Raw genomic sequence first — 132882 nt, forward strand, 5'->3', positions numbered from 1 at the left:
GTAATATAATGGAATAGAAATTTGACACATATATAGTGTTATACACATATCATCCACTGTTTAGTTAATATCTTCATCAGAAAATATCTCAGCAGTTTATGGAAATGAATTCTTTTGCATATGATCACCCTCAAATGAAGAATCAAAATTTTGTTAAATGTTTCATCAGTGTCCATCAAACTGTCATAACAGACTTGTTCAGTTCAATCTTTAGGAAATAAGGAGCTTTTGAAATGAAGTATTACACTAGAAGTATCATTCTATGACAGGAACTATTGACACATGGTCCTTTGGACCATCCTCTGGACCTTGGGCAATAGTTATGAGTATTGACCAGCAAGCCATTCAATATTTAGTGTTTAATATAAAACATAATATAAACCTACCCTCATGGAAAATAATTACAATTGTTTAATAACACAACTTATCAAGATGTATTACTCTGTGTTACACCTTAAAATTTTTATTTTTCAAAAGCGTGTTCACTAAAATACTTGCAATAACGATAAATCATATTTACTTTAAATAACAGATTATTTCACACAGAAACTGAAGAGGACATAATGCCTCTTGATTCTATAACACCAGCTGCCATTTAACAAAAGGAAGGGATGTGACAGTGTCGTCTGCTATTGACAGTGTCGTCTGCTACAATAGGTGATGACACACCTGTGTTACCTGTACACTATTTAATCAATACTCGCGTGTATCATATAGACTGACTTTCACATTCATTATAGTCTTTCAGCTTCCGTATCCAATATTGACAATTACATATTGCTTAACCAGTCTATCATACTGAAATGGGCGTTGGTTTTCCGATCTCGTGGAAATTACGTTCTTTAAAAATTGACAACAGCAGATGTTAGATTTAAATTATTGTTTTAATTGTAATCGGGCAATTCAGTGATATGTCTTCTGATTATGAACAACAATAAGAGGATTTGTCATAATTAAAGTGTCGGATTATTGGTGAAAATTTTGCGGTAAGCTGCTACTTTTGATACTTTCGTTTTTTAGTGGTATATAGCTGTTTACTGATATAAGTATGGTTATTTCTTTTATATCTTGGAGATTAAAAATGTTGTTTCTCTCATTTCTTAAAATCAATCAATTACTTATTTTATTTAAATATTTTAAGAAATATATATACTGCAGTGTAGTTTTAAAAAAATATTTTACACTTATTGACTTGTAAGCCATTCAATAAGTGTTTTATTATGTGACAGCAGAAAATAATCTTTAGTTTTACTTTGATTTTTTTTTGGGCTTATTAGCCCAGTAAACCTGTGTTGAATATAGACTGGTTATATAGCTCAAACTATGGACAGGTGATTTATTACACTGGTGGGATCTCTTCATGCATTAATACCTGATATTACTGTTTGTTTGTATTTGTCCAGTTCAAACAATTCGGTATTTATATTGAATTAGATACACTTCAGAGTATGGTGGAGTTGGATGGTCAGTTTGAATAGCAAATGCATAAAAGATCCCTATGTCACTCAACTTTAATTTTGATATAAAAATTGTGGTAAAACATTAAAACATACGCAATATCAAATTAATATGTCAATAAATAAAGTTAACATTTGTGGACAAAACTGTTAAAAATTGGACATCATATTAAGATATTTGAAAAAATAAGGGAGACTACCGGTATAATCTGGTGTTGGGATTTCAAAATAGTGCCCAACCTTGTACAAGAATCTTCAGGGAGTGAACTAGAATTTAGTAATATGTCATATAAATTTAACTGAATAAATTCCAGAAAAATATAATTATTAAGCCACACCTTGACAGAATAAAAATATATTTCTTCATAATAACAAAGATCCACCATTGTGAGAAATAGTCACAGGTGTTTCCATTGTGTTGGAAACCTGAGAGCTTGCTGAGAAATAAGGCTGCAGGTATTGATCTCACAATACCCTAAGTGGCCATAATTCCACTCCATATGAAGGTAAAACTGCCACAGTTATACATGTATGAATAATGTATAAAGTGTATTCCCCAACATTAATGAAAAGTAAGTGTAAAATGAATAATCAATATTATCAAAGTGTGGACTTTGTCACGATTTATTACACAAGTAATTATTCTCTTAGTACAGAGAAAAATGATAATAACTTCATTGATTCTATAGATTTGTTCATAAAAATGTTCCTCTTAAATGATATTTGAAGACATAAATTTGCAGAATTTATTGTTTCTGCATCATTTTGTAGTTGATTTCATTGATACAATAAAAAGAGGTTAAATTGCATTTACGGACTTCAAAAGAAAAAGTATTATAATTTCATGGAACATTTTCCCAATGGCTGCAACCTTTAATAATGTACTAAATGCTTAAGTCAGACTGTCTTAGAACATGAGGATTTGAATCAAAGATTACCAAAACAACAATAATTTATTAAAATTATTCCATTATTGCTAAGTTTATGATTCAACTTCATTTTTGTTTTGTCTCATTTTTCCATTTGCATCTATAAAAATATTTTCTTGCAATGGCATTAAAATCTAAACTGCAGAGAAACTAGAACCAGCATGTATAATATATAGAACATATATATAGAAAGAAGTTTGAATGAATCATCTCAATGATTATAAGCTTACATAATTATGGTCCAGTAGAAAAATCTGAAGTCAAACTATATACCCAGCCTGCAAAACTCTAAATTTTTAAACATTTGAAATAGTTCTGTTCTAAATTTTTTTTTAGGTTTTAATGGTAGATGTTTTCTCTTAACATGCTTTCATATAGAAATATGCTTTTTTTGGATTCCTTAAAATATTATTATTGGGGTATCATGCAATACAATTTGTGTGTTTTTACACACAGTTGAAACTGGATAGCTCAAATTAGCTTGTCTCAAAATTTCAGCTATTTTAAAGACATTTTCAAGTCCAGTCCTGAAAATACATGCAAAAAATATCATTTTAAGTCGAATTTTGTTTATCTCGAAGTAAAACGCTTGTTCCCTTGGAATTCCAGATACAGAGTTTCAAAACAAGATAAACATTTAGTTGACCTTAAATTGTTCCTTTTTGTTGAAATTGTCTTGTGTAAAATGACAGATAAACACAGAAAGCAAATAAAAGGCCTTTTTGAAAGTCCATTGAAAATGATTTTTCTTGAGAAAAGCGAGACTTTTATATAAAAGACATTCTTATTTTGTCTGAATGCTCTCGCCCATATAATAGATAATTGTGCCACTTTAAAGTCATCTTAATGCAGAAGTAAAAAGATTAGACAAGACAGTGTGGAGACACTGAGTAGCATAGCAGGTCTGTGATATGCGGACCCATGCATTCCAATATGTACATTCTACGGTTGTCTTTTGCAGTAGAACTTTTGATATGTTTGTGCATGCAAATGCACTAATGCATGTAAAGTTTGTATGTTACATGGCATGCAAATGAATGCAAATTTGAACATCAAACAGTATAATGTGACACTGTCTCTTTCCAATGGCTTTCCCATTTCCTGCTTTCTAGATACCTCTACAGCAGTTCTAAAGGAGACTGTTAACAAGCAGTTTCGGACTGCCTTATATCTGTTATTCCATTTCAGAAAGCCTTGTAAATAATTAAAATTTTGAATAATGGTTTATTGTGTGAAAGCTTATCTGATTTAATTGCTATTGTATTATTAATTATTTACGGAAATTGAAAGTCATATTTTTCATAAAAGCATGGATTGAAAGAAGAATGAATGTGTGATTATTATGGAAAAATACATGTCATTGTCAGCAGTGTCGAGATTTTAATCAAGATTACAAATAATAGATGAGGCTCTAGTTGACCACTGAACCCACATTTAGATATATTGTTAATTTTTTTTCCTTTATTATATGGAATTGCAGTGTACAGTTAAGTTGCGCTCATTTTTTTTAGGGGAGAATTCAGTTTCTAGTTTAAGCGAGCTGTTAAATGTTGGTTGGTATTTCATATCCATTATCCAGGCTCATCCATCATCTAATCTCAGCAGTTTTTTTTTTTCTTTAACCTTTAGCCTACTGATGGCAAGTTATTCTGCCTTTGCGACCATTGCAGACCAAGACCAGCCTGCACATCAAAGTCTGCACTGTTCTCTATTCAGTCAGTAAATTTTCAGTGAACAACCTTTCGAATGATAAATGGTATTGCCCAAATTGAATGATGGACTAGTCTGTTTTAGAAATTTAGTGAGCTAAAGGTTAAACAACCAGTTCTCTTGTCATAAGTTTCTTAATGGATCTTCACCATTCTGGCTGTTTAACATCTTCACATTTTGCCTCACCTATGTGTTCTTACATAGGTGAACAATTTAGGGCCAAGTTGACTTTCTTGTTAAATTTGTTGCTCTAAATGCTTTACAAGTAGTTCTAATACGACCCGATCCATTTTCCTATTAAACAAAGACGGTTGAAAATTGTGTGTTATTAGATAACAGTTCATTTTTCAGACGTCACAGTTATTTCATCATAGCGTCAAATGGCATAGCGGCACACTGGAAAAGAAACCAAAAGAAAACAGGAAAATACCTAACAGATGTCGTCAAGTATGTGCTTTAAAATCCTTGGTAATGTGTTAGAATTGAAATAAGATATCTCATTTAGTGATTTGCTCTTAAATAAAATAATTGTTAGTCATGTAGATGTGTATTATTATATCACATGGGCTCGTGATATAATTCCTTCACCTCAAAACTCCTAACAATGATTTTATTCAGCGACGAATCACAAAATGAGATATATTATTTCTTAATTGACACATTGTTCATCTTTAAATAAAGTTGACTTGAATGTTCCCTCACATAAAAGACAGAAGACCTTATTAAATATCTCATTCTCCAGAAAAGTGTTTTGACTACTTGTTTAATGACTATAGAATTTTATATAAAAAATTTGCATCATCTAAAGCAAATAATAGGCTGTAATACCATCCAAATCTTCACACAGGAATGGAGTAAATGTCACACAACTCATCAGCATCTTTTACATAAAAAATACTTAAATGTCACACAAGTCTTCTGCATTTAAAAAAGGTTTATATTATGTCTCTTATCATTATTTTTAATATTCACAGCTTAAATAAAAAAATAAAGGTCACACAAGTATCTAGAATTTTGTAATAAAAGGTTTAGTTAAATGTCACACAAGTCTTTGCCATTTTAAAACAAAAGGTTTACTTGAATGTCACACAAGTCTTTAGCATTTTAAAACAAAAGAATTACTTGAATGTCACACAAGTCTTTAGCATTTTAAAACAAACTTAGTAATAAATATTACACAAGTCTTTTAAAAGCAGTGTCAAGGTCCAAGGTTTAGTTTACTCAACATTCATATATAACAAGGAAAGATTTATTTATATGTTGCTGTAGTCTTTTGTCAGAAGCATTTAGTTCACTAAAATGTTTGTTTATAAGTTTTCTTAGTTATTTTTAAAAAATAAAACTGATTTAGGGTAAATGATATGTTTTCATGAAAACAAAGAGCAACAATTTTTCCTCCTTATTTCATAGAGAAATGACTGTTTTTATGTCTGTGTAATATTACGTGTCAGTTGATTGAGAATATTCGGTAAGATGCCAGAACAAGGCATCATTTTTGGATTGTTTCGTGCCCAAGGTGTTTTACTGCCCAAATAAATAATGCATAGCCCTTTGGTTAACATATGCTGGCTTTTCCAGACACACTTTATAACCTGGAGCAGACATGTTTCACGGCCAAAGATGATGACTTCATACCACTCTAATAATTCTGCCAGTTTCTTTCCTTTCTAACCTCAGGATTGCCTGTTCGATGTTTCTTTTTTCTATTTTTGGTAAGTGATTAACTGGGTCAGACTCACTGGGAATGGATGTCTGAAGTTAAGAAATATTTACACCACTACCAGAGATACACTCGAAACCCGTTATAACGCTTCTCGATATACCGCGGTATTCGTTATAACGCTGTATCGTCTTGGCTCCCAAATTTAAGAGGGTAAAAAAAATCAAAAATCAAAAAGAAAAAAAAAAATTCGCGGATGTTATTTAATTTGATCATAACCAGCGTTAAAACTACATGTACGTGTACATTAACACCTTTCCATGACAACTGTGACGATTATTGATTTTTATCAATAATCGCTGCTAGCTTACTTGTTTGCGTATCGCCTTTGTTAAAGTTTCAATACATGTAGACCTGTGACAATTAGGCAATCAGTACCGTGTCAAAATTAGATTGTTTGCATTAACAAGCGTGGAAGATCGGTCAGTCAACTATCAAACCGTTTAAGTTTGCACCAATTAGTGGATGACATAACACTCGAGTGAATAAAAACCGAACAACAGGCCCAGTTTTTGTAATAAAATGCAGCCGTTTTTCATAATGATCATGTCTCGGTTCGTTGGAATTTGCGAAGATTCGACGCACTGAAAGCCATATTGAGAATGTTCTCCCTTTTTAATATCGTATGTTAACGACGGCGATTTAACAATTTTCTATCTTATTTATTGATTTTCTTCATGTATTCAAAATTATTTTTTTTTCAGACTGTCCGCGTTTTTTCTCTTTTAGTTACATAAACCCCCACTGCAATTGCAGTGCGTATGTAATTCTCATGACAGCGCATTCCTCACACAGCGTTATACATGTTTACTTCCGGGATAAACAGTTTCAACTTTCTTTTAGAATCACGACAAAATGAGAAGATGACACAGCGTTATAATTCTTTTAATGTATTTTTCAGTAGCATTTAAGGTAAATAAATGTCCCGTTTATACGATTCTTATTTCTTATTAACATAAAACAGCGTCCAAAATACGTCTAATACATTACCGATGGGTGGGGTATTGCATTTACCGCTGATACGATCAACCCGCGTTATAAATTTAACCCCGCTAGATCCGCGGGTCTCGAACCTTGGACCCCGATGACAGCGTTATAACGGGGTCCCAGTGTATTTAAGAGTTTGAAACCCACATCCATCGATGAGGAAAATAACATACAAAATAAAAACGCTGTACTGAACACAAACATTTTATTAAAGAAGTTAGTTGTTCTGTTAAAGTGTTATAAAGAAATGTTTATATATACTTTTGCATTTTTATATATATTATATATATATATTATTAAATTATATAAGTGTATAGATTCTTGAAATATCTCCAGTTAAAACTGAAGTGAAAATAGAAACAGTTTCGTCATCCTATCTTTTTGAGCAGTTTTCACAGAAGTAAATCGCAATAAAATTTTCACTTATTGACATATATTTTATTATTATCGTGTTTAACGACTTCTTTTTTGCTTACTAGTGCGAAATCATTGTTATTTATGACGGACTTATTATGGTAGTATTGATGTACAAAATAAAGAACAAATTTTTCTATCTATGCTATCTTTAAAACTCCGTAAAATTGATGAGTTTGTGTTTTCCATAAAACTGCCATTTTGGTTAAAACCACCAAATTTCATACCCACAAACTGAAACAGTTCCACAGAAGCTATTTTTGATGTATTTCTTGTTTTAGTCTGTACTTTTTCCTTTCATGTGAAAGAATTAAATTGATTTTCATGGGAAATATTAATGCTTTTATATGTCATTTACATTAAGTCTAAGAAATGGATTATGAACTATCTAGGCTTAAGACCTTATTAAAGAGAATAAATTGATCCTTTTTTGTGCAGAAGGATGCAGATTAAGGTAAAGCTGGCATAAAGCTCATTGGATCAGAAAATTGGTGGAATAATTGAGTGGAAAAGCAATAATTGGGCTTTTAAAGGTGGTCTGTCATGTGTTTTGATCTAAATTTTGCTGCTGTGATACTTTGTATATTTATGATCAGTTGCAAAGATATGCACAACCAACTTCTGTAGACTGTAGGAATTTGAAACTTGTGTTTTTTGTTGAACTGCAGTGATAAATAGAAATTTCAGGGAATAGTAGTACTACTGATGTTTTTGTTTTTGTTAGGTTTAATGACACAGCAACACAATTATAGATTAAGATGACAACTTTTAGATGGTGGAGGAAGACCCCAGGTGCCCCTCCATGCATTATTTCGTCATGGGCGGGCACCTGGGAAGAACCACCCATTTACGGTAAGCCAGCTGGATGGCTTCTCACATGTAGAATTCGCGGGGCAAGAGATTTGAAATTGTTGGCCTTAACCAATCAGTCATGGAGGCCCCTAATACTACTGATATATCCTGTATAATATATTCATAATAATTATTGCCATTTGACATTGTTATTTCATAATGTGACTTATGTTTTATTTCTTATATTGCTATTTGACATAATTTTATCCTGTTTCTAGTTATTTTATGTAACTTATGTCACGTTTGCTCTATCACCATGTGGTATGTATCCAGTTTGTTCTATTTTCAGACTGACAGAACTTGACATTTCCGGAGGCGTCCAGTAACTACACCTGGACTGGTAAAGATGTGCCAAGTATTACACAGATGTGTCCTTCTACTTTCATTTTTGACACAAGGTATACCATTATGAGTTTCTTTTGTGAAAATGTGTTATAAAGTAACAAGAAAGCACTTAGTTAAGGTAAAGGCTTATGAACTGAAATTTTCAGCTTTTTAAAGAGGAACGTGAAGATGTGTAGTGACCAACCATCGGCACCAACCACCATTTCTTAATCCAGAAGATACCAAATCATAGCCTCTGTCCAAATACAAGTTTTTTTTTTGTTTTTTTTTTGTCACTCTAAATAGGTCAGCCCCTTTAACCTCTTCATGGCAAAATTAGGCTGATATGTACATGCTGTTTGTTTTTTGGGGGGAAATTTTGAAAATGTCGGGCGTGAGCAGGATAAACATTGAAGAATTGTTTGTTAGGCAGGGATTCAAAAAGCTTGACAGTGTCTTATTGAAAGTTCTACTCAATACAGTATATAATATGGTATATAATCAAAGGACAAAAGCCGTACAAGCTGTTGTCAGATCTTTAAGCATAGAAATTGAACATCAAAGTCAGTTTTTTTGCTTAGTATTTGATATAAAGATTGAATTTCTTTGGCAGAACTTGCTACTCCAGGCCAGACAAAAATCAATTTGATGCATGAAAACTAGATAGTAACAGACAAGTAACTGAAATTTGAGATGTTGTAATGGTCAGTCTCATCAAGTTTCTTAAAAAGCAGTGAACAAGCAAGAAGTCTATTCCACCCACCGGGTGACATTTTACAACAATCTGACAGTGAATTTTATAACCAACTAATGAATGCGCTGCCTATCTGTTGATTTCTTCCCAATTTCCATTTAATGAATAACAAAAAGACAATGCAATATCTTCACATTTCACAATGACGAATTGATTACTTAGTGATCTGTTATTTCTGTATAAAGATTTTTTTATGTAATTCGGATGGCATGCACTATGTGTGCAGTTACAAATACTAAGTATATTGCAGTTCCATTAATTACTGGGTTTGTTAGTGACAGTCCATGGACATTATGTGGGGTCAGTATGATATTTATCACACTGACCCCACAGATTTCCATAGATACTGACCCAGTCGTTTTCCTCAAATTTACTATGTTTGGATTGCTCAAACCCTGGATTGTTCAAGAGTTTTTCTTATCCTCTTGTGACATCAAGCGAACAGTGTTCTACTGTACCTGCAGAGAATAGGTTTTGTTTTCCCTCCCATAAAATTTTAGCATTTTCATTGGTTAAAAGGTGGTCATGTGATGACCCTCTATATTTCTGTGGAGGGTCAGTAGATTTTTATATCGAGAAAGGCTAAAAATAAGCGGTTGATAAAACAAATCAATTGTAGGGTTTGTTAGCGACACTCTACGGAAATATGTGGGGTCAGTATGGTAAATATAGGGACTTGGCTAATGCCTCACCCATCATTTATCATACTGACCCCCACATATTTCCGTAGTGGATCACTAACAAAACTCAGAATTCATGATATCTATAAAGGAATTCATGAATGCTGCTTACACCAACTGACCACTTGACTACTTTATTTTAAAAAATACTGCTGAAAAAAGGGGGGGGGGAAGAAATTATAATCAGTGATTTACTGTTTCAGCTGTTAATTACATTACTGTATTTAATATACAAAGCAATTATATACAATAGAGATAATATAACTGGCTGCGTTAATTCTACAAGGATTCAATGAATCCTCCCTGTTCTGGAAATGTCATAATGTCAATGAAATGTCACGTATGGTTTGATGTTCCCATTGTTTCCCCGGAATATTGGACCCCAGGTGAAACAGCGAATATAAGGATTGCTACACGTCTTTCCTATTAAACCGTCAATTAATCTGATTAAATGGAGTTTTTAATACAAACCTTTGTGAATAACAGGAGAAGTAAACAAAGAATCAATGTTTTGTCTTCAACGAAACGTTATGAGAAATGTCCACATAGCATGTGTTATTGAAATTTTAACATTGTATTGTAGATTCTTGCTGTCTTTTTGACAAATCATAGGAGATTTATGGCTACAAATCTACATGCTTACATATTTATTTAAAGTGAATGGGAGCACTTTGATCCATTGATTTATACGGGAGAACAATCATGTTGTCACGATATTACATAAGCCATAAATCTTTCATTGCCAGAGATAAAACAATAATTTTAAGATAGGTCTCACAAAAGTTATAACGAGATGGCATACCTGGTATACTGGCAGTTGCAAAAAAATACTCAATATGTATTAATTGAATTATTATAACCAAGCAATTAAGGTAGTATGCTTCAGGGAAATGATTTGCTAAAAAAGCGAAACGGTGTATATCGTCTATTCCCCACCACTGATTGATGTGAGGAAGTTGATATTTACTTGATAAGAACATTTTAATACCGGTGAGAAGTTGTGGAAGACTAGTTAAATGAATTGCTCGTAAATCGAACTGTAACATTATCGAAAAGTGGTGCTTTGAAAAAACTATAAATTTTTAGAATTGTTCACAGGGCATTTTACCTATTCTGCATCTATGGTTTCATATCTGTATAATACATAAAAAAAAAAAAAAAAAAAAAAATTGATCGATCTCTGATCTTTTTAGCTCACCTGTCACAAAGTGACAAGGTGAGCTTTTGTGATCGCGCGGTGTCCGTCGTCCGTCGTCCGTCCGTGCGTCCGTGCGTACGTGCGTCCGTGCGTCCGTAAACTTTTACTTGTGACCACTCTAGAGGTCACATTTTTCATGGGATCTTTATGAAAGTTGGTCAGAATGTTCATCTTGATGATATCTAGGTCAAGTTCGAAACTGGGTCACGTGCCATCAAAACTGGTCAGTAGGTCTAAAATAGAAAAACCTTGTGACCTCTCTAGAGGCCATATATTTCAAAAGATCTCATGAAAATTGGTCAGAATGTTCACCTTGATGATATCTAGGTCAAGTTCGAAACTGGGTCACATGGGGTCAAAAACTAGGTCAGTAGGTCTAAAAATAGAAAAACCTTGTGACCTCTCTAGAGGCCATATTTTTCATGAGATCTTCATGAATATTGGTCAGAATGTTTATCTTGATGATATCTAGGTCAAGTTCGAAACTGGGTCACGTAGGGTCAAAAACTAGGTCATTAGGTCTAAAAATAGAAAAACCTTGTGACCTCTCTAGAGACCATATTTCTCAATGGATCTTCATGAAAATTGGTCAGAATGTTCATCTTGATGATATCTAGGTGAAGTTCGAAACTGGGTCACGTGGGGTTAAAAACTAGGTCAGTAGATCTAAAAATAGAAAAACCTTGTGACCTCTCTAGAGGCCATATTTTCATGAGATCTTCATGAATATTGGTCAGAATGTTCACCTTGATGATATCTAGGTCAAGTTCGAAACTGGGTCATGTGTGGGTCAAAAACTAGGTCAGTAGATCTTGAAATAGAAAAAACCTTGTGACCACTCTAGAGGCCATATTTCTCAATGGATTTTCATGAAAATTGGTCAGAATGTTCACCTTGATGATATCTAGGTCAAGTTCGAAACTGGGTCACGTTCAGTCAAAACTAAGTCAGTAGGTCTAAAAATAGGAAAACCTTGTGACCTCTCTAGAGGCGATTTTTTTTCAGTGGATCTTCATGAAAATTGGTCAGAATGTTTACCTTGAAGATATCTAGGTCAAGTTTGAAACTGGGTCACGTGGGGTTAAAAACTAGGTCAGTAGATCTAAAAATAGAAAAAAACTTGTGACCTCTCTAGAGGCCATATTTTTCATGAGATCTTCATGAATATTGGTCAGAATGTTCATCTTGATGATATCTAAGTCAAATTCGAAACTGGGTCACGTGGGGTCAAAAACTAGGTCAGTAGGTCTAAAAATAGAAAAAACCTTGTGACCTCTCTAGAGGCCATATTTCTCAATGGATCTTCATGAAAATTGGTGAGAATGTTCAGCTTGATGATATCTAGGTCAGGTTCGTAACTGGTCATGTGCGGTCAAAAACTTGGTCAGTAGGTCGAAAAAATAGAAAAACCTTGTGACCTCTCTAGAGCCATATTTTTCACGAGATCTTCATGAAAATTGGTGAGAATGTTCACCTTGATGATATCTAGGTCAAGTTTAAAAGTGGGTCACGTGCCTTCAAAAACTAGGTCATTAGGTCAAATAATAGAAAAACCTTGTGACCCTCTCTAGAGGCCATATTTTTCAGTGGAAATTCATGAAAATTGGTAAGAATTTTTTATCTTGATGATATCTAGGTCACATGTACTCAAAAACTAGGTCACTATGTCAAATAATAGAAATAACGACGTCATACTCAGTTGAACACTGGGTCATTTGGGGATAGGTGAGCGATTCAGGACCATCATGGTCCTCTTGTTTAAATCTGCTACTGTTTTTGTTTTGATGATCAAAAGTGTAAAGGTTTGTGATAAGAAGAGTTATAAAAGTGTATATAATACTTCGTCAAGATTAATAGTTTTTTGTCGAGCCCCCTTGCAGAAGCAAAGACATAGTTTCCAAATGGTTGTTTGGTGTATGTGCGTTAGTGCGTTTGTGTGTGCGTCTGTCCAGATTTGTTCGTCTGGACCATATTAAACTTTGACATGCATGGATCAATCTTGTTAATATTTGGCATTAATGTTAACCTTAATGAGACGGAGTGTCATGTGCAAACCCCAGGTTCCGGTCTCAAAGGTCAAGGTAATACTTGGAGGTCAAAGGTCATGTCAGATCTTGTCTGGGCCATAACTTTGACATGCATAGAGGAATCTTGTTTATATTTGGCATGAATCTTTTTTTTTTTTTTTTTATTATGCCATTAACAACTATTTGTTCTAAAGATATGCCGAATTTCAAAACTTTAGTTTTTAGTAATTTTTAAGATATCAGTAACATCAGTATAGTTCAAAGTGATTTTTCAGTATACACACAATTATTTATTGCCGGATTAGGTGTGGATGATTGATAGATATTTTTCAGGCACTACTTCACCATAAATCCTGCAAACTATGACATACATCAAGCTGTTTTCTATGATATTCTCATTTCAACAGGAAGCTTCATCTAGCCAATCGATTCAGTCACAGATAATTAAAGAAATATGAAACTGTCATTTTTTCCTTACCTTTCAGAATTCAGTCGGTGTAATCATTCATATCTGAGCACTTGGCTGTGTTTTCCAAGGACATTTTAAAATTGTATAAAATTTCATAACATTTTCTGCCGACTTAATTGATCAGAATATTTCAGTGAAAAGAAATATATTTATTACAGTCATTTGGTTGATATAATCTTAGTTTAGCTTTTAATTTGCCGTCTTTGCATCCATATGCACTTGTTCTAAAAAAAAAACCTGGTCAGATTTCAATGGAGTGATTGGTGTTAATCCTAGTTATATGTATCATCGGCACAGCCTACTTTGGTTATTTTTTGCAGAGTTCTTGTCCAACCCCAGTATATCCATCTACCAGTAGCTTTATTATTAATATACAGTATAAATTCTGTTAGTGACACTTGAGAGGACCTGATACCGCCATATAAAGACAATTATTTTCTTCCACTGTAGAATTTGATTTGTACAAGAAATGTATTTCAGTCTTCATGGTGGTGTTCACTGTAGAAAGGGAGCACCATAGCAATTCACCAGTGGCAGACTTCTGTCTAAGTAAGGCTGCACTGATTGCAAGAAAATAAAAATATAAGTTGTTCTAGATCTGTGTGATCATTCTGCAGTTGATTTTTACTAGCTGTTACCATCAGATACAGAGTAAATGGTTCAGTGCAGTACGGAAAATGGCTGGTGATAATTAATTATTTACATTACCTGTGGGCAAAGCACACAAAACAAAGGCAAAAACTGTGAGAATTCACTACTTTGTCCTTCCCCAATATTTACATTTATCAATGACTGATATCTTGTTTGACTGTTTCAGTGAGGTGAAATATAAATTAATGTCCTTTTATGTAAATTTTTCGAAGTCATCATGGGTACATATCTAGATCTTTAACTCTGACCTAAGGGAACAAGGTGTTTATAGAAACATATGATTTTCATCAAATAGCAAAGTAAACAACGAATATTTCATTTTGTAGATGACAAGTGCAAAATATTTATAAGGTTCGAAATTCTGAATATTTATTCATATTATGTTCCTTTACATCATTTACATATATCATGTAATTGAGTGAAACAATAGTTTACAAATTTTGAAATCTTGTTTAATGATTCAAAATGATCCTACTGAGTACCAAAAATATTACAAATACAAAGTTGCTTTTGTATTTAGTATTCTATTTGTAATTTGTTTACCTTCTGTAGCATATTTTTAGATGAAATTTTCTTGTGCAAAAGCTGCATTGTAAATGAGTAAATTACATAACATAATGAAAACTGGCTTTACTGACAAACAGTACTGTCAATAATTCATTATAATGATTAACCCCTGCTAAATTTCTATAATGAACGTGTCCGTCTTTCAGTTAAGGCAGCACCATAACCTTTAAAAGGGGTGCGCACCGAAAAGATACTGACTGAATGGCAAACATAGCAGATCATGATCAGACTGCACAGTGTGCAGGCTGATCATGATCTACGCTGGTTGCAATGGCAGAATCAATCGTGTCTAGCATGGTAAGGTCATACCAGGGAAAGTGATCTTACCATTTTATATAATTCTTACAAAAAAATGGTAAAATCATAAAAATGGTTTTATTATAATCATGCAAACACTATTAAGGAAAAAATTTCATCTATACACTATTTGATATGTAACATTACCAATTGTGCAAATCATTTAAATGCATGTTTTAACTTTGATATAAATGTGTCAGCTGAAATGTTGATGTTAATTAATTCTCTCCTATCCTACAATTGAATATTCTGACAGCCTGTAATTTGTACATGTACTGTAATTACATTACACAGGGTTACATTACTACTGTAATATCTATTGAATATTTAACATGTTTCATATCATTTAATTCCTGGTCAGGGACCCACTCCCACACTTAAATGAATTAGTTTTCAGTTGATATCACTTACTGAAATTAATACTCATAAAACAGAGGTAATAGATTAATTAATTATAGATGGTTATGCTGCATTGTCATTGTTATGAACACTTCCAGCCTATTATGGTTAGTCACTCACGTAGACTTCAAACTTAAAATAAATTTCTTAAAGTCCCATAATGCTTTTAGTTTTATGTAATAACAGATAAAGCAAACAGAGAATAGGCATTATTACATGGTTAGAAAATCACTGCTTAAAAATTTAACCATAAATGTATGAAACATGAACTTATATAGGGAGAGCCAAAAAGGGAGGTAATTAAAACTAAGCTCAGTATTACTTCCTTCAATGTTTACCAAAGGTTCAAGCTTATGCCGTAATGGACCTTTAAGAATTAATTTGTATTGCTGAGAATTTGTTGATTTTGGAAATCACATTCATGCACATTTCTTTTACCATTAATGCTATTAAATTAAAGAATGATGGACATTAAGCATTTTAAGATATGTTAGGGTCCAGGGCTTATATGCTCAGTCTTCGGCAAGGCATGTGCCCTGTATGTTGAACTTTTCAATTACATATGTTATGTTAAATGTCATCCACCTTTTATCATGTGAGAAAGTTGTCAACAATCCTTAATCAAAATATTTGTGCAACTTCTACCTCAGAGATTCAGTTTTATGCAACAATTGGCCTTATAATATTCTCAGGAGAAAGTGTGTTTTTATTTCAGTTTTATGCATCAATTGACCTCATAATATTCTCAGGAGAAAGTATGTTTTTCATTTCAGTTTTATGCAACAATGGGCCTATGTTCTCATCACAACCCCCAATCATAAAACCAGAGGACACCCCAATAAGTAAGTACGATCTTCCTTTTTTACACCTACTACAATTGTATTTCAAGCAAGTAACCCTCATCCAATATTTTAACAATTTGAATTTGTTAGTGTTTTTTTAATACCAGGTCCATGACTATCATCCTGGAAGAGATTCTGATATTACATGGCACAAATTTATCCCAATATGAGATGACATGACTCATACAACACCCCTACACTATAGGTGGACGGATAGCTCAGTGGTTTGCACACTGGCCTTCCAATCCTGAGGTCGGGGGTCAATCCCCGGCAGCTACTCGGGAATTTTCAGAAACGCTTTTCAGTGTTTCCCACCTAACTAGAGGTGTACTGGTCAGGAACCCAGGCAATCCTTGCGTGTATCAGTGCTATACACTGGGCACGTTAAAGAACCAGGCTGTCTATTCGCAACGAGCTAGGCTAAGTTAGCCGGACAAGCCTGTATCTGATTTCTGATCTCTCTGTCGTGGGGGCTTTGTCTCACTCTGTCCCTCTGGTCAGATCGCTCTGTGTCTGTACTAGTAGAGGATGAATTATGCGCCCTGTGTGGCAGCATTTGAACTATGTAAAGCGCCTTTGAACGTGAAATTGATCATGAAAAGGGCGCTATATAAATCTGGTATAATATAATATATAATATACCCATAGCCCAGATGTCACACTCGGAGGTCAAAGGTCAATAGTTCACTTACCTGTCTGGCCAACAACTTTGTCATCCATCAAAAGATTTTGATATTACTTGACCTAATGTTCCTCATAATGAGACCATGTGTCATAAGCAACACCCATATTCCTAACCCAGAGGTCAAGGTCACACTTGGAGGTCAATTCCAGTCAATTTCAGTAGGTTTTTTTCCTGTGGTCTACAACTCCATCAAGGGATTTTAGTATTTTTTGGCACAAATCTTTCCCAGAATGAGACAACTTGTCATGCACAACCCCCAGACCTCTAGCGCAAAGATGAAGATCACACTCAAAGGTCAATAGGGTTTTTCCTTGTTTGGTCCATATCATATAGGTAATAATAGATATATATACGATTTTTTTGTGCCTCCAAAAATTTTGGGAGGGCACTTAGAATTACCTTTGTCTGTTCGTCCATCCATCCATCTGTCTGAATTTTTGTGTCACACATATCTTTAAAAGTATTTGACCCAGAGTCATCAAACCTCACAGGATTGTTATTTAGCATAGGAAGTTGTACTGGGATCTCAAGCAGCCATACCAGAATTATGGCCAAAATATGCATAAAAAGGACCTATTTAGTTTGTGTGGCATGTATCTCAAAAAATATTTGACCTAGGATTATAAAATGTTACAGGGGTATTATTAAGCATGTGAATATGTGCACTTTAAGTTTTGTTGGAGATATCACTTAACCAGACCAGAGTAATGGCCCTTGACTAGGTCAAAAAGATGCATAAAAGGGCGTAAGTTTTTTCACACATATTTTAAAAAAAAAATTAACCTAGGGTCCTGAAACATAATAGAAATATTATTTAGCATGTGAAGTTTTGCACTTTGGATTTTGTTTTGGATTTCTATCTGTCAGACCAGAGTTATGGTCCTTGATTGTCATAAATATGCATAAAGGGCATACAATGTTTGTGTTGCATGTATCTCAAAAAGTAATTTACTTAGAGTCATAAAACATTAGGGGATTGTTGTATAGCGTGTGAAGTTGGGCACCTGGTGTTTTGTTAGATATTTCACTCAATCAGACCAGAGTTATGGTCCTTGACTTGATGAAAACTACACATGAAGTACTTAAAAGTTTTTGTTGCCTATATCTAAAAAAATATTTCACCTAGAGTCATGAAACTATTTAGGAATATTATCCATCATGTGAATTTGTGTATATGAGTCTCTTTTTATTTCACTTTGCAAGAAGGCCCTTGACTTAGTCAGAAATTAGAAGTGTCCCATCTCAAAATGTACTTGACCGCAAGTCATGAAGTATTAGAGGATTGTTATATAGCATGTCGAGTTGTACAGCTGAGGTTCTTTGGGGGATTTCACTTAGCTAGGCCAGAGCTATGGTCCTTCACTTAGTGAAAAGATACACATAAAGTGCTTACAAGTTTGTATTGCATATATCTTGAAAAATATTTCAGCTACAGTTATGAGACCAAGTACATTGACGGGAGTGGGAGGCACCTGTGTCCTATGGATATACATCTACGTTTCATTTGTATTTTAACAGGGCACTTGTTATTCATTGAGATAGGAAAAAATGTTTTGTTTACATCCTTGTTATTATGAAATTATGTCTCCATGTATGGGGGAGACATATTGTTTTTGCCTTTGTCATCTGTCTGTCCATCAGTTCGTCCGTCTGTCTGCATTAAGCTTGTCCGGCTTTCACAGGTCAAACTGTTGGCCGGATTTCGACGAAACTTCATAGGAGTGGTCAGTACCAAGCCTAGTTGTGCATATCGCCAGCTTGTTTGGCTTCGCTGCACAAAATGGCCGCCAGATCTAAAAATGGAAAAATCTTGTCCAGCTTTCAAAGGTCAAACTGCTGGCAGGATTTTGACAAAACTTTGCAGGAATGGTCAGTACCGAGCCTAGTTGTGCATGTCGCCTGCACAAAATGGCCACCAGAGCTAAAAATCTTGTCCGGCTTACACAGGTCAAACTGCTGGCCAGATTTCGACGAAACTTTATAGGAGTGATGAGTACCAAGCCTAGTTATGCATATCGCTGGCATGTTCCGCTTCGCTGCACAAAATGGCCACCAGAGCTTAAAATAGAAAAATCCAGTCCCGCTTACACAGATCAAACTGCTGGCTAGATTTCGACAAAACATCACAGGAGTTATCAGTACCAAGCCTAGTTGGCCGCCAGAGCTAAAAATAGAAAAATCCTGTCCGGCTTTCACACGTCAAACTGCTGGCTGGATTTCTATGAAACTTCACAAGAGTGATCAGTACCAAGCCTTGTTGTGCATATTGCCAGCACGTTCCACTTTGCTGCACAAAATGGCCACCAGAGCTAAAGGTATCCACAGGGGAAGACATAATTTTAATTTTAAGTATCTTGAAGTTATTTTTTCATCCACTCTTTTAATTCAGTCGCCTCTTGCCTCTCGCGATAGTTTCTTAGTGGCACATGATACTAACATTACTGTATATATTTAGACTCAACAATCGGCACCTTGATGGCTACTGATGACGACGGGCCCCAGGAACTTAAATTTTCGATACCAGCAGGTCATGTGACTGAACAGTATGTAAGACTAGATAATGTTCGAGGCGTCAGTACAGAAGGAAGAAAGGCGGACATTGTACTCATTAAAAAACTAGACAGGGACTTCACTGTAAGTATATATGATTCCCATTTTCTCTGTACAATATATATGAGTACAGTTAGAGGGTTTATTCCAGATTTTCAAACAATGATGGGAGAGTATCAGTTAAGTTCTGCATTTGGAAAGAAAAGAACGTTTCCAACAACATAACTGGCTTGTAGAAAATTCATGATACTGCCAGAAATAATGGCCAAAGGGGCACACTGTGTCTTCCTCTGCAATATATGGCTTTTTCACTGGCCAAACAAGAAAATAAGACTTACAGTCTATTCTGCTGTTTATATAATGTTTCACAATTTTTTAAAAATTAAGATTTCAGTCGTAAAGAATAAATTAAATGAAAAAAGTAAAACTGAAACAAAGTATGTCTCTTACAGCTTATGCCTTGTGATTTTCTACAGGAAATGTTTTAAACCGTTTATGAGACGAGCATATCCATTTAGTTGCTTATATTATGTTTACAGCAAAATACGTTTATAAAGTTGAGATTTGTAGTGGAAGATAACCCAGGAGCAGAAGGCAACATTGTAAGTAGAATCATATACATTATTCCAAATATAGCCATTTAGCGATTACCCTGCTAAATTTCTAAAATGGACTGGTCCATCATTCAAATTGGGCAGTACCACTTCTTAGTCAAAAGGGTGTTCACTGAAAATTTATCGACTGACTAGCGAACAGTGTAGATCCTGATCAGCCTGCACAGATGTGCAGGCTGATCTTGGTCTGCACTGGTCGCAAAGGCAAAACCACTTGCCACCAGCAGGCTAAGGGTTAAGGTGTTTCTGTTTACTGATCAGCTTGTCTCTCAAAGGGACATGCTACTATATGTCCATTGCAGTGTGAAATTTTTTTTTTTCAAAACAGTAATATCTGAAAATATCAAAACTTCTGAATCAGTATCATTTAAGTCTGTAAATATAGCTGTGTGACAAACACTTTATTTCGTGTACTTTATCAGTATTTTTTTGTAAAAAACTGCTTTGGTGTTTAGGTGATTAACATGTCTTTAGGTATTTGTCGAACACAATTCTTGCTACTTTTTATTTACTGTTACATACAAAGTACTTTATTTACCTATTTAAGAACCTTTTTATATGCCCATTTTGGAAAAACGGGAGGTATTATGTGATGGCATGTGCGTCTGTCTGCCCATGAGAAATAGTGTCCAGAGCATAACTTTATAACCAATAAAGATATTGACTTTAAACTTGGCATATAGGTAGATTGGAATGAGACCATTTGCAGAGCCACCGGCTTTTTAGGTTAAAGGTCAAGGTCACAAATTGAGCTGAAAGGTGAAAACTATTCATCCTATTTTGTGTCCCAGAGCATGACTAAATACTATGCAAAGTATTGACTTCAAATTTGGCATGTAGCTAGGTAGTGATAAGATAATGTGCAGAGAACATGACCCTGGTCTGTAGGCTTAAGGTCAAGGTCACAAATTGAACTCAAAGGTCAGATCTGTCCATCATCTTTAGTGTTCGGAGCTTAACTTATTAATTAACCATTTAAGATATTATTTTGCCGGTTTCTTAGTTTATACGATGACAACACATAATACAGTGTAGCCAAGCATTGTACTCTTAAAAATAAAAAGTGATTGTATATATTTTTTCAGATTGTACAAGAAATCACTCTGTATATAAGGGATGTGAATGATGAGAAGCCAATCTTTCGTGAGACCAGATATGAGAAAGATGTTTTAGAAGTAAGTTGGTTGAATTCTTGTTTGTCTTATAATCCAAAGGTCTTTTTATTAATCAAGTAATTTCATATTAGCTTTGTTATTTGTCCAAGGGTTGTTTTATTGGCTGCAGGCTCACAGACCAATATGACAGCCCAAGAACAAATAATTAGGCCAATTTGAAAGCGCTTGATTAATAACAGTTTTATTATCATACCTCCAGATACACAATACATGGATGCTATATTGGAGTCATGTATGTCCCTTGGTCCGTCCATCTACAATTCTTGTTTGCTCGGAAGATCTTTATAAAACTTGCATCAGTTATTATCCTCATAGAGGCAAAAAGCAGAGTACAAAACCTATGCCACTAGGTCCAAGGTCAAGGTCACACTTGGAGGTCAATGGTCAAATAAGTTAATTTCATGTCCATTCATTGTCTAAACGCTTGGAAAATTTTCATTAAAGTACCATCAAGACAATATGCAAAGCACATCCCAGGTCACTAGTTCCAAAGTCAAGGTCAGACTTTGAGGTCAACAGTCAAATAGCTTGACTTCGTGTCTGCTCCATATTTCTAAATCAGTAGGAAGATTTTCATAAAATTAGCATTAATTGTTTCATTAAGACAAGATGCAGAGTGCACAACCGTGATGCAAGGTCAAGGTTACAGTCAAAGATCAAACAATCCAAATTTATGTCTGTTCCATATCTTCTTCACCACTGGAAGGATTATCATAAAACTAGCATCAGGTATATCCAATAACATCAAGATTACATGCTGAGTGCACAACACAGGTTACTAGGTTCAATGTCAAGTTCAAAGCTTATGATCACATCCTTTTACTTTCCCTGTATAAAAGCAGCATCACCTGTAGTGATAGCTCTAGTTCATGTTTCGAATATTGACGAGAACCCCATAAAAATCTTCAGTTTCCAAATAGGGTGGTTACGCCAATACGTGTCAAATTATTATGACCCCCTTCAAAGAAGGAGGGGTATATTGTTTTGCAAATGTCGGTTGGTTGGTCGGTCAGTCTATATGTTGGTCGGCATGTAGACCAATCAGTTTCCAGATGATAATTCAAGAATGCTATGGCCTAGGGTCATGAAAGTTGATAAAGAGGTTTGTCATGACCAGTAGATGACCCCTATTGATTTTGAGGTCAGTAGTTCAAAGGTCAAGGTCACAGTGACCAAGAATAGTTAAATAGTTCAATGACCCTATTGATTTTGTGGTGAGTAGGTCAAAGATCAAGGTCACAGTGACCCTGAACAGTTAAAAGGTTTCCAGAAGAACGCTTGGGCCTAGGATCATGAAAGTTGATAGGGAGGTTGTTCATGACCAGCAGATGACACCTATTGATTTTTAGATCAGTAGGTCAAAGGTCAAGGTCAAAGTGACCCGCAACAGTTAAACGGTTTACGGATGATTGCTTGAGAATGCTTGGGCCTAGGGTCATGAAAGTTGAGAGAGAGGTTGGACATTGACAGCAGATGACCCTTATTGATTTCGAGGTAAGTAGTCAAATGTCAAGTCACAGTAACCCGGAACATTCAAGCCATTCCTGGACGATAACTTGAGAATGCTTGGGTCTAGGATCACGCAACTTAATAGGAAGGTTGATCTTGACCAGCAGATGACCTTTGTTGATTTTGAGGTCAGTACGTCAAATGTTGAGGTCACACTGACCCAGAACAGTAGAACTTTTTTTGCCATATGATATAACTAGAGAATTCTTTGGGTTAAGATAACATTTAATATGGAGTTCTCGTACGAGTGGTAAATGACCCATAATTATTGATTTGAGGTCTCGTACATCAAATGTCCAGTGCACAGTAACCAAATAATTTCTGTTCCTTGTTTTGTTACTGAATGCATCAAGGGGGGCATTTTGTGCTTTACGAGCTCATGTTTTAGAATTATTAGTTAAATTTTCGAAAGCATCAAGTAGTCACAGATATGGTTGTATATAGATAATATTATGTATGATTAATTTTGAGAAATATTTGATGTCTCAATATAATCGGCAATAATGGAAACTTACTACTGTATATTTATTTTCTCTGTTGAACAGTTGAGCTGTGATAGAAACTATTTTAATTGCCATTTCTTTGAAGGCAGTAGGTAGCAAGACATGAAATTGTATGATTTTAAGGTCAAGGTTACAGCAATAGATGCATAAAAGTAACCAAGATACCAGTTTTAACATTCAGTATGTAGTGAACATGTGGCAGTAACTACACAGTAGAATTTAATTGCATACGTAGTGTCAAAACTTGGTATCTCGAATTCCAAGAGATTGAGCATTTCACTTAGATAACCGAAATGAGCCGTGCCATGAGAAAACCAACATAGTGGCTTTGTGACCAGCATGGATCCAGACCAGCCTGCGCATCCGCGCAGTCTGGTCAGGATCCTTGCTGTTCACTAACAGTATCTTATAGGCTTTGAAAGCGAACAGCATGGATCCTGACCAGACTGCGCGGGTGTGCAGGCTGGTCTGGATCCATGCTGGTCGCAAAGCCACTATGTTGGTTTTCTCATGGCACGGCTCAAATGATATTTTGTGCATGTGTTTTGGGGACAGGACTTGAAAGTGTCTTCGAGATACCCAGATTTTTAGTTAAGCAAGTTAGAGATGTGGAGGTTAAACTGTATTTTGTACTTTTTCATTTCAGAATGCTGCCAGTGACTTCTTAGTGGTAACTGTAAAGGCAGATGACCCTGACACTGGGGAAGTTATTAAATACTCTATGGAGGTAGGTTTATAGTAATGGAATGTTGAAGGAAAGACGCGACTGCCTTGTAACTGTACACAAATTTCTGACATCACATCTCGAGTAATGATGTGATTTCTAATGAAAATCTAGATGTCTTAATGATTTTTGACATTTCAGCAATGACACAATAGCTTAACTTAACCATTACCTCAACAGTGGTGTTTTTTTTTTCTTTAATTATAGCCTAGACTAGCCACTAGACTGATAATAAAGTGGACATAGGACAATAGTCTGGCTCAGTTCAGCACATTGATTTGTAGCAATGTTAAAAAATATAATTGAGTCATGCCATGAGAAAACCAACATAGTGGCTTTGCGACCAGCATGGATCCAGACCAGCCTGCGTATCCGCGCAGTCTGGTCAGGATCCATGCTGTTTGCTAATGGTTTCTCTAATTGCAATAGGTTTTGAAAGTGAACAGCATGGATCCTGACCAGACTGCACAGATGCATATCCACTATGTCGGTTTTCTCATGGCATGGCTCATATTATCATTGTCAAGGAGATAGTCTTATAATAACCCATCTGACAGACATTTTATCCGGAACCTAGAATACAAGATACAAACTGTATTTACCATGCACTGTTTCTTCATTTCAGCCTGTTGGTCAAGCCATATCTGATGATTATAAAAATGCATTTAAAATAGATCAGACTTCCGGAGAAGTTACTGTCAATCGTAAACTGGATGCTAACATACACAATTACTATGAGTACACTTTAATTGCAAGTGTAAGTATACACAATACATTCGGAAAATATCTCAGCCCATACACCAAATTTCAGTCCATGTTTCATATGGTTCAATTAAATCAAACCTTGTAAAGGGATGTATGCTTTTACCACTTTTGTGTGTACGACATCCATCTGGATTTTCTTGGTTTCTCAGTAATCCCCACCATACTTGGAAAAAAGGGTGGAGAGGCACCAAGCAGTTATTACCACCAAAGGTGGAGAGTCGCCATTTTCAACCTCGATTGTGGAGTTGACTACACTGGGACCTCTTTATAACGCTGTTGATGGGGTCCAAGTTCAAGACCACGGATCTAACGGGGTTAAATTTATAAACCCGGGTCTGCCATATATGCAATACCCAACCTACCCATAATGACATTAGATGTATTTGAATGCTGCATGTTTTATGAGAAATTCTATGCATATAAATGGAACATTTATTTACTGTAATATGCTACTGGAGAATATGAAAAAAAAAAATTATAACACTGTGTCAGCTTCCCATTTTGTCGTAATTCTAAAAGAAAGTTGAAATAGTGTATCCCGGAAATAAACATGTAAACTATGTGAGAAGCGTGCGGTCATGAAAATTACAAATTGCAATTGCAATAACATAGTGGAAGAGGTTTTCACACACATTGATAAATAAAAATATTAGAAGAGAAAAAACACAGACAGTTATAAAAAAAAAAGATTTTTTATTCACTCCAATTTTCATGTCATCTGCATAATTGGTGCAAACTTAAACGTTTTGATAGTTGACTGTTCAATGTTACGTGCTTGCTATGCCAACAATCTAATTTTGACATGGTTCTGGTTACCTAATTGACACATGCCTACATGTATTAAGTTTAACAAGGGCGTTACGCAAACAAGTAAGCTGGCAGATGATTATAGATTTATGTCACAGTTGTCATGGCAAAGGTGTTAGGTACACAGGTAGTTTTAACTCTGTTTATGATCAAAATAAATTATGTTCTTGAGCGCGGATTTGTTTTTTCTGGTCTTGGAAAATTGGAGAGCCAAGAGCATACAGTGTTATACCGAATACCCCGGTATATTGAATAGCATTATAAAGGGTTTTGAGTATATAAAGAAACATGAAAGTGGGATAATTGTAATGTATTCTGTTGCTGGTATTTACCAGATACCTAAATGATGTTTTGTTTTATCTCCATTATTGTAAACATTATCTGAACAATAGAACACATACTTAATTGATGGCAAGTCTCTTAATAATGCTCCTCTTTCTTATCAGACAAAAACTTTAAAGAAACTCTATTTGGACCATCATAAAGACCTATATATATGTGTGAACCATAAGTTTTAGATATAATAACTTAATTTCAGGTAGAAAATGTCTGAGTGATAATATTTTTATCAAACTTAAGGAAAGTTACTCTCACGGTAGTTGATATTCCATGTATTGCAATTGAGTGACATATTTTTATGATGTCTATCTTGATGAGTTGTAAATTTCTCTGAATTTTTAGCTCACCTGAGCACAAAGTGCTCAGGGTGAGGTATTGTGATCACTCACCGTCCGGCGTCCGTCCGTCCGTCGTCCGTCCGTCCTTCCGTCCGTCCGTCGTCCGTCCGTCCGTCCACACTTTCCTTTAAACAATATCTCCTACTAAACCAACAAGCCAATTTTGATGAAACTTCACAGGGTTGTTCCTTGGATGGTCTTCTTTAAAAATTGTTCAAAGAATTGAATTCCATACAGAATTCTGGTTGCCATGGCAACCAAAAGTAAAAACTTTAAAAATCTTCTTCTCAAAAACCAGAAGCCCTAGAGCTTAGATATTTGGTGTGAAGCATTGCCTAGTGGACCTCTACCAAGTTTGTTCAAATCATGACCCCAGGGTCAAAATTGACCCCGCCCCGGGGGTCACTTGATTTTACATAGGAAAATCTTAAAAAATCTTCTTCTCAAAAACCAGAAGCCCTAGAGCTTAGATATTTGACTTGTAGCATTGCCTAGTGGACCTCTACTAAAATTGTTCAAATCATGACCCCGGGGTCAAAATTGACCTCGCCCCAGGGGTCACTTGATTTTACATAGGAAAATCTTCAAAAAATTTCTAAAAATAAACCAGAAGGCTTAGAGCTTAGATATTTGACATGTAGCATTGCCTAGTGGACCTCTACAAAATTTGTTCAAATCATGACCCCCGGGTCAAAGTTGACCCACCCCAGGGGTCACTTGATTTTACATAGGAAAATCTTCAAAAATTTTCTAAAAATAAACCAAAAGGCCTAGGTCTTAGATATTTGACATGGAGCATTGCCTAGTAGACTTCTACAAAATTTATTCAAATCATGACCCCCGGGGTCAAATTGACCCCGCCCCATGGGATTACTTGATTGTACATAGAAAAATCTTCAAAATAAACCAGAAGGCCTAGAGCTTAGATATTTCATATGTAGCATTGCCTAGTGGACCTCTACAAAATTTGTTCAAATCATGACCCCCGGTGTTAAAATTGACCCCACCCCAGGGGTCACTTGATTTTACATAGGAAAATCTTCAAAAAATTTCTAAAAATAAACCAGAAGGCTTAGATCTTAGATATTTGACATGTAGCATTGCCTAGTAGACTTCTACAAAAGTTGTTCAAATCATTACCTCCGGGGTCAAATTGACCCCACCCCATGGGGTTATTTGTTTAGCTTTAGCAAAGAATTTTTTTCAAGAAAGCAATTAAACTCAGGTGAGCGATATAGGGCCATCATGGCCCTCTTGTTTTCTCTGGCTACAGGATGTTGGTAATAAAACTGGCCAGTCTGTATTGCTAATCAAAGTTGTAGATGTCCAGGATAAGCCACCATACTTTACCAACTTGCCGTACAGTACCTCCATATTTGAAAATGCCACAGCGGTAAGCAGCATTTGGTAGCAATCTTATTGTTTATATTTCAAGATGTCCCTGGTTAAATACTATACTACACCTTGTCCATAATCTCTATATTTGAAAACGTTAAGAGGTAACTACCTTTATCATGGGCTTGCTATCATGTAGTTAAGGATGTCCATTGTAAGCCACCATAACATACCATTCAGTATATGTAAAAATACAGTTGTATTTGTGTACTAAGCATGGATATTATTTGAAGCATACACTTTTTGGATCTAAGTGATTCTAGAGGAACATTTTGCTCACTTCATTAACAGATGATATGATTGGTAAACAATAGAGCTACTTGTATTTTGAAAATTTACAAAGAAGTTCGAATTGGAACAGATGAGTTGGGAACTTTTCATGTTCCTTATAGGGAATCTGTGCTTAACTTGAATGGAGGTCAAATTTATTTAAAATGAATTTAACATTGATATGCTTTCCTGACCAGTATTTCAGTCTTGATAACAATATATTTTACTTAATGCCATGATATATTGCTTGATGCCATGGTATATAACTTGATGCCATATATCACTTGATGACATGGTGTGTTATAATGTTATGATATATTACTAGATGGCTTGATGTATTATTCCTGTTATGATATGTTACAATATGCCATAATACAATATGAGATGCCAAATATCAGTTGATTCCATGATATATTACAGAGTACCCAAGTTGTCCAGGTAACAGCTCTGGACGGGGACAAGGGAGCTTCAAACACAGTCTCGTACAGCTTTGTAGGTGGTAAGTTGTCAAACTTGTCATACTCTTGTTACTTCATTGCAATACATATATTAATATAGAGATTTTATAATAGAGAAAAAGAAGAAAGTCGGCACCAAGGGCATTGTTTGTTTTAGAGGGATTTCCAGTTTTCAGAGGTTCCAGTTTGGAGAGTTTCCACTGTATTGCCATATATTTTTAATGTTCTCTACATAAATGGTTGTATTAAATAATGTAATCTGCATTCATTAGCTTATTAGTAGTTTTAACAGTTAAAGAATGAGTTGACTTTTGTTACAGGCCAGACTACAAACTTTGATATAGACAGTACCTCTGGTTGGATAACTGTGAAGTCATCTTTAGATCGTGATGCTCCTGATGTCAGACAAAGTGGAGGGGTTTATGCCATCTATGTAAAGGTATCATCACCATATTTTTATGTGTTCACCCAAATCCAGACCGCTTTCACACCCCAACCCCCAAGCCTACACCTCATGTCACTACAGAAAACAGGGAGACATTGTGTTCATTTGCAGACTGTATAAGTACTATAGATTGGGAAATATTCTTGAGGATTTTATAATTTTGCTAATTTTGCGATCACAGGAACCCACAAATTTAAAATGGATGAATATCTATAGGTAGTGGACCCGTAATGATGTTAGGGCAATTTTCATGTGATTACTTATTTTTTTTAGGCAATTCGATACTCTTTAGATGTAAAGTAACTTAATGTGCCTGTTACTTTCCATGAAAACTGGAAAATTCTGAAACCGCATTCAATTGTTATTACATGTCCATTGCCTTAGAAGCATTATCTTCAGTAGTATAAAAAACAAGAGGGCCATAATGGCCCTATATTGCTCACCTGTTATCATTGCACGGACAAGAAGGTCAAAAAATCATAATCAAGATCATTTAAAAGAATTATGAGAAAATATAGTTGAAATTTTCTTAAAGTTACTTCAAATAAAATTATTTTCAAATCAGGCCAGTAGTTTCATACAAGAAGTTTTTTGTATAGCCATATGGGAAAATGAGCCTCTCCCCCAGGCGGCCACTTTTTCAATGAATCAAAATTATTTGAAGGAATTGTGTAGGGGGTCGCCCAAGAAACATTTGTGTAAAATTATTTTGAAAACGATGCAAGTTTGGTTAAAATCCGGTTCAAGAAAGGAACCGAGATCTTATGGTGACACAAGTTTTGTGCAAGTTTGATTAAATTCAAATCATAAAAGAAGCTGCTATTGTGCAGACAAGGTCAAAATAGCTAATTCTGGCCCTATCAGGGGCCATAACTCTGGAACCCATAATGGAATCTGGCCAGTTCAAATAAGGAACAAAGATCTTGTGGTGATACAAGTTTTGTGCAAGTTTGATTAAAATCAAATCATAAATGAAGCTGCTATTGTGCAGACAAGGTCAAAATAGCTAATTTTGGCCCTTTCAGGGGCCATAACTCTGGAACCCATTATGGGATCTGGCCGGTTCAAGAAAGGAACTGAGATCTTATGGTGACACACGTTATGTGCAAGTTTGACTAAATTCAAATCATAAATGAAGCTGCTATTTTGCAGACAGGGTCAAAATAGCTAATTCTGGCCCTTTCAGGGGCCATAACTCTGGAACCCATAATGGAATCTGGCCAGTTCACAAAAGGAACCAAGATCTTGTGGTGATACAAGTTGTGTGCAAGTCTGGTAAAAATTAGGGCTGGGACAATTTCAAAATTTTGAAACCGGTTAATCTTTTGTATGAAATCGAATCGAACCGGTTAATCGGCCGCCATATTTAAAAAGCTATTTTCTTTCCTGACGACCATATGAGGGTACTTCCAGCGGCTGACTTCAGTAGGAACTTACGGACTTTATCGTTTGCAAGCAGTGTGCATTTTGGTGTATTTCACTTTAGATATATCATGACAGGCAAATCTGAGACTTCTGTATTGATTATGTTCAAGTTGATGTAGTTTAGCAGAAATATACTGCGGGTCTGTGTGCTGGTCAAAGAAATGTATAAAGATAAGGTACCATTCGTGATGTTTGTTGTTTGAGAGCGATTAGCGGTTTTGCAAAATTGAAACCGGTTCCACTTAGTAATCGAATCGATCCGATTAACTGAGTAATCGTCCCAGTCCTAGTAAAAATCAAATCATAAATAAAGTTGCTATTGTGCAGACAAGGTCAAAATAGCTAATTCTGGCCCTTTCAGGGGCCATAACTCTGGAACCCATTATGATATCTGGCCAGTTCAAGAAAGGAACCAAGATCTTATGGTGATATAAGTTGTGTGCAAGTTTGGTTAAAATAAAATCTTAAATGAAACCAGTATCATGCAGACAAGAAATTGTTGACGCAGGCACAGATGCCAAAAATAGCAAATTCTGGCCCTTTAAGGGGCAATAACTCTAGAACCCATGATTGGATCTGGCCGGTTTCCAAAAGGAACCAAGATATCATGCCAATACAAGTTTTGTACAAGTTTGATCAAAATTGCTTGCAAAATGTGGTCTCTTATCGTGTTGAGCTAAAAACTATGGAGTACAGATTTTTAAAATTGTGAATAAACTTGACTCCAGTTTAAATGTATAGCAGGCCATGCACAACAACATCAAAGTGGTGTTTGATAAACAGAATATTCTATGCACTTGTAATGACAGTATTTTATAGCTTAATTTAATGGTAACCTGATTTTTAAAAGAATCAGAAATCGTTGACCTTGTTCATTTTGCAGAGTAAGTGTCATGTGAGCATCTCTTACCCTTGCCTGATTGTTACATTAATTTTACATGAAACTGTCTGATTATTACATTGATTTACATGAAATTCATAGAATGAAGATAAATGATTTTGCAGTATTGATCAACTATTTTGTTGTAGGCTCGGGAAAATGATAACACACAAGCTGAGGATCAGATCACAGCAACCACTCTAGTGACAATAACGGTAAAGGACGTGAATGACAACAAGCCAAAGTTCAACTCACAGAAATATGAGGCATTTATCCTAGAAAATATGCAGGAGGGTGTACCAATTACCTTCAGTGGGCCAGATTCTATTAGTTTCATGAATGTCAGTGACATTGATCAGGTAAATTTTGGTATTTCAGATCCTTTTGTGTTTTTGGAAAAAAACTGTCTGATGTTTTACCTTCCATTTTGCTATGCAGAGTCATATGAATTTGTCTAAGTGCAAAATTGGCATATTTGGAACTGGACTTGTGTTGAATTTTCGCTTAATTTACTCAGGTAACTTTTTGTGAAACACTTGCAAAAAAACGTTTTTGTCATGACAGTCTCAAAAAGTTTACCACAGTTACAAAGTAATTCCAATTCAAAAATGTGAGATATTTATTTCAGGGTCTATTCAGCCATTTCCAGTTGTCTTTAGAGAAGAACGGTCAGCCTTATAACGACTTTGCACCCTTACCTAGTGAGGTGTTTGTTGAATCCTCTGTCCTTATACGTGTACAGAACAGCACAGCCCTCGATTATGAAAAAATCACAGATGTTACTTTCCAGGTAAGATTCATCATTTAACAAATAATGAAGGTCTTTTAGTGGTTTGTTGTCATATTTATCATGATGCAGGTGGGAAGATAGCGTTAGCCCCATTGGTTAAATATCTAAGCATCTGAATGACAAACCATGGTATATTAGACAATAAGCTGCAAGGACACTCTTAATTTTTCATTTTTACATGTTCATTGAAATATGACAAAATTTTTAAGTTGGGTTTCATTTACTAGAGAAGTAATGAACCATGTGGTAATTGACGTCATAATGTTCTCTTTTCAGTCAACAGTTGTTTATAACAGAAAATACATAGCTTGACGTTCTTCTGTGTTAAATGGCAATCAAATCATACAATGTTAGAATAAGGGTTGTGACACAGAGGAGTAGTTTTTATACTTCAATATTACATGTAGTCTTTTTGGTGCAAGTATAATAATACTTACTTGCATTTTAGAATGCTTAATTTAATCAATACAATGCCCTTATGAAGGAATATTTCCACTGTGGAATTATCAGATGACAGTAATTCATTAGCAGGTTCTGTTATTCAAGTTCTTTGATCCTGCACAATGACACAATCCCCTGGTTAAAGGAATTTCATTCAGAAATGAAACTTGCAAGCTGTAAATGCTAAATTCAGATGTATTTGGCATCAGTCATCTTTGGTAACCAGTCCATTTAGCCCAATAGAGAGAGCGCCGGTCTACAGACTGTTGGGTCGTGAGTAAATCCTTGGGTGGGCCGTATGTTCTCCATGATGATTTGATAAAAGACATTGTGTTGGAAATCATTGGGTCCTGCGCCTCTTATTTATGTGGGGAAATTGGCAGTTACTTGCAGGTTTGTATTGGTACAGAATCCAGTAACACTGGTTAGGTTATCTGCCCATTGTTGCATAACTGAAATACTGTTGAAAAACAGTGTTAAACCCAAAACAAACAAACCAAAAATTGTTGAAATTACAAGATCTTTAGCTGAACTGGGTTGTTGCCAAAAGATTCACCAAATACCTCTTGACAGAGTCTGTTGGAAGATGGTTTTGAAATAGTGTTGAATATACAACACTCAGAATCTTTTTATTTACGTACCTAGATTGTTGCCAGAGAGATTGGAACAAAAGAATTATGGTCAAGTACAGCAGATATAACAGTAAATATTCAGGACATGAATGATAACTCACCAGTATTTCAACCAGAGACGCTCCCGACGCTCACCATGCTGGAAAATGCTACAGTCGGAACAGAGCTTACAATCCTCACAGTAAGTTACTGTTTCTGTGTCTATATCTAGATAGTAATAACACTGTAATCTTTCAGTGATTTTTTGGCAATTTTATTTTATATTTTCATGAAATCCATCAAAGTTAGCCCTCCATGAATATCGATAATTTCTCAGTAGGTAATTGAAAAAGCAAATTTCAGATTTTCCAATACATATACATGTATTACAAAAAATGCGCAGATGTGCAGGCTGGTCTAGATCCATGCTGACCGCAAAGCCACTATGTTGGTTTTCTCATGACACGGCTCATTTTGTTCTGTTTTTCAGGCTACTGATGCAGATAGGGGAAATTTTGGTAAAATTACATACCATATAAGAGGCAGTAACCAAATGTAAGTAAATTTTTTAATACTGAAATGTGTATGTTGTACAGAGAATTTGTTGATTCAGAAAGGTTGATTCTTAAAGAATTTGAAAAAAAAAAATCTGTTTTTAAGGGAGGTATTCACTCGTCAGAAGTGACATTGTCAAAGTTTAACTGTATTTTGAAAGTGCAATATGGGCTTAATTCTTTTCCATTATTTTTTCTCAGTCTAAAATTCAAAATTTGAAAAACAAAATTTCTGGTTTGTCTTGCCTATCTGCTTTAATATTCATTTCAGTGAAACTTTTAGTGAGTATTGCTCATGTTATTGAACTAAACTGCATCTTAAGGTTACGGCAATAGGAACTTCTTGCCTGGAAATCTTATTCTTTTAACAAGGAAACAAGTGTTTATTTCTCTTTTGTCATTTTACAGATTTCAGATTGATGAGACAACAGGAAGGATAACACTTGCAGCAAGTTTAGATCGTGAAAAAGTTGACAATTACTTCCTGACAGCTGAGGCGAGAGACGGGGGTGGACTTACAACATTTATCAACCTGGATATAAAGGTGCTTGATGTGAACGATAAAAACCCTGTGTTCAGACGAGAAGAACAGTTTGTTACTGTTAGAGAGGATAGCCTACAGTTCCTTAGAGGCAATCTTGTTGTTGAGGTAACATAAATGATAGCTTCATTTGTCTTCATATAGTTTGCTCATCTGTACTCCCTGTGTCATCTTAAATAGTAAAATTTCATTTGGACTCCAGTCTGAAATCTCCAGCATGTGATTGGTTGATTTTGAATTCAGATTTGAAATTGACCAATCACAATGCAGCATTCTTAGACTGGTCTTCAAACACAGTTTTATAACCTTTTTCCCAGGTGTTACATTACCATGATGAAGATATATTGTTCAGTATTAGTGACACAGTAATGGAAATGCAAATAATCATATGTAAGTTATTGGCATGTCAGTGTCAGAAATGTATCTGTTTCAAATACCAGATAAATCGCTCTAGTTCTCATACTTCTTCCTCCTCACTAGCATGAAAAATATCTAAAGTTTAAAGGTACATCATCACTAACAACTTTCTTTGGAAATTGTAAATTACCTTAATTAAGCTGTGGCCTTAAGCCTTGAGTATTTTGGGTGAACTTAAGTAAGAGTGTCAAAAGATAATAGTACATTTTAGCAGAGGAACATAAAATACTATGTAATTTGGTTGGTCAGTCCCCTTCAAAGCTGTAAAAATCCCATTCAGTTTGTTCTCATTTTGAAATCCACAGATTTATATACCCACACAATAGCCATTTTGGCCAAAACAACAAACTTTCATGCTATTAAAATTGAATGATTTCATAATATGTCAAGCAGTAATTTCACTTCTAATACAAGAAAGGGGCCCCCGTGGCCGAGTTGTTAAGGTGCTGACTTCAAATCACTTGCCCTTCACCGATGTAGATGTGAGCCTCTTTTGGGGCGTTGAATTCTTCGTGTGAGGAAGCCATCCAGCTAGCTTACAGAACGTCGGTGGTTCTACCAAGGAGCCTGCTCGTGATGAAATTATGCACAGAGGGGCACCTGGGGTCTTCCTCCACTGTCAAAGCTGGAAAGTCCCATATGACCTATATTTATGTCAGTGCGACGTTAAACCCAACAAAATAAATAAATTATATGATCTTAAAGAATTCAAGAAACATTTTTCTGTCGCCAGGCAACAGATGATGATGAACCAAACACACCCAACAGTGAGATAATGTATAGAATAACCAAGGCTTCAGCTGGTTTAAAAAACAAGTTCTTTGTGAACCAGACCTCAGGGTTAATCACTATGGTGGAAAAGATAGACTATGAGGCCCTACCAGCTAGCCTCAATGGTAGAGTCCTTCTTGAGGTGGAGGCGTATGACCTCGGGATTCCAAGTCTTTCTACCACCGTCAATGTCACTGTGGAAATAGAGGTACATGCCTTGAATTAATCTTCTTACATGTTAACATGGTTTGAGAATGTGACTGATTTTAACTAAAAAAATTATTTTACAATGCACTGAAACAGGAAAATAACTTTAGAAGAGAGCACCAAAACACATTATTTCATTGAAAACAAACCGAAAACAACTGGTCTTTAAACTAAATATTTTAGTGTTTCTTGATACTTTCTGAGAGTTTTTAAGCATGAAAGAATAAATTTGGGAATCATTAACACATTCATATTCCTTATAACTCAAATTTAGATGAGATTATGGTCTGAAAAGCTCTCAGTTATGTCTAGTGCTTTCGCCAGATACTTGCAGGAAAGAAAACATATGGGCCGTGCCATGGGAAAACCAACATAGTGGCTTTGCGACCAGCATGGATCTAGACCAGCCTTTGCATCCATGCAGTCTGGTCAGGATCCATGCTGTTCGCTAACAGTTTCTATAATTGCAATATGTATTGATAGCGAACAGCATGGAGCCTGACCAGACTGCGCGGATGCGCAGGCTGGTCTAGATCCATGCTGGTCGCAAAGCCACTATGTTGGTTTTCCCATGGCACGGCTCATATGTTAACGATTTACTGTTCAAATAATACATTTCTATTTCATAGTGACTAAAACTTTTGTTTTCAGTTTATTTGTAATAATTTTAGGATGTGAATGACAATGCACCAGTTTTCAGTCCAAAAACATACACTGCCAGCGTTCCAGAGAGTGCTACTGCAGGCGTAAGTGTGGTAAAGGTGTCTGCCACTGATGCTGACAGCAGCAAACCAAATAACCAGTTCCTGTATAGAATCGACAGCGGAGCAGGCGACAAGTTCCGCATTGACTTCCAGACAGGTGATATAGTTATAGAGGTTGGAGCAAAACTTGATCGAGAGACGAAGGACAATTACATCTTAAATGTGTCGGCGACAGATCGTGGTGCGGTACCAATGACGGGCCTCTGTATTGTAAATATCACAGTTCTAGATGTGAACGATGAGCCTCCAGTGTTTACTCCATCAACTATATCCACATCTATCAATGAAAATTCTTCTCCAGGTAAGGCTGTAATATTTAATTTGTTACCTTCAATCTAATGATGTCTCATATTCCATTATCTAAGGTTATCTGATGAGAAATATGGTAGAAGAATGTACAGAAATGTTGCTAACTTTGTACTAAGAATCAAGGCTGTTATTTGATAAAAATGATAAAGAGCATGTCTGTCTGTTCCAGGTGACCAAGTTGTTTGTACAACAGCGACTGATCCAGACAGCACCCACACACTACAGTACAGTATTGTACCTAGCTCAATACAAGGATCAGATGAGAATGGTAAAGCGGTCAATGTTACCACTACAGGAGTACAGGTAAGACAGAGTTAGTAGGTCATCCTGAACTAAAAGTTTCATTCTTCAAATTTCTTTTTTACAGTCTCTAGTTGAACACCCTGTCAGAGACATTTTAAAGAGATTTACAGTCTATAGACTTGCATTGTAATAATCTATAAGTTAATGGCTAATTTGGTGATGATAAGTAGTTTCAACTGGAAATCAGTCTTATAGTTCTAGTAAAATTATCAGTCACAACTGGGACTGGAAAAAATGTTTTGTGAAAACAAGGCTGGAATCACTCCTTGAGATAGTAATGCTTGTTACTTGAAAACTCAAAATGGAAATCCTACGTTCAAGCCTGGCTTTTATTCTTGCCATATCTCAGAATTTAAAAAAAATAGGACTCATTTTTCGTGAGGAGGAAAGTTCAGAGTGATTCAGTCAACATTTAAGGACATACAAGCTAAAATGAAACTGTGTAAAACAAAAACAAAATGGAAATTGGACTTTTGTTGGAAAGTGGTACACAGAACAAGTATACAAAATTCCTTTCATAATATTTTATTATTTTCTCACGTTACAGAATTATTTCACAATCAACAAAGACACCGGATGTATTACTGTGCAAAATCAGCCTGACAGGGAAACAGCAGAAACAGTTGTGTTTAATGCAATGGTTAGAGATATTCTGGCTTTAACAGGGCCGGGAACCAAAGAACAAACTGCTATAGGTAGTCTTCCATTTTATGTTTAAAGAAAAAAGAATTAAGGAAATACCTGTCGTCAGTTTTTTGCAATATGTATAGAGAAGTTAAGATACGGTTTTTAACTAGGTTTTCAAAATAACACTGGTTATTAGATTAATGAATGTCCGTGGGTGGGCGGGCAGGCAGTGTCAACTTTTGGTTTCCTCTCAGTAACTTGTGTTGGGATTGACTTTTTGCAGTGAAACTTAGTGTATAGGTACCTTGCATAGAAGTGGCGTTTTGAAATGCATATGAGGTCACTAGGGTCAGCTTTGCAAATCTTAGTATGCAGAGTATAAAAATGAGTACATTTATTATTGAGTTAACATATTGTGTTTACTTTTCCAGCAAGTATTACGATGACATTGTTAGACTACAATGACAACTCACCAGAGTTCTTACCAAATGCCTCATACAATTTGAAGATCTCCGAGGGTCTAGAGCCACAGTCTGAGGTTCTCAGATTTGAGACTCGGGACAAAGACAAGAACCAGCAGATCTCGTACCAGATGGACAAAGACCCAAACAACAACTTTATAGTAACAGAAAACTCTGGTAATGATTGATTTCTTGAATATGTTATGTTTTGAACCTTTTTTTTTTTCATTAGTAAAAAATACTGTAAATTACTGATTTAAAGGTATACTCATTGCACCTTGTTTGTCTTGCAGATCCTTAGCTATATTTTTTTACCTTGTTTTGCATATAGTTTTGTATCAACAAGAGCACATGTTACTTTTAACAGCGAAAGTACTTTGTATTTCAGATTGAATTGAAAGTTTGAATTTTTCTTCCCTTGGTATCTTGAAATTGTCAACAAATCCATCTTACATGTATTTAGTTTGAACATGGTTGCCTTGGAAAGAGAAATATCAGAAATAACGACAAATCCTTAGCCCTTAACAGTTTCCACCATGAGATGTAATGTTTTCCTTTTTAAGATTACATAGTGGAAGCCTGCCTAATGTATCTTTATTTTTGTCTTAAACAAAACTAATGGGCAATTATTAGTCTTTCTTAAAAAACAGGCTGTAAATATTACTGTTTTTTTTTCAGGTATTTTAAGACTGAACAAGGCTCTAGACAGAGAGGAAACTGACATCTTGGAGGTTACAGTGCTAGCTATGGACGATGTTGATCCCAAACGAACATCTACAGCCACTGTCCTTATCCACGTACAAGACATCAATGATAACACGCCAGAATTTACCCCATACAATCTCAGTTACAAAGTGAAAGAGGATGCTGAAGTTGGTCAACCCATTGTTACAATCTCTGCTTCCGACAAAGATTTAGGAGAGTATGGAAAAGTTGTCTATAGTTTTGATGTCAGCAATGATGATGATAAACTGAAAATCAATAGACTAACTGTAAGTTTTTTATATATCGTATTGTTCAATTTTCTATAAAATTTCATGAAGCCATTCAAGATTTGTTGTATGCATCACCTTATGTGTTTCAATGAAGTTTAATGAGGACATTCCAAAAATTATTGTATGCAGGAGTTTGATAGCATGAAAATTTTGTTTTACCGTATTTTGGTGTGTATAGGTCGCACTTTTTCTACCCATTTTGCTGCCTGAAAAAGTTCCTGCGACCTATACGACAGAACATTGCCAGCAGTTTTTTTTTCGGGCCAATTTTCTGACCATAGCTCTCGCAAAATTACGTGCATCTGTTACGAACGAACAAAATGGATAAAAAATATCAATATCGGCGGCTTTTCAGCCAATAGCGGTTACTTTCAATAAAATATATCGTAAATAACCCATACAGACTATTAAAATTACGAATGACTTTAATTCAAAGATGTTTTTGCAGTCTGAATTACGTTTGTTTCTACTTTCGTTTTACTGGACGCCATTGACATGTACTCCGGGTTGGATAAAATCCGGACAGATCCGTCCTCCATTCCAAACATTGTTTATACTAATTCTTAGCGTAATAAAAAATTTGAAAGATAATTTTTTACTTTTGATTTTTAAATAAAAGAAAAAAATCCAAACAGAGATATTTTGTTAATCTTTTTACTCAGAATCAAAAGAACGTGGTTAATTACATGACACGGAAAGGTGTTATAATTGCTGTGCAAACAATTCACACTTAAACTTGCATGATAACAGAATGTAAACGCAAACCGTCTGCTGCCAATTAGTGTCAAAAAGCCGCTTTTCTTTGATGTAGTCTGTTACCGATACTACTGTTGGTACGAAACGGTTGGGAACGAAAATAACACTATCCGATTTCCACCAATCAGGTTCTGATAATAATTCAGTCCGCGGCATCAATATTGCCGCCGCCATAACTTTTTTGCCGGTAAATATTAAATATTGCTGGGGAAAAAATCCGAAATTTAACTGCGACTAATATGCTGGAAGTTAAATTTTCCGACCATTTCCAGAGCAAAAATTAGATGCGGACTATACATTACCGCGACCTATACACACCAAAATACGGTAAATAATAAGGATTGGTTGAGTTAGAGGAGAATTCATCATTAAAGGTTATATATTACTAAGTTAAAACCATTTTAGTATTAAACTTAGGTTTCCTATCAATAACTTTGTTTTTGGTTGACATATTGAAATGAAACTTGGCATGTAGGTTATTTATAGTGAGACCAAGATTAAGTTTGCACTTAGGTTCAGTGGAGTCAAGGTCACTGTCATTTAAAATGGAAAAAAATATTTCCACTTAGTAACTTTGGTTTGGGTTGATGTATTGTAATTTGGATTTCATACAAAGTCAGTGTGGTCAAGTCGAAAGTTAGAATAACTTTATATTTATCTGTGTACTTTAGAGTTTAGGTCAGTTGTAACTTTTATGGTTTTGGCCAGATTTGTAGTGGTTCAAATTTTGGTCCTGACTATACCTCTTTTTCAAATAAAATGTCATTTAGATGCAAAAGTGTCGGGTCACATTTACGAAAAAAAGAAAAAGAAAATTATTGCCGTCAAAAAGGTCTTTTCCAGTTTATAAGTTTAGTTAGGATTGACTTTCTGTCACAAAACTTGGTATATATAGCAAGCATATAGAAAGAATTGGCTTTAGATTTTATTTTGGGTCACTTTTTGTATAAATAGACATAAACAGAAAAAATGTTTCCACATGCCTTTAGTTTGGAATGACCTGTTGTCTCAGGACTTGCTTCATAGATAGCTTTTATCGATACAAAACTTTGGGTTGTATTTCGGTTACTCAGGTCAAGATCTAGTAAAATAGAAAAACAGTTTCCACAAACAATGTAAACCTTGTTTAGTTGCATTGCTGCATTTCTTGCACATATGTTTAAATTGTTTTAAACTTTGCCTGAAACAGTACATTTTCTGAAAAGTTTAATGTAGGCCTATATTGTTTCTGTGACAGTAGTCACTTTTCTTTGCTTATTTTACAGGGAATAATATCAGTGGCTAAGAAACTAGACAGAGAAACCCGTAGTTCATATACTTTATATGTGACAGCAGTAGATAACCCAGATAATCCGAACAACCAGAGAACCAATCAGACAAAAGCAATCACTATAGAGGTGGAAGATGTTAATGATAATGATCCTGAATTTACAAACATTGATGAAAACACACGTGCTTCAGTTCTGGAGAATGCCTGGGACCCAAACAAAGAAGGGCCGGCTGTCTTCTCGGTGTCAGCAGAAGACAAGGATGTCGGAGAAAATGCTAGGCTGGTTTACACAATTTCTGCCAATGAGACTGTATCTTCTCTCTTCACTATTGAAACTGTGTCACGGACTATTGGAGGAGTGCCAAAATATTTCGGAGATATCCGAGTGGCGAGCAACCTTTTAGGAAATGTTGGTGACTTACACTTGAATGTTACAGTTACTGATCAAGGAGTGCCACCAAGGTCAGCACAGACTGGATTGATTATTGTTGTTGAAGACGTGAATCTACATCAGCCTGTCTTCACAAGTCCCACAGGGCCGAGGGCAGAAATCAATACTAACGAGGTGAGAATGATTTTTGATGCGTTTGTTAACCTACAAATTACACCACCCACTGCTTGGTAACCTACAAATTACTGCTACCACTGTTGTAAAAAAAAATAAATTACATTTGTTTCTTGAAAAAATCTTGTCAGTATTAAAATGTCTCAAATGAAATACAGAAATCCATTCTGATGACAAACTGGTAAACATTAATTTGCTGATTTACGTGTAGAATAGAAATCTATTTATATACATATATTTTCCTACTGAAAGTACTGTAACATGGCACTGATATGACATGAACTTATCTCGGGGTTAATTTTGTTCTTTTTAGAAAAATCCAGTGGGATCTATAGTGTTCCAGATTGAGGCTACGGATGAGGACCATGGTCGCAACAGTAAGATAACATACGAAATACAAGAGGAGAATGACTGGGAAGTGTTTAGTATACACCCGGAAACCGGCTTACTCACTAATAAAGTCATATTGGATAGAGAGACCAAAGAAAGATACGAGGTATGCAGTTGGATAGGAGAATTTCATTTTATTTTGTTTGTTTTATATACAGACACTTTTGTTGGATGGGTATGAAAGTTAGAAAAGCCAGATTGTGTAAATCAGTAGGGAAAACATACAATAGATGGTTACTTTTCAAGAGCCTAGTGAGGAAAATATTCTCTTAAATGTGGTTATTTTCCAGTTAAGTTAGGTATGACAGTTTCCAGCAAGTGTTTCAAATCATCATGTGTTATTTTGTATGTTTTTTGTCAGTATTTTATGTAACTACTGTTTTATCACTAATTCAGGGCCTTGAAGATTTAAATGTATTCCAAAGTGCTGCTGCATCCAATCTAAGAAGTTCATAATCATTCCATTTTCATACAGGAATCTGTATGTCTGTAGACATAACAAAGTTTACTGAAATTAACATTCTTTTTATTTTCTTCACAGATTAAGATCAAGGCAGAAGATAATGGAGTTCCGAACCCACTTCACAGTACACTAACGTTGATCATCATGGTGCTTGACATAGATGACAATGTCCCAGAATTCACTGTTCCACGGAATAAACCATACAAGATACAGATCGAGGAGGAACGTGTGCACGATCAGACCACGACTGGACTAAACATTGCAGTTGATAAAGATTCTGGGGACAATGCCATCATCTGTTACTATATCATTGGTATGTACTTTTATGTTGTGCACTTCTAATTATAATTTTAAAGCATACTGCAAAATTGTGCAAAGCACATTTCAAAATTTAATGCTGAAAAATAAGTTATTAGTATAAATTCCATGTATCGTCATTTCACTAGCTTGTAAAAATAGTCTCATCAGTTCAATAATTGTTCTTTTATTTTCAATAAATACTGGTATGCATTTTCTATGGCAGCTAGATTAATACCTCATCAATCTATGTGCATAAAAAATTAAAACCAATATAAGGCTAGTACATGTAGTGATATGTTTTCATTATTTACCAAAAACAGGATAAAAGTAAAATAATATTAGTTGTTCTACTATGATAAATGACATGACCAGTATCTGGCATTAGTTAGTAGGCTTGTGTGAAAAAATTTGAAGGTTGGCTTAAGTTTTTCTTACAGATTTTTTCAAGCACTCACTAACATAACCAGCTTGAAGTTCATTACGCCCAAAATATTAAGAATAATATGAAAATGTACTAAAATCTGACTGCTTTTTGTTCAAAGATGTTAAGTGGTTACAGATGATTTTCTTTTGTATAGGTGGCAACAAAGAAGTTAGCAGTCATTTCCAGCTAGATCAGAAGGGCAACTTAACCTTGACAAAGTCGTTTGACCGTGAAAACTTGACAGTACCTTACATCAATATGATCGTCATGGCAACACCTTCGTGTTATGCTGACATTGCTATAGATACTAGCCTAACCTCTTTTCCACCAAGTGGCTATGCTGGCAATCTCTCACTCCTTTGGGTGCAGGTACGTCTTCAAATTGTTACCGTCTATGGCAACAAGGCAATGCCCTGCACATTTCTTCTGAAGTAGTGTCTTCTTAAGATATGTCTAGTAATATATGGAGTCAGTTTAATGAACTCTGTTTATCTCTTTCTTTTTTTTTTTTTACTTTTCTCACAGAAACTGACTGAAATACACAAGGATGTTATAAATTGCTAAGTTTTTAATTAGGATGCATGCTCAAATAATGTTTAGCAAATTACGTCATTTCAAGTCATGCAGGTGCAGTAACTATTTGTTTATATTTCGATAGGTTGAGATACAAGACATCAATGACAATCCACCAAAGTTCAAGCAGTCAGTGCTCACACTAGGTGTCACCAGGGATACTGGCTTTGGCATGTCCATTACCAATCTTCAGGTAAATTTGCATCATGGAATACTGCCAGTAATACTTGTGAGAGATGTGAGGCATTATGAAAAGATACAGTTGAACCTGCCCTTAGAGGCCACCTGTATTAAGCAGTGAGAGGTGTGAGGCTGTATGAAAAGATACAGTTGAACCTACCCTTAGAGGTCACCTATATTAAGCAACCATTTGCCTCAAGCATCAAGTTGCTTTCATCGTAAACTGACATTTTATTAGTCCCCTACTGGTTGAAAACCAGTTTCGGGGACTTTAGGAATGCACTTTTCCGTCATTCCGTCCGTCCGCAATTTCGTGTCCGGTCCATAACTCTGTCATCCATGAAGGGATTTTTATATTACTTGGCACAAATGTTCCCCATGATGAGACGACGTGTCATGCGCAAAACCCGGACCCCTAGCTCAAAGTTCAAGGTTACAATTGGAGGTCAAAGGTCAACAGGACTTTTTTCCTGTCCAGTCCACAACTCTCCCATCGTTGAAGGGATTTTAGTATTACTTGGCACAAATGTTCCCCATGATGAGATGATGTGTCATGCGCAAATCCCGGACCCCTAGCTCAAAGGTCAAGGTCACAATTGGAGGTCAAAGGTCAACAGGGCTTTTTTCCTGTCCGGTCCATAACTCTGTCATCCATGAAGAGATTTTAATATTACTTGGCACAAATGTTCCCCATGAGGAGACGACGTGTCATGCGCAAAACCTGGACCCCTAGCTTAAAGGTCAAGGTCACAATTGGAGGTCAAATGTCAACAAGGCTTTTTTCCTGTCTGGTCCATAACTCTCCCATCTATGAAGGGATTTTAATATTACTTGGCACAAATGTACCTCATAATAAGACGATGTGTCATGCACAACTTTCAGACCCCTAGCTCAAAGGTCAAGGTCACACTTAGCAGTCAAATGTTAACATAGCATGAACAGGGTCTGTTTCGTGTCTGGTCCATAACTCTGACATTCATTAAGGGATTTTAATATCACTTAGCACAAATGTTCCCCATGATGAGACGACATGTCATGCGCAAATCCCGGACCCCTAGCTCAAAGGTCAAGGTCACAATTGGGGGTCAAAGGTCAACAAGGTTTTTTTCCTGTCCCTTCCATAACTCTGCCATCCATGAAGGGATTTTAATATTACTTGGCACAAATGTTCCCCATGATGAGACAACATGTCATGCGCAAAGCCCAGACCCTTAGCTCAAAGGTCAAGGTCACAATTGGAGGTCAAAGGTCAATAAGGTTTTTTCCCTGTCCGATCCAGAACTCTGTCATCCATCAAGGGATTACAATATTACTTGGCATAAATGTTTCCGATGATGAGACGACGTGTCATGCGCAACACCCAGTACCCTAGCTTAAAGGTCAAGGTCACACTTTGAGATCAAAGGTCAAGAGGATTTTTTTCCTGTCCGGTCTATAACTTTGTCATGCAAAGCAGGATTTAGATATCCGTTGGCACAAATATTCCCCTGGATGAGACAACATGTCATGCGCAAGAACCAGGTCCCTAGGTCTAAGGTCAAGGTCATATTTAGAGGTGAAAGGTCAAATTCAAGAATGACTTTGTACGGAACATTTCTTCTTCATGCATGGAGGGATTTTGATGTAACTTGGACCAAATGTTCACCACCATGAGGCACCCTTGTTTTTAGAATTACGTCCCTTTGTTTTACTATAAATAGATTTTATTGTAACTTTTTTATTACTGGCGGTAGAGAAAAATCGAGACCACTTTTCTGTGGTACAGCATGCATGTTACATCCAATTTTTAGGTGTATTTTGACCTATCTCTACCTGGTAAAGAGTTTCTTGTGGACTTATATTATATAGATTTTTTTTTTTTTTTTTTTTTTTTTTTTTTTTTTTAACGATTAATTTCCCTTTGTTGTTACTATAAATAACTTACATGATAACATTTTTATAATCAGCCAAAAAAATTCAATATGAAAACAACTGTGGGTTTTTATATATGCACATTTTAATCCAAGTGTGTTGTTATAATATATTGTATATGTAGTACAATATTGTTTATACATCATTGACAGATATCAGTTCATTATGTTATACTGCAGTAGAGAAAATTAGGTGCCTTCTAGTAGGGGACTTTGTATTGCATGGCAATACTTCATTCACTTGTTTCTTTTTGACCTGCCTTAAGTGGCCATCTGCTCTAAGCAGCCATATTTTTTAACTCGTCTGACAGGCGGATTAATACCGCTTTGATTGTAGATAGAATTTTACAATGTGCACACCATCTTTGTGGTTTATATCATTGTTTAAGTTACTGAGAACTTTTTCAGCAAGATCATTTGTTGTCATTGGCAATGGCCTTGACCTATTTTCATATCAGTAAATGATTTCAGTGGACTACAGACCCAGCGTTTGATTTAAAAAATATACAAAGTTTATTTCATGGATAATGTGTAATGTTTACATAGTGTGACTTTTTGAATTGTGCCATGGTTACCTTGGTTTGGAGAAAATTGTAACACTGTATCAAATATGAACACATGATAATATTTCCCATGGTGCCTCAGGATCTGGTGACAGACGAAGATGCTACAATGAAGGTAGACTTTGCTGCCGTTTGTACCGAGCACCATCTACAGAACAAGAAGCTTGAGTGTACATCGGGACAGAACCCGAAATCTCAACCATTCCTTGTGTTTAAGAATGGTACCGTAGCAACAAACACGTACTTCCAAGCTAACATGTACGGCTACTACCTCATACATATCCAGGCCAAGGAGAACGTCACCGGTGGAGAGCCATTCATAGCTAATGCAACACTTCGGGTAATTTCCGTTTTATTTTTCAGTTTTTTACTTTGCTATATAACCTTGGTAAAATTTCATTCTTTGTATGTTGCTCTTGTACATATTCATTCATTTTCATGCATCTGTTTCTTGTAGTCATAAAGCTGTAACTGGTACTAGCACTAATGATATACACATCTTATCTGTGGTTTGCAAAATCACAAAATCATAGGTGACTCCCTATCCTCCTATAATAAGTACGGGGTAAATTAGTTCTTTACAGTTACACATATTTGCGCCAACAAATTGTTAACAAGCACAGCATGCAGAAAAAAAACAGTAATTATTCTCGTGTATCCGAACAAGTTATTGTTACCAATATAACATTTATTTTTTCTTGTAATTTATTAATAGATATCGCTGATCAATGATGACCAGCGTGTGAAGGTTGTCTTCAGAAACACGCCAGATATTGTCCGAAGTTTCCAGGTGGCATTTACACAGTATGTAAACTTACTTATTTTCAAGATACTTTTTTTTTAATTTTCTTATATCTATTAAATGATATGATAATTATGTCAATAAACATTGACTTTTTACAAAAGTTACCAGTCTATTGTTTGTGCTATATATCCAGTCTATAATCAACATCTACTTGGCTAATCAGTCAAAAATTGAAAAATAAAACTGAAAATTTTCTTTAATGTTATGTAATGAAATGTCTATTGAATGGTTTGCAGGACAAGAGTCAGATCTATTGGCTCTTTTTCCTCTTGACATTGGGCAATAGTTTTGACTATTGACCAGCATTTTGACTATTGACTGGCAAGCCATTCAATAAGTGTATACCGTAGATACCCATGTATAATGCGCAGTTTTTTGACCCCCGGGACCACCCCCGAATCGTGGGTGCACATAATACACAGGCATCCCCAATTCCTGTATCTTCGTGCCTTCCTATATCTTCGTGCCTCTGTCATTTACACGCGCTGCTAGTTGATGCAAAAGTTATGACGTCATTAAATTGTGTAAACATAATAAGCACATGGTATTTCATAAACAAAGAAGGCAAAATGCATAAAAAAAACATGTAGTTTGCCTTTAATCCACATTAATTAAATATCTATCATTGACAATTTGTAGCTGCTAACAAAGAAACCAAGTACAATGCAATATTTTAAAAATATCCAAATTTTCATTTCCAAAACTTCTGACAGTTTCATTCCAAGGTCATTGCCAATTCTCCTAACCTAATTTCATCAAAGGGGAAAATTTCCATGCTTGAATGACATAAGCGACCCAAATAACACAAGTGGCAGGATGATATAGGAAAATGGCGGCCATGACTTAGGTTACACACATGGTGGAAACATCTTGAGATTCCACAAAGACTGTTTAGGATATCCAAACAAAAAAGTTTGCATAATAAAGATAAAAGGTTTATCTTCAATATCATATATACAGTTTTGAATGTATTTTGCCTAATTTTGGGATTTAAGTGGGGGAATAAGTAGGGGGCACGAAGATACAAGAAAAGGGCATATAGACAATTTTCCAACTTCAAAACAAGTTTGTTACCGATATTTGCCATTTTGGTTAAGGGAAACTACTCCCTGCGCTTACTATCACCGCTAAAATCTAAGATTGCCGTTACGTTCCGTAAAAGATCGAATGGTTTATTTTTCTTTCAAACAAAATTAATTTCATATAAATTTAAAAGTATTTTGATGAAAGAAATGTTAATAAATCACAAAAATTATGATACTTATTAAAGATCGAGAATTATCTTTGACCGAGGTCAAACTGTGAACAACATAATTGACACGAGGTGACCGTTAATTGCCAGTAATTACTGGCTATTTGATCGTGACAAAAAGACTATCGCACCTTTTGTTATCGGTTTGAATTGAGAAGCTCATGTCATTTTGAAAGATTTCTTTCCGAAATATTGAATCAGCTGCTATTTATTTATTCAGAATAGTTAATTAAAAAAGGTAAAACAACAAATATAACAATATTTTACTGGTTTTAATTTCGAGAAAACAAAAATCGATAGTACCGCTAGACCGATGCTGCTCTCTGCCGCGGAGATAAAATTTATTACTGGTGTCGATGTAAACTCTACTTTCGTTTTCCATCCACCTCAAAATTGATCAAAAATGTTTTTTTTCCCAGGATTTTGGGCTAAAATCGGGGTGCGCATTATACATGGGTATCTATGGTAATGATATCGTATAAATCCTTTATATCGAGACAAATGGTAAAACTGGTTGGGAAAAGCAGCATGAATTATGTTTAATGCAATTGAGATAAGATTTGAGAATGATGTTATGAAAGATCTACTGATTTGAAGATTTTTAGCTCACCAGAGCACGAAGTGTTCAAGGTGAGCTGTTGTGACCAGTCATTGTCCGGCGTCGTCTGTCAACATTTGCTTTGTGAACACTCTAGAGGCCACAGTTGTGACCCAATCTTTATGAAACTTGGTCAGAATGTTAGTCTTGATGATCTCTAGGTCAAGTTCGAAACTGAGTCATGTAGGGTCAAAAACTAGGTCAGTAGGCCAGATCAAAGGAAAAGCTTGTGAACACTCCTGAGGCCACATTTGTGACCCAATCTTTATGAAACTTGGTCAGAATGTTAGTCTTGATGATCTCTAGGTCAAGTTCGAAACTGGGTTATGTTGGATCAGAAAGTAGGTCACTAGGCCAGATCAAAGGAAAATCTTGTCAACACTCTAGAGACCACAATTTAAATTTGAAACGCATGAGAATTAGTCAGAATGTTCGTTTTGATAATCTATAGGTCAAGTTCGAATCTGGGTCATGTGGGGTCAAAAACTAGATCACCTGATCAAATCAAAGGAAAAGCTTGTGGTCAGAATGTTTGTCATGATGATTTCTAGGTCAAGTTGTAATCTGGGTCATGTATGGTCAAAAAGTAGGTCAGTAGGCCAGATCAAAGGAAAAGCTTGTGAACACTCTAGAGATCACAGTTGTGACCCAATATTTTTATGAAACTTTGTCAGAATGTTTGCCTTGATGATCTCTAGGTCAGTTTTGAAACACGGTCATTTGGGGTCAAAAACTAGGTCAGTAGGCCAGATTAAGGTAAAGCTTGTGGACACTTTATAGGCCACAGTTGTGACTCAGTCTTTATGAAACTTGGTCAGAATGTTTGTCATGATGATCTCTAGGTCAAGTTTTAATCTGGGTCATTTGGGGTCAAAAACTAGGTCACATGGTCAAATCAAAGGAAAAGTTTGTGAACACTAAAGGCAACAGTTGTGACTCAATCTTTATGAAACTTGGTCAGAATGTTTGTCTTGATGATCTCTAGGTTAAGTTCGAAACCAGCTCTTGTGGGGTCAAAAACTAGGTCAGTAGGCCAGACCAACTCTTGTGAGCGATATAGGGCCATCGATATAGGGCCATCATGGCCCTCTTGTTTTCTCTGCTAGACCTCCGTTATTGTCTAAGAGACTACCGTATTTTCCCGTATTAACGCCCCCGGGGGCGTTACATTTTCCAAAGAGGGGGCGTTTATTTGAGGTAAAAAAATAAAAAATGAAAATTTTTACAAAACTTAAAAACATCGTTCAAACTAGCTGTAAAGTGTTTCTGTGTTGTTTAATCCCCCCAAAACGTAATTATTTGGCATCCAATTTAATGCAGTGTGTCTTTTATGCATTTAAATACGGTACCTCGTGTATTCCATGTCTGGCTTTTTGACACGCTCGCGATACTACACAGTACGTCATGACCCAAACAGCTGTGTACTCCGATAACATTTTCCTTAGTACATGCGGGTACCTAATTGCGCAATACACAATGTCAATGGTTTGACACGCTGCTGTGCCTGCTTTTAAATTAAAAGTTCTTAAAACTGCCGAAGAAAAGGGTATATCGTAAACACATTGCTGCAAGTTTGTTTAAAGTCGGCAGGAAGCGTGTGCGCGAGTGGTGTAAAAACAAATCAAAAATGTATTTACCGTTTAATTTTCTGTTACATACCGTACTTAGTACAAATGTTTTGGACTTACGGTACATGGATTGTTTAAAAGTGTGTTTAATTTTTAATACATTGGACTTTAGTACTGTAAATTACTTATTATGTGGACTTATAAAAATGAGGTAGGTGATTTTTTCCCGTTCTTGTTGATTTTTTTCCCTCCAAAATGGGTGGGGGGCGTTAATTAGAGGGGGGGCCTTATTTCGGGAAAATACGGTAAATACTTACCATGGAATTTATTATTTTCAGAAAACTTCAACAAACAACAGGCTATAGAATTGTTGTTGATAAAATTCAGACACATGAAAATAGATACGGTCTTCCTGAAATTAATAAGTAAGTTATTGCACAGTATGTTTCTAAAAAATTGTTTTTCTATCTGCAATATTTTCCTTATTTGTCATTTTATTGTAAAGTGAGTGGGTTTTTAATTGTGTTTCAGTTAGTACATGTATGTATCTAAGAAGCCCATATAGTTTAAGTTAACACGAAATAAGCATTTAAAGTTCCTCGTAATTCTGTGTCGATAAGGACACGGTCATGCTTTTTATGGCTGGTTTTGATTGGTTCGTGAAGATTTGTCACGAAATGTAACTGATTGGCTGAATTTTTTTACCTGATTTGTAATCAAACTAAAGCTGTCAGCGAAATTTGCCAGAAGTTAACCTAGGAAACCATGGTAGACCTCTGGTTTGCCAGAATGAGATCAGATTAAAATTCACTTATAATATAGTTATTTCCTGTTTGATCTCATAAATGTTTCTGCTAGTATGGTATAAATGGTAACTCGTGTTGACACGTTACTATTACAGTATATATAGTAACTCTGAATACTGACATGTTTTTAATACAGTATATACGGTAAACTGTAAAAACTGGTAATTTTCAGAACTGACATGTTTATTCATGGGGAAAATATGAAGACCAATGAGACAATATCGGCACAAGAGCTTCTAAGGTAACACAACTTTTATTAATTTACTTTTGTACATAATGAAAATAAAACCACATGTACCGTCCATATTAAAAAAGATAATAAAAGTGACACAGTCCTCCTTTATGTGAAATAATTGAATGAAAACTTCAGCTTTATATTCAAGATAAAAGAATAACCATTTAAATAGATAGGTGTATTTGCTTATTTATCACACTCAGAGCGTGCATACCAAAATAAGATGGAAATACAAATTATACGAATTTTGCAATCTTGACATTCACTCCAAAGCTAGAGAATGTATTTTAAATTTTACTTACGTCTCAAATTCTTGTTCTTTCAGGGTGATAGACTCTTTTGCTGAAGCATTGTTGGGGTTGAGATATGATTACAAGGTGCTCGAAATTGTGGTAAGTCGGTGTAAGATTATTGCTGCAAAATCAGTTAACAGTGCAGACATAAAATTTCATGGCTTCCATCAAAATGATTATTGGATCTTAATTTAAAATATTTCTAATGCCCATTGGGATATAATTGAAGATCAAGATGAAAATTAGACCTACCTTGCATATGAATTATTGCAAAAGTTATACCATGAATAATTGAGTGAATAATTCCACATACTTGACATATGGCACTTTGTTTATAGCCTGCATAATTAATGTTTGTTTATATGCTGCTTGGCAACCTCTGGGTTTCTGTCAATACTGTTAAATTCTTTAATTTATGGGCAGAAAAATTCACGGTTTTGCCCAAAACAGCTATTTCTTGAGGATATGACTTCTTGGATTTCAACTTTTGAAATGAATGGGAATTTTAAGAATTCATTTACATGCATTTGATTTTATTCATTTATATAACCATGAAATCAAGGAAAGGTCTGTGCTTTGCAAGTGTATCATCATCATATTTGTACACCATCAGCACAACAACATTATGACATTAGTGTTACTCAAAATTGGTGAAGGGGCTTCTGTGGTGGAGTGTTAACCCTTATCATGCTGGACACGAATGACTCTGCTTTTGCGACCAGTGTAGATCATGATCAGCCTGCACATCCGTGCAGTCTGATCATGATCTGCACTGTTCCCCATTCAGTCTGTATCTTTTTGGTAAGCACCCCTTTTAACAGTTAATGGTACTGTCCAAATTGAATGATGGAACAGTTCATTATAGAAATTCAGCAGGGTAAGGGTTAATGTCTCAGACTACAAATCACTTGCCCCTCACTGATGGGTTTTTGAGCGTCACTCATGGGCGTTGAATTCTTCATGTGAGGAAGCCATCCAGCAAGCTTACAGAAGATCGGTGGTTCTACCCTGATGCTGGCCCAGGCACCTGGGGTCTTCCTCCATCATCAAAGCCGGAAAGTCATCATTTGACTTATAATTGTGTCGCTGCTTTGATAAACCCAATAAAAACAAGCAAAGTTTGTGAAAATTACCTCCACGCATTAACTGGTTTTCTGATTTTAAAGTAACTTTATATAAAGAATTTCTAGAAAATTTTTATCCCAGTTTTTAATTTCCATACTTCTTTTTTAGCCAACAACTACAGCCAAGGAGGAGCAGAGTTTAGAAGATACGTTCAAGATGGCTTTAATACTTGTGACAATCGGACTGACACTACTCTGTGTTGGATTATGCATTGTATTCTACATATCCAGACAACAGTAAGTCTTGTAACTTCTGATTCTAGGTTGTGAAAAGTTGCTATTTACAGACCATGTAGAGTTGGTTAATTAAGGTTTTTGTCAGTGGGGTTATTGTGGGTACAAATCACAAAGTTACATGTAACTATATTATAGAAATACGCTTTGGTTGGAAATGTTGAGGCCACGTAACCCAGGGAGTCACTGGAACTAGGAGGCCACTAGGGTACAGCCGTGTAGTTGAAATAGTGAGAAAAAAAGTAATGAAATTATTTTTGTTATTTTCACTTTCATTCACAGTCTAGACAAAAAGAAGAAATGTAATTTGTCCTTTGTAAACCTTGCCTTTAATATTTTTTATCAAAACACTATTCACAATTCTTTTGCCTCACAATCTGTTTTATGTCTTCATAATGACTTAAGAAAAGAAAAAAAGAATTGTTGAAATAACAGTAATTTAACTCCTGTGTTATGTTGTGTTTGCAGGTATAAGAGAAAATTAAAAGCTGCCACAGCGATGGCTTATGGTAAGTTGATAACTCTAAAATGGTTTTGTTGCTGAAATAGTCAGGTTTTAATCAGCTTGCAGTGATGTTCAATTTGTTTGAGCTATTTCTATGACCCAGAAGTGAGCTGTTGCTATAATCTTACAATGACATGTTTCTGTGACCTAGCAGTGAGCTGTTGCTATGATCCAACAGTGAACTATTGCTATGACCTGACAATGAGCTGTTTCTATGATCCATCAGTGACCTATTGCTGTGACCTGACAATGAGCTGTTTCTATGATCCATCAGTGGCCTATTGCTGTGACCTGACAATGAGCTGTTTCTATGACTGAACAGTGAGCTATCATTTTGACCTAATGAGCTGTTGCTATGATCCAACAGTGAGCTATTGCTATGACCTGACAATGAGCTGTTTCTGTGATCCAACAGTGACCTATTGCTATGACCTGACAATGAGCTGTTTCTATGATCCATCAGTGACCTATTGCTGTGACCTGACAATGAGCTGTTCCTATGATCATCAGTGACCTATTGCTGTGACCTGACAGTGAGCTGTTTCTATGATCCATCAGTGGCCTATTGCTGTGACCCGACAATGAGCTGTTTCTATGACCCAACAATGAGTTATTGCTATGACCCAACAATGAGCTGTTGCTATGATCCATCAGTGGCCTATTGCTGTGACCTGACAATGAGCTGTTTCTATGACCCAACAATGAGTTATTGCTATAACCCAACAATGAGCTGTTGCTATTATTATTATTATACCAGATTTATATAGCACCCTTTTCATGATCAATTTCACGTTCAAAGACGCTTTACATAGTTCAAATGCAGCCACATAGGGCGCTTAATTCATCCTCTACTAGTACAGACACAGAGCGATCTGACCAGAGGGACAGAGTGAGACAAAGCCCCCACAGAGAGATCAGAAATCAGATACAGGCTTGTCCAGCTAACTTAGCCTAGCTCGTTGCGAATAGACAGCCTGGTTCTTTAACGTGCCAAGCGTATAGCACTGATACACACAAGGATTGCCTGGGTTCCTGACCAGTACACCTCTAGTTGGGTGGGAACACTGAAAAGTGTTTCTGAAAATTCCCGAGTAGCTGCCGGGGATCGAACCCCTGACCTCAGGATTGGAAGGCCAGTGTGCAAACCACTGAGGTATCCGTCCACCTGTGATCCATCAGTGACCTGTTGCTGAGATCTGACAATGAGCTGTTGCTGTGATCCTACGATGAGTTATTGCTATGACCTCACAATGAGCTGTTACTATAATCAATCAGTGACCTTTTGCTGTGACCTGACAATGAGCTGTTTTTATGACCCAACAATGAGTTATTGCTATGACCTGATGATGAGCTGTTGCTATGATCCAACAGTGAGCTATTCTCAGACCCGACAATGAGCTGTAGCTATGATCCATCAGTGACCTATTGCAGTGATCTGACAATGAGCTGTTGCTGTGATCCATCAGTGACCTGTTGCTGTGACCTGACGGTGAACTGTTTTATGACCTGACGATAGCTGTTGCTATGATCCAACATTGAGCTGTTGCTGTGACCCTTTATCCAACAGTTGTTGTAACCTGACAATGAGCTGTTGCTATGATCCAACAGTGAACTATTGCTGTGACCTGACAATGAGAGGTTTCTATGACCTAGCTATGAACTGTTGCCTGAACCTGACAATTATCTATTGTTGCCTTGATCCAACATTGAGCTGTTGCTATGAACCAGCAATGAACAGTTGCTCTGATTATGCATTGCACTGTTACTATAACCCAGCTTTGAGCTGTTGCTATGATTTTCCATTGAACTGTTGCTATGATCCATCATTGAGCTGTTGCTATGGTCCAGCATTGAGCTGTTGCTGTGACCCAGCAATGAGATATTGCTATGACTTAGCAGAGAACTCCTGTTGTGACCCTGCAGGGAGTTGTTGCTATGACAAGTCAGTTAGCTGTTGCTGTGACCCAGCAATAATCTTCAGTTGCTATGAATTTATACTGATCTGTTGTTTTTACCCAGCAGTGGGCTGTTGCTAAGTAAGTTTTGAGACATTAAATTTAGCTGTTCAGGACATTCTTGTCAAACAGTTTAAATTCATCAAATAATTTGCATCTGATGATCTGGATGACGGTAGATGAAAGAAAAATATATGACCGACTTGAGTTACCATACTATGAGTAGGTAGACTTTTGACAGCATGATTACATGTTTGCAGTCTCTATTGTTTCCTGGCAATTATTCTTTCAGTCTAGTAGAGTTATTGTAATTTCTTTTTTGAGAAATGAGCTTTTGATAGATTTTTAGTTTTATATCTAAATGTTTATGAATTTTTGTTGAGAATAATGATAAAACTACCAAAGTAATCAATATAGAAAGATTGGAGGAGGGTCTCAGTTGTGGTAGTATTACAATATGAATCATTTCATGTTTATTCAATAGATTTCATATGATTGTAATTTCTTCATTTGAGTATTCCAGTAGGTACAAACACCACTCATCAAAAACCATGGTTTTATTTTTTTGTTGGGTATTTGGCTTCTGTTTATTTTTATTTGAATTGTTATACATAAAGTTGGCTTATAATTACACCTTATAGCAGTTAAAATAAAATATATCCAAAAGAAGATTGAATCATAAATCACAACTTTGTACCTAAATTTTGTTAGAAAACTCAGATATGGTAGATTGTTCTGTTAAGGCAGTGGACCAGTATTGACATTTGGCAATTTCAGTTTTATGTGTTACTCATATGTTACCTATATCCTGCTTTGGCATTCTTCAGTGGTTACAAACAACTTTCTGCCTAAATTTCATATAGAGAATACATATTCAGGCAAATGTCATGATGGCTTCACTACCTTAAAAGGTATTGGAAAGTAGGTTAGAAATTGGTTGATATATATATATACCTACAGTAGCAAGTTTGGATTCCCTGGGTGATAACTGGACTCGTACCCTAACACGAGTTCAGGGCAAGGTCTGGAGAAAAACCTATGCTGATCAGGTTGTTACCGAAGGTAAATCAAGAGCACCCAGATCTGCTTGAGAGACAGAAAGAATCATTGTTCTGTCCTTTAGTAGAAATGCTTCATCTTTCTGTTGTCTTCATATTCCACAATATTGCTCTTTTCATTTTACATGACTTCCAGAATGCATTTAGATTAGATAAAAATTGTAAATAATTTTCAATTTTTACATTATATTTTGAACATTTTATTTGTATATTTCTTTATGGTAGAATAGTTTGTAGATTTGTAACTGATATTTTGCATTATAATTTGAATAAATATTTATATATGTTTAATTGCACACTATATCTAAGACTAGGGGACTTTATTTCTAATTGCCTACCCGTTTGGATGCAGATGAAAACATACAGATTATTAACAGCTGTCTTGTGATGGTCTTGGCTAAATGTTGCATGAAGATATCAGAGCCTTATATTAACATTTACTTTGAATGGAATGAACATCAGTCTTAAACTTTATTATACGCCCGAAGGGACGTATTATGTTATGATGCCTGTGTCCGTCCTGCCCATCCATTAGCAATTTCGTGTCTGCTCTGTAACTCCTTAACCCCTTGAAGGATTTCGAAGAAACTTGACACAAATGTTCACCACATCAAGACAACCTGCAGAGTGCAGGTTTTGGCTTGCTCACTTCAAGGTCAAGGTCACACTTAGGGGTCAAAGGTCATATGACTTTGTTTCGTGTCTGCTCTGTAACTCTTGAACTGCTTGAGGATTTTAAAGAAACTTGGCACAAATGTTCATTACATCCAGACGACATGCAGAGGTCACACTTAGGGGTCAAAGGTCATACCTTTAGGTGTATATTGCTCGGCATTGCAGTGCTCTTGCTGTATACTTGACAGGGAATAGTAAACTGCTTTCCTTTAGATTAGCTGCTGACACATCTTAGTTATCGATTTTGCCATATACTGTATACCTTCAAATAAATGCCCATGGTAATGGAGGGAGTATGGTAGCATTATATTCAGTGGCCCAGTTGAAATAAATCATTAACTTTTTGTCTTCTGATGAATGCATTCTAATAACACAAAAATCTACTGATGGTACTAGCTAAGAAAGTATAAACTTTTATTGTAAATGGGATTGGGTTGTTGGGGTAGGGTTATTTTGGTATGCAGTATCCTCTATACCCCTTATTTTATTTGGAACTTTAAATTTGTAGTATGTTATTGCTGCTTATGACGTAGTTCCCTTTCTATGATCCCCTTCACCCCATTCATCTGCAGTTTTTTTCATGGACACTGCTGACTAATGATTCCCTTTTCATGACCACATCCCTCACCCTCTCATTGTCATTGCTGGTAGCTACATATTGCCAGTGGTAGAAGCATTAACCCTCGTCATGCTGGACACAATTGGTTCTGCCTTTGCAACCAGTGTAGATCATAATCTGCACTGTTCGCTATTCAGTCAGTATCTTTTTGGTAAGCACCCCTTTTAACAGTTAATGGTGCTGTCTAAATACACTGAAAGAGGTAGGCGTTGTTATCAGTTATCTAAAAAAATGTTTTGGTGTTTATTCTTATTTATTAAGAGTAAAGCTTTAATATGTTAATGTTCTTGTATAATATGGTGTTTGTTTTTGTATTTTTTGTCAGCTACCGCTCATAATGGCACTGGTACAATTGTTTCACAGTGTAGGTATCTTTGTCTGTTGTCTCTCGGTGTGCTGTATGTTGCGGGTTGGATACTATTGCTTACCTCTGTTACAGGGTTCACTAACAAAATGTTGTTGCCAAGGCAATTGTTGTGCAGTTGAAACTTAGTAATTCAATTTAACTTGTGACTTTTAACACAAAAAAAAGAAAATAGAAAGAATGTGCAACTTATCAAAATTCATAGTGTCTGAATTTTATTTTCAATTAAAATCAAGACTTTGAGCTATCAAACTTGACATTGAGTTACTGTAACTGCTACTGGAAGAAATTTAATAGTTTCAGCTGTATTTTGGAGGAAATTATCCATATGAGCCGCGCCATGAAAAAACCAACATAGTGGCTTTGTGACCAGCATGGATCCAGACCAGCCTTCGCATCCGCGCAGTCTGGTCAGGATCCATGCTGTTCACTTTTAAAGCCTACTGCAATTAGAGAAACCATTAGTGAACAGCATGGATCCTGACCAGACTGTGCAGATGCGCAGGCTGGTCTGGATCCATGCTGGTCGCAAAGCCACTCTGTTGGTTTTCCCATGGCACGGCTCATATGGTTTTGGCGTATAGTTAACTGAAAACTGCTCAGTGTAGTTAAAGATGATCTAAATTTAGTTCAACCTGATTAAAAACTAATGGTATATGGCATGCATGTTGTTATAATCTCACCCTTTTGTAGTGTCCCCCTCGTCATTTGTTTCAGCAAAGTTTTGAATGTCTGTTTAAAACCTATTCCATTTTATGTTAGTATAATGCTTTCAAATTATCTTTGAGTCAAAATAAAAGGTTTTAGTTTCAAACAAGGGAAAATACAGTTGTTGTCATAGTGTTTCACAGATACAGGGAGTTTGTCAACTTACTATTCTTACAGTTTATTAAGCACTTTCCAGAAGATGAAATAAGAATCCATGGACAAGATCACTTTTTTCCTAGATTTTTTAATTATATCTTTCATATTTTATTATTAGCTCACCAGAGCCAAAGGCTCAGGGTGAGCTATTCTGATCAGTCACCGTCCGGCGTCCGTAAACTTTTACTTTAAATGACATCTCCTCATAAACCGCTAGGCCGATTTCATCCAAACTTCACAGGAATGTTCCTTGGGTGAAGCTCTACAAAAATTGTTCAAAGAATTGAATTCCATGCAGAACTCTGGTTGCGATGGCAACAGAAAGCAAAAACTTTAAAAATCTTCTTCTCAAAACCCAGAAGCCCTAGAGCTTAGATATTTGGTGTGAAGCATTGCCTAGTGAACCTCTACCAATTTTGTTCAAATCATGACCCCGGGGTCAAAATTGACCCCACCCCAGGGGTCACTTGATTTTACATAGGAAAATCTTAAAAAATCTTCTTCTCAAAAACCAGAAGCCCTAGAGCTTAGATATTTGACATGTAGCATTGCCTAGTGGACCTCTACAAAAGTTGTTCAAATCATGACCCAGGGGTCAAAATTGACCCCGCCCCAGGGGTCACTTGATTTTACATAGGAAAATCTTCAGAAATTTTCTAAAAATAAACCAGAAGGCCTAGAGCTTAGATATTTCACGTGTAGCATTGCCTAGTGGACCTCTACAAAATTTGTTCAAATTGTGACCCCTGGGGTCAAAATTGACCACTTGATTTTACATAGGAAAATCTTCAAAAAAAAATTAAAAATAAACCAGAAGGCCTAGAGCTTAGATATTTCACATGTAGCATTGCCTAGTGGACCTCTACAAAATTTGTTAAAATCATGACCCCCGGGGTCAAAATTGACCCCGCCCCAGGGGTCACTTGATTTTACATAGGAAAATCTTCAAAAATTTTCTAAAAATAAACCAGAAGGCCTAGATCTTAGATATTTGACATGTAGCATTGCCTAGTAGACTTCTACAAAACTTGTTCAAATCATGACCCCCGGGGTCAAATTGACCCCGCCCCATGGGGTTACTTGATTGTACATAGAAAAATCTTTAAAATTTTCTAAAAATAAATCAGAAGGCCTAGATCTTAGATACTTGACATGTAGCATTGCCTAGTGGACCTCTACAAAATTTGTTCAAATCATGACCCCCGGGGTCAAAATTGACCCTGCCCCAGGGGTCACTTGATTTTACATAGGAAAATCTTCAAAAATTTTCTAAAAAAAACCAGAAGGCCTAGAACTTAGATATTTCACATGTAGCATTGCCTAGTGGATCTCTACAAAATTTGTTCAAATCATGACCCCCGGGGTCAAAATTGACCCCGCCCCAGGGGTCACTTGATTTTACATAGGAAAATCTTCAAAAATTTTCTAAAAATAAACCAGAAGGCCTAGATCTTAGATATTTGACATGTAGCATTGCCTAGTAGACTTCTACAAAATTTGTGCAAATGATGACCCCCGGGGTCAATTTTGACCCCGCCCCATGGGGTTACTTGATTGTACATAGAAAAATCTTCAAAATTTTCTAAAAATAAACCAGAAGGCCTAGAGCTTAGATACTTGACATGTAGCATTGCCTAGTGGACCTCTACAAAAGTTGTTCAAATCTTGACCCCCCCCCCCCCCCCCAGGGTCAAATTGACCCAGCCCCAGGGGTTACTTGATTGTACATAGGGAAATCTTCATAAATTTGCTAAAAATAAACCAGAAGGCCTAGATCTTAGATATTTGATATGTAACATTTCCTAGTAGACTTCTACAAACTTTGTTCAAATCATGACCCCCGGGATAAAACTGGCCCCGCCCCAGGGGTTACTTGATTGTACATCGGAAATCTTCCAAAAAATTTCTAAAAATCATCAGTTTGACATTTGAAACATGTAGCTCATATTACTCTGGTGAGCAATCCAGGGTCATCATGACCCTCTTGTTTACATTTCTATTTTTTTTTACTTTATTATTTTAAATTGTTTCAAGGCTATCAGGGAGTTGTTTGGATCTGTTTGAAGCAGCTTGTTCACAGTTACGGGAGAAAGGAGAAAAATTTGACACTCAGCACAGTTTGGTTATAATTGAATTTATATCTAAAACAACAGAAAAGTGAACGTTTGCAAATTCTGTAAAGAATAAGTATTTCCTTTCATTTCAAAAGTGTCTCTGAGGTTTTACTGTCTTTTAAATATTATTTTTGTCACCTTAGAACAAAAAGTGGATAAGTGCTGTTTTATGTCAATGCAGTTATTTAATTAGCTTTTTATGCTGAGGTTACATTGGGGTATATGCAAAAATGTTCATGTCTGTACATTGATACACACTGACACTTGTAGAAATCAAAATACTTTGAAATAAAAGAGTGCCATAACTGTGAACAGATTGTGCCAATTTTAGATAGTGATGTAATTTAATACAGTAAGGTAATTATTAAACTAGGTAGACTAACCTTGATCAATGAATGAATTATATTTATTATGACTTGTTGATACTGTGAAATCATTGTGTCTCCCCCAGGAGACATATTGTTTTTGCCCTGTCCGTCCTTCTGTCTGTCCGTCCGTACGTACGTCACACTTCATTTCCAAGCAATAACTGGAGAACCATTTGACCTAGAACCTTCAAACTTTATAGGGTTGTAGGGCTGCTGGAGTAGACGACCCCTATTGTTTCTGGGGTCACTCTGTCAAAGGTCAAGGTCACAGGGGCCTGAACATTGAAAACCATTTCCGATCAATAACTAGAGAACCACTTGACCCAGAATGTTGAAACTTCATACGATGATTGGTCATGAAGAGTAGATGACCTCTATTGATTTTAGGGTCACTCCGTCAAAGGTCAAGGTCACAGGGGCCTGAACATTGAAAAACATTTCCGATCAATAACTAGAGAACCACTTGACCCAGAATGTTGAAACTTCATTAGATGATTGGTCATGAAGAGTAGATGACCTCTATTGATTTTGGGGTCACTCCGTCAAAGGTCAAGGTCACAGGGGCCTGAACATTGAAAACCATTTCCGATCAATAACTAAAGAACCACTTGACCCAGAATGTTGAAACTTCGTAGGATGATTGGTCATGCAGAGTAGATGACCCCTAACGATTTTGGGATCACTCTGTTAAAGGTCAAGGCCACAGGGGCCTGAACATGGAAAACCATTTCCGATCAATAACTTGAGAACCTCTCGACCCAGAATGTTGAAACTTCATAGGATGATTGTTCATGCAGAGTAAATGACCCCAATTGTTTTTGGGGTCACTCCGTTGAAGGTCAAGGTCACAGGGGCCTGAACATTGATAACCAGTTCCAATCAATAACTTGAGAACCACTTGACCCAGAATGTTGAAACTTCATAGGATGATTGAACATGCAGAGTAGATGACCCCTATTGATTTTGGGGTCAGTCAATTAAAGGTCAAGGTCACAGTGGCCTGTTCGTGTAAAATCAGGAGCCTGAACAGTAACTTGAGAACCACTAGGCCAAGAGTGTTGAAATTTAGCAGGATGACTGGACATGCCAAGTAGATGATCCCTATTGCAGCCAACCATCAGTGTCTCTTTAACTTTCACTCCTGACCCCTATTGACTTCTTGCCTATAGGACTTTGCATTTGGGGAGACATGCGCTTTTTTACAAAAGCATTTTCTAGTTTCATTTTGTTGGTATCGAATTTTGTTTGATTTTATCAAAAAAGAACATGAATTCAGGGATTTCTAATTTCAAAGATATTATTATTTGTTTTTTATGCCTCCAAGCATGTAGCGATTGAACTGTACGGACATGTGTTCAGACGAACCACATTTTAATGTTTTGCCTACAGCCTACATTAATGACATGAGCACTTAACAATCAAGAAACTAACCTATATATAAATTACCTTGACCCTCATATGACCTTTGCCTTCAAACATTAAATTTCAAAAAGCATTATCTTTGGTTGTACACTTGGGGGCATGATTTTGCATTTTGAAAATGCAGGTCCTTGTTTGGGATGTTATTTCTGCTGCTCCAAGATTGACTCAACTGCGAAATTCATTAAACTAGTCCACCTCAAATTTACTGCTTTCACAGTAATTATGTAATGCATATTTAATTTTAGTTTGTTTATTTTCAGGTTCTAGCTCAGATCTACACAAGTCTGAATTGCCAGGCACCAATGTACATGCTTATGAAAAGTAAGGGTTTTTGTTTTCTTTCCATTTTCATGGTTTTTCAGTAGTGACAGAACAGTTATTTTTAGAAATTAAAACCCATAATAGTTAAATATAGATGAAAAGTAGAAAGAAAAAAAAACACTTTGGACAAAACCCTTGCTACTGATTTAAAATGAAGTGGACAAAACCAACTTGGCTGTTATTACAGAAAGAACAGAACCCCTCCCAATTAAAACACAAGATAGGCATAAACCCCTCCTGCTTGAAATTCAAGACAGGCACAAATCACTCTGCTTAAAATTCAAGACAGGCACAAACCCCTCCTGCTTAAAATTCAAGACAGGCACAAACCCCTCCTGCTTAAAATTCAAGACAGGCACAAACCCCTCCTGCTTAAAATTCAAGACAGGCACAACACCCCTCCTGCTTAAAATTCAAGACAGGCACAACACCCCTCCTGCTTGAAATTCAAGACAGGCACAACACCCCTCCTGCTTGAAATTCAAGACAGGCACAACACCCCTCCTGCTTGAAATTCAAGACAGGCACAACACCCCTCCTGCTTGAAATTCAAGACAGGCACAACACCCCTCCTGCTTGAAATTCAAGACAGGCACAACACCCCTCCTGCTTGAAATTCAAGACAGGCACAACACCCCTCCTGCTTGAAATTCAAGACAGGCACAACACCCCTCCTGCTTAAAATTCAAGACAGGCACAAACCCCTCCTGCTTAAAATTCAAGACAGGCACAACACCCCTCCTGCTTGAAATTCAAGACAGGCACAACACCCCTCCTGCTTAAAATTCAAGACAGGCACAACACCCCTCCTGCTTAAAATTCAAGACAGGTACAAACCCCTCCTGCTTAAAATTCAAGACAGGTACAAACCCCTCCTGCTTAAAATTCAAGACAGGCACAACACCCCTGCCTAATCAAGACTAAAAACCTCCGAAATTCAAGATCAGGCACAACACCCTCCGCTTGAAATTCAAGACATACAAAAACACTCGCCATTAAAAAATTCAAATCTGACAAGCAGCCAGACTCCCTCCCATGATATTGAGTAGATGGAACATAACACATCAGACAAATAATAATTTGCAGAATTTGACAGGCTTTTTTTATGGGATGTTTATTGTATATTTTGAAATTCTTAGCTGGAGATGTTTAGTCCTATTTTTCAAAACAGATGTTGTTTGTCTGCTTCATCAAAAATCAGCAGGACTGGGAAGTTTTGTCTGGTTCTTAGTTGCAAGTTTTAATTACCTGTATATGATTATTCCTAGCATTGTTATGAAATAATAAATGAAGGTGTGTAATTTATCATGGACTTGCACAATGGTTACTCACTGGGAATCATATCACAGCCTTATACCTGTCGGGTTCTCTCAGAAATTATTTCTTGACATTGCCACTAAGATATCAGGACCTCCTCTGGGCCTCAGAAAGTTGTAGCCAATTTTGAGAGAAATTGCCAAATTGAAGTTGAATTGCTGAAATTGGCAGTATTTTGATAAAATTATTGTAGCCACTTTAAAAAATCTGTAGCCAGTTCTTTGAATTCGTAGCGTTTAGCTACCTTGGCTAATGGCAATGGAGGCCCCAGATATTGTGGGTAGTGTAATGGTGGTAAACTTTGTCAAGATTTTATGTAAAACAAGCTAAATTTGAAACTTTATACCTGATAATACTTAAAAACAAATTGCCAATAGACAGTTTTCTATCCTTTCCAATAAATTACTGACGAAATTTTAGGGAACTGAAGAAAATTAAAAAATAAAAGCAGTGACAATTTTTCAGTGCAAAAGCATTTGCTGTCTTCTCAACAACTGAATGTATGAACTCTGGATTGCTTTTTTCTATTTTCTCTTATAGTCTTTTATACAGTGAAATTGATAAATTTTAAACGACTTTGATTTTAGGAATTCTTATAAAGGAATATAGCTTATGAATAAGAGAACTACCCATTCTGAAGTGTCATTTCAAAGACCTTATGACATGATAATAGATGTTGGTGTCATATTTTGAGAGGACCTCCTATATCCTGTGTTTATAGACTGTATGTCACATTTCACATGTTTGTTGTTTAACAGAGTTTACACTAACGAGGGACAGACAAGATTTTAGGGTATTTTCTTGTTATAGCTGGAAGTGTTTTGAAAGGGGTCATTTTGCAATATTAAAATATTATACTGTAAGTCAACTCTTAGTCAGGGAAGGAGTGAGACAATATGATACTGTTTTGAATGGTGTTTAAAACCTTTCTAATCCTGGCAACATTTATAAGTTGGAGTAAACATTCATGAACTCACAATATGTATGTGTTATGTGTGAAAAGTGTAATATCAAAATATACATGTGACACAGTGTACAACAGAAGTGTTAACACTGTTTACATACATGTAGTATTACTTTAAAAGTTAGTTTCGAATCTGCTAGCTCTGAAGGTAAGTATAGGTATGAAGGTATTAAATGCCTCCGCTACTATTTTCTATATAAAATTAACAACTTATAACATATTTTTATCAAGATTTCTAGCCTTGCACTTCCTGCGAGACTACCCTTGTCTTGAAGGTCTGTCTTTAGGCAATCAAAATATACCCAAAAAATATGGGGTTGACCATAATGCAGTGAAACCATGGTCACGTGACTGAGACACGTGATGAAAACGCTAATATTACCTACTTTCACTTTCATTTTACAAGGCAGCTTCAGATCAACTTTTGAAGCATATAACATAGCTTAAAATCATCTGCGGACATTCCTTTTTACAATCAAGCATCAATAAAGCTTATATCTGGCATGAAAATGGCCTTTACTAGGCGGGAAAATTGCACTATATATTGATATGGACTACATTCGAGTGGACCACGGAGGCATATCCGGCTAATTGCCCCCTTCATGCCTATAAGAAATACCAAAGTTTTCAAAATCGTTCTGTTGCAGTCAATTATTGTACGTTAGTCAATTGTCAACAATTTTGCCAACTTTCAGTTTGAAAGAATGGCTACTGTCGGAATTATGCCCCATTCAGACAGACAGTCCACACCTGCAAAAAACGTGTCAGGGGCATAGATAATGCCAATTTTTCATTAAATATAGTATCATGCGGCCTTACTTTTCTTATTTCTATAATTCATTTGCAAGAAACAGCTAGAACTACACGAAAAATAATCGATTTCTGTCATTCTTACCTAAAATGGTGTCGCTGATGCAAAACTGAGATGTGGGGAATCACCTTAAAAATCAGAATTTTGCCTACTTTCCGAAAAAATCTCAAATTTGCCCAAAATATGCAAATGATATGCCACGTTTATCTTAAAATGGTGCTTATTGCTCAATTCTGATCAGAAAGTACCAGTTTTACATCGGTTGAAGCAATTTTCACGAAATGCGAATTTTTCATTTTAGGTATGAAGGTATTAAATGCCTCCGCTACTATTTTCTATATAAAATTAACAACTTATAACATATTTTTATCAAGATTTCTAGCCTTTCACTTCCTGCGAGACTACCCTTGTCTTGAAGGTCTGTCTTTAGGCAATCAAAATATACCCAAAAAATATGGGGTTAACCATAATGCAGTGAAACCATGGTCACGTGACTGAGACACGTGATGAAAACGCTAATATTGCGTAGGTAGACATCAGGAAATACCTACTTTCACTTTCATTTTACAAGGCAGCTTCAGATCAACTTTTGAAGCATATAACGTAGCTTAAAATCATCTGCGGACATTCCTTTTTACAATCAAGCATCAATAAAGCTTATATCTGGCATGAAAATGGCCTTTACTAGGCGGGAAAATTGCACTATATATTGATATGGACTACATTCGAGTGGACCACGGAGGCATATCCGGCTAATTGCCCCCTTCATGCCTATACACTAGAAAGTACTGTTTGTGACTTTTACAACAAGGCTGTTAAATTGCATTTAGTTTCTTGCTCTTTACCTTTCAACCATTTCTTAATTTGTCTTTAAAATGTTCACTTAAGATTTAAAATAAGCTATTATTTTTGCCATCAAAGCTTTGTTACTGAAATAACTTATGGAGCACACCACAACGAAGATGAAACAGGTAAGGTTAAAGTTGAGAAAGTTTCAAAGATACTCTGAATATACTAAAGTATGATACTATTATTTAGCATTCTTTTTTGTAAAGAGGAGTTTAATAATGATGGTAGCAAGTGTATAGACTGGGTTGGGTTGGAGGCGGGGATGGGGTGGGGGATGTGAATGAATTGAAATCCATGACAATTTGGTGACATCAGACTCGGTTAAAGTAGCTCATAATGACAATCAGAAATTTCAACTTTATAAAGCTAAAACAGACAGCCATGTGCTCCTGTAAGGTATATTACCGTCCAGCGGGACATTTTAGACAGCATACAAGAATATGGAACACATAGAAATGGCCATTTGTCATTCAGATCACTACCTTAACCTTTAGCCTGCTGAATTTCTAAAATGGACTGGTGCATCGTTCAATTTGGTCAGTACCACTGACTATTCAAAGAGGGGTTTGCTGAAAATTTACTGACTGAATAGCAAACAGTACAGATCAAGATTTGACTGCATGGATGCAAAGGCAGAATTATTTACTTTGCTGTCAGTAGGCTAAAGGTTGATTAATGCATTAATTAATGATAGCAATTCAATTTACATGTCTTAAAACTGAAGTGAGCTAGAAATTTTTATCTTTCTGAAATTAATGTTATCGGATCTAACTGAAACTTTCTCTCAAATTTGAGTGCAGAATCTCTGAATGCAGTTGGCATATCATTGGATGGCTTTATATCCTTTTGTTGTGAAAGTAGAATGTAATTACAGATCTTTGTAAAACATTTCCTCAGAACTAACAAAATAATATGAAACCCCTTCGTGTAAAACACTTCTAGCTATATATTTTATAAAAATGTTTTCCCATCCTAATCTGTTTGTATTGTTTTTGTTAAGTGTTTGGTTTGTATTGCAAAATTGTAATTTGAAATGTCTTGGAAAGCTGTCAGACAATGCATGTAGTTTTGAATGTTTTTTAATTCATACAAATGAAATATGTAGGAATGGTATGTTGTAACTATGAAAAAGCATGAAATACTGCTTGTATATTTATGTCTCCCCCAGGGGACATATTGTTTTTGCCCTGTCCGTCCGTCCGTCTGTCCATCCGTCCGTCCGTCCGTCCATCCGTACGTCACACTTCATTTCCGAGCAATAACTGGAGAACCATTTGACCTAGAACCTTCAAACTTCATAAGGTTGTAGGGCTGCTGGAGTAGACGACCCCTATTGTTTTTGGGGTCACTCCGTCAAAGGTCAAGGTCACAGGGGCCTGAACATTGAAAACCATTTCTGATCAATAACTAGAGAACCACTTGACCCAGAATGTTGAAACTTCATAGGATGATTGGTCATGAAGAGTAGATGACCCCTATTGATTTTGGGGTCACTCCGTCAAAGGTCAAGGTCACAGGGGCCTGAACATTGAAAACCATTTCCGATCAATAACTTGAGAACCACTTGACCCAGAATGTTGAAACTTCATAGGATCATTGGTCATGAAGAGTAGATGACCCCTATTGATTTTGGGGTCACTCCGTCAAAGGTCAAGGTCACAGGGGCCTGAACATTGAAAACCATTTCCAATCAATAACTAGAGAACCACCTGACCCAGAATGTTGAAACTTGATAGGATGATTGGTCATAAAGAGTAGATGACCCTTATTGATTATGGGATCACTCCGTCAAAGGTCAAGGTCACAGGGGCCTGAACATTGAAAACCATTTCTGATCAATAACTAGAGAACCACTTGACCCAGAGTGTTGAAACTTCATAGGATGATTGTACATGCAAAGTAGATGACCCCTATCGAGTTTGGGGTCACTCCATTAAAGGTCAAGGTCACAGGGGCCTGAACATTGAAAACCATTTCCGGTCAGTAACTTGAGAACCACTTGACCCAGAATGTTGAAACTTAATAGGATGATTGGTCATAAAGAGTAGATGACCCCTAACGATTTTGGGGTCACTCTGTGAAAGGTCAAGGTCACAGGGGCCCGAACATTGAAAACCATTTCCGGTCAGTAACTTGAGAACCACTTGACCCAGAATGATGAAACTTCGTAGGATGATTGGTCATGCAGAGTAGATGAATCCTAACGATTTTAGGGTCACTCTGTTAATGGTCAAGGCCACAGGGGCCTGAACATGGAAAACCATTTCCAATCAATAACTTGAGAACCTCTCGACCCAGAATGTTGAAACTTCATAGGATGATTGTTCATGCAGAGTAAATGACCCTTATTGTTTTTGGGGTCACTCTGTTAAAGGTCAAGGTCACAGGGGCCTGAACATTGATAACCAGTTCCGATCAATAACTTGAGAACTACTTGACCCAGAATGTTGAAACTTCATAGGATGATTGAACATGCAGAGTAGATGACCCCTTTTGATTTTGGGGTCAGTCTATTAAAGTTCAAGGTCACAGTGGTCTGTTCATGTAAAATCATTTTTTGGAAATAACTTGAGAACCACTTGACCTACAATGTTGAAACTTAATAGGATGATTGGACATGCAGAGTAGATGACCCCTATTTATTTTGAGGTCACTTGATCAAGGTCAAGGTCACAGGAGCCTGAACAGTGACTTGAGAACCACTAGGGCACGAGTGTTAAAATTTAGCGGGATGACTGGACATGCCAAGTAGATGATCCCTATGGCAGCCAACCATCAGTGTCTCTTTGACTTTCGCTCCTGACCCCTATTGACTTCTTGCCTATAGGACTTTGCATTGGGGGAGACATGCGCTTTTTTACAAAAGCATTTTCTAGTTTTTTTTTCATTTTTCCAGGAGAAAAAAAAGTTTTTGTTTTTAGCATGTTTTTTATTGTATTTGTATGAATTGCCATTTTAATTTGACATATAGAAGACTCTATTACATTTCTGTCATTTATCAGAATCAAATTCAGCTTGCCAGCTTTGTATATGTAACATAAGATATAGATCTGTATATATCTTATATTTGAACACTTTGAAAAAAAAAACACTTTATGTTGCCATAATATGTATTGTTACTTAAATCAAAAACAAAACAGTTCATCAGAAATTTAGCTGACAAAGACATACATAGATCATCATCTGATTGCCTCTGTGTTTGATATCAGCTTGCTTCTCAAAAGTTATTTCAAATGCAAGTTCTTTGTGTAGTAGAAAATATCATTGTATTATGCATTATATTTTCAGTACCAACCCAATCTATTTAGAAAAAGTGCTATTAGAAGAAGCAGGTGAAAGAGAGTAAGTTTCTTTTTATCTCATTAAGAAGAAAAGAGTTCCGTTCATTTCACCCATTTATATGCCCTAATTTCTAAAAACATATCATTCTGCATTGTATGAATACAACAAGAACAGTGAATGAGAATTCTTAGATTTCACAAGTTTGTATGGTGGATTTTATTTCTGGTCCTTCACGAAGTCCATAGGGTTTAACCAGGCCCGGACCCCTACTCCCAACCCAGTTGGCCGAAAAGTGATCTTTGACACTCATCAAAAGTACCGTACCTTGGAAACCTGGGTGACAGTTTCATACATATATCAAATAATGACATTCATGCATACCCTTTGAAGTTTAATAATAATAGCATTCGAGTTCCACCAAAATAAACGTCTGTATTAAGGTTGTTACATGCAGCAGTCGCTTCCTGTGTTTAGATTAATGATACTTTTGTACTAGGAATTTATAGCATAAAAATGCACTAGAGGCTACCATTTTGCTGATGGAGACCCTGGCTCTGCTGACATTTTTATGAGACAGGGTATCACTCTTCATACCTATGCTGCACCAGATGGGGTACCACTTCCCTTACTGCTGGGTGCTTTGTGCTCCGCCCATGATGCCTTCACCCATAACTTGTCCTTCAGCCCCAAAAAAATCCAGACTGGTGCGCAGCTGGAATATTGCATAATAATCTCTTGTTAACAAAGTTCATCAAACTGAGTTTGCTATTGGTGTTTGTATGCAAATTGATCAAAAATGAAAACCAAAGTACAAGTTTTCTTGCATTATAGTCTGTCCCAAATATTGTTAGCGTTATAGTCTTTTCCAAATTTTGTTAGGGCTATTATCTTTTCCAAAGATGTTACCTTTGCTGTTACTTGCTTCAAGGAAGTAATTTTGTTACTTTGAAAATACAGGGACACCTTGCTATGTTTTGCTCGAAATAGATGCATATTTCAGTCCCATGCTAGCTGAAAAGAAAGATTCCAAATATTTTGAATGTTTATTTGATTTTGATGTAAATATATTTTTAAAAACTTTTTTACAAGTCTCCCAAGAAGTACAGATTTATAGTGTAAGGCAAACAGTAAACCATGTTTTGTTGTTGAATTTTAAAGTCACTAAAATAACCTTACACATGTTTTGACTGTTTTGAGACACTCACCATGACACTCACTGATCAAGATAGTTGATACATTTATTTGTATTAATTCTATCACAAAATGTACACGTAAATGGAGGCATTGCTCACGTACCATAATATGAGGAAAAATTCCACACTAAGTTTTGTTTTTCATATTTTTAGAGACAAAATGTACTTTCAAACACTTATCTGCCTTTCAGAAGCAAATTCCAAAATAAGTATTTGCAAAAGGATAGATATTTTTTCCTATATGTCCACTATTTTGAACAAAGTTTCTAATTTAAATGGGGCACAAAATTTAACTTTGGCCATTGACTCTTGTTCAACTTATTTCTAGAACTTCACAAAGAATGAATAGTCATAGATTTGATATCAATCATTATCCAGAAACTACTACTAATGTTTCTGAACATTTTAATTCTCAAGGACATACTATCCAGGAATTCTCTTTTATGCCCATTGATAAAGTAACTAATCCTTGGAAAAGGCTTTTAAAAGACACTTCCTGGATGTACCGTTTGGGCACTGTGTCTCCACAAGGAATGAATTCAAAAATTCTGTATTAATGCCTTTCTGAAATACTTGTTATATATGTATATTTTATTACTTGTATGTATTCCATAATCAGTTTTTACTGGTGCCTTTCCTTAATCATTGCACTTATACTGCATTTTTTCACCAGTTTTTATGTATCATACTATGATCCTGTTTATGATTTTTACGCCAAACTCTTTGTTCAATTTTGACGTTGTCGTCATCGACGTCGTTTGACGTTGACGTCACTTCCTTTGTTATGTTTATTTTGAACCCTGAAGAAGGCTGATGTAGCCGAAACGTTGGTTAAAAATAAAGTGACTTGTTTTTAAAAAGTTTTTGTAGTTTTGACTACTTTTAATACTTATATTTTAGAACTTTTTGTAGCATTTTAAGTTAATGTGATATCTTCCCTTTATTATTTCATAAGTATTTCTGTAGTAAGCACTTTAAAAATATAGTTATGTCCCTTTCAGTGATGATGATGATGATTCCCTGGATGATAATGCAGTAGACCCGACCCAACCTTCACAGTTCAGTGAACAACAGATGTCAATGAACTTTTACACCGAGGACAACAATCTTAACAAAGTGCCACAATCTAAACTTGGTAATGGAGATGCCATTTTAAACGCAGTGCTACAGAACCATCAAAATCGTAAAATGAAAAATGGTGATGCTGTTCAAAATGGTCAAGTAGAAAACAAAGAGGACAACTTTGCAGGCTTGCCAACTACAGAAATTTAACCTGCAAAGTTCTAAATATCTCTAGATCAAAGCTAGGTTGTGATATTTTGTGTGATTTACATAAGATTGTTGCTGGTGTCGACAACAAAATACAAGTTTTTGTTCATTAGGTTAACAATTGATTTCAGAAGGTGCTATGTTTGTTAAACTTTGCCGTACATTCTAGTGCTAGATTTTAGTCCTTTATATAGGGATTTTATTACTTTGTACATAACTACGACTAGAAAAAAAAACTTAGGGGATAGAAATTGTTTCCATAGCTCTACTGTGACATACCAGTTTGAATTATTTAACATTTACAAGGTTATTTTTGAGTTAAAGTTTTTTAAAGTGACCTTTAGTGTCCAGTCTGTTATGGTTGATTGAAATCAGAAGTCTGAGTAATGTTAACTTAATACCCATAATATGTTTGGTTTTTTTTTTTTTGTATTTCCTATTTAATGAAATAACATTGACACAGTGCGGAAGAAAACTGCAAAGTGAAGATCACAATTTTTTTTATTATTATAATGAGTGTTTACAATGTTATAGATTGTCCAGGGAATCTTATATGTATGATTGTATGTGATGTAAATGGGCTACATCATGACAAAATGTACTCTATGTCTCAGTGATGTTACTTCATAATTATCAAATGGTGTCTTAAAAATTTTCTTGTCCATATTATTATTAAATTTTTGTGCAGTAACATGATTCCCTTGATGTGGTGGATGCGTAATGTTATTCAGCAGGTCCATTACCTTAATACCAATTTTCTATTGGATAGAGTTTATTGCACAACCATGGAGGGAATGGGTTTGAACTTGCTTGGGTCAAGACCATTTCTTATCACAAGTCCAATACAGGTTTTTCCTTGAAGTGGACACGGGTGAAATGAAATCGAGTTACTGACACAAAGATAAAAATTATATAAATTTGTCAAATACAGGTAAATATTAATTCAAATATCTTGAAAGTGTTGTTGCAAGGTACCTTTTTGTCATGATGAGGTTCATATGCCAGAGGGGAATGAATCAAAAGATGCCTTAATTAAAACAATGCATTTTTGCTCATCGACTCACACCTTGTTATATATATATTTGTATCATTAAATGTAAATATGACTTATTTATTGTTTTTGACTGTTAAGAATCATAAAAACATTATGTCTTTCTGAGTTTCTACCTGTCCAAATAGCATTTAAATGTTGCATAATTGCTGGCAACTTAATTGTTGCTGCTAGGAAATGTCTTCTGCACATATTACAAAGCAGAGACAAAATTGTTGTTCTCAATATTCACCTACCTCCTGTGACCACAGACTATGTTGTAATGCAGAGGACAAAGTATAGATATATAATATTGTTGAATATTCAATAGAATAATGGGAAAAAAATACAAAATTTGTGGGTTTTCACCTTAAGTAGAATCATTTGGGCAATATTCTTGAAATACAATGTACCATTTTATTCAGGAATGTGAACGTTTTGTTACAAAAAAGATTTAGATCTTTGCATAATTTAGGAATAAATTTGTAGGCAAAACTAAAGAATGATTGAGAAAAATAATTAAAGGAATTACAATTTTAAAGTTTTCCAACCAGGGTTTGTTGTTCTTTTTAATGTGACGACGTATTTGCCATACCTGCATGCCTAAGTAGGTGTCAGAAAGTCAAATTAAAAATTAATGTTCTGTGATCGAATCTCGCCAATAACGTGTACTATGGTGTTTTTGATATGTTTTCACTTCACATAGAGAACTGTTATGTTATTGACTATGAATTAAGATTTCATATGAAGTAGAAACTAGTGCAGTGTGTTATGTTTCTATAATTGAACATACATGTATAATGAAATGTTAGAAGATGTGATGTTATGATATTACAAAGACAGTGATATATTAAGCTTGTTTAAACCAAAGGTTTATAAAGCACTTGTAGTCAGCATTTGTCTGAAAACATTATGTGTACTGGACAAAATTTTGTATGGATTATTATGTTATTATTTGGAATAATTTCATTTCAGTTGAGTCTGAATTTGTTTACATGTGCATCGCTTTACAGTTTTTGGTTACCCTATATTTCTTGATTGAACAATTAAATATTATTTTGCTATAATAATAATAATAATAATAATGACTTTATTTATTGAGGCAACACAATTAGGCATGCCCAATCTTCCAAGTGAGCCTCAAAAGTATGTACAATATTTACAAATAGTTTACAAATACAAAATTGACAATAGAATGATGACAAGACAATATAAGCATATGTTAAGTTATACATTTTCCAGTTTGTCAAATAGGATCTTTTGAACTGCTCAAGACTGTTAGAATTTTTTACTTCAAGAGGTAATGAGTTACAGATTTTCGGTCCTGAGTATTCAAGGGATATTATGCAATATAAGCTCCAAGGAAAAGTCAAAAATATAAAGATGTAATACAAAATGTAAGTCCATTGGCCATGATTTGTTACCAAAATTACTACAGGAGTTGGTTGCAGCTTATGCTGTAGCATGGGCATTGTTCTTGACGGATTTATTTTCATTGATATTTACAAATAATGCCACTTAGAAAAATCAACATAATGTGTTTGTCACCAGCATGGATCCAGACCAGCCTGCGCATCCATGTAGTCTGGTCAGGATCCATGCTGTTGGCTTTTCAAGGCCTATTGCAATTAAAGAACCATTAGCGGACAGCATGGATCCTGACCAAACTGCGTGGATGCGCAGGCTGGTCTGGATCCATGCTGGTCACAAACGCACTATGTTGGTTTTCTCATGGCACAGCTCAAATAACTGCCACTTGTGAATTCAGAATATTCATGAATCATGTCCTGAAAATCAAACACAGGTTTCACAAATTGCTAACTAAAAACTATGCAAATTGCATTGTATTCTGTATTACTATCTACATGATTAGATAAATACATATTAAATGTAGCTCTTTGTTTATACGCTTGCTAGAATTCCACCAGACTTTCTTTATACAAGTTACAGTAATTGTGTGTTTTATTATTAAGAAATTGTTTCGAATTTACCTATTCCTGTATCTATGTATTTAAGTGACTTTTTGACAAATCGTCTTTTTTTGTAATCTTTCTTCATCTTTGTTCATTTTCAAGTATCTGCTAGCTTTTTATACTATTTTACATTTTGTCACACAGAATTGCCTCAAATTTTAGTCTGCAAGATTATCATACATCATTTGTTTAATGTGATTAGTTTGTATTAGTTAATTTATAGTATTATTTGAAAAAGACTATAGTTTTCAATCTGAACACATGTGTTCAACAATGTTTCATTTGTTTACTCATATTGCAGACATATCATTCATGACCATTATCATTGGTTCTAGTCAACCCGGTTTGTCTTGCCCCCATTTAACCTTTACCCTGCTAAATCTCTTAAGATGGACTGGACCATCATTCAGTTTGGGTAGTACCACATATTATTTAAAGGGATGTTCACTGAAATTTAACAGACTGAATTGCAAACTGTGGGGACCATGATCACAAAGGCAGAATCTCTTGCCACCGGCAGGCTCAAGGTTTAGGAAGTTTAACTATTTTTAGCTCACATGTCACAAAGTGACAGTGTGAGCTTTTGTGATCGCGCAGCGTCCGTCGTCCGTCCGTGCGTAAACTTTTGCTTGTGACCACTCTAGAGGTCACATTTTTCATGGGATCTTTATGAAAATTGGTCAGAATGTTCATCTTAATGATATCTAGGTCAAGTTCGAAACTAGGTCATGTGCTGTCAAAAACTAGGTCAGTAGGTTTAAAAATAGAAAAACCTTGTGACCTCTCTAGAGGCCATATTTTTCAATGGATCTTCATGAAAATTAGTCAGAATGTTCAACTTGATGATATCTAGGTCAAGTTTGAAACTGGGTCACGTGCCATCAAAAACTAGGTCAGTAGGTCAAATAATAGAAAAACCTTGTGACCTCTCTAGAGGCCGTATTTTTCATGGGATCTGTATGAAAGTTGGTCTGAATGTTCATCTTGATGATATCTAGGTCAAGTTTGAAACTGGGTCACGTGCTATCCAAAACTAGGTCAGTAGGTCTAAAAATAGAAAAACCTTGTGACCTCTCTAAAGGCCATATTTTTCAATGGATCTTCATGAAAATTGGTCAGAATGATCATCTTGATGATATCTTGGTCAAGTTCGAAACTGGGTCACGTGCCATCCAAAACTAGGTCATGAGGTCTAAAAATAGAAAAACCTTGTGACCTCCCTAGAGGCCATATTTTTCAATGGATCTTCATGAAAATTGGTCAGAATGTTCATCTTGATGATATCTAGGCCGTGTTCGAAAGTGGGTCATGTGCGGTCAAAAACTAGGTCAGTAGGTCTAAAAATAGAAAAACCTTGTGACCTCCCTAGAGGCCATATTTTTCAATGGATCTTCATGAAAATTGTTCAGAATATTCATCTTGATGATATCTAGGCCATGATCGAAAGTGGGTCAGGTGCGGTCAAAAACTAGGTCAGTAGGTCTAAAAATAGAAAAACCTTGTGACCTCCCTAGAGGCCATATTTTTAAATGGATATTCATGAAAATTAGTCAGAATGTTCATCTTGATAATATCTAGGTCAAGTTCGAAACTGGGTCACGTGCGGTCCAAAACTAGGTCATTAGGTCTAAAAATAGAAAAAACTTGTGACCGTCTAGAGGCCATATTTTTCCATGGATCTTCATGAAAGTTGGTCTGAATGTTCGCTTTGATGATATCTAGGTCAAGTTCGAAAGTGGGTCACATGCGGTCAAAAACTAGGTCATTAGGTCTAAAAATAGAAAAACTTCGCTTTGATGATATCTAGGTCAAGTTCGAAAATGGGTCACATGCGGTCAAAAACTAGGTCATTAGGTCTAAAAATAGAAAAAACCTTGTGAACTCTCTAGAGGCCTTATTTTTCAATGGATCTTCATGAAAATTAGTCAGAATGTTCACCTTGATGATATCTTGGTCAAGTTTGAAAGTGGATGACGTGTGGTCAAAAACTAGGTCATTAGGTCTAAAAATAGAAAAACGTTGTGACCTCTCTAGTGGCCACACTTTTCATGAGATCTTCATGAAAATTGGTCAGAATGTTCACCTTGATGACATCTAGGTCAAGTTCGAAACTGGGTCACGTGCCTTTAAAAACTAGGTCCTTAGGTCAATTAATAGAAAAACCTTGTGACCTCTCTGGAGGCCGTACTTTTCATGAGATCTTCATGAAAATTGGTGAGAATGTTCACCTTGATGGTATCTAGGTCAAGTTCGAAACTTGGTCAAGTGCCATCAAAAACTAGGTCATTAGGTCAGATAATAGAAAAACCTTGTGACCTCTCTAGAGGCCATATTTTTCAATGGATCTTCATGAAACTTGGTCAGAATTTTTATCTCGATATCTAGGTCAAGTTCAAAACTGGGTCACATGAGCTCAAATACTAGGTCACTATGTCAAATAATAGAAAAAAACGACGTCATACTCAGTTCAAAACTTGGTCATGTGGGGACAGGTGAGCGATTCAGGACCATCATGGTCCTCTTGTTATATGATGTCAGACTTTTGAATTGTATGTTTTTGTGTAACAAATGAAAATCTGCATTTTGCCCAATTCTTTCTCCTTTTCACAAACCTTGTTAGAAAAGAAAAGAAGTTTACGTCATTTTTGTTGGTAATAAAAAAGAAATGTATATGATTTGACATTGTTAAAGGCACTGGCCTCCATATTCTGGCTAAAAGTGGACTTTCTTTAAAATTGAACTTTGATCTTTAATATGAACATTAGAACATTAGTTTTTGTTTATAAACTGTCTTAAAAATGCCAGTTCAAGAAAGAAAAAAAAACATGCCCACATTGGGAATTGAAACCGGGGTCACAGCAGTAATAAAGAAATTTCCTGCATAATGCTTGACTAATGCACCACAGAGGAATACATACTTAACGATTGTTAAATATAAAGATTTATAATTACAGAATTGTGTGATCAATGGCCAATCAGATTTTGGATAGCACTTGTTCTTTTTGGAAGATAGTTGATTTATTTGCTTCTTTGCCAGATGATTTGGTTGATTTCTTTATTGATAGGTGCACATGTGTCTGTTTCAAAATATACAATTTTAAACATTTTTTCTAAACAAAGTTCTTTTGAAAACAAAGCAAACCTATCCTTAATCCATATTTAGCCCTTACCCTGCTATATTTCTATAATGGACTGGTCCATCTTCCAATTTAGGCAGTACCATTTATCATTTGAAGGGGTGTTTACTAAAAATTTACTGACTGAATAGCGAACAGTGCAGACCATGATCAGACTGCATGGATGTGCAGGCTGATCTTGGTCTGCACTGGTCGCAAAGGCAGAATCACTTGCCGCCAGCAGGCTAAGAGTTAGAAAGGGTTGTTTTATTTTTAGATGTTGCTAATTCTAAACATAACATTTGAAATATCAGTTGGGTTATATTTTATGGTTTTGTACATTGTTCATATGTTATGTTGTTTTTCTTTGTGTACATCTAGTGATAGAATTATCATTTGTAAAAAAAAAATAAAGATAAATACTTTTTATATTTCTTGTTTTTCTGAGTTTCTCAAAACATTACTTTTTTTGTGAATCTATGAAATTACGTGCAGGAATTGTCAAAAAAATAAAACAACACATATTGAAGACTTGGGGAGGGTGTAAGGGGTAAGAGTGAGCAATTTTCTCTAACATTTCCTTTAGGATTAAATGATATTTTCATAAATGTTCATAACTAGTTGTTACCACCTTTTATCTCTAATGTAAGTAATACAAAAATGTAATTCTAGAAGCAAAAAGACAATGTTTGGCGGGCAGACATCCGGCAGTTCCGATCGGATGTTTAGCTGGACGCCATAACGACTTTTGATGTGATGGGGCGGGGGTCCACCCTAACGACACTTGACCACACATATTTACATGTACCCTACTGACCAACTCGTATGTGTACGTTACTAACCATGTGTACTGTACTCATCATGCAAATATAAAAAATAGAGAAAACATATAAAATATTTAATTATGTACGTAGTACTTTTAATTAACGATTATCGCCGACCATTCAGGTTTTGATATTGCTCGATACATTAGATGTCTACATTAAAAAGTATGTAATGTATAATTCAGGTAGGAAATAGCCGGTGCAATAGTACGGTAGTAATTCAACTCTGCCGGACTCCGAAACCAGGGCATGAGTTCGACCCCCAGCCCCCTACCAATCTAACTTACTAAGTAATATTAGGCTAAGAGTCCTGTGCTTACCATCTGGCACGCTAAAGAACCATGGAATTAGAGCGCCTTCTCGCGCTGTATTTCCACTAAAACTACAAACATTCTTGCGGATGAGCTGGAACAACTGATTAGACCTTTCTGGGATGAGTCACCCGTATGACTGTAAAATAGTGGAATAATAACGTAAGATCTTGGACCAGATCGTTTTCGGTAAGAAATGCTCTTTGTTATTTAGAAATTATGCAAGATACAAGAATCTATTATTTAAGGATGACAAACAGCGCATGATGTGTTTTCCCTCGATACAAAATTCTTGTTGCTACTGATTTCCATGCAGTTCTAAGCTCTTTTCTCATTTACTTTGGACAAACAGACAAAATTGCAGGTTATTTCACGAAATCCGCAGTCTCGACGAATTGCTTAGTGAAAAATTCTACAAATTAGAAAATCGAAATCCCGTAGCTCGTACACGTGTCGCAGATGGCATTGCACAATCTCCACACGGGCATCTTTAGGAGGCATTGCGCTGATCGTGCAGCCAACGCATGATTTTTCGTTGACATGTTGCCCAAAAGAAATGGTACGGAGATTGTAGGCTCGTAGGACCTTCGCACGGGCCTTGCACTTGCTGCCCGTGCGGTACCCGTGAAAACGCACGGATACTAAACAATCATCGCGCGGCAACCTTATAACGGCCGCATCATTGCCGCACACATTTTTCAGATGGTTATATATATTGGCCATCTCCAACATCTTTTCATTATTTGTCTCTTAGGCAAAATGATAGTACCACTAAGACTCAGATACTTACAAGCCCTGTCGTCCTTGATGAGCAGCAGGTCCGACAAAGGCGCAAGAAGAGGAAGGTTTGTGTGAAGCCCTTGCTGCTGAGACGGGTCACCCTGGGACACCATGACATACTGATGCAGGAGTTGATGCAGGAATCAGACGGGGACTTCAAAGCTTACCTCAGAATCGAGCCAACCATGTTTCGGGAGATTGTGGGAGACTGACCCCAGAATTTTTTATTCACCTAGACTGCCGTCCAGACGATTTCCATGGAAAGCTTGTGGAGTCTGCACGGCAACTGCACAGAAATGGCACTGTTTCCGTATAATCTCCGCTCAGCGTCCGTACCCCATCTTCTGGTTACGCCCTTGAGGTATTAGTAAAAAATACTAGAGAAAGGCTCCTTCATTCCTTTCAGCATATAAACTTAATGGGTCGTTTTCAAACAGAATTAGATATACTTAACATTATGCTGATGTTATCATTACGGCTTGAAGATGAAATGCAAAACGTAATGAAATTATATATTTTTATTTAATCCCTTAATAAATTCCAAATATCTTAATAATCTGTTAATGTCACCGATGTTTTATAAAATAGTTATAATAATAAGAAGAAAAAGAATAGAAAAATCTGTAGCAACAGTTTATCTCAAGGAATTTCAAATGTTTATTATCAACATGTTAAATACAATTAAGTTACATGTCATTTCTGTACCCTACCCTCTCGTGTCCTTCCTCGACATTCCTAAAAATCGATAATGCATGTAACAAAAGAGCCTTAGGTAGCATTGATTTATATATCATATACTACGACAGTTGTGTTTAATCAACGATAATTTGAAATAAATAAGAGACATATAAGCAACTGTTAACCCCATCCAGACAGTATAGGGCATTAAACCAGGTCACTAGGTACAAGGGTCAAGGTTACACTTAGAGGTCAAAGGTCACGATCACAACATTCTACTTTCCGTGTATCAAATTTGCGTCTAGGGGTATCAATCACAGTTAGTGACAGCTCTAGTCACGGGCCAAGTTTGATGAACCTTCCCGACAATCGCTGTTGTAGCTACTGTGTTCAGTAAATGTTGCAGCTACTGAATAAATTTCTGTATTCAGGCATTGGTTCAGGTACTGAATAAATTTCTGTATTCAGGCATTGGTGCAGGTACTGAATAAATTTCTGTATTCAGGCATTGGTGCAGCAGCTCAATAAATTGATGTATTCAGGCATTGGTGCAGATGCTGAATAAATTGTTGTATTTAGGCATTGGTGCAGCTGCTGAATAAATTGATGTATTCAGGCATTGGTGCAGATGCTGAATAAATTGCTGTATTCAGGCATTGGTGCAGCAGCTCAATAAATTGATATATTCAGGCATTGGTGCAGATGCTGAATAAATTGCTGTATTCAGGCATTGGTGCAGCAGCTCAATAAATTGATGTATTCAGGCATTGCCTACAAGCCCAAAAGATCAAAAATTTAAATTTTCTGCCCAAAGTTTCATTAAAAAGGGTCAAAATGGGGCCCAAAAGTGTTAAAAGCCTTTCTTTGTTTTGACCCCAGACCATTTTTTGCCCCGACGCCCAGATTTGAACTTGCCCTAAAGATCCAATTTAACATTCTGACAAAGTTTCATGAAATACAGTCATAAATGGGGCCTCTAAGTGTTAAAAAGGTTTTCCTTTATGACCTAGTGACCTGTTTTTTGACCCTAATGACCCAAATTTTAAATTGACCAAAAAGATCATAAAGTTAACTTCGACAAATTTCTTAAGAAGGTAAAAAAGTGGCCCCAAAAGTTTAACTAGTTTTTCCTTTGATTTGCCCCCGGGTGCCCTATTTTTGATCCACTGACCCAGAAAAATTGCCAAAAGATCACAAGAAAATTTCGATAAGTTTAGAAGATACAGTCATAAATATGGCCTCTACAGTGTTAACAAGCTTTTCCTTTGATCTGCCCTAGGACCGTTTTTGCCCCCACCTCCCCCAGTTTACACTTGCCTTAAATCCTAAAGTTTAAACTTTCCCTGCCAAGTTTCATATGATAGGGCATAAATGGGGCCTCTACAGTGGTAAACAGTTTTTCCTTTGATTTGCCCTGGGCCTAGTTTTTTACCCTAATGACCCAGATTCAAACGGGATTTAAGATCACAGTTTAAACATTTGGTAAATTTTCAAAGTTTGGGGCCAAAATTGTGACCTCTAGAGTTTAAAAAGTTTTTCCTTTTGATTTGACCTGGTGACCTATTTTTGGACCCCAGATGCCCAATATCAAACCTCCAAGATTTATTGAGGGTAACATTCTGCCCAAAAGTTTCTTTAAAATTTGGGGCCCAAAAATGTGCCCTCTGAGGTTAACAAGCTTTTCCTTTTGATTTCCCTGATACTAGTTTTGACCCAGATGACCCAATATAAAAACTCGTCCAAATTTTTTTAGGGAACATTCTGACCAGTTCATTAAGATTGGGCCAAAAATGTGACCTAGAGTGTTAACAAGTTTTTCCTTTGATTTAAAACTGTGACCTAGTTTTTGACCCCAGATGCCCCAATATCGAACTCGCCCAAAGATTTTTTTGATGGACATTCGCCATTTTCATTAAATTTGGGGGCCAAAAATGGACCTCTAGAGTTTTTAACAACTTTTCCTTTGTTTGACCTGTGACCTAGTATTGACCCCAGAGCCCCAATATCAAATTTTAAAGTTTTTTCGAGGGTAACATTTGACAATTTCATTAAGAGGGGCCAAAAATTGACTTAAAGAGTTAACAGTCAAATTGTTGACGACGGACGGACGGAGGGGAGGGACGACGGAGACGCGGACCCCGACACGGGGTGTCACAAAAGCCACCTTTGGCACTTTGTGCTCGGGTGAGCTAAAAAAAAAGTAATTTTTTTTTGTGTGGCGGGGAAGAGATTTTTAGGTTTAAAATTTCAAGTTGTGGATACCTTCTTCAGGCTTGGGAACCCAGACCTGGGCCTGTATTCATCAACATTTTAAGTTTAAAACTTAATAAGACTTTAAAAACGCTAAAATTTGTAATGAAATACTGCAAAAATATTCATTCTTTAGCTGCAGACAGCTCTGCAAAGTTTCATTAGGAAAGACATGCTACAAACAAATTTTCGGCAATTTGAATATTTTCCCCGTTCTTAGATTTTAAAACCTCAATGAATACAGGCCCGAGGAACCCGAACATTGCATAACCTTGGGCTCCTTTCTTGACTGTATATAAAACAAAAAAGTTTTGCCCGGGTTTCAGTCGGCTACATGGGAAATTTTTACAGGCGTATCCAAAAACTACTACAGTTTAATTTAAATTTAATTTGGGCATAATCAAACTTCAATTATATTTAAAACAAGATGCTAGTTTAATTTATCCTAATTTACGAATTCATCTGAGCTAGACTGTAAAGAAAGCTTTAAGCTTAAATCAGTTGCTTTCAAAACCGCTTTTATGATGAAATAGTACCTTTTTTAACTTTCAAAAAGAATTCAATTTTCATGGGTACATAACAAAATTTAGATACAAAGTCCTGATTTTTATTTTTCGGGGGGAAAAAACATGAAAAACACTGAATATTAAAAATAAACAAATACATAGAAAATGCCCACTCATTATACCTAAATTGAAAATTTTAAAAATGAAAGAAACACTGACACTTCTGAAAAACTTTTGTAAACAACAATAAAATAGTGGTCAAATTTCTTTGCAACATTCAACATTCCTGTCTTTGCAATCACTTTCACTGGTTCTTGACGTGTACCAAAATCAGTACAGCACACAATCCCAGAAATTGTATTACTTTATGTCCTTTAAGCTGCCAAATACCCCTCTGACCATCTCCTAATTAGACTTTAATGTTTTTCTATTTTTAAATTGTCTCATCTTGAAGAGCTAAAGCTGGATCTACTGTACCGTTTTCGTCTGACAGGTGATTTTAACTGCGCGAACGCCCTTCTGGGGGGAGACCCTTCTTCGGGTTTGGTGTTTCAAAAAATGTTGGGAAAATTAGTTTTTTTTAAAATTTACCTTTTCCCATCACCCACACATGAAAAATTTCCAAAAAAGAAAATTGTTGTTGAAAGCATCAAAGTAAATACCATAGATACCCATTTTAATAATGCGCTTTTTTTTTTGCCCCCCCGGGAACCCACCCCCGAATCGTGGGTGCGCATAATAAAACAGGTAAAGACAATTTTCCAAACTTAAAAACAATTTTGAAACCGTGTTTGCCATTTTGGAAAAGGGGAAACTACTCCCCGCACTTACTGCCCCCCAAAAAAATTTCTAAGATTGTCGTTACGTTCCGTAAAAGATCGAATTGTTTATTTTTCTTTCAAAAAAAATTTAAAATTTCATATAAATTTAAAAGAAATTTTGACGAAAAAATGTTTACAATCACAAAAATTATGATACTAATTAAAAGATCGAAATTTATTTTTTAACCGAGACAAAACGTAAACAACAAAATTTGGACACGAGGTGACACGTTAATTGCCGGAATTACTGGCTTTATAAATCTGACAAAAAGACAAATCACACCTTTTGTTTCATTTGAATTGAAAAGCTCATGTCATTTGAAAAAATACCATTCCGAAATATTGAACACGCATTTATTTAATTTAAAATAGTGAAAAAAAAAAAGGAAAAAAAACAAACAAAAAAAATAATTTACCCGGTTTTTTTTTTCGAGAAAACCCAAAAAACGATAGACCGTGAGACCCATGCTTTCCCTCCGCCCCGGGGATAAAAAATTTTAAAAAATTTTCCCGTGGCGGGTTTTTAAACTCTACAAACGGGTTTTCCATCCCCCCAAAATTGACAATTTCCCCCCCCCCCCGGAAAATTTGGGCTAAGATCGGGGGGCGCCCTTATAAAAATGGGGGCGCCCTTTTACATGGGTATTCACGGTAAAAGCCCCACAGTGGGAGCAATAAAACCCTAAGATATGACCTTTTTCCCCCAAATTTTGACCTTGAAACCTTTAAGCGAGTCATCCAAAACATGCGCTCTGTGTGGCGAAAAAACCCGTGTCAAAATTTTTCCCCCAAACCTTTAAGGGGGCAAATTACAGAGCAATACAATAATGCTAACGGACAACAGGGGACACAGGCGTCTTTAAAAAACTAGAGCTATCACTAAAAGTGATGAATGAAAACCCGCATGCAAATGACACAGTACATTGCAATTTTACGCACACAAGATTGCATAATTATGTGGACTGTAAATTTTTATAGACCGTATGTAAACAGTTAAAGTAACCAAAAAAAGGGCCATGAAGGCCCTTTATCGCTCCCCTGAGTCAAAATTTCTTTCCCTTTAAAAAAAATTCTTTGCTAAAGCTAAACAATTTAAACCCATGGGGTGGGGTCCCAATTTTAAACCCCGGGGGTCATGATTTTTAACAAATTTTTGTTGAATTCCCACTAGGCAAAAGCAAAATGTCAAAAAATCTAAGAACTAAGGGCCCTTTTGGTTTATTTTAGAGATTTTTTTAAGATTTTCCAAAGTAAAATCAATGACCCCTTTGGGGGGGGGTCCAAAATTTTTAAACCCCCGGGGGCCTGATTGAACAAATTTTTTTAAGGTCCACTAGGGAATGCTACATATGAAATTTTCTAAGCTCTAGGCCCTTTTGGTTTATTTTGAAGATTTTTTATGTACAAACAATTTAAACCATGGGGGGGGGGTCAATTTGACCCCGGTTTGGGCAAATTTGAACAAATTTTGTAGAATCCAAAAGGGGAAACACAATTGTATATCTAAGATCTAGGGCCTTTTGGGTTTAATTTTTTGAAAAATTTTGAAGATTTTCCCATGTAAAATCAAGTGACCCCTGGGGTGGGCAATTTTGACCCCCGGGGGGCATGATTTTTAACAAATTTTGTAAGTTCCCCTAGGCAATGCAAAATGCAAATATCTAAAACCAAGGGCCTTCCCGGTTTATTTTTTGAGAAAAATTTTTAAGATTTTTTCCCATGTTTAAAAACAAGTGAAACCCCCGGGGCCCAGGGCAATTTTTGCCCCGGGGGCATGATTTTAACCCTTTTAAATAAAGGGGGGGGCCACTCGGGAATGCTACATTCAAATATCTAAGCTTTTAGGGGTTCTGGTTTTTTTAGAAGAAGAAATTTTTCCCATTAAAATCAAGTGACCCCTGGGGGGGGGTCAATTTTTTACCCGGGGGGCCCGATTTAAAAAAATTTTGTGGAGGTCCACTAGGCAAAAGCTAAAAAGTCAAATATCAAGCCCTAGGCCCCTTTTGGATTTTAGAAAAAATTTTGAAGATTTTCCTAAGTAAAAAAAAGTGAACCCCCCGGGGGGGGGTCATTTTGCCCCCGGGGGGCCCCTGATTTGAACAATTTTAGTAGAGGGCCACTAGGGAATGCTACTGTCCAAAAATCTAAGCCCCTAGGGGTTTTGGTTTTTGAGAAAAAGTTTTTTTAAAATTTTCCTATGTAAAATCAAGTGACCCCTGGGGCGGGGTCAATTTTGACCCTGGGGTCATGATTTGAACAAATTTTGTAGAAGTCTACTAGGCAATGCTACATGTCGTATATCTAAGATCTAGGCCTTCTGGTTTATTTTTAGAAAAATTTTGAAGATTTTCCTATGTAAAATCAAGTGACCCCTGGGGTGGGGTCAATTTTGACCCCGGGGATCATGATTTGAACAAATTTTGTAGAAGTCCACTAGGCAATGCTACATGTCAAATATCTAAGCTCTAGGCCTTCTGGTTTATTTTTAGAAATTTTTTGAAGATTTTCCTATGTAAAATCAAGTGACCCCTGGGGCGAGGTCAATTTTGACCCCGGGGTCATGATTTGAACAATTTTAGTAGAGGTCCACTAGGCAATGCTACATGTCAAACATCTAAGCTCTAGGGCTTCTGGTTTTTGAGAAAAAGATTTTTTAAGATTTTCCTATGTAAAATCAAGTGACCCCAGGGGCGGGGTCAATTTTGACCAGGGGTCATGATTTGAACAAATTTTGTGGAGGTCCACTAGGCAATGCTACAAGTCAAATATCTAAGCTCTAGGCCTTCTGGTTTATTTTTAGAAATTTTTTGAAGATTTTCCTATGTAAAATCAAGTGATCCCTGGGGCGAGGTCAATTTTGAGCCCGGGGTCATGATTTGAATAATTTTAGTAGAGGTCCATTAGGCAATGCTACATGTCAAATATCTAAGCTCTAGGGCTTCTGGTTTTTGAGAAGAAGATTTTTTAAGATTTTCCTATGTAAAATCAAGTGACCCCTTGGGCGGGGTCAATTTTGACCCTGGGGTCATGATTTGAACAAATTTGGTAGAGGTCCACTAGGCAATGCTTCACACCAAATATCTAAGCTCTAGGGCTTCTGGTTTTTGAGAAGAAGATTTTTAAAGTTTTTCCTTTTGGTTGCCATGGCAACCAGAATTCTGTATGGAATTCAATTCTTTGAACAATTTTTAAAGAAGACCATCCAAGGAACAACCCTGTGAAGTTTCATCAAAATTGGCCTGTTGGTTTAGGAGGAGATGTTGTTTAAAGGAAAGCGTGGACGGACGGACGCCGGACGGACACCGGACGGTGAGCGATCACAATACCTCACCCTGAGCACTTTGTGCTCAGGTGAGCTAAAAACAAAGTCCCATAACTATGCAGAATACTTATCTAAAAGAATGTAACATGCACCATGCACAACTAGGGTTGGTACTGATCACTTGTGTGAAGTTTCATTAAATTGTGTGCAAGGGTTTGGTAGATTAGGTACGCGCAGACTGTATGTACATAGTATGTTAACAAGAAACAAAGTCCCATAACTCTGCAATTTCTGTTGCTGAAAGAACCTAACATGCCCCATGCACAACTACTGTTGTTACTGATCACTTGTGTGAAGTTTCATTAAATTGTGTCAAGGGGATGAGGAGAGATGGTGCGCAAAAGATTGTGTCTATGTATATAGTATAGTAACAAAAAAACAAAGTCCCATAACTCTGCAAATTTTTTTTCTAAAAGAACCTAACATGCCCCATGCACAACTACTAGTGGTACTGATCACTTGTGTGAAGTTTCATTAAACTGTGTCAAGGGGATGAGGAGAGATGGTGCGCACAAGATTGTGTCTATGTATATAGTATAGTAACAAAAAACCAAAGTCCCATAACTCTGCAAATTTTTTTTCTAAAAGAACCTAACATGCCCCATGCACAACTACTAGTGGTACTGATCACTTGTGTGAAGTTTCATTAAATTCTGTCAAGGGGATAAGGAGAGATGGTGCGCACAAGATTGCGTCTACGGACAGACGGACAGACAGACAGACAATCTGAAACCAGTATACCCGCCCTTACAACTTTGTTGTCGGGGGTAGAATTATCCCTTCGGGCGTATAATAATTGTTGCATATACTTATTAGTATAACCTACTGTTGCAGAATGATAAAATGAAATTTTCAAAAAAAGATCAAAATAGAACATGAATTATCTTGTTAAAGTGGCTCTGCACAATCAGACCAAAATATTTTTGACAATGTACAATTTAATATCAATATTTTCAAAGCATAATGAAACACTGCCAAACTTAAGCAAAAAGATGTTATTGTTGTGTGCTTAATATTTTGCTATTTTAATCAGTTAACTCAACAGTTGCCCTTTACTCTATGGCATGTTTTAAGTTTCTGTACGCTGGTTTCATTTTAGAATCATAATCAAATCATTACCAGAAAGCTCCTTACTGAAAGTTTGTTGGTTTAACACTTGGTGGTATATATTAACATAGCATTAACTTAACTACAATAATACAACTGAACATACCTTCTGTCTCTGTACCTCGGAGGTGAAGGTCGCCACCTCCCTGGAGGACCACCTCTCCTGCCAGGTGGTGGACTGCGCCGTGCTGGTCTGGGAGCTGGCCTAGGTGGCAGCACAGTCTGAGCGGTAACTTCCTGTCCATCTATCTGACCTGTATATACAGTTAAGATCATTTTATACATTAAATGTTCATAACTGAAAAGCTATAAAGCCAAATCATTTATTGATAAGCATGTCACTCAGAGTTTTCTTTCATTAAGTATTTCATCATTTGAATGTTAGACAGGAATTTCCTACACGACAATCATAAAGCAGAATTCAGGATTTTGACCTGACAGTCATCATATCAACTTTGTCTGATCAGTAGTAGTTCAAAGATATGGTAAACAGTATTGGCTCTACAGAAGTAGTCTTTGACAATAAGGCTATAAAGACTGCATCCTGATAGAATTTAATTCAAACCTTATTTGTATGTTCTAGTTGAGTTATAGGCCACACTGACAGTATTTTATACAAATGGTGATTTTCAAGCTTTTAAAGGTGAACAAAAACCCAAATGTCCTTATAAACATTTATTTTAAGCATGTGCAGGCATCCAGGTTGAACCAATGACATTCCACATATCAGCTCACATGGAACAATACAACTTTGCAATCAGGGTTTTTAACCCACAATGATAACTAGAACTGTCACAGGAGGAGTGACAAATACCTCCATAATACGGTCTTGTCACAGAAGAATGGCAACTATAAGAAAGACACGGCCACAAGAAGGTGCAATTTAAATCAACTTTGACCTGTATTTTATGATGTTCCACCTGTGTACCAAAATTTATCTAAATCTGTCAAGCCTTTCTGAGTTATTGTCTGGCAACCATGAGTTTGACAAATTTTAAGTTGGAAAGGGGCCATAACTACATATAAAATTGGTGGGTTTGTAGCCAAAATCAAACTTTACCTGTATTTTATGATGTTACAACATGTGTACCAAAAACATTTAAATCTGTAAAGATCTGTCACTGGAGTGTTTAATGACTCCAATGGTGGCTGAATATTGCACAATAGCTTGAGTCTGTGTTAAAAGTATCAAATAATAAGAGAGGTACAGATAAAGTGTATCAAAACACTATAATTATATAAGTATAATTCTAAGCAAAAAGAGGGCATAATTCAGGAAATATTTGTTATGCACCTTGTGTCATATAATGCGGGTGATGATGTGGAACAACTACTTCAAGTTTGAAACAAATGCATTTCGTAATAACTGAGATATAGTGAAAATGCATCAAAATTAACCTTAAATTCTAAGCAAAAGGGGGCATAATTCATGAAAAATTGGTGTCAGAGTTATGCACCTTATGTCACATGATGTGGGTGATAAGGTGGAACATCCATTTTAAGTTTGAATCAAATCCATTTAATAGTAATAACTGAGATAGAGTGAAAGTGTATCAAAACTTTAACCTGAAATTCTAAGTAAAAAGGGTGGCATAATTTAAGAAATACTGGTGCAAGAGTTATGGCCCATGTGTCACATGATATGGGTGATTATGTTGAACAACTATTTTAAGTTTGAATCAAATCTATTTAGTAATAAAACCCTTCCAGGCACATAGAAGTTATGAAGCAAAAACCAAATATCTAACCTTTGACCTTGAACTGTGACCTTGACCTTTGACCACCAGGCATAGGTGATGTGTTCAACATGTCAGCTGGTCTTGAGGAATAATAATGTGAAGTTAAATTAAAATCCTTCCAGGCATATAGATTTCGGGACGCGACCTGACAAAACTGACTCCTATATAGCCTCCCCAAACATACTTGGTGGGGGTATAATGAACCATGGCACAAAATGCAGCACCCCAAAACCACTCAGAAAGATTACTATTTCAACAACTGACTGGAAATTGTATATTAATATCAAAGAGTCATTTGAAACTGACCACAATATTAGACCTTATCATATTTAAGTCCAACCTGCGATCTTATAAACAGAGAAACCCAAATCATTTTGACGGAAGAAATATTTTGATCACCTATTTCCATTTCCTTACCTCCATCCATATGTTTTACAGCTTTTTCTGCCTCTTCTGGTGTTGCAAAATCAACATATGCAAATCCCTTAGCGAAGTTTGGATGTGCCCGGTCAGGGGGCATCTCCAAATGCTTGATTGACCCATACACAGAGAATATCTCCTGAACATGGTCTTTGGTCACGTTCCGTGTCAACTTCCCTACATGTACCTTTGTGGGGCGAGGGGTTGGGCTCCTCTTTTTCCTTTTAGGTGACCTGTAAAAATAATAAATTTAATCTTCTAGGATACTGAGATACTGGATATGAAACTACAAGTAAGAGGAGATTCAAAATGTGTAACATCTGAAGAAGTTACACAGGTCAATATACAGTCGTGTAAGTATGTAAGAACATTCTTGCATTTCTACCTCTTGGATTAAGACGGAATGCAACTTGACATGCTAGTACATGGCAATGTGCTAAAAATTATTTGTTTGATGACAGCACTTCATCTTGGTGACAAGAATATTGTCTGTAAGTACTGACCTGGCACTCATTAATCTTCGCCAATATTTTCGGGCATTTTCGTTGTATTACGCGATATTTGTGTCCTAAAAATTCCTAAATTTATCAAAATAATCAACTTAGATAAACAACGGCGCAGTGGTGTAGTGGCAAGCTCTCTGACTTGTAATGACGTTACAACCATTCTTTTTATATAATTCCTTGTGTTTGTATTTGTATCTGTTTTACATTATTTCATGAAACGATTCATTTTGTGTCGTTAACAACAGTTCTTTGAATTGTCCTTTGAATGAATGAATATCTGTCCAATCCTGAAGATTTTAAACTACATTTTGTAAAACTGTTTAATGTACGTAGAAGAAATTTGATGGATAGTAGAGTATTTCCTTGATAAATCATGATAAGAGTGACAATTTTTCCGTCTGCTAATTATTACAGATAAAATAAACAAGAGGGCCAAGATGGCCCTAGGTCGCTCACCTGATAAACATACCATAACAGTGTCAACATGTTTGACATAGTGATTTCATGGAAACAAATATTCTGACCAATTTTCATTAAGATTGGATCAAAAATGTGGTCTTTTAAGTGTAAACAAGCATTTTCTTCAATTTGACCTACTGACCTAGTTTTTAAGCTAAGATGACCTATATTCGAATTTGACCTAGATTTGATGAAGGCAATCATTTTGACTAAATTTCATCAACCTCAATTAAACAAGAGGACCATGATGGTCCTGAATCGCTCACCTCTTCCCACATGACCCAGTTTTGAGTATGACGTTGTTTTTTCTATTATTTGACATAGTGACCTAGTTTTTGAGCTCATGTGACCCAGTTTTGAACTTGACCTAGATATTATCAAGATAAAAATTCTGACCAATTTTCATGAAGATCCTTGAAAAATATGGTCTCTAGAGAGGTCAAAAGATTTTAATAATTTTAGACCTACTGACCGAGTCTTTGAACGCAGTTGACCCAGTTTCAAACTTGACCTAGATATCATCAAGATGAACATTCAGACCAACTTTCATACAGTTCCCATGAAAAGTATGGCCTCTAGAGAGGTCACAAGGTTTTTTTATTATTTGACCTACTGACCTAGTTTTTTAAGGCACGTGACCCAGTTTCAAACATGACCTAGATATCATCAAGGTGAACATTCTGACCAATTTTTATGGAGATCCATTCACAAGTATGGTCTCTAGAGAGGTCACAAGGTTTTTCTATTTTTAGACCTAATGACCTAGTTTTTGACCGCACATGACCCTGTTTCGAACTTGACCTAGATATCATCAAGATGAACATTCAGACCAATTTTCATACAGATCCCATGAAAAATATGGCCTTTAGAGAGGTCACAAGGTTTTTCTATTATTTGACCTACTGACCTAGTTTTTGATGGCACGTGACCCACTTTCAAATTTGACCTAGATATCATCAAGATGAACATTCAGACCAATTTTCATAAAGATCCCATGAAAAATATGGCCTCTTGACAGGTCACAAGGTTTTTCTATTATTTGACCTACTGACCTAGTTTTTGACCGCACGTGACCCAGTTTCGAACTTGACCTAGATATCATGAAGGTAAACGTTCTGACCAATTTTCATGAAGCTTCGAGCTTAGATATCATCAAGTTGAACATTTTGACCAATTTTCATGAAGATCTCATGAAATATATGGCCTCTAGAGAGGTCACAAGGTTTTTCTATTTTTAGACCTACTGACCTAGTTTTTGACCGCACATGATCCAGTTTCGAACTTGACCTAGATATTATCAAGATGAACATTCAGACCAACTTTCATACAGATCCCATGAAAAATATGGCCTCTAGAGAGGTCACATGGTTTTTCTATTATTTGACCTACTGACCTAGTTTTTGAAGGCACGTGACCCAGTTTTGAACTTGACCTAGATATTATCAAGGTGAACATTCTGACCAATTTTCATGAAGATCTTTTGAAATATATGGCCTCTAGAGAGGTCACAAGGTTTTTCTATTTTTAGACCTACTGACCTAGTTTTTGACGGCACGTGACCCACTTTCGAACTTCACCTATATATCATCAAGGTGAACATTCTGACCAAGTTTCATGAAGATCTTGTGAAAAAATATGGCCTCTAGAGAGGTCACAAGTTTTCTCTATTTTTGGACCTACTGACCTAGTTTTTGATGCATGTGACCAGTTTCAAACTTGATCTAGATATCATCAAGATGAACATTCTGATCAACTTTCATAAAGATCCCATAAAAAATGTGACCTCTAGAGTGGTCACAAGCAAAAGTTTACGGACAGACGCACGCACGCACGGACGACGGACACCGCGCGATCACAAAAGCTCACCTTGTCACTTTGTGACAGGTGAGCTAAAAATACAGCCTCTATCGCATACAAAACTTTTTTCTTTGATTTGACCTAGTGACCTTGTTTTTGATCCCTGATGACCCATATTCAAACTTGACCTAGATTTTATCAAGGCAATCATACTGACCAAAATTCATGAAGATCAATTAAAAAATACAGCCTCTATCGTATACACAAGGTTTTTCTTTGATTTGACCTAGTGACCTAGTTTTTGATCCAAGATGACCCAATTTAAAACTGGCCTAGATTTTCATCAAGGTTATCATTCAGACAAAATTTCATGAAGATCAGTTGAAAATACAGCCTCTATCGCATACACAAGGGTTTTTTTTTGATTTGACCTAGTGACCTACTTTTTAAACCCAGATAACCCATTTTCGAACTCAGCCTAGATTTCATCAAGGTAATCATTCTGACCAAAATTCATGAAGATAAAATAAACAAGAGGACCATGATGGTCCTGAATCGCTCACCTTCTCCACATGACCCAATTTTCATGAAGATCCATTGAAAAATATGGCTTCTAGAGAGGTCACAAGGTTTTTCTATTATTGACCTAATGACCTAGTTTTTGAAGGCACATGACCCAGTTTTGAACTTGACCTAGATATTATCAAGGTGAACATTCTCACCAATTTTCATGAAGATCTCATGAAGAGTATGGCCTCTAGAGAGGTCACAAGGTTTTTCTATTTTTATACCTACTGACCTAGTTTTGACCTCACGTGAACCAGTTTCAAATTTTATCTAGATATCATCAAGGTGAACATTCAGACAAATTTTCATGAAGATCCATTGAAAAATATGGCCTCTAAAGTGGTCAAAAGGTTTTTCTATTTTTATACCTACTGACCTAGTTTTTGACCGCAGTTGACCCAGTTTCGAACTTGACCTAGATATCATCAAGATGAATAATCAGACCAACTTTCATACAGATCCCATGAAAAATATGGCCTCTAGAGAGGTCACAAGGTTTTTTTATTATCTGACCTACTGACCTAGTTTTTGACGGCACGTGACCCAGTTTCGAACCTGACCTAGATATCATCAAGGTAACCATTCTGACCAATTTTTATGAAGATCCATTGAAAAATATGGCCTCTAGAGAGGTCACAAGGTTTTTCTATTTTTAGACCTACTGACCTAGTTTTTGATTGCAGTTGACCCAGTTTCGAATTTGACCTAGATATCATCAAGATGAACATTCAGACCAACTTTCATACAGATCCCATGAAAAATATGGCCTCTAGAGAGGTCACAAGGTTTTTCTATTATTTGACCTACAGACCTAGTTTTTGATGGCACGTGACCCAGTTTCGAAGCTGACCTAGATATCATCAAGTTGAATATTCTGACCAATTTTCATGAAGATCCATTGAAAAGTACGGCCTCTAGAGAGGTCACAAGGTTTTTCTATTTTTAGACCTACTGACCTAGTTTTTGATCGCAATTGACCAAGTTTCGAACTTGACCTAGATATCATCAAGATGAACATTCAAACCAACTTTCATACAGATCCCATGAAAAATATGGCCTCTAGAGAGGTCACAAGGTTTTTCTATTATTTGACCTACTGACCTAGTTTTTGAGGGCATGTGACCCAGTTTAGAACTTGACCTAGATATCATCAAGGTGAACATTCTGACAAATTTTCATGAGCATTCATTGAAAAGTATAGCCTCTAGAGAGGTCACAAGGTTTTTCTTTTTTTAGACCTTCTGACCTAGTTTTTGACCGCAGTTGACCCAGTTTCGAACTTGACCTAGATATCATCAAGATGAACATTCAGACCAACTTTCATACAGATCCCATGAAAAATATGGCCTCTAGAGAGGTCACAAGGTTTTTCTATTATTTGACCTACTGACCTAGTTTTTGATGGCACATGACCCAGTTTCAAACTTGACCTAGATATCATCAAGGTGAACATTCTGACCAACTTTTATGAAGATCCATTGAAAAGTACGGCCTCTAGAGAGGTCACAAGGTTTTTCTATTTTTAGACCTACTGACCTAGTTTTTGACAGCACGTGACCCACTTTCGAACTTGACCTAGATATCATGAAGGTAAACGTTCTGACCAATTTTCATGAAGATTTATGAATTATATGGCCTCTAGAGAGGTCACAAGGTTTTTCTATTTTTAGACCTACTGACCTAGTTTTTGACAGCACGTGACCCAGTTTTGAACTTGACCTAGATATCATCAAGTGAACATTCTGACCAATTTTCATGAAGATCTTGTGAAATATATGGCCTCTAGAGAGGTCACAAGGTTTTTCTATTTTTAGACCTACTGACCTAGTTTTTGACAGCACGTGACCCAGTTTCGAACTTGACCTACATATCATCAAGGTAAACATTCTGACCAATTTTCATGAAGATCTTGTGAAATATATGGCCTCTAGAGAGGTCACAAGGTTTTTCTATTTTTAGACCTACTGACCTAGTTTTTGACAGCACGTGACCCAGTTTCGAACTTGACCTACATATCATCAAGGTAAACATTCTGACCAATTTTCATGAAGATCTTGTGAAATATATGGCCTCTAGAGAGGTCACAAGGTTTTTCTATTTTTAGACCTACTGACCTAGTTTTTGACGGCACGTGACCCAGTTTCGAACTTGACCTAGATATCATCAAGGTGAACATTCTGACCAACTTTCATAAAGATCCCATGAAAAATGTGACCTCTAGAGTGGTCACAAGCAAAAGTTTACGGACGCACGCACGAACGGACGCGATCACAAAAGCTCACCTTGTCACTTTGTGACAGGTGAGCTAAAAATACAGCCTCTATCGCATACATAAGGTTTTTCCTTGATTTGACCTAGTGACCTAGTTTTTAACCCCAGGTGACCCATTTTCGAACTTGGCCTAGATTTCATCAAGGTAATCATTCTGACAAAATTTCATGAAGATCAATTGAAAAATACAGCCTCTATCACATACACAAGGTTTTTCCTTGATTTGACTTAGTGACCTAGTTTTTGACCCCAGATGACCCATTTTCGAACTCGGCCTAGATTTCATCAAGGTAATCATTCTGACCAAAATTCATGAAGATCACTTAAAAAATACAGCCTCTATCGCATACACAAGCTAAATGTTGACAGACGACAGACGCCGGACATCAAGTGATCAGAAAAACTCACCTGAGCATTGCTCAGGTGAGCTAAAAACAAAAACAATTTGGTCAGATAGAGGACTCGAACGCTAAACCCTGAGGTTAGTGGCAAAACGCTTAGTTGGCACGGCTATATCTGCACATGAAACATGATTGTATATGATTGGCTTTTCAATAGTTATATCGTTATTTAGATTTGGACACCGAAAATTAATTTACGGAAACATACGGAATATTTATGAGTGCCAGGTCAATACTTACGGACAATACACACACTTGTCACGTTTGTAAATAAAATCATACTGATCAGACACACAAAATGATTAAAGTTAACCCTTACTGGTTGGTCAATACTGGTATATTCAACACTTTTCCATAAGGCCAGTTTTTTTATCTTTCGTTTTACGGGAGATTTTTGAAAAATGAGCAGGGGGAGGAGGGAATAAAAATAAAAAGCTTGAAAGTCAGCATCTCGGAAAAAAATAAAAATAAAATAGAATTTTTTAAGATTTTTTTTATTTTGATGAACTTTCGTTTCAAGTTTTGTTTACTTGTGTTTGTATCCAGTATTTAATATTGTGATGTATTGTTATGTTTTAAGACTATAAAAGCCATTTATACAGGATGAACATTGAATAAAAGTTTCATGCATACTTGTGAATAAACTGCTTCAGGCACTGTAACTCACACTGGCAAGTCTTTAAAATTCAGAAAGCTTGTTTTACTTAATTTAAGTGGAAGACAAAAATTATTTTATCTGTTACAACAGCCACAGTAAATTTCAGTGACAGCAAGTAGAGACTAAACAGGTCTGGTATAAAGTGGCTTAGTAGTATAGTAGTTTTGGTGGTTTGGTTTGCTTGCATCTTCTGCTGTGTAACCTCTGCTTTTTATACATAATATTTACTTATTGTATCTTTCACCAATATCATCTTTAACAAGCTAACTTTACAGTTTATGCCAGCTCATAATATACTGGATTTTATAAGCAAAATAAAGTATTTAATAACTTTGAATAACAGTCACAGTGCAGAGGGCAAGATTCAAAAAATAATCTGAAAATTTACCTCATTTAACTCATTTGCACCTTTTTATAATACACTTAGTTCAAGTACTGAAGTCGCTTCTGTAATTTGCACCTTTTTATACTACACTAAGTTCAAGTACTGAAGTTGCATCACTTTTTGTCAAAATATTGTCTCCAATAAAAAGTATTCTTTATTATTCTTTATACACTTATGAATTCTATTGAAGTTACAAAAGAAATGGACCATCTGTCTGAGATTTTGCCAACACTACTAGCTGCTTTATCCCAGACAGTCCCAAGCCTGTGTAAAGTGTGAGGGGTCACCATTGAAATAAAAATGTAAAAAAAATCTGCTGTTACAAACATTTATTTGTTCTGCAAACAACTAATTAATGTGTTGAATAAAATTTAATGTCAAAGCACCTTTGATATTGTATTACCTTTCTATGGCAAACTTGTAAGTTGAATCTATTGAAAACAAAATGTGAGTAAGACAATCTTTAGACAATTTAATACTTTTAATATTGTCACTTTTATGAAATGAGTATTATGTACAATAGTATTATTTCCCGAAAAATATATATTTTGAAAAGTGTCTAAAAAATTTTGGACACAATCATCGTCCATCCACCTGTGTAGAAAGAGAGAGAAAAAAACGTTAAAGATTATCGGTAATTATTCAGTGATAAACTAAGTAATGTTGACCTTGTTTTCATGATCAATTTACACCCCCTCTAAGAGCTAAAAGAAGTGTGTCAGTATCTTGACATCTGAAGCGGAGATCAAAGCGGTATTTTTGCTCGAGATTGTCATGGCATTACGTCATGTTTTCGCGCCATGTGCATGTATCACTGTCTGATCGTACCACATCGGTTCTTAAAATTGCTGAGAAATAGAAATCAATAAAAAATTTCTTCTTTAATTTGTTATCAAAAGCGAATGTGCTATATCCCGTATAAAAGGTAAATGTCTCAAACGATAGTTACTATAGTGGATATCCTACCTCTGTGACCTATTTGCCCTCGAGGAATTTACATTATTGTTTGACAAGAAAACCTTTTAAATTGTTGGTCAAAAAATACATGTACAAAGATTCATTTAAAACTTATTAAAACCCGCAGTGACATCACATTGCTTTATTTTAAAATCGCATTTCTACTTACGTTCACGAGGTCACGTAACCTATTCTCCCGCACTAACAGAAATCTGTTTGCCAAAAATCGTCTTACTCCATGTATTGTAATCGCAGCCGCTTTTTCATTATTTAAGATTTTTTTATTCTGTTTTTTGTACTTTCTGGTCAAAAGTCTGAATTTTAAGCCCATAGTATTCATCATTTATTTACTTTTAGAAAGAAATAAGTAACTAAGATCGCGCTGTTTGAATTTTTACAAATGATTATATGAAAATTCGACCGTTTTTTATAGAATTTTGCCTACATTTCTGTCGATATCTTATTAAAATCATTATAGAAATCAAAAAGTATTATTTCTCAAGGGGTGTGAAAACTTGAAGCGAAAATATTAAATAATGAATGCACTACGCACGGTTTTTGTGTACGTGTCGATGTAAATTAGATGTTACGATACTAAGGTCACACGTGCTTGTGGAATGGAAAATTACCGGCATGACGTTTTGATATCTTTACGATTCGCGGGTAAATTCCAGTCAATCCGGGTAGCGACTGAACCATCTCAAAGTTTGTTGACGTTTTGTAGATGTAATTTCTGAATTTTGGTAAAGTAAGGACGTAAAAAAAACACTCGCCCAAATGGGAAATTTGGGTTCGGGGTTCAAACAACCCTTACTTTTATCTAGCCTGCAATCGGGCCCATCAGAATTTCTGTATTATATTATATTGCAATATAAGTTGTGTTGAGTAACCGTCGATTGTAATGATGGTTTTTGTAAAGGGGGAAAGGGGGGGAAGGGGGGATTAAGGTAGGTCACTCTCCAAACTACTATTAACTTAGGCTTCTTCCTTAACCTCCCGGGGGGGGCCGTGAAGTTTGTTTCAGGAAATTAAGTCAGAAGAAATTGGGTCATTTTAATAAAAATTTGGGTCAAAGGGTAAAATTTTATAGAAAACCCCTGTTACACTGTAGAGAAGGCATTTTCTCCCCTAACCTTGAAGCTGTAGAAATTTCTTTTTAGAAATTTATTATTAAATTCCTTGGCAGTTGGGTCCCAGGCAGCTAAAACTCCCCAAAAGCCAATTTAAGATAAAAAAACTTATATCAAGTCGTGGACAGTCTACAAATTTAATATAAAAACTGTGGTTTTGGGTTTTAGTAAGGGGGTTTGTAGATTTGGTTTAAGAAATTTTTCCCTAAAGTTTCTTGATGTTTTTAAACAAAAATTTTTGTTTTTTAAGAAATTTTGATTTAAGGTTTAAAAAAAAGGTAGCTCCCCTTCTACAAATTGGTAAGTGGCTAAGGGCATTGTTATGATGGGTGTTTCTGTCTGTCCTCGTATTTAGAAATTTTGTTGTTCTGTAAAAAAAAAATTTGGGAAAAATTTTGAAAAAAAATTTTTGAAGGAAGGTAAAAGTCACATTTAAAGTTCAAAGGTCACATTACTTTGTTTGGGGGGGGGGGCGCGGGTAAAGTCTTGAACTGCTTGAGAGATTTTAAGGAAACTTGGCACATATGTTCACGACATCAAGATTATGTGCAGAGCGCATGTTTAGGATGGCTCACTTCAAAGTAAAGGTCACACTTAGGGGTCAAAGGTCATACTTTTGGGCGTATATTGTTCCGCATTACAGTGCACTTGTTTCTTTTTTTCTGCCAATCTTCCAGACTGTTGAGATGTTGCTTCAAAAGATTGGCGGAGTTGCATTTTGTTACAGCTCCCAAGGCCTAACAGATCCCTAAACTATTGATCGAACCTGCAAACGGTACCATTGAGGAATCCGGCGGATGAAGGTTTGTTTCTCTGGTTTAGTGAGAATGGAATCGGGGAGTGTAGGATTTTATTTCTTTCAGTCCATTCACCTGCCTATGACAACTGACTGTTTTTTCCGTCCCTACTTAACAGTCGGCGGACTTTCTTTTTCAAAGCGACAAGACCTGCCTAGATAGGCAGGATTTTTTTCTTTTTCCCGTTTCAAGGTCTGCCTAAGACAGCAACTGTATGTTCACTGAAACATAACGAAGGGCAGAAAATTCATGCAGATTCCAAGGCCAACAGATCCCTTAAAACTGTTGACCAAGACTGCTAACGTAACCATCGAGGGGGAAATTTCCGGTGCCAATATATCCGCAAGGTGGGGAGCGTGTGGGGGTGACTTTTTCACAATTCTGCGCCGGCGGTTGCTAGATGAGAGTTGTTCTTTGTTCGAGTGAGATTGGGAACAGGATTGTGATGATTTATTTCTTCTTTTCAGGTACATGTCCCTGCCTAGTCAACCTATATGTGGTGTTAAACTTGGACGGACTATAAACATTGGCCGGAATTCTATTTATTTCAGACTCGAGACCTGTCAGGAGCGTGCAGGATTTTTTCTCAGTTTTCAGACGTTAACAAACAATCAGACTTTCTATTGTCCTTGTATATATTGCTTAGTCTTCACTTCAGCACTTATTCTATTAAAGCAAGCCTTTCTTAGTATAAACCATTTTTGTGCAGTTTTTTTTTTTTTTTTATTCCTGTTTTGGCTTATTTTCTAATTTAGTCTTGAGAGCAAAAACTCTCCTACGGCATATGAATGTCTCCAACCCATGTATATGTAATCTGCCTGTCTGTTCACATGTCATCTTCATTTAGTAAGTATTTTCATACACTATATACTTTAAGGTGGTTATGCATATTTGTCCACAAATATCCTATTTAAGGTAGTTATGCATATTTGCACATATAATTGTTTGTATATTTATATATGTACGTGAGGTGTTTAAATTACCCTGAAAAGAACTAAACTCTTTTTCTGGTCCGTTTTTTGCTGAATTTTCAAAATGTGATACATTAGAACAAACTGAATGTAAGCACTTAAATAACAGATATCTGAACCTGAACATATTATACCGTTAGAAATATCTCCTTTTTACAGCAAGAGACACAGATTGATTAGAAGTTATTTCCACGGAAAAGTAGATAATCAGCAGCAAGCAATGATCCAGTGCCATCCTCCTGCAGAAGTTGGACCTTCAAGCAATTCAGCAAGTCATCTGTTTATCTATTCCATCCTCATGTTATTGAAAACCTCCCAGAACTGCATGTCAAAGAAGTAGACATGAAGAGAAAAAGGATTATATGACTATCTATGGACTCCATGATAGATACCTATGGAGGCAAGCCAACCGACACAGAAACTCTGCAACTGACTGGGACACTAATGGCATTGTATCCGATATTGAGGGATAATACAAACAATGGAATCTGGGCGAAATTATGTAATTCAGCAACTTAGATTCGATAGTAAATGCATGAACATTCGTTGTCATTTTAACATCTGTCTGAGGCAAATGATAGTCATAGTACCGTCAGTTGTTCACAGCAAATCAAATCTGTAAGAACTTTTTTAAAGCAGAGGATGCAATCAAGCAAATATCAGACAAGGTATTTTTAGCTGATCTGTCACATAGTGACAGGGTGAGCTTTTGTGATTGCCCTTTGTCCGCCATTCGTCCATCATCATCTGTCCACAATTTCTTTGAACATGTTCAGAGACCACATAATGCAATCAACTTTAATCAAACGTGAACATAACGGGGGGGGGTGATTGGGGGCATATATCTCAGTTCTTTTCGAAAACTGGCCCAGATTCTATCATGGGTCCTGAGTTATGGCCCCTCAAAAGGCCAAAATTTGATATTTTTTGTTGTGTGAACGACGATAGAGACTACATTTTGCTATCTACTTTGATCAAACTGGCACACAACTTGTACTGGCATAATATCTCGGTTCCTTTTGAAACTGGCCAGATCCCATCATGGGTCCAGAGTTATGGCTCCTAAAGGGCCAAAATTTGCTATTTCTGACTTATGAACCACAGTAGAGAGACCACATTTGCAATCAACTTAAATAAAACTTGCACACAACTTGTATTGGCATAATATCTCAGTTCCTTTCGAAAACTGGCCATGTCGCATCATGAGTTCCATAGTTATGGCCCCTTAAAGGGCCAAAATTTTCTATTTATGGCTTTTGCATACATATAGAGACTTCATTTATGGTTTGATTTGATACAAACTCGTAAAATATTTTGAATAACAATAAATATTGGATTTCATGATAAATCTGTTTGATCCAGTTATAGGTTCCAGAGTTACGGTCCCTGATTGACCGCTGAAAGAGCCAGTATTTGTTAATTTTTACCTTGTGAACATGATAGAAGTTACATTTTATATTTGATTTTAACCACACTTAAGGCAAGTTAAGTCACGATAAGATCTCAGTTCCTTTTGAAAACCAGCTATATTCCAACATGGGTTCTAGAGTTACTGCCCTTGAAAGAGGCACAATTATCATTTTTGGCACTTTCAGCGGTACAGAGGTTTTGTTTATGCTTTGATTTGAAACTTGCACAGAATGATTATCTTGATGATCTCTAGGTCTGGATCGAAATTGTGGGTGGGGGTGGAGAATTTCTTTTTTGTTGTTCCTGTCTGGGCTTCAGCAGTAGAGTTTTAGCTCACCTGAACAATAAGTGCTCAAGGTGAGCTTTAGTCATCGCCTTGTGTCCGTCGTCTGTCAGTCGTCAGTCGTCCATCCTGTTAACACTCCAGAGGTCACAATTGTGACCCAATCTTAATGAAACTTTGTCAGAATGTTACCCTTAATAAAATCTTGAACAACTTTATGGGTCATTTGGGGTCAAAAACTAGGTCACCAGGTCAAATCAAAGGAAAAGCTTGTTAACACTGTAGGGGTCAGAATTTTGGCCCAATCTTAATGAAACTTGGTCAGAATGTTACCCTCAATAAAATCTTAGACAAGCTTGATACTGGGTCATCTGGTATCAAAAACTAGGTCACCAGGTCAAACCAAAGGAAAAGCTTGTTAAAATTGTAGAGGCAATATTTAGGATTGTATCTTCATGAAACTTGGTCAGAATGTTAATCAAAATGATGTCCGGTTTGAATTTGGATCATATAGGTTCAAAAACTAGGTCACCAGATCAAATCAAAGGAAAAGCTAGTTAAGGAGGTAGGTTACCTTCATATTTGTATGTGCGCATGTCCAACCGGAAGCTAACGTGACGATTTACGACGACGTTTACGACAAACTAAATGTGTTTGTATATTCATTCTTCTGAAAACAAATCATGAACCTGTCTTCGATATGATGCTTTATGGTTTAATAATTCAGAAATAATGAATAAATTGCCGCAGAAACGCTTCAAAACAATGTTGCCTTAAAATGACGTCACTGACGTCATGACGTTACGTGTCAGTTACCGCGCAAAATTAATAGTTTTTGTCTTGAAAGTACGTAATTCTGTGCATTTTTTTTATTTTAACTATTTTCAAATAACCATTATTTGCTGAAATATTTTTATGAGTCTTTTGCGCTGAATAAAAATCAATATTTTGCTTCTTTTATGTAGTTATATTGAAATGTTATGCGGAATGTAAGAAAATGGATGATGATAACCAATGTTATTTGGTATATAGTTGGCTGAAAGTTTACTTGTTACGGCCATTTTCAAATAAAAATCTAACAGTTTGATTTGTAATACCTATTTTTCAGGTTCCGTTGATAATTTGTTACTTATATACTAAAACTAAGATCTAAAATTGTTCAAATTTCGGTAGAAAAATGTGGTTTCTTGAATTGAATTGATGTTACCATGGAAACGAAGCCCGTGACCTATGTATCTAAATGTAAAATTCAAAAGCTTTGACACTGGTCTATTTAAGAAACACAGCTTCGGCTTTTTATTTTCATTTCAACAATATCCATGAGAATAATAGCAGCATGCTGAACGATTTTTCCATGAAAAATGCCAGACGAGGGGTACTGCTGTAAGTATTCTAAGCTGTGAAATTTGTTTGAATAAATGCAAATAACACGAAAATATAACTTACGTTAGAAATAATATGTTTTATAGCTACATTAACTAGAAAGATAATCTTATTCAATATTTTTTATATGAAACTACGACAAAAAGCAAGATATAAGCTATTTTAAACATCTCTGTTGCCATGGTTACTTTAAACTTTATGAAAAATAGGGTACCATATAAAGTGCTTGGTATTTTGCTAATAATATTACCCAAATATTCCATGTTGGTCATTAACAGAATGGCACTGAAGCCGTCGAAAACCCCTATTTTTATACATAGTTGTTTAAAAATGAGAGAAAATGCGTTACCATGGAAACACGAGCCCCGCGACATATACATTTTAAGCTTTTATTAGAAAGATAACGTGCATACTAGTAAAATTATCAATTATGCAGACTTCTACGGATATCAATGAAACTAAATTACACTGAAAAGTGTTAAATATCCGTATTTTCCTTCTTCTTTCAATATGAAATACCTTTGGAGGGTCATGCTCTTCAAACCTGGATAAAAATTGAACTTGAAGGGACAGAGACAAACGAAATTGAGATTATAGCAGTTAAAACTTCATATTACACGAAATACAAAAATGTGCTGCGGTTCAACTAATTTGAATTTACCCTTGTAACAAGGTAACCTACCTCATTAACACTCTAGAGGCCACATTTATGACCATATCTTAATGAAGCTTGGTCAGAATATTTATCTTGATGGGTTATAGCTCAAGTTGAAATATGGATCAGGTGGGGTCAAAAACTAGGTCATTGGGTCAAATCAAAGGAAAAGCTAGTTAACACTCTTGAGGCCTCATTTATAACTGTATCTTCATGAAACTTAGTCAGAATGTTAATCTTGATGATCTTCAGGTCCAGTTTGAATCTTGGTCATGTGGGATCAAAAACTAGGTCACCGGGTCAGATCAAGGGAAAAGCTAGTTAACACTTCAGAGGCCGCATTTATGACCATATCATAATGAAACTATCTTGATGATCTTTAGATCAGTAGGTCAGGTTAGCGATACAGGGCCTTCATGGCCCTCTTGTTTAAGTTTTGCACCCATCCCATTATATAACCCTTCGGGCGTATATTACCCTGCTTGGTGGCGCTCTTGTTCATGAAATTTAGAACAAAGAAAACAAAAGAGTAATTTTGAGTATAATAATTGCCTTTGTTTGATGCTGTATCGGAAATGTAGAAATTGGCCATGGCTTTATTATGCAGTCAGATCTCATCAACTTCCTTCAGAATTCTGAAATATTTGATTGAAATGTATCTTTCATTGTATAATTACATTATTTCTGGTAGCAAAGGTTTTTCTCAAGAAATAAAAATATTTTAATGTCGTAATATTCTCACTTCAGATAAGATTTTAAGTACATTGTCACCGCAAGTCATAATGCATAATTTTTCGTAAGGAACGCCCCACCCCCCTTTGATATTGTTGCTATATATATATATATATATATATAATAGCCTCACAAATTCTCTCCAAAATGGTGGATATACATATTACTTCTATAACTGATTCACTTGAGAAAGTGTCAGAAAATATCTCTTACACATTTTTGCCAAAATTAAGTTCAAAAAACATGTCAGGTCGTGTTCTTTATAAAGGTTTAAACTATTTCACACAAGGTTATATTCACAATATTAAGATTTATGAGGAAGCAGTTTTGGGGTCTGTAAAATGTCAGTGCTGAACAACAATGTGAAAGTCACAGGATCAACCTGAAGTGCAGATAGATATATGCACATCATCTGAAAAAATCACAAAGCGATGTGTTCCTGCAAAATGGGATAAAACTTGCATTTATAAAATGAATCTATATCTAAATCATTTTTCAACAGTCAGCATCTCAGATGATTGCAATTAATACACGTTTGCATCTTACACTTTTTAATAGATGCGCAATAAAAATTCATGTTCGTTAAAAGGTGCAAAATCATAATTTTATAAGTTTTTATTTCTTAGCTGTCTTATCAAGAGGGTCATATATCCTATATCGCTCACCTGTTAAAACTTAGCCTTGGAATCAAGATAAATATTCTTACCAAGTTTTATGAAGATAGGGTCATAAATATGGCCTATTGACAAGCATTTCTTTTAATTAAAGTGGGTGACATAGTTTTTGATCCCACATGACCCGGTTTTGAACAGCATAGAAATCATCAAGATGAACATTCTGACCAAGTTTCATGAAGATAGGGTCATGAATATTGCGTCTAGAGTGTTTACTAGCTTTTCCTTTCATTTGACCAGGTGCCATATTTTTTCACCCCATATGACCCAGTGTTGAACTTAGCATAGGAATCATCAAGATATACAAGTTTCATAAAGATAGGGTCTTAAATGTGGCAGCTTAAGAGTGTTAACATTACAAGCTTTTCCTTTCATTTGACCAGGTGACCTAGTTTTTGAATCCACATGACTCAGTTTCAAACTTGGCCTAGAAATCATCAAGATGAACACCAGGGGCCATATTCATAAAGCATCTTAAGTTTAAGTTTTGACTTAAGTTGAAGATTTTACTTAAGTTTGTGGTGATTTCAGCTTAAGTCTAAGTAAAAAACTTAAGTCCTATTCATAAAACAGCTTAAACTTAAGATACGTAAGAAATTTCTTAAGTCAGAAAACAAAATAGAGTCGTGAGTACGATTAAAGTGTTGTTTTTCAGATAAACGCACTTTAAACATAATTGTGCATGTTTTATCTGTCTGAAATTAATGTTTGTTTTTTTTTTAATGTTTTCGTCCACAATAAAAGCAAAGAATTACTTATTAAGTTGTTTTATGAATAACAAATATACTTAAGTAAAATAAATTTCTTATCTAAGTAATACTTAAGTAAATAATCAATTTCTTACACTTATACTTAAGATGCTTTATGAATATGGCCCCATGGCTGGATCAAGAAATTTTTGTCTGGGGGTCACCAGTCTTGAACAAAGACATCAAAGCCGAGACACAAGGTTTTGCCCATGTTAGGTAGGGGTTCAGGGGTCAGGGGTGGCTACGGTTAACTCCCCTGGAAAATTTTGAAATACAGGTATGAAATGGTGGCCTCTGGTGCATTTCTGGGTCTAAATTTTGAGGTGAATCTTTGATGAGTATAAGTCACTTCTCGGCTAACTGGGGGGCACGGGCCCCCTCGGCCAGGCCCGGATCCAGGGTCTGACACTCTGACCAAGTTTTATGAAGACGGGGTCATAAATATGGCGTCTAGTGTTTACAAGCTTTTTCTTCCATTTGACCAGGTGACCTGGTTTTTGACCCCATATGACCCAGTTTTCATACTGATCAAGTTTCATGATGATAGGGTCTTAAATGTGGCCTCTTAGTGTGTTAACAAGCTTTTACTTTCATTTGACCTGGTGACCTAGTTTTTGACCTAGTGACCTAGTTTTGACCCCATATGACCCAGTTTTGAACTTGGCATAGGAATCATCAAGATAAACATTCTATGGAAGTTTGTGTCAAATCGAAGCATAAATGAAAACTTTATACGGCTGAAAGGGCCAATATAGAAAAGTTTGCTCCTTTCAGGGGAAGTACTAGAACCAATGATGGAATTTGGCCGGTTTTCAAAAGTAACCAAGATAACATTGTGACTGAAGTTGTATGTAAGTCTGGTTAAAATCAAATGTAAAATGTCACTTATATCATGTTCACAAGGTAAACTTAACATATTTTGGCTCTTTCAGGGGTCAATCAGGGGCCTTAACTCCAGACCCTATGATTGGATCAGTCGGATTCATCATGGAATCCAAGATCTATTGTTATTAAGGATAGTTTGCAAGTTTGTGAAAAGAACCAAGATATTATGCCAATACAAGTTGTAGGCAAGTTGTATTAAAATCAATTGCAAAATATATTCTCTATCTGATGTTCACAAGCCAAAAATGGCCAAAACTCTAAAACCCATGATGGGAACTGGCCAGTTTTCAAAGGAACAGAAAATTATGCCAATACAACTTCTTTGCAAGTTTTATTAACATCAATTGCAAAATGTGGTCTTTATAATGTTCACAAGCCAAAAATAGCAAATTTTGGCCATTTAAGGAGCCATAACTCTGGAACCTGTAACGAGATCTGGCCAGTTTTCAAAAGGAACTGAGATATTATGCCAATTTAAGTTTTTTCAAGTTTAATAAAAATTGGTTGCAAACTATGGTTTCGTTTCTGTGTTCATAAGAAATTGTGAATGGACAGACAGACGATGGATGATGGGCGATCACAAAAGCTCACCCTTTTACTACGTGGCAGGTAAGCTAAAAATGCCAAATCAAGAAAAGAAAAAACTTACGCTCAAGTTGGGAGCTGCCGTTATATTTTCATGCAGTCTTGACCTGGTGATTACTTCACGGAGGAATACATGTAACGACTGTTAAATGTAAAGCTTTATAATTAAGGCAGTTTACCTCTGGTACCCTCTGTTACAGACGCTTCTCAGTTTTGAATGGAAAAGAGTTGTAAGAACATAATTCTTATATGTTTCATAACATATTCTGACATTAACTAAGTTTCATTGCCTTCATAAGAAAAATAGCAAAAAAAATTCTTATATCTAAAATAATTCTGTTTTATTGTCGTAACACTAGGCCAGTGCCTTAGAAAAAGCATTAAATTTTCCATACAGTATTTCTTATTTCATTTTCAGATTAAACGGACATTGTTCTCACGTTACCGGTTTAATCAAATCATTACCTGGGCTAAAATTTCCACAACTTTGTGTGTCCTGCAGAACAAAGCTACACCAGTATCCCATAGCAATGGAATGACATCCTCAGACTGATGAAGTAACCAGTGCTACCTGGTTGTTATGTGAACCACTTAGGATAGAAAACTGAAGCCTTTAGAGTGCCGCATATGTTAATTTCAAGTAAGTGGTACTATAATTGTTAAAAATATTTTACCAAGTAAACAGACAAACAAATCAGCAGGTGTTAATGTTTTATTATGTACATGGTACATTTATCATCATATAAATTGATATATTCTTGTGTATTTTCTGCAACAAGCTTTACTGATGATATGCTGACATTTAAAAATAATTAACACAGAAATGCAAATTAGCTGTGCGATATAACTTATCACCTGTTGATTCTAAAAGCAGCTGAGAAAATATCTAATATTTGAGATCTAAATTTTTTATGCAGTGTACATTGTTTTACAAAATAGATTTATTTAACATTTCAGAATTCCCAGATGAACAACATTAGATTTAGACAATTTGGCAACGGGCTGCTGTTTGAACAGAGTTTGGGTGTTAGTAGTAACGCAGTCTTTGGCCCTGTTCCTTTAGGATCTTTTCTCAGTTACCAGGTAAATCAAGACACAGGCACTCAGCATGTGGCATGGACCCCACCCAACCCTCACCCTATTAGGCCCCCTCTGCTACGACCCTGGAAAAAAAAACTGCACACGCGTGTACCAAATAGTTACATAAATAATAAAATTCTGTGACATGAAAATTACATTTTAGTATTCTGGGTATATAGGATATGATTTTTATGTCACAGAATTTTATTATTGATGTAACTATGTGGTTCAAGCTTGTGCAGGTTTTTTCCAGAGTTGTAGCAGAGGGGGCTTAGAGGGATGGGGGTGGATGGGGTCCAGGCAACACGCCGAGTGCCTGTGAATCGAGACAAATAAAAATAATACCTAGGTTTGAAAATCTTAAGTGAATCGCCATATTTAACAGGACAATCATATTATTAAAATAACTTGAAAAATGCTTATTTTCAAGAAGAAATAAAACATATTTCAGTATATAGCAAAATTTCACACATGGAGAAATCGTATATTCCTCATTGAAGTATCTGGAATACGCCAATTTTAAATAGTCATTGCTTGGGACTAAATAGTCTATATCTGTCAACTATTTTGGCTGAATGATCGCCCTTTTTGACTTGGAAATTGGTTCTGTTTTTGTATAAGTCCAATTTCATCAAAGCTATTAGACATAATTATGGTTTTTAAACTTCAGACACATGCTTATCATCATGATTTCCATTTGTAGGCAAAAGTACATAACTAAGACAACACTATTTTGGCTGAATTATGGCCCTTTTTGGACTTTAAAATTGGTTCAGTTTTTCAAGTCGGCATTTTGTCAAAACTACTTGACATATGGCTATGAAACTTTGAACACCCTTTTATCAATATGATTTCCATTTGTAGGCAAGAGTACATAACTCTGTCAACTATTTTGGCAGAATTATGGCCTATTTTGGACTTGGAAATCAGTTAAAGTTTTCATACCAGTCCATATTTGTTTAAACTGTTTGATATATGACTTTGAAACTTTGAAACTTTGAACACTTCATTACCATTATGGTCACACATTTCCATTTAGTGCAAGACTTATATACCCAAATCCACAAATACAGGAACAACATTGTCTTATCTATTTTTTTTTCTTTTGTCTGAAAATTTATGGTAATATTTTGACCCCATTCTTTCATCAATTCCTCTAATAATTGAATGTGCTGTCATCCAACAGCCACACTGAGGCAAACCGAGGCAATTGCCTCGGCTAAAATTTAAGGAGCCAAAAAAAAATCGTAAAAAGTAGGCCTATCACACTGATGAAAAATTCAGTAATAAAAGTCAAAAAAAAGTATATTAATATCATTAGAATATATCAGAATATCACTTGCCTCATGACATCACTAAGGCAAAGTGAAGCAGAAATCCTAGCAGTCATACTGATAGCTTTGCCAGGCCCAGATTAAGGGCTTGTGCCCTCGCCCCCCTTCCCACCCATGTTGGCTGAAAAGTGACCTATACTCATCAATGTGGCACCCAACTATTTATTCTTACTATAAAATTTTAACCCCAAAATGCACAAGAGGCCACTATTTTATACCAATATTTTAAAATTTTCCCTGACCCCACTAAAATGAGGGGGAAGCCCCTCTCATACCTCACAATATTCAGACAAAACAATGCAACTGAGGCCACCATTTCATACCTGTATTTTTTTTCCAGGCAGAGAGCCCTTTGACCCCCCCTAACATGAGGGGTCCCCCCTACAGTACCTCAAAATTTAGGCTAAACTGTGCACCATAGGCTACCATTTCATATCACACATTTCCAGGAAGAGAGCCTCCTGACCCCACTAAAATGAGGGGTGAGGGGGAACCCCCTCCCATACCTTAAAATCAAGACCAAAAATGCACCAGAGGCCTCCATTCCATACCTGTATTTCAAATTTTTACATGCAGAGAGCCCCTTAAACTCCCAAAAATGAAGGGGTTCTTCTTACAGTACCTCAAAATTTCGACTGAAAAATGTACCATAGGCCATGATTTCGTATTTTCCGGGAAGAGTGCCCACTAACCCCACTAAAGTGAGGGGTTTCCACCTGCACTATCACAAAATTTAGACAAAAAATGCACCATAGGCCATCATTTCGCATTTGTATTTCAAAATTTCCCAGGAATAGAGCATGTATACGACCATATTACACTAGGATAAATCCTCAATTATCCTTATCAATATATTTTTTTCTTAAGATATGAAAGTAACTGTTATAAATAGGGCTAAAAGGACGATTTATACTGTGATATAACACAGTATGAGAGTGCTCCAGAACGCACCAGAGACTTCCTGAAAAAAATTCCGCCAGACCCCCTAGATTGCCTCGGTTAAAATTTGTGTCTGGCTACGGCACTGTTGTTATACTGTGAAATCATTAATATTTGTGGGGGACTAAATTTTCATGGATTTTGTGGTTGAGTCAATCCATGAAAATTAATCCCAACGAGGGGGGCCTCCGTGGCCAAGTGGTTAAGGTCGCTGACTTCAAGTCACTTGCCCCTCATCGATGCGAGTTCGAGCCTCACTTGAGGCATTGAAGTCTTCATGTGAGGAAGCCATCCAGCTGGCTTACGGAAGGTCGGTGGTTCTACCCAGGTGCCCGCTCGTGATGAAATAATGCACGGAGGGCCCCCTGGGGTCTTCCTCCACCATTAAAGCTGGAAAGTCGCCATATGAACTATCATGTGTTGGTGCGACGTTAAATAAATAAAAAAAATAATAATCCCGGCGAAAAAAAAAAAAAATCCAAACGAACAGAAGTAAAATTCTCATTAATTTTATGTTCAAAAGTTGAAATCCACAAATTTATATCCCCAGGAAATTGCCATTTTATAACCAAAACCACGAAATTTCAGTCCCACGAATATTAATGATGTCACAGTACTCTTTCTGGCAAGGGAAAATGATTTGTAGGCCGGGGTCTTGATCAATTTAACATTTTTTCTAAAGATATAGGTTAACATGAATTGACAAAAATCACTGGTATGAATCAAAAGTTCTTTATTTCAGAGATCAGTTGTTGGATTTCATGGAAGAAGAACGTATCCTGGTATAACACCTGTGGCACCAAACAGAGGCCGAAAAAAGGAAAAGGTAGTGAACTTGAAGACAATACAAATATAGGTAACGCAGGTAAGTTCAGTATCATTTAACAAGGATTTGGTTATTTAAAGTATAACTGCAACTGTATGGTATTTACTTGAAAGTGTGATTGAAATATGTGCACTATTTTCAGTGGTGGTTTATTAAATGATGACTGTGTACTTGGATTAAGTGTTGTTATATTTTCTGGTCCATTGAGATCATGGAGTCCATTCAGTATCTTTGTAATAGAATTCTACTTAAGTTGGTGCTAGGGGGCATAAGTGGTGTTGCACTATCCATTACTTCCCGTGAACAAGTGCAACTGTATGGTATTTACTTGAAAGTGTGATTGAAATATGTGCACTATTTTCAGTGGTGGTTTATTAAATGATGACTGTGTACTTGGATTAAGTGTTGTTATATTTTCAGGTCCATTGAGATCATGGAGTCCATTCAGTATCTTTGTAATAGAATTCTGCTTAAGTTGGTGCTAGGGGGCATAAGTGGTGTTGCACTATCCATTACTTCCCGTGAACAGACTCAAACTGAGTCTATTATTTTGCTTGGTTGCATTCCAAGCTTCCAAAGGATTTTTTTACAGATTTTAATTATTAACTATCACAACAGCAAGTGGCGGTAGTAAAACGTTTCCGCATAGTTTGATTCAGTATTGTTATATTTTCTGGTCCTTTGGGATCACGGAGTCCATTTATATCTTTGTGATAGAATTCTGCGCTATGGGTCGTGAGTGCACTTCCCCTTGTCAGTGTGATCCGACCTTGCAAAATCCATGATACCTGAATACAAAATCCCAGGTCTAGCTGCAGTTATAAATGACGCTTTTATTATATACCTAAACCTTTTTGATCTTTGTTAAATTGTTATTGAACAAAATCTTCAATGTTTATTGATGATAAAATGGAACTTTGTGCAGTTTTTAGCTCTCACCCTGGCTTCGGCCTTGGGATCGGCATCACACCTTGGTTAAAGTTTTGCATGCAAGTACATATGGCTATCATTTAAAGGCATGTAACTTTGTAACTTATTTATCTTTTTCTAGGTCAATTACCAACCTCACTGGGTCAAGTCCCATAACCCTGTCATGTATTTTGGCCAAATTATGCCCCCTTTTGGACTTAGAAAATCCTGGTTAAAGTTTTGTGTGCAAGTACATAATTATTACTATCATTTAAAAGCATATAGCTTGAAACTTATTTTTTCTTTTTCTGGGTCAATTACCAACCTCACTAGGTCAAGTCCCATAAATCTGACATGTATTTTTGGGCAAATTGTGCCCCCTTTTGGACTTAGTAAATTCTGGTTAAACTTCACATGTGTCTTCGGGGTTATAAAACTAGTTGATAGCATCAAGTCCCATAACTCCGACATGAATTTTGGCCAAATTATATGCCCCCTTTGGACATTTGAAGTTGCCATTAAATAAAGTTTTGAATTCAGTTACATATAGCTATTCTGTCTCAAGGCATATAGATTTGAAACCTACTTTTTCTATTTCTAGATCAATAACCAACCTCACTGGGTCAAGTCCCATAACTCTGACATATATTTTTGGCAAATTATGCCCCCTGTTGGACTAAGAAAATTCTGGTTAAAGTTTTGCATGCAAGTTACCATCCGCAAAACAAATGCAGATATTAAATTGAAACTTCACGTGTCTTCGGGTTTATAAAACTAGATCTAGTTGATTGCATCAAGTCCCCTAACTCTGACATGTATTTTGGGCAAATTATGCCCCCTTTTGGACTTGGAAAACTTCTGGTTAAAGTTTTGGTTGAAACTCTGTTAATTTTTTAACATTAGATTAATATTCCTGCGTCTGTGACAACAATTTGAATAGTAGAGCACTGGCTGTCTTACGAACAACTCTTGATATATGTGCTATTTATAGAACTGTGTCAGGTTATATATATTAACGCTTAGCCTGCTGGTGTCTTTGAAGTGATTCTGCCTTTGCGACTAGTGCCTGCACATCTGGTCTGCACTGTTCACCATTGAGTAACTTTTTGGTAAGCACCCCTTTTAACATTAAATGGTACTGTCCAAATTGAAAGAAAGATCTGTTCATTATAGAAATCTAGCAGGGTAAGGGTTAATGGAAGTAGTCTGGCAACATACATTACAAAAAGTACATTAATATGTTGTTTTTTTTCTGCTCATTCATATTCACTTATCAGATACAAGCCAAATTTTTTACTGAATTTTTATAGGTATATAGACGGGGTCGCATGTTCGATCCTTGGGCGGGGCTTATGTTCTCCATGACTATTTGATAAACGACATTGTGTCTGAAATCATTAGTCCTCCACCTCTGATTCATGTGGGGAAGTTGGCAGTTACTTGTGGAGAACAGGTTTGCACTGGTACAGAATCCAGGAACACTGGTTACGTTAACTGCCCGTCGTTACATGACTGAAATACTGTTGAAAAACGGTGTTAAACTGAAAACAAACAAACTTTATTAATGATTTAAGTTTACCAATTTCGAATATTTATTTATTACATTTTACAATATTTTTGAAGTGTACTTAAAACACAGGCCTAAAACCATGTATCAATAATTATTGAAATTATTTCTGTTAGGCAGTTGCTGAGGCTCACCTTGGAGGAATGAGTCCTGAACTTACCAGATATGTCAGAGAATAGCAGATCTCAGAAGCTGCAGAAGATGTACCCATTATTCATAAAACCAGAATTTGTGAGTACCTTAATTATTCATTTTAGTTAATCCATAGTGAATTTTGTCGAGCCAGCTTGCGGAAGTGAAGACATAGTCTGGAGTATTTGCAGGTTGCGTGCATCCATCTGTGTGTGTGTCCGTCCTGATTCATTTGTTGGGACCATAACCTTGACATGCATGGAGCAATTTGTTTATATTTGGCATGAATGTTAACCTCAGTGAGCCAGAGTGTTATGCATAAACCCCTGGTTCCTATCTCAAAGGTAAAGGTCACAGTTGGAGGTCAAAAGTCATGTCTGATCTTGACGCCTTGTCCAGAATTAAACTTTGACATACATCGAGCAATCTGAATCAAATTTGGCATGAATGTTAACAGTGAGACGGGGAGTCGTGCACAAACCCCAGGTTAATTCCTATCTCAAAATTCAAGGTCACAGTTGGCAGGGTCAAAGGTCATATCAGATCTTGACAGCTGGCGGGCTCAACTTGTTGCCCATGAACATCTAGTTTTATTGTCGAACCTAATTGCGGTGAGCTAGACTTGTGCGTGTGTCCGTGCGTCCGATTTTGTTCGGACCATAACTTTGACATGCATGGACCAGTCTTGTTTATATTTGGCATGAATGTTTACCTCAATGAGAAGGTATGTCATGCGAAACCCCATGGTCCTATCTTAAAGGTCAAGGTCACAGTTGGAGGTGAAAGGTCAAATTGAAGTTTGTCTGAAGCATTTTTTCTTCATGCACAGTGGGATTTTGATGTAACTTGGCATGAATGTTCACCATTATGAGACAGTGTAATGCACAAGGACCAGCTCCCTAGGTATAAGGTCAAGGTCACACTTAAGGTATAGGTCCATGTTTCGGAGAAATAAGTTCGAACGTCATCAAATCATAGAAAGAAAGCATTGTTTTACATGAAAATTTAACAGCGTATAAAACATTTATATTATTCTACAAAACCATTGTCAATTTACTCATATATGTGTTGAATTCCAGAAAAGGACTGCATGAAGGGGCCACACTTCTTGACAGTTCAGCGCCTTTAAAAACACTATTTTTTAAAAGCTGTTACATGTCTTCGTTTTGATGCATTTGCAACATCGTAGAATATTTTAAGTATCCAACTCTGTGGGACAGAACAGTAAAACATGTATTGGACAGATAAGTTGTGTGTCAAGACGAAAAGTTCATTTACTAAAAAAATCTGTTGTTTTGTGATATACTGCTAAACCTTAAGACAGCTGGCGAGCTTGACATTCTGTCTGTGGACATACATTAATTTTTCATTTTATTAGTTTGACTATTCAAAAAATAGTCTAGCTATTCTGCTCACCCTGGCATCGGTGTCACACCTTGGTTAAAGTTTTTGCATGCCAGTACATATGGCTATCATTTAAAGGCATATAGCTTTAAAACTTATTTTTAGCTTGACTATACAAAGTATAGAGAGCTATCCTACTCGACCCAGCGTCGGCGTCCTTCCGCGTCCGGACTTTGGTTAATGTTTTGATGCACCTTCTCTTTATGTTTGTTATTACTTGATGGATTTACTTCAAACTTAAAATAGTTGTTCTTCATCATCACCCACATTATTTGGCTCAAGGGTCATAACTCTTGCATCAATATTTCATGAATTATCCCCCTTTTTACTTAGAATTTCAGGTTAATGTTTGGCTGCACTTTCACTTTATCTCAGTTATTATTAAATGGATTTGATTCAGACTTAAAATAGTTGTTCAACATCATCACTCACATCATGACACATGGGCTATATCTCTTGTACCAGTATTTCATGAATTATCCCCTCTTTTACTTACAATTTCAGGTTAATTTGATGCAATTTCGCTCTATCTTGGTTGTTACTGAATAGATCTGATTCAAACTTAAAAAATAGTTGTTCCACCTTATCACCCACATCATATGACACAAGGTCCATAACTCTGGTACCAATATTTAATGAATTAAACCCCCTTTTACTTAGAATTAAAAGTTAATTTTGATGCATTTTTAGCTCGACTATAGGAAGTATAAGGAGAGCTATCCTACTCGACCCGGCGTCGGCGTCGGGATCGGCGTCTTTCCGCGTCCCTACCTTGGTTAAAGTTTTTTTACACTTTCTCATTTTTCAACTTATCTCTGTAATTACTTGATGGATTTGATTCAAACTTGAAATACTTATTCCTCATCATCATCCACATCATCTGACATAAGGGCCATAACTCTGGCACCAATATTTCATGAATTATCCCCTCTTTTCACTTAGATTTTCAGGTTGAAGTTTTGATGCATTTTCTCTCTATCTCTGTTATTACTGAATGGATTTGATTCAAATTTAAAATTGTTGTTCAACATCATCACCCACATCATGACACAAGGTGCATAACTCTGGCACCATTTTTCCATGAATTATTCCCCCTTTTTACTTAGAATTTCAGGTTAAATTTTTGGTGCACTTTCACTCTACCTCTGTTATTACTGAATGGATTTGATTCAAACTTAAAATAGTTGTTTAGCATCATCACCCACATCATATGACACAAGATGCATAACTCTGGCACCAATATTTAATGAATTATGCCCCTTTTTGCTTAGGATATACTTATATAGTGTTTTGATACATTTTATCTTTACCTCTGGCACAATTTTTCATGAATTATTCCCCTTTTTACTTAGAATTTCAGGTTAAAGTTTTATGCACTTTCACTCTATCTCTGTTATTACTGAATGGATCTGATTCAAACTTAAACAATTGTTCAACATCATTACCCTTATCATATTACACAAGGTGCATAACTCTCGGACCAATTTTTCATGAATTATTTCCCCTTTTTACTTAGAATTTTAGGTTTAAGTTTTGATGCACTTTCGCTTTGTCTCTGTTATTACTGAATTGATTTGATTCAAACTTAAAATAGTTGTTCAACATCATCACCCACACCATATGACGCAAGGTGCATAACTCTGGCACCAGTTTTTTTTATTAATTATTCCCCCTATCTACTTAGAATTTTAGGTTAAAGTTTTGATGCACTTTCACTCTGTCTCTGTTATTACTGAATGGATTTTAATCAAACTAAAAATAGTTGTTCAACATCATCACCCACACCATATGACACAAGGTGCATAACTCTTGCACCAATATTTAATGAATTATGCCCCTTTTTGCTTAGGATATACTTATATAGGGTTTTGATACATTTTATCTTTACCTCTCTTATTATTTTCCCCTGACGAAAGTTGGAGGGATATAGTTTTGGCATTGTCCGTCCGTCCTTCCGTCCGTCTTTCCGTCCGTCCGTCCGGAGCCATATCTAGGAAATGGTAGGGAATATTTATTTAAAATTTCATATACATGTTCACCACTATGAGTTCTTGCCGCCCGTCGAGTTTCAGTCAGATTGCCCAAGTAACACCAGAGTTATGGCCCTTAGAAGTTTCTAGTGTTGACTATATAGGGTACTATAAATATGGCAATTTCTGCATCATATTTTTTTGATATATTTGACCTACAACTATGAAACTTAATCAGAATTTAGATCACCATAATGTGGTTGTGTACACACAATTTTATTTGGATTTATTTGTAAATTAAGAGTTATTGCCCTTTAATTGTATAAAAATCCACATATTTGTACATATTAAATTACCATTTGGTAGAATTTCATTAAATTTCTTTCATTCTTTTCCATGAACATTTATTGTAAACATGTGAAGTTGTGTACCCACACCTGGTCACCCCCTTACCTTGATCACACACCGACCCCCCTCCCCACCAAAAAAAAAAATTATTTTTTTTTAGATTTTTTTCAAACAAACTTCATATACATGTTCACCACTATGAGGTTATGGGGCCCATCAAGTTTCAGACAGATTGCCCTAGTAACACCAGAGTTGTGGCCCTTAGAAGTTTCTAGTGTTAACTATATAGGATCCTATAGATCTATAGATATGGCAATTTCTGCATCATAACTTCTGATATATTTGACCTAGAACTATGAAACTTTTACAGAATTTAGAGCGCTATAATGTGGTTGTGCACAGACAATTTTGTACGGATTTCTTTTGTAACTTCAGAGTTATTGCCCTTAATTGTCTAAAAATCCACATATTTGTACATAACAAACTTACCATTTGGCAAAATTTCATTAAATTTCTTTCATTCTTTTCTGTGAACATTCATTATAAACATGTGAAGTTGCGCACCCACACCTGGTCACCCACTTGCCTTGGTCACCCCCCCCCCCCCCCCCCATTCCCCCCCCCCCCCACACCAAAAATTTTTTTTTTCATTTCCTATTTTAGATTTTTTTTCAAACCTTCCAAGTTGTACCATTCCCCCACCTCACTTCTCCACCCAGTCATGCCCACCACTGATCAAGCATCCTCTGCCCCCCCCTCCCCAACTTCACCCTTTTACCCTTTTTTCTTTTTTTTTTTTTTTTTCATTTTTCATTTTCAATCAATATTTATAATCAACATGTGAAATTTTGTTTCCTCTCCCGTTCCCCTGCACCCCCACCCCATAAAAAAATAAATATATACTATATCTATAAATTATACATATGATAATGAATATCATTTATACTTAATATTTCCGATTTTTCCTTTTTTTTTTTTTTTAAATGTTCAAACCTTCAACATGTTAAGTTGTCAAACCTTGCCCCCAGCCATGTTCAAGATATCTTACCTGTGTTCTCTTAAGGACATCTGTTCTTTTAAGTTCAAATGTACATGTTAAACAGCAAACCTGGTGCCAAACCACTCAAAGACAAGATTTCGTTCCAGTTAAACTTCAAGCTCACATTTCAATTAACTGCATTTAATTTTAAAAGCTAAGCTTATTACAGTAAGCATATCCCATTCAAAATAAATTCTTTAGTCAGGTTCAAAGTATCATACATTTATTATGTACTCTTTAATTAAACATTTGTTTTCTGTTAACTTGATTTTGACTAATGAAATTATTTGCTTCTTATTAACATCCTTAACTTTTTGCCAGATATATCTTTTTGCCATTCCTCACCACAAACCCGTTCGGCGGGGGATACCAATTCATCGAATTTGCTTGTTTTAAATTGATATTTTTGACATAGACTCAGGCTATAGTGCAATATCTTCATCCACAATTGGAGTCATTAAACACTCCATTTACAGCTCTAGTTTCCTCAGATGTGCCCAGTTTCACTATCCAGCATCGAAATAGTCGAGCACGCTGTCTCCTGTGACAGCTCTTGTTACTATATCTAAGTTATTACAAAATGGATTTGATTAAAACTTGGAGCAGTTGTTCCACATCATCAACCTTATCACATAACACAAGGTGCATCACTCTTGCACCAATATTTCATGAATTATGCCCCCTTTTTGCTTAGAATTACACTTATTTAATAATTTGATACACTTGATCTTTATCCCTCTTATTACTTAATACTTTTGACTCAGATTCAAGCTATTATGCAATATCTTCATCCACATTGGAGTCATTTAACTCTTCAGTGACAGCTCCAGCTTCATCAAATGTGCCAAGTTTCACTATCCAGCGTGTGCTGTCTCCTGTGAAAGCTCTTGTTTCTTTTTCTAGGTCAATAACCAACCTCATTGGGTCAAGTCCTATAACTCTGACATGTGTTTTGGACAAATTATGCCCCCTTATGGACTTATAAAATTCTGGTTAAAGTTTTACATAATTCTGGTTAAAACTCTATTGATACTTTAACATCAGATTAATATTCTTGCTTCTGTGACAATGATTCGAATAGTTGAGCACTGGCTGTCTTACAGCCAGCTCCTGTTAATTTAGAAAATCGGTATTGGTTGTTTTTTGTTTAATTAAGTTCATTTGAAACATCATACATATCAGTTAAGACCAAGGACCATGAATTTTTACTAACATATTGTCAAGCATCTGCAGACGAACGATGGCATATGCAGATGGTGCTCTTGTTCTTTTACTTAATAAAAGAAAAAATTGCATATCTATAAAAGCCAAGACTAGTTCAGTATCCAGCCCTTTGAGAGCAGTATCTCCAGAATTATGATGTGAGAATTACATGCCTCTGAATAAATTAAATCTGTGATTATTACTGCAAGATTTGTATTTTTTGTGATAGTTTGCCACTCTTGTTACAGATTGATGACACTGGGCGGAATGTAGCTCAGGAGCATAAAGGCCTAGTAGACAGGACATTCTGGACAATGACTAGGAAAATAAGAGACAAAATGGCATTCCTTTCATTCATCAAGGACAAAGTGTTGCTGAAGTGCTCCCCAGCTGGCCGGGCTGAGGTCATACTGTCATGGAGTCGTACTGTTTGGTGGATGAGGCATATCTAAGTACATGTAACCTGAATCGATCCTTGCTGTTGAACAGAAGTTGCAAGAACTTATCCATGACAACACTAAACAAAGCAATGAAGTCATACCAGTCATTCATAGATGCTGTGCCTGAGGAAAATATATTGTAGAACCAGAAATTTTTGCTATCTTTCCAGTAAGTGTCACAGAAAAAAAACATGTTGTGACAGGACTTTAGTGGTTCAATATTGAAATGAAAATGACAAAAGAATATTTAAAAAAATGAGGAAATCATTTTATGCTACTACATGTAGAGAATAGAAAACTGTTCAGTTTTATTTCCAAGAGTAAACATATAGCTCTGTTCAGTTTTATTTTTGAGAGTGTACATATAACTCTGTTCTGTTTTATTTTTGAGAGTATACATATAGCTCTGTTCAGTTTTATTTTTGAGAATATACATATAGCTCTGTTCAGTTCTATTTTTGAGAGTATACATATAGCTCTGTTCAGTTTTATTTCCAAGAGTAAACATATAGCTCTGTTCAGTTTTATTTTTGAGAATATACATATAGCTCTGTTCAGTTTTATTTTCGAGAATATACATATAGCTCTGTTCAGTTTTATTTCCGAGAGTATACATATAGCTCTGTTCAGTTTTATTTTTAAGTGTGTAAATATAGCTCTGTTCAGTTTTATTTTTGAGTGTGTAAATTTAGCTCTGTTCAGTTACATTTCCAAGAGTAAACATATAGCTCTGTTCAGTTTTATTTTTGAGAATATACATATAGCTCTGTTCAGTTTTATTTTTGAGAGTATACATATAGCTCTGTTCAGTTTTATTTCCAAGAGTAAACATATAGCTCTGTTCAGTTTTATTTTTGAGAATATACATATAGCTCTGTTCAGTTTTATTTTCGAGAATATACATATAGCTCTGTTCAGTTTTATTTCCGAGAGTATACATATAGCTCTGTTCAGTTTTATTTTTGAGTGTGTAAATATAGCTCTGTTCAGTTTTATTTTTGAGTGTGTTAATATAGCTCTGTTCAATTTTTTTTCCAAAAGTGTAAATAAAGCTCTGTTCAGTTTTATTTCTGAGTGTGTAAATGTAGCTCTGTTCAGTTACATTTCAGAGAGTGTAAATATATCTCTGTTCATAGTTTTATTTCTGAGAGTGTATGTTTTATGTGTGTTCAGTTGCAAGAAAGAAAATGTTCAGCATTTACTATTGGTCATGTGTGGCCAAGTTGTAATGGTCCATGACATTGGAACACTCGAGTACCCTTTCCTTCAGATGGATGCAGAATTCTTTCATGTGAGGAAGACAAAAGTTTGATGGTTGTACCCAGGGTTTCTTTATGCACCCATGTAAATTTGAAATGCCACTACTTTGTTGTTTTGCAGGTTGAAACTTCTAACATGTCAAATCAGATGTACTTCATACTTGTTAAATATATAACAGAGAGAAAATTATGAAATTATATTTCATAGTAATTCATATTTCATATCATATAGAAATATTTCATAATCATATAAAGTCTGCAAATTAGTTATGTACAGATCTCCTCACCATGTGTTTGTAAATAAGTATTATTTTTCTGGCAAAGCTCATAAATGCCCGCAAATGTAAATAGATACGATTCAGTCAGTACACAAAGTCATATGACTTTGGATACAGTAGTATGTAATTAGATTCAGTTGTTAGCAGTACATATTGATCTGTAAAATACAGGAGATTAATTAGCACTTACTATTAGCAACACATATTAAGTAGTGTCATGTAGAGATAAGAGTATAAGTAAAAGATTCAGGAAGAAATTAATGCCCAAATTCACAGCACTTATCTGAAGTATAGTGTTAAATGATTTAAGTTTGGTTCTATGGATTGAAATGTCTTGTATGCAAAATTAAGTCATATATGCACTTTCTGGAACATATAGCTCTGTTCAGTTTTATTTTTGAGTGTGTAAATATAGCTTGGCTCTGTTCAATTTTTTTTCCAAAAGTGTAAATAAAGCTCTGTTCAGTTTTATTTTTAAGTGTGTAAATTTAGCTCTGTTCAGTTACATTTCCAAGAGTAAACATATAGCTCTGTTCAGTTTTATTTTTGATAATATACATATAGCTCTGTTCAGTTTTATTTTCGAGAATATACATATAGCTCTGTTCAGTTTTATTTCCGAGAGTATACATATAGCTCTGTTCAGTTTTATTTTTGAGTGTGTAAATATAGCTCTGTTCAGTTTTATTTTTGAGTGTGTAAATATAGCTCTGTTCAGTTTTATTTTTGAGTGTGTAAATATAGCTCTGTTCAATTTTTTTTCCAAAAGTGTAAATAAAGCTCTGTTCAGTTTTATTTCTGAGTGTGTAAATGTAGCTCTGTTCAGTTACATTTCAGAGAGTGTAAATATATCTCTGTTCATAGTTTTATTTCTGAGAGTGTATGTTTTATGTGTGTTCAGTTGCAAGAAAGAAAATGTTCAGCATTTACTATTGGTCATGTGTGGCCGAGTTGTAATGGTCCATGACATTGGAACACTCGAGTACCCTTTCCTTCAGATGGATGCAGAATTCTTTCATGTGAGGAAGACAAAAGTTTGATGGTTGTACCCAGGGTTTCTTTATGCACCCATGTAAATTTGAAATGCCACTACTTTGTTGTTTTGCAGGTTGAAACTTCTAACATGTCAAATCAGATGTACTTCATACTTGTTAAATATATAACAGAGAGAAAATTATGAAATTATATTTCATAGTAATTCATATTTCATATCATATAGAAATATTTCATAATCATATAAAGTCTGCAAATTAGTTATGTACAGATCTCCTCACCATGTGTTTGTAAATAAGTATTATTTTTCTGGCAAAGCTCATAAATGCCCGCAAATGTAAATAGATACGATTCAGTCAGTACACAAAGTCATATGACTTTGGATACAGTAGTATGTAATTAGAATCAGTTGTTAGCAATACATATTGATCTGCAAAATACAGGAGATTAATTAGCACTTACTAATAGCAACACATATTAAGTAGTGTCATGTAGAGATAAGAGTATAAGTAAAAGATTCAGGAAGAAATTAATGCCCAAATTCACAGCACTTATCTGAAGTATAGTGTTAAATGATTTAAGATTGGTTCTATGGATTGAAATGTCTTGTATACAAAATTAAGTCATATATGCACTTTTTGGAACATATAGCTCTGTTCAGTTTAATTTTTGAGTGTGTAAATATAGCTTAGCTCTGTTCAATTTTTTTTTCCAAAAGTGTAAATAAAGCTCTGTTCAGTTTTATTTTTAAGTGTGTAAATTAAGCTCTGTTCAGTTACATTTCCAAGAGTAAACATACAGCTCTGTTCAGTTTTATTTTTGAGAATATACATATAGCTCTGTTCAGTTTTATTTTCGAGAATATACATATAGCTCTGTTCAGTTTTATTTTTGAGTGTGTAAATATAGCTCTGTTCAGTTTTATTTTTGAGTGTGTAAATATAGCTCTGTTCAGTTTTATTTTTGAGTGTGTAAATATAGCTCTGTTCAGTTTTATTTTTGAGTGTGTAAATATAGCTCTGTTCAGTTTTATTTCTAAGTGTGTAAATATAGCTCTGTTCAGTTACATTTCAGAGAGTGTAAATATATCTCTGTTCATAGTTTTATTTCTGAGAGTGTATGTTTTATGTGTTTTGTGCGGAAGACAAAAGTTTGATGGTTGTACCCAGGGTTTCTTTGTGCACCCATGTAAATTTGAAATGCCACTACTTTGTTGTTTTGCAGGTTGAAACTTCTAACATGTCAAATCAGATGTACTTCATACTTGTTATATATATAACAGAGAGAAAATTATGAAATTATATTTCATAGTAATTCATATTTCATATCATATAGAAATATTTCATAATCATATAAAGTCTGCAAATTAGTTATGTACAGGTCTCCTCACCATGTGTTTGTAAATAAGTATTATTTAAGTACATTGATGTATAATTATATCAGTTTCAGTTTGATATATCAAAAGGGATGCAGAGGGACCCCTAGCTTGTATAGTGATGCCAAATTAGTAGTCAAAGACTTATCAATATGGGAACCTGATAGGGGGTAAATGAGATGTATATGTATGTGATTGACAAGTGTGAGTTTGTGTGTTAGGTAAAGTGACCAATGAATGATAATTGTTAATTAATGTAATTAGGGAGTTAGGGCAGGAAGTGAATGTTGATTGCAAGAGAGGAATAAAGGGTGTGTCTTGATTTAAGAGAAAGGGAGCTGAGAGAAACAAATTGTTAGTTAATCATGTTAATAAAAGTTCAGTGGCAGACTTAGAAAATATATCTTGGAATTATTAATATAGCAATGTGGACTTAATATTTTAGATGATGAATAAAAATATATAGAAAACTGAATAAAGTTGACTTTGAATAATTAATATAATAAATATTATAAAGTATATCCTGGTTATATAAATACTTATGCGTTGTGATGAAAATATTGCATTGTTCTTGTGTGTTTTGTCTATTATGATTGCAGTAAGTAAACTTTAAACATTATTTGATAGTTTGTCTTATTTTTTTTTTTTTTTTTTTTTTTTTGTTGGTTGGGTTTAACGTCGCACCGACACAATTTAGGTCATATGGCGACATTCCAGCTTTAATGGTGGAGGAAGACCCCAGGTGCCCCTCCGTGCATTATTTCATCACGAGCGGGCACCTGGGTAGAACCATGTTTGTCTTATTTATTACTGTATTAATTACTGTATTTGTATATCATATTTAAGTAACAAAGTCTTCAGATGTGAGCTTCATGCATACCAGTCCATCTGTGTTAACAACTTTGAATCCAGTCAAACCCCTAGCTGTCCAACACAGTATCAGCATTGTTTTCCCCAAATCAAAACTTGAAAACTAGCCTTAACATTGGTCCTTTGCTACTTTTTATCCCCCGACAAAAGTCGGAGAGATAGTTCTAGCATTCCTCCGCCCGCCCAGAGCCATATCTAGGAATTAGTTGTGAATATTTATATAAAACTTCATATACATGTTCACCACTATGAGGTCATGCAGCCCATCAAGTTTCAGACAGATTGCCCAAGAAACATCAGTTGCGGCCCATAGAAGTTTCCAGTGTTAACTATAAAGGGTACTATAAATATGGCAATTTCTGTATCCTAACTTTTGATATATTTAACCTAGAACTATGAAACTTGAACAGAATTTAGATCACCATAATGTGGTTGTGCACACACAATTTCATTCGGATTTCTTTTGTGAGTTATTGCCCTTTAATTTTATAAAACTCCACGTATTTGTACATAACAAACTTACCATTTGGTAGACTGATTTCATTAAATTTTGTTCATTCTTTTCCATGAACATTTATTATAAACTTGAAGTTGTGTACCCACACCTGATCACCCCCTTGCCTTGGTCACACACCCTCTCGCACCAAAAAAAAATACACATATATATATGACTGATGAAATTATTTGCTTAGTAACATCCTTAACTTTTTTCTGGATATATTTTTTTGCCATTCCTCACCACAAACCCTTTCGGAATGGGATACCAATTAATCAAATTTGCTTTTAAATAATTGTAATATCAAAATATACTTGACCTGTTGACTGAAGTATTAAATTCATTTACTCCCAGTATTCCTAATGTTCTCACTTACTCCACTATTCATAAAATAGGGAGGCTATTCTACTTACCCTGGCATCGGCATTTCTTGGTTAAAGTTTATCAACCTTTGTTTTCTGTGATATCTGTTGCTTATTTCTTACTGTAACTTCATATAAACATTTTCCAGCACACAAAGAATGTGCAGAGGCTTGGCCCATTATACCCAAGGTCAAGGTCACCAAGGTGTTATATGTAGGTTATTTTTAAGGTTAGTTTTTCGGCAACCTTTGTTCTTGTGTCATATCTTTGTTACTATTGTTTATATCTTACTGCAAGTTCACATAAACATTGTCCAGCATACAAATAAAGTATGTGCAGGGCCTGGGCCCATTATACCGAAGGTCAAGGTCATCAAGATGTTATACTTACAGGCCTGGATCCAGGGCCTGGCCGAAGGGGCCCATGGCCCCCCCCCCCCAGTTGGCCGAGAAGTGACTTGTACTCCTGAAAGATGCCCCGCAAAATTTAGACCCAGAAATGCACCAGAGGCCACCATTTCATACCTGTATTTCAAAATTTTCCTGGGGGAGATCCCCTGACCCCCGAATCAAGAGGGGAGTATCGTACCCCTCCAATACCTCAAAATTTAGACCTAAAATGCACCAGAGGCCACCATTTTATGCATGTATTTGAAAAATTTCCAGGGGGCAGTCAACCTGATCCACCACTGACCCCCTACCTAACATACGGGCAAAGGCGCCCCCTCCAAAACCTTGAGCCTCGGCGTTGATGTCTTCATTCAAGACTGGTGACCCCCCACAGTCAAAAATTTCTGGATCCAGCCCTGACTTAGGTTATTTTTGTGCTCCCCCTCATGAGTGGTGGGGGCATATAGATTTGCTCTTGTCCATGCGTTCATCTGTCCTTCAGTCCATCCGAAGTTCGTGACACGCCTAGCTCAAAAAGTATTTGATATAAATTAATGAAACCTTGCATGAGTCTTAAGGCATCGCCACAGTCACAACTCAGTATCAGTTCATATTTTCAGGCCGAGTATTTTGCTCTTGAAAATTGTACTAAAGCCTTAACAGCTGGTCAAATTATCATCAACATAAGAAGCATATGATGATTTATAGTACATATCGTGGGCTTAGTGCAAAACGATTGTAACTTATATGAAATAAAGAAGGAGTTACAACCGTTTTGCGCTAAACCCACGATATGCCGCTTGTAAAATATTTGAGTCTCGTTTAGACCGAAAATTTACCCCAAAATATTGAAATTTTATGTGCAGTAGAACTCCAATATAAAAAATATTACAAAGACAAAATTTAGTTAATTTCATAGTACAATATGTATACTGCAAACTCCTACGGATTTTTGTAGAAATTGTTCCTGGTTATTGCATTAGACACAAAAAGACAACCCCATGTAAATTTAATTTAAAATGTTGTTTGTACATGCATTACTGACCACAGGTAGCCAGGTAAACCTTACACATAATCCTATAATATCACCTGTTTATATACATGTAAATTATGTGTGAACAGATAACACAAATTGGATAAATTGATGGTGTTGGGATTTTTGTGTATAATTCAGTAATCAGGTAAAATTTCAAAATAATTTCTGAAGACTTTATTTTTCACGTCTGCTTTACAATTGGCTGTAATTATCTTTGAAATGTATTGAATATATATTGAGTTTGACTGCAGATAAAATTGCAAAATTTTGTCATAAAAAATATCGAATAAAGGCATAATACAGGTAGTGAAATGCACATCCTTCTACTTGCATATGTTCACATAGATATTTAAAACAATTATGACAAATTTATTGACTTTATAGTTACCACGTAGTCATCTTTCATTTTTATGAAAATTTGCATGTAAAATTTTGAGTCAAATGGCTGCCACAGTAGGCGATGCCTTAGTCGTGATATGAACTTGCGCACCTCCTATTTTTCATCTCGGTCAGCCCACAATTTTTAGAGTTATGGCTCCTGAAATATTTTCACCTTGTGACACACCTAGCTCAGAAAGTATTTGATATAGATTCATGAAACCTTGCGTGAGTCTTAATCATGATACGGACTTGTGCATGTCCTATTTTTCATCTGGGTCCGCCCCCTATTTCTAGAGTTATGGCCCCTGAAATAGTCAAAAATGCACATTTTCACCTTGTGACATGCCTAGCTCAGAAAGTGTTTGATATAAATTGATGAAACCTTGCACGAATCTTTGTCATGGTATGAACTTGCACACCTCCTATTTATCGTCTAGCTTTGCCCCCTATTTTTAGAGTTATGGCCCCTGAAATAGTCAAAAATGCACATTTTCACCTTGTGACACCTAGCTCAAAAAGTATTTGATATAGATTCATGAAACCTTGCATGAGTCTTAATCGTGATATGAACTTGCGTACCTCCTATTTTCATCTCGGTCTGCCCACTATTTTTAGAGTTATGGCCCCTGAAATAGTCAAAAATGCACATTTTCACCTTGTGACACACCAAGCTCAAAAAGTATCTGATATAGATTCATAAAACCTTGCATGAATCTTTATCGTGATATGAACTTGTGCACCACCTATTTTTCATCTGTGTTCGCCCTCTATTTCTAGAGTTATGGCCCCTGAAATAGTCAAAAATGCACATTTTCACCTTGCGACACGCCTAGCTCAAAAAGTATTTGATATAAATTGATGAAATCTGGCATGAATCTTTATCATGATATGAACTTGCGCACCTCCTATTTTTCATCTGGCTTCACCCCCTATTTTTAGAGTTATGGCCCCTGAAATAGTCAAAAAATGCATATTTTCACCTAATTATATGCCTCACTCAAAAAGTATTTAATGTAAATTCATGAAACCTTGCTTGAGTCTTTATCATAATGTGACCTTGCACACTTGGCATTCTTCTAAGAATTTTAGCATTTATTACAGAGTTATGGCCCTTTAAATAGCCAAAATAGTGGATTTTTTGTTTGTGATACTCATAGCTCAAAAAGTATATGGTATAGAATAATGAATCCATTTCATAATTTTTTTTTGAGGCTATACCCCATTAAGACTGCAAACATTTGAATGATTCCCCTTCTTTGTGACAAATATACCAGTGGGGGGCACACCCTGTGTTCTACAGACACATTCTAGTTTTTTATTTATGTCCTGGTTTATAGTAACCCTGAAAATGTGAATTTCTAAATCTATAAAATCAGGGCTCTGGAAAATACCAGAAAGTGTCCTTCACTTTTGTACTTGCAAACTTTAAAGGCAAAAGAACAAGGTTTTATTCCAATCTAGTATTTCAAAATATTCATTTGATGCGTCTATAATCTAGAGTTGCAAATGTGAGAAAATGATATTTATGGAGCAAAAAATGTGTTTATATTGTGCTGTACGTACATCTTGAAAAGTGTACACCTCTAAGTTGTAAGGCACATTAGTTTGCATAAAGGAAGATTGCATCTTTTTAAAAACAAACCACAGGTAGATCTAGTCTGCAACTGGACAATTCTAGCCAACATGTTGACTACCTGCCATGATTTGATCAGTAGATCTATTTCTCCTATTTGAAATTCTTAATGATACGGTCAGCTTTCAATTAAATGATTCATTTAAATATTCAATAAATGAAAAAAAGACAAGGTAGTCCTCACGGAACTGGTACATCACATAAAGGGTTTAGGGTGGTCTGAGATGTAGCTACCTCTTTCTATAGACTGTCCTTTAAGAAAGTGGTTACTATGTTA

At 35.9% G+C, this 132882-nt stretch overlaps 3 protein-coding genes across 8 annotated transcripts; 2 read left to right on the top strand and 1 right to left on the bottom strand.

Annotated features, from left to right (window-relative positions):
* The first annotated feature begins 757 nt into the window (after positions 1–757).
* Positions 758–74416, top strand: LOC123564077 (cadherin-23-like). Of its 6 annotated transcripts, none has more exons than XR_008369840.1 (39): positions 758–986; positions 8359–8467; positions 16209–16277; positions 19418–19596; positions 20052–20114; positions 21212–21301; positions 23960–24040; positions 24663–24794; positions 27560–27679; positions 28372–28450; positions 28730–28848; positions 31309–31518; positions 31788–31949; positions 33036–33203; positions 33492–33556; positions 33964–34204; positions 35247–35492; positions 36163–36556; positions 36734–36867; positions 37415–37562; positions 37926–38132; positions 38634–38947; positions 40972–41541; positions 41855–42037; positions 42473–42707; positions 43273–43487; positions 43777–43884; positions 46427–46684; positions 47060–47148; positions 50906–50992; positions 51546–51614; positions 51934–52000; positions 53135–53262; positions 53728–53768; positions 56680–56781; positions 63464–63524; positions 65600–65634; positions 70754–70807; positions 72942–73002. XR_008369840.1 is itself a non-coding variant. In XM_045357368.2 (38 exons), exons 2-38 carry the CDS (start codon positions 8416–8418, stop codon positions 73210–73212), a joined length of 5811 nt encoding a protein of 1936 aa, XP_045213303.2. In that variant the 5' UTR covers positions 760–986; positions 8359–8415; the 3' UTR covers positions 73213–74416. The 6 variants fall into 6 exon arrangements, 3 of the variants coding, with proteins under 3 accessions (XP_045213303.2, XP_053392678.1, XP_053392679.1); XR_008369841.1 differs by lacking the exon at positions 56680–56781 and adding an exon at positions 58397–58435 and having other exon boundaries at positions 759–986; XR_008369842.1 differs by lacking the exon at positions 56680–56781 and having other exon boundaries at positions 760–986; positions 72942–73001.
* A 1603-nt stretch (positions 74417–76019) lies between these two features.
* On the bottom strand, positions 76020–92325 carry LOC128549439 (RNA-binding protein with serine-rich domain 1-B-like). Its single transcript, XM_053526086.1, has 3 exons — positions 92084–92325; positions 90034–90181; positions 76020–76026 (listed from the first exon to the last, which is right to left on the bottom strand). The coding sequence occupies exons 1-3, from the start codon at positions 92184–92186 to the stop codon at positions 76020–76022; spliced, it is 258 nt and encodes an 85-aa protein (XP_053382061.1). The 5' UTR covers positions 92187–92325.
* Positions 92326–110771: 18446 nt separating this feature from the next.
* On the top strand, positions 110772–127852 carry LOC123562783 (uncharacterized). Its single transcript, XM_053536705.1, has 5 exons — positions 110772–110981; positions 111299–111424; positions 114437–114559; positions 117113–117227; positions 123341–127852. Exon 5 carries the CDS (start codon positions 123804–123806, stop codon positions 124842–124844), a length of 1041 nt encoding a protein of 346 aa, XP_053392680.1. The 5' UTR covers positions 110772–110981; positions 111299–111424; positions 114437–114559; positions 117113–117227; positions 123341–123803; the 3' UTR covers positions 124845–127852.
* Positions 127853–132882: the final 5030 nt, after the last annotated feature.

This window comes from Mercenaria mercenaria, chromosome 2, assembly GCF_021730395.1.
Source record: "Mercenaria mercenaria strain notata chromosome 2, MADL_Memer_1, whole genome shotgun sequence".
Lineage (NCBI taxonomy): Eukaryota > Metazoa > Mollusca > Bivalvia > Venerida > Veneridae > Mercenaria > Mercenaria mercenaria.

Bases quoted from the DNA above. Each gene is read 5' to 3' on its own strand.
- LOC123562783 (XM_053536705.1), top strand. From the start codon at position 123,804: ATGCTACTACATGTAGAGAATAGAAAACTGTTCAGTTTTATTTCCAAG.
- LOC123564077 (XM_045357368.2), top strand. From the start codon at position 8,416: ATGTGCCAAGTATTACACAGATGTGTCCTTCTACTTTCATTTTTGACA. The intron at 31,519-31,787 runs GTAAATTTTGGT...TATTTATTTCAG, and splicing joins ATGTCAGTGACATTGATCAG to GGTCTATTCAGCCATTTCCA. The intron at 36,557-36,733 runs GTAAGGCTGTAA...TGTCTGTTCCAG, and splicing joins CAATGAAAATTCTTCTCCAG to GTGACCAAGTTGTTTGTACA.
- LOC128549439 (XM_053526086.1), bottom strand. From the start codon at position 92,186: ATGCCCCCTGACCGGGCACATCCAAACTTCGCTAAGGGATTTGCATAT. The intron at 90,182-92,083 runs GTAAGGAAATGG...CTGTATATACAG, and splicing joins TGTAAAACATATGGATGGAG to GTCAGATAGATGGACAGGAA.